The following is a 101,285-nucleotide window of genomic DNA, read 5'->3' as shown; positions in this document are numbered from 1 at the left end:
TTGTATCAGGACTATGACTGCTTCCCTGGGCACTGAAGGAAAAAATTATTTGTTCTAAGTTTCTAACCTATTATGTATTTGAATATTATGGATAGATTTGGGGATTTTAGTACTAAAATGTAGGATTAGCTTGAAGAATAACTTTTAGCTCACCTGTGCCTGGATGCTTATGCTTAACTAAGGACTTTTAACAAGGCTGCAGTTAGAAAGAATGTGACTGTATCTAATTAAGACAGATAACAAGGACTAATGCAATGACAAGAGAAAGAAGAACCAGCTAGGACCAGATGCAGCTTTGAAGAGGTGCCCAAGGAGTCTAAGAGCAGGCGCAAGAGGGAGAGTTGAGAAGTTCAGCTGTGAGGAAGATCTACAGCCCTCTTCCAGAGGCCCCTGAAGACCCCCAGAGAGTAGAGCACATGCGCCAAGGGGAGGAAATATATATAAATAAATCCTGGGAACTCATTATAATAGACACACCTGTTCCAGGAAAAGTGATGAATATGCATGCTTCAACTGTATATGGCCTTTGTGAATTGTACTGGAAGTTGCACGCATATTAGGTAGAGCTATCCCCTGCATGGCTGGTGTTGCATTGAAGTATACCTTACTTAATAATCAAATTGGCACTGATTATTGAGTCTGACTTTACATGGCATCAGCAGTGTTCTAGTTCCTCTTTCAGTGCTCCACCACCCTCTAGATGAACAACCTTTTCCTACTGTACAACCTAAACCTCCCCTGGCACATACCTTCCCCTCTGGACCCTTCATCAACTATGTGGACCTCCTCTAGATACTCTCCAGTAGTTTGATGTCCTTTTTATACTGCAGTGCCCAAAACTGCATGCACTACTCAAGGTGAGGTCTCTCTAGTGCAGAGCAGACCAGGGCAATCACCTCCCTGGACTGGCTATGAATGCGGTGCTTGATGCACCCCAGGACACAGCGCGTCCTCTTGGCTGCCAGGGCATTAAGGCATTTGAGAACTTAAGGGCATCATAGTAGGATGCCATAATAGTATATTAACTTTTATTTCAGTAGCTACGTCAGACCAGATTTTTTTAGGCTGACACATGCCAGAATGAGACTGATACTAAAAAGTGTGATGAATCATGGAGTAAATTACAATACAGTGCATTAGGTAGAAGTGAATCATAGAATCATAAAATCACTGGGTTGGAAAAGACCTTTGAGATCATTGAGTCCAACCATACCTGTCCACTACTAAATCATAGCTCTAAGCACTTCATCTACCTGTCTTTTAAATACCTTCAGGGATGGTGACTCAACCACCTCCCCAGGCAGCCATTCCAGTGCCAGATAACACTTTTAGTGAAGAAATTTTTCCTAATGTATAATCTGAACCTCCCCTGGCACTACTTCATGCTATTCCCTCTCATCCTATCACCTTTCACTTAGGAGAAGAGACCAACATCGAACTCATTACAACCTCCTTTCTGGTAGTTATAGACAGTGATAAGGTCTCCCTTCAGCCTCATCATCATCTACATTATCTCTCAATGGAGCAAGTTCTTTAAGAAGAAATCTTAAAACCTTGAACTAAAATTATTTTGCTGGAAAAACATCCCAGCTCTCAGAAGCACTTCCAGAGAAGTCCCCAGAGGGCAACCTTGCTCTTCATTTAGAGAAATGATTCAGCCCCTGTGTACACCTTTTCTTTGTCATATTCTAGCTGTATGCCTGATTTAGAATAAGAGTAGGGCCTGCTGATTTGTAAACAATGAAGTAACAGCAAGCTTTGTCTTGCAGCAACTACTGTTTCCTTTCCATGGTGCTGACACTGAATTCATGCTTAATGTTTATTTCTTCTTTTACTCAGTTTCAAGAAGAAGGGGTGGTGACAGAAGAGCCATCTTCCTTGAGCCCTAGACTTAATTTCAAAGCATGCTGGTGATGGCTTGAATTTACATATGGGGTGGAGGTTATGGGGGTGGGGCTGGGGTGCTAGGTGTTAGAAAAATGCAGTTTTCTCACAAATAGCCATGTACTGACTGACAGCTGGTCCAAAAAGTACCTGGGATATTATCCTGGGTTCTAATAGTCTTCCCACACACTCCATTTTCTGCAGAGTGGAATATCAAAATAAAAATATTTTCTAAAAAGTAAATAAAAGACTTGTTTAAGTAGAACTAGGTAAAAGAGTGAAAATAATGGAGTTGCATGAGGATAAGTCGAATTCGATTATCTTTAACCTGGGAGTTTATGAATGATACTGCTGTTAGCAAAGAGGACTGCAGGAGACTGGATATACTAGGGATGAGCAACTTATACTCCCCGAGATCCTGGTTTGGTTACTAGGGGTGCTGCTCATGAGCAACACCCCTAGTAACCAAACCAGGATCTCGAGGAGTATAAGTGCAATAGCCAGAAGGATAGGCAGGTTGTAATCCTCCCCTTGGAGAAATTTCCTGGCAGTGTGTTCAGCAGGTTTGGAAAGAGAAGAGAAATTGCGGACTGTAGGAGGACTTTAGTGTTGAGCAGATGTTTTCAGATTTTCTTTCTCAGCTTTTTTTTTGTTTCTTTTCCAGAAAAACATATAACTTCAGAATGTGGGAGCTCTTGCTCCCAAGACAGATTCTAAGAGCAGCTCATATGCTTTCTGTATGCCACCTATATACTCCTAATTAATCATTAATTTGTACTTCTCGCTTACTTGCCTCTTAAGAGCTTCATGTGTAGTTCACCAAGACGAGATTAAAAAAGGTACAAGTACTTCATCATGTCTAGTGCTCCTGCATCCAGGCTTGCAGTAGATTTACTCTTTTCCTCTGCTGGTCCAACGGCTAGCATCTAATTTCTGTATGTGTGGGTCATAATGCATCCTTAGCATATAAAGATAAGGAAAAATGAGTCTGTGAAGGCCTGAGGAATAGAATGGGAAGATTTCCAGTTCATCCCTGCTTACTGGTTATTACTATACCAAAAAGCAATCATCAAATTGGTTTTTCTTAGTCCAATTCTATAACACCTCCACATATGACCCAGGTTCAGCTTTCCTTGTACCACCTGGTACTGCAGTGAAGTCTTGCACTGACATCAGTGAGAGTAAAGGGAGACTTAAGTGGAAAATTAATCTGCTTCTCCACTCTCTGACAACAGGCCAGCCCAAGGAAGGATTGAAACACAGGAAACATATATGTAATATGGAGAAGCAAATACTTGCTTTTGTCTCTAATGTGAGTAATCCCATGGGGACAGAGACTTTTCATTGATGCATCCATAGAATCATAGAATCATAGAATAGTTAAGGTTGGAAGGAACTACAAAGATCATCTACTTCCAACCACCGTGCCATGGGCAGGGACATCCCACTACATCAGGTTACCCAAGGCCCCATCCAACGTGGCCTTGAACGCCTCCAGGGATGGGGCAGCCACAACTTCCCTTGGCAACTTGTGCCACTGTCTCACCACTCTCATGGTGAAGAAATTCTTCCTAATGTCTAGTCTAAATCTGCCCTTCTCCAGTTTATACTCATTCCCCCTCGTCCTATCACCACAAGCCTTTATTAATAGTCCCTCTCCAGCTTTCTTGTAGGCTCCTCTCAGGTAGTGGAAGGTCGCTGTAAGATCTCCTTGGAGCCTTCTCTTCTCCAGACTGAACAAGCCAAACTCTCAGCCTGTCCTCATATGGAAGGTGCTCCAGCCCTCGGATGATCTTTGTAGCCCTCCTATGGACCCGTTCCAATAGCTCCATCTTCTTCTTACGTTGAGGACTACAGAACAGGACACAATACTCCAGGCGAGGTCTCACAAGAGAGCAATAAAGGGGTAGAATCCACTCCCTCGACCTGCTGGCCATACTTCTTTTGATGCAGCCCTGGATACGGTTGGCCTTCTGGGCTGCAAGCGCACGTTGCCAGCTCATGTCAAGCTTCTCATCGACCAGCACCCCCAAGTCCTTCTCTGCATGGCAACTCTCAATCACATCATCCCCCATCGTGTACTGAAACCGGGGATTGCCCCCACCCAGGTGCAGGACCTTGCACTTGGCCCTGTTGAACCACATGAGGTTCTCAGAGGCCCACTTCTCCAGCCTGTCCAGGTCCCTCTGGATGACATGCTGTCCTTACGATGTGGCAACTACACCACTCAGCTTGGTGTCATCTGCAAACTTGCTGAGTGTGCACTCAATCTCACTGTCAATATGAAGATACTAAACAGCACTGGTCACAGTACGGACCCCTGAGGGACACCTCAGATCACAGATCTCCATCTGGACTTTGAACCATTGACCACTTCTCTCTGAATACAACCCTCCAACCAGTTTCTTATCCACCATGCCGTCCGCCCATCAAATCCGTATCTCTCCAATTTAGAGAGAAGGATGTTGTGGCGGACCGTGTCAGAGGCTTTACAGAAGTCTAGACAGATCACATCCGTCATTTTACCCGTGTCCACTGCTGTGGTTACCCCATCATAGAAAGCCACTAAGTTGTTCATACAGGATTTGCCCCTGGTGAAGCTGTGCTGGCTGCCATTAATCACCTCCATGTCCTCCATGTGCTTCAGCATAGTTTCTAGGAGGATCTGTTCCATGATCTTCTCAGTAACACAGAGGGGAGACTGGCTGGTCAGTAGTTCCCAGGGTCATCTTTTCTACCCTTTTTAAAAATTGGGAAAATGTTACCCTTCTTCCAGTCACCAGGGACTATTCCTGGTTGCCATGACTTTTCAAATATCCTGGAGAGTGGCTTGGCAACCACATCTGCCAATTCTCTCAGGCAGATGTTTTTGCCAAGCCACTCTCCATGACACAACGCCTGAAGTCATAGATTTGGGCACAGCTAATGGCATGCAGTAATCAATTTCTCCCGTAACAAGAAAGTGTGTGAAAGGGAAAAAATAATAACTTTTTTTTTCTTCTTTCTTTTTTCTTTTTCTCCTTTTTACCATTTAATTTGCGTCTTATCAGTGGGGAACTAGAAATGTTTGGAAAAGGATGAAAGCACTTCCATAATGTAACTGTGTAAGTGATTTTCATTTCCTTTTGGCCTCAGAGGGCACAGGGGAAAGTGCGGGGGTGGCTGGGTGCTGCTGCAGATGCTGCAATGTTGATGAGGCTAGAAAAGAGGCCCAAAGCCAGGTCCATCCACTGGTAGGTTTTTCCCCTCCCATCACGCCAGCTCAGACACATACTTCTCATTGCATCCACCCTGCCAGTACCCCCGAGTTTAAACAGGGCCCTGTGCAAACACCCTCCTACATCTTTCTTCCCTGCTGCCACAAGCAATCTGTCACTCCTCCCCTCGAACCACCCTCCACCTACGTACCATAACCATAACTGTAAGGAACGCCCGCTTCCCTCCCTACTTCCTTCCCCACAGGTCTGTTCTTCGTGGGTGAAAAATGCTGTCTTCCTAGAGATCTGGTCCCCCTGGAACCTGGCTTCAAGACCCAACCACCACTTGGAAAGCTTGGCTTGCAGATCTGTTGTGTTAGTTTTTCATTTACATATAATTGCACATGTGCAGGTGGGAAGAGGCTGTTTGCTTCCCAATTGCTTTGATATGCCTCCCTTCCTTAGAGGACCATTTCCTTCCCTTCCTGCTCTCGGCCTCCTACGCATCCAGCAATGAGAAATGCTGCAGAAAACTGACCAGCTACCAACCCGCCTACCTGAGGAGGAGGAACACTTGCAGCAGCACATTTCTCCCTCTCTCAGTTTTTTAAACACAGTTAAAAACTGCTGCAGTGTGGGTGGAAATAGCTTCAGGGTGTGTGTGTGGGAATGGGGCCAGAGGAAAGTGAGTTTTCTGTTGGAAGTACAGTTACTTGTAGTGGACAAAAAAAATCCCCCAAAGTTATCTTACTGCTGAGGGTGTCTTTGGGTGTGCAATTAGTTCTTAAGGTTGAGTTGCCCAGGTCTGGAAAGAATGAAACTGAATTTCTTTTTTCATGATAGTGCGAGTACAGTGGCAGCCAGCACTCCTCACTCAGGGAAGCTTGACTACAAGACCTCAGGAGTCTGCTTACCACGTATTTGTACTGCATCCCATTGTGTCATCACATCTCTTGTTCTGCTCACGATGCATGTGTTTGATTTTGTAACGGAGCTGCCTATACGTAGGAAGATAAAAAGGCATGTGGTTTTCATACATTGTGGGTCTATATTTCAAAACACCATCCCTGTTGGACCTCTTGAAATAGCACTATCCCAGACCATCAGTTAATTCAAGATTTACTCTAAATTTGTGCTTCTATAAGGAATTAAATTCAAGGTTATTTGTGTTAACGGGATGTTATTTGAGGTGCTTTGCTTGTATTACATGAAAATAGCGGTGAAACTAGTACAGGAAAACAGAACTTGTAAGACTAGTGGCACAGAGTGCAAAGTGCTACTGCTGTTTCTTAAGAACTATCTCTGATAAACTCCAAGGACCAAGGGTACAGAACAGCTTTCGGGTTCTGACTTGGTTTGACTTAGTTGTCTGGAACACAGGTTTTGCAATATGTAATCCTAATCACATTTCTCCTAACTTGAGTTAATTACATGCATTCTTCTCAATCCAAAACTCCACCCATAAATTTATTTTTACTAAATTTCTCACCAGCTTCAGGATTTCCATGTATACTACTGATGCAGATCTTGTATCAGGATGTGGTCCATAATAATTCAAAGAGATACGATAACAACCAATTAATGAATTTTGACTCTCAAAGTATAGCAGATTTTTTTAAAAATACTGGATAGAGCACATAGTTTTCTCCTACTGAGTAGAAACCTCAAACCTGGTATTTGAATAGTTTTAGCCCTGTGAAGTAATTTTCTTCATGGAAAAGGAGCACAGATGAGAGTGTGAAATCCCGTCACAAGGGCAGCTTGCCTTCCAGTCAAGACATGGCAGTTTGCCAGATCCATTTCACAGCCCAGGACTGCCCAGATACAGTAGGGAACTGGGCTCACAGACTTCAGTGTCCCCCCACTCCCCCCATTGCCAACCTATCTCCTGTACCTCTGGAGGTTTTACCCTAGAGTATATTTGAAAAATGTAGGCATAATTCCTTACACTGATCAGCTCAGAAACAAAGGAAGTTATGAATAAGCCTAATTAACACATTTGCATGTGACACAATAGAAAAATCAGCTGATGGATTTACGTTAGCAAGAGCTACAGCAGTATCAGTGGAGATGTAACCTTAATGGAATTAATTATCCTGATGTCTTAAGAGTCTTATTTCTGAGTGGTGATTAATATTTTAAATATATCCTTATAACCTTTCACTGAATCTTATGTAACTCATAATTATGATCTACTGGAATTACATACTCACCCTAAGGGAGGAACAATATTCCAAATAGTAAGTTCATGTCATTTGACTGATTTACATTAAAACATTGCAGTAATTCCTTTGTCAGTAGCATTTTGAAGCGCAATTGAACCGCTTGTAATTCTATCTCGCATTTATCATTGGTTCAGTTAACTTTATAGGTAGTTCTTTTCGTACCATTTGTATCAATGAATGTACATCAGATTTTAAATGCAGATTATAAGCTTATCTTGCCAACTATTGTTAGCTTGAAATTTTCCTCATATGATCTATTGTAGTGGAATATTACTCAAGAGGCAGTGAAAAAAAACCCAAACATTTAGAGTCATTAAAAATCTATTTGAGGAGCTCAGTCCTGTATGTAACATTCCTGTGGCCTCCCTGTTTTATCTGTTTTTCAAGGTGGAATGTCACATGCTTTGATCTTGGACAATCTGGTACCCAAACTTTCCTTCTCAGGAGCTATAATGAAAACCCAGTTAGTTACCTCATTTTGTTTCAGTCAAACTCATAGTGAATTAAGCACAAAAGTATTTGATGCTAATAAGTAGCTTTCTGATAGTCCAGAATTTGTTGCCATAAATTAAAATGAAGCTCTTCAGAAGGACAGTTTGGCTGACAGTGTGACAGCCAGTATCTTATTAAGTGGATGTGTGTGTATTCAAACCTTTCCATGTTACTCATCTGACACCTCTCAAAGGTATTAATTTTCACTTGAAAAGAACTAAATTTGATTTTTAAGTCAATATTAAGAATATTTTTCAAAATTCCTTTTTATTTTATTTAATCCCAGAGTACAATTAAAACTGTTCATAAAAATAATGCCTTCAAAGAACTTTGCTTAGGGGAAATATCTCAGAAACGCAAAGGACAGAAGAGTATCTTGGAGAACTTAAAAATGAGGACAAAAATAGGTCAGCAGAATAAACAGAGGCCTTTAAGCTGTTAAAAAAAAAAGCAGATATCATTCATTGCTGCAGATACACTCTGTAAGTATAAATTACCAGCCTCCAATATAGAATAACTGTGAGCAAATGCTTCAGTGCAACTCAATTTACCAGTTCTGTGTGTAATTATTAACCTGGTGGATAGGATGTATAGCAAATCAGAAGGGAAAGTGCTGGCTTAGCTTTTCTTTAAAAAGAAATATGGTCACCCTGGATTATAAACAAACTTGCAATAGAAATGACAGGGACAGAATGCTTGGTTCCTCGAGCCCTCATTCAGTGGATATACTTCCATAGGGATAATACTGCTCAGTGAAGAAAGGCAGTGGCAGCCATGGCAGGGCACAATGTAGACCTAAATTGTTCACATGGAAAGTCATGGTCTCTCGTATTGTTAGTTCCTCCCTGTAATCTTAATCTGCCATCTACCCCACAGAATTTTTGATGTGACTCGTTCTCCTATCCAGACCTGGACAGCTTCTCCTTCTCTCTTGCTCTCCGTCTCTACAGTAGCGGGCTGGAATGGAGGTTCATGCTGCTAAGAACAGTATATAGGAATATATAATTAGTTCAGAAATAACACACAACAGAGTGTGATTTAGTCATACTTCGACACACCTCTGTCTGCCAAGAAAAATGCAGGCACTACCTTACAGAACTGTCACTAGGAGCACTTCTTCAAGCTCTAGGAGTGAGAAGATGCTTCATTGTATGGTTAACTGCAGGAGTTAACAGCAGGGTTTCAATCTGGGATCTGCCAAGATACTAAAGCACACAAATCTCTTGCTTGAATTAAAGGTTAGGCTTCCACCTCGGAGACATAGCACCATGTAACATTAACCTGGGACATTATTTCATAAATGGAAGACACTTCACAAAGTGATTTTATTGATATTTGTAGCCTAAAAAAAAGCTCTGACCAGCACCAAGAAGCAGCATCTTTTGTTTGTTTTATGTGAAAGTTAAATAAACTTCTAAGAAAGCAGAGACTTTGTTTAAAAAAAAAAGAAAAAAGAAAAACCCACTTTCAATCTGAAATGTTAATTGAAATCTTTTTTTGCCCCACAACTCAGCGGAAGAATCATGGAACACATTCTGACGGCGCATTCCTTTTCCTGTGCCACTAATAGCACTCCTGTAGTTTTTGTGAGCTTTTTGGAACATTCACCATTGACTAGTTCCTTCCTAGGTAGAGGCAGCTGAATTTTGCAAGTACAGCTGTAAGTCATCTTAAATATTATACAAAAGCAACATACAATTTCCAGCAATCTTTAAATAGTCAGAAGAAGCAGACACTGAGAAATAAGTTTGTAGCTTTTTCACTCTTCTGTTCTATTTTTCACTTGTGTAAAGTAAAGTAACCTTTACTGTCTTATTGGAATAGCAGCGTTAACTTTATAGTTGAAAGAGTAGGGTGCTGTATGGTAATAACAAATGGCATCTTGTCATTGCACAAAAGATAGCTATGATTATTGAGCTAAGGCATAAGTATAGTTTATCTATGTTTGCAGTGCATATACCAGAAAATGCCACATAGCACAATGACCCAGGATTATGGAATCCAGAAGAAAAGGATTCAGAACCCACATGTTTTAAATTTCTGTGTTGTTTCAAAAATCAACATATGGAATATAGTTGCCACTTCTTTAAAAAAGAAAAGAAAATCTGTCCTGTACATTGTAATAAACAGATATCCAACGAGGGTCTTCTATGCTTATAAGGAGGAATGCATGCTTTTTCTTCCTGATCAAATAAGCTGACCACTGCTTCACATACAAGGCAGCAATGCTGCAATCTATTAGCTGTCACCCATCTCTGTAGAACGAAACTGAGTTTTCTTATGCACAGGACAAACAAATCCATGTCATATTAAAATGTGCTCATCAGCGACATTACTTTCTTCAGGAGTATTTCAAATAACTGCTTTTCTGAGGAAATTTCCCACCTGAGAAATTCCCACCTTCACTTTTTAAGTAAAAAAACCCTATTATTTGCAGAAGTAAAAAGTAAAAAATTCTGTCAGGTCCTAGCATATGCAGTATTAGGAGTTATGGAGGGTGTTTCCACAAGCAGTTAGCTCTGTTTCAGGGTGATTTGCTTGCTTTTATTAGTTATTCACAATAAGTAGTCATAATGATTGTAGGTAACATAATTACTTCAAAATGACTGCAAAATGACAGCAGATTGGAACTTTGTCACTACAGACCCCTCAGGAGTATGTGGAGTTATTTTGAGAAGGTGAAGAAAATGTGCTCCCTAGAATTTGTCACTTCCTCTTAAAATACCTGGAAACTTTGTCCAAAGATTTTGATGACTCATATTGTGTAACCTTCACCTTTCTTGTCAGAAAGGGAACTACTTGCATATCCATGTTAGTATTTCACGCCTATCTAACATGTAGAATGTGGGCAGCATTGACCTGTCTCTTAAAAAACTCTAGCTCAGCCATATTATTAAAGTGCTTCAGCTCAGTAAATAGCTAAATGAAAGTTCAGCCCTGTAGAGCTGAAACTGTAGTTTAGTTCACTTTCTCTTTCCATTTCCCAGATAGGCCTGAGTTAATCAATAGCCACCCTTCCAATACCTGTTTCCTCCTTTTGAGCCTTCTGTGTATAAACCACATTTCTTTGTTCAGCCACTGCTGATTCTCACTCAGCTCAGAGTCCAAAGGTCTACTAGTTTTATTTAGCTAATAAATCTGAAGGTGGGTAAGATAAGATGGGTTTTGTAAGCCAGTTACTGCATTCTATTTCAGTGATGCTGCATTTACTTAAAATTTGGTGCTGTTTGGTCAAAATTTAAAATATACTGCAGTTTGAGGTCTTTAAAATTCTTCTCCAGTATTTTGATGTGGAGTGGTAGTTGATGCTTAAATTACTAATTTAGAAAATAAGACAGACAGGTGACAGGTGGAGAGGGAATGGCCTCAAGTTTCTCCAGGGGAGATTCACACTGGACATTAGGAAAAATTTCTTTCAAAATGGTTATCAGGCACTGGAATGGCTGCCCAGGGAGGTGGTTGAGTCACCATCCCTTGAGGTGTTTAAAAGATGGGGAGACGAGGTGCTCAGGGATATGATTTAGTAGTGGACACATATGGTTGGGCTTGATGACCTCAAAGGTCTTTTCCAACGTAGCGATTCCATGATTCTCTGAATCTATACAAGGTAGACTGACAACCTATGTGTTGTGTATGTTTATGTCCATACATATTTTCATTCTTGCGAAAGGAAATTATAAGTAACCCACTTTACCAGAGAACTTTCAAGATTAGAAGTGTTGCTTCTGACAGTGCTGTCTGAAGAGTTTTTAGGCATCAGGAGAGCTGACTTGCAATTGTCCTCCACAGTGTGCAGGGCATTGTTTAACTTTGTTATTCCACTACAACCTGAATAATAAAAATCCCTACACTTCAGGGCTGTTGGCATCTGCTCTTTGTAGTGATACTAGCCAGGATACATGCTATGAAGACAGAAGAAACTGAGACCTTAGGCTTTCCTTAACATTCCCTGTTGTTGCTGCTATCAGTAACCAAGGCTATGGAAGACATAGGGAACATCTGACTACTGCTTTTCTGACTGAGATATGTCTGATGTCAAGAAGGAGCCAGCTTGCTCTGTCTTCCCTTTCGGTCACCTGGATACTGGTGGACCTGCATTAATACAAACTGTTGCCATTTTAAGTATCTTAGAGTAGCTCTGCAGAATAGGAAAAATGTCTTCCTAATTCAGTACATCCATAAGCTATTGTTTAAGGCAGAGCATAAGGGTTGGTAGCACTTAAGAGCAGAGTTAAGAACAAGGCAAACATGGCCCACACTCTGTTTCTGGCTCAAGGGACTCCTGAGTTGGATGTAGTAGCCAAGTGTTTTTCCTATCTAGCAACCTGGACTTCTCTTCCATCTGTTTGTCCAGCCTTCCCTGGAACTTGACAGACTTTTAGGATCCACAGTGTCTTTGCAAGCTTTGGACGTGACACTTCTAGCTTTGTTTGTTTTGCCCTAATCCATGGATGAGAAGAAGGAGTAAATTTTCCTACTTTCTCCAGTTCATGACTTTGTAACTCTGCTATATCCCTGCTAAGTTACTTCTTTTCCTAACTAGTGAATACCAGACTACTCAGCTGTTCCAGGCAGAGAAGTCCTTCTAAACTTTTAAGCATCCTTCTCTGAACCTTTTCCAACTCGAATGTATTCTTTTATAAATGAGGAGACTATACTGCTTTTTTTCTCTAATTCATATGGGATCCATGTCTGAATTTCTCTCAGTGTGAAAAAAAATCCATATATCATGCTAAAATAGAATTCTTTCTTTGCAATTGGTTTTGCACTTACAATGTTTCTGGGTTTTTTTTCTCCTTCTAAGGACTTTGACACTTTTGAACCTTTTGATAATAAACAGTTAACAACACACTGCAGCAATGTAAGAAACCCTCAGGGAGCGAGGTTGTACATCCTAAAGCAGATAAAATTGTCTAAGCCTGCAGGCAACAGAACTTTTCTTGACTGTTAATAGAACAGGGGGAAGAGAAGGGAAAGAAGAAAAGGAATTAGTAAATTACTTTAAAAAGCATAGGTACTGGTTGATGTACTGATTTAGGAAGTCATGAGATATGGCATAGGAAAAAAGTTAAGATGTTAATACTGTTTCGCAAAGAGTTTTTCTGCTTTTGTCACCTTCCTGTGTTTTTTTTTTGTTTTCCCACCCAACCACTTCAAAGGCATACCCTTACAAGTGATGCATCAGGTTTCTGTCTGCTTGAGGTTTAGAAATAGCTGAGCTGTTATAAATAGATTGCAACCTGCAAGAGACAAAGACAATGGAAATATTGTAAAAGGTTTGCTGAAAAATGTAGACATGGATTGAGATTTCAGATGTCTCCAAGAGTGGAAGTACTCGGTCTAAAATACTTTATTAACTACAGCAGAGGAACTCATGCTGCTTGTGCAGCAGTGAGGAACAGCCAGGTAGAATCAGGTGGTACTTTCGGTCACAGTGCCAAGCAGAGATTGAGGTCCAGTCCCATCTCCAAGAGCTCACAGTTGAATGACATAAGGAGGCACCTTGCCATTCCTTACCATGAAGCTGAAACACAAGAGGCGGTTACTCTTTTATGCACTGTAGAGCCACTAAATCAGAATGTGTAACTTCTGCACTGTAATTTTTCTAGCAGAACTTGTGTACTCAGTAGCATTATCAAGTTTGCTGCCTTTTTCCATTTTATGTCTACTTTGTCTGAATTTGAGTGAAGTGCCTTAGCATGTGGTTGAAACCTCGTCCTTGTCCAACAAGGCAGTAAAAAAATAAAAACTGGGGAACAGTCTGATATCACAGAATCACTAGGTTGGAGAAGACCCACTGGATCATCAAGTCCAACCATTCCTATCAATCACTAAACCATGCCCCTCAGCACCTCATCCACCCATCCCTTAAACACCTCCAGGGAAGGTGACACAACCACCTCCCTGGGCAGCCTGTGCCAGTGCCCAATGAGCCTTTCCATGAAATTTTTTTTTCTAATGTCCAGCCTGAACCTCCCCTGGCAGAGCTTGAGGACATTCCCTCCTGTCCTGACCCTGTCAGTTGGGAGAAGAGGCCTGCATCCTCCTCTCCACAAGCTCCTTTCAGGTAGTTGTAGAGAGCAATGAGGTCTCTCCTCAGCCTCCTCTTCTCCAGGCTAAACAACCCCAGCTCTCTCAGCCGCTCCTCATAAAGCCTGTTCTCCAGCCCCTTCACCAGCTTTGTCGCTCTTCTCTGGACTCGCTCCAGAGCCTCAACATCTTTCTTGTGGCGAGGGGCCCAGAACTGAACAGCATTTGTGGAGCGGTCTCAACAGTGGTGAGTACAGAGGGAGAATATCACTTTGCTTCTGTTTGAGTACTCCCTTTATTAGGTCATTTAGATCCTGCTGACACTTTCAAACTGACTCTGGGAGAACAGATAGTTGTCCTGCACTGAAACCTGGGACTGGTATTATTCCTCCAGCCATATCCATATAGCTGAGGACCACTTTCTTATCTTATGACTATCCTGTTAGAGTGACTGAGAGAAAGATGATTTGGTAACTGTGAGTAAAATGAGACGTTGAAATAGAGGAGACAAACTTTCTCTATGATGGGTTTCTCTTTTGGAAGAGAAGCTGTTTCCTGAAACCAGGCTGGGTTTCTCTGTAGCCATACCATTACGCCTAGCCTGGCATGAGCTATGCATTCTTAATCTTTGCCAAATACAATGTCATACCACTAATGCAGGACCTGGTCTTTGCTTAAAGTGTGTCTCCAACTGTCACTGCTTTTAATGGAAGTTTGGGCCAATACACACTGCAGAAGCAAGTCCTTCAAATCTAAATTAACATTCTGTTGAAAATAAAACACATGTTGGTTTTTTTCACTGTCAACAATTTAGTTTCCCATTTTGGAAAACAAACATTGCTGGGGAAGAATCCAATTAATTTATTAATGTGCTCGGTAAGTATGGAACTATTAATATCTTCTGAGATTTTGTTTGTCTTATTTTTATCTTCACCTTGAGGTTCTGAAATAAACAGATGTTCTGACACTTTCCACTGAGAATATTACAGTATGTTAAGTTATATCTTAAATACATGGCGATTAAGGAGATATTGTATGAAACAGCTGTATAGCTGCATACAACATTTCCAGAAACCATTTGTATTATTACATGAAGTCTTTATCTGACATTACACTGATTGCCCTAAAAAGAAAATATCTAAAACATTTCTTATGTTACCCACGATTTTTATTTCTAGCTAGAAATCTGAATAAAAAGATGGAAATATTGCTTTATTCTCTAATATTATCAGTGAACATTAAATCTCTTATTACTATTACATGGCATGACTGACAACATAGTTTACCTGTCCTTAACATGTTTTAAACAGATGAGTGCTTCTATTTGTCTAAAAGGGTTCTATTTACTTCACAATCATTTTTGATCAGATACTGCTTTGAATCCCAGTGTAGCAAAGGTCTATGGCAACGTTTCTGCTGACACTGAAGTACAGAGGTCCTTTGTTCTTTATAGTGAGGAACATCATCACAGGGGTTTGAGAAGGATATCAGTAAACTCCTCATTGATTTCCCATTTTGGGGAGGGAGAAGTGTTTGAAATTCAACTTGAAACTGAATTCAGCTACCAATATTGGTTGGGTTTTGTCATATTAACCAAGAAGTTACAGTAGATTAACCAGACAATTATGCTGGAGGTCCTGTAAGTGAAGTACAATATAAAAAAAGATCAATTTGCTTTCTGGAGAAACAGGCTGGATGGCTTAGCTGACACTGTGACTCCCTTTTGCATAGAAAAGTGATATTTACTGCTTCTGTTTACAGTGATGCAAATTCAGCCCTAGAGAGTTAGCTATGAGGCCTGCATTGCTCTTGCTTTGGGTTGGGTTTACACAGCTAGGTTGTAGAAGACCTGAATTTAGTTGGGGAAATAAGATTATATGAACGTGCTTAAATCTGATTTTAAAAAAACCCCGTTCAGTTAAAAACTTCTTTGAGCTCTTACCATTTTTTTTGTTGTATAAATGGTGAGAGCTAGTCCTTGAATTAAAGGAGAAGAATATATAACACTGTGTAAAACCAGAAGTAATTTTCTTGAATAATCTTTTAATATGTAAAATACTGAACCTCAATTAAAATTTGTTTTGCTGTGTATTGCATTTCCTTTAAAAGCTATTATCAGAAGCCTGATTTAGCTAAAAGCTGAGAATTCAAATTCCAATTGACCTCAAGTCATTGATTAGTAATTAGGAAATCCAGGATATCAGGCCCTATATGCGGAGGTTTTGTGGATATAAATGACAGTCACAGAAAATAATTTCTTCCTTAACTGCCAGTATTTGCTCAACCCCTTGCTCCCAGAAGGGGCAGAAAGGACTTCCTAGGGATTAGAGAAAACTGGTCCATTTGCCATCCCTTGGTCATATACCTGCAGTTGTTAAAAGTATGTTAGGCTCTGTAGTTATCTGGTACACAGATAGCATGGAAGGCATACATTTCTGTTATTGAAGCTAAGTGTGGAAGTGAGAACTCATCCTACCAGGATATGGTGAGCAGAGGAGGTAGGTGTATATGTCATATTTTTAACTATTCTGTCTGTCCTAGTTAGTTGCACTTTTATTTTAACATTTCTAGTTTTTATTTTGAATGTGCATGTGGGTGCTGTTTGTTTCAGTTTTAGAAGTTAGTTTTTTTGTGGGGACTCTGCTATAAGAGAAGGTCTGAGCAGATCCATCTCAAAGTTCTGGCCAGTTAAGCTTCCCTCCCTCCGTGAAGACACACTAATGCAGAATTCACTGCAGGTTCTGTGGCTAATTGCATAAACTGTCTCTAGATCCTGTGTGGACTACAGAGTAAGCAGGGCTGTGCACTGTCTCCCCTCTGTAGCAGCAGAGCTTACGACAGGATCAAAGTCATCATGGTTTTGCACACATTCAATGGCATCAATGTTAGCAGCAGCCCAACAGAAACAATTCGATTGGTGTACAGCAGAACTAATGAAGCTTAATTTTGCATATCACACTTTTACAATCCACTCCCTTTCCTCCACCACTTTAAAAGCCTCAGCTGTCCCTTGTTCCTCTCCTCCAGTTCCCTCCTCTATTCCCTTACCTGACCCAGTTCTTCACAGGGTAACTTAACTGCTGCTTGGGCATCAACAATGATTCGGGGGCCAGAGGGGAATCCGCTGTGGAGTTCACATCATGAGCTTTCCTCCCGTGGAGGGCACTCCCTTGCCTTTCTTTCCTTCACCAGCCACTGATGTTCATCCAGTCTTGTAAGGGTTTTAACATTTGTGAGACTTTCACTGCACAACAAGTTTGATACCTGCCAGTGGTTTCTAAGATTCCTAGAGCGAGGGAAGGTTGACTCCTGTATAAGCAGCTACCATACAAACACAAATCTAATTTTTTTGAGGGGGAAGGCCTATCCAGGAGGGAAAGGTACGTATATACACACACAGTAAAAACAGTTTCTGTATTTGATTTTGCACACTGCTTTGCCATCTCTTTGCTAGTCAATGTAGTACTTCTAAAAGTGCTAGATTAAAAATCAGAGGAAGAGAATCTTCCGCTTCCTGTAAAACCAGACAGACCACTGCAAGGGTAGCTCTTTGTCTCACCAACTGTGTGTATTTTGCCCTCAGTTACCATTAACATTGCTTGCAGCTGTGTAAGATTTGCTGATTCACTGGATGGCTATTTCTCAGTTCCTCTGTTGGGATTTTTCCCTTACTGGTAATATAGTTGCTTCTAGTCTTTGAAAAAGTAGGGAAAAGCCACCTTGTTCCTCATAATGGCTTAGCTTCTTCCCAGATTTATGCTGGGATACTTACAAAGAGGTGCATCATAAAGAACTTCCTAAAGACAAAGAAATGAATGCCATAGTTGCCTTAGTGCTGTGCCTCTCCTAGCAAAGCATTGACTGAAAAAGTAGTTTTGTTCATATTATGCAAAAATATATAAAAGGTCTGATGGAATTTTTGTTGCTTTCACTGTACTCTGGAGCAAGTCCTAGCAGCACAAACTTCACCTTCCACTTACCTTTCTTCTCTGACTGATGTAAATTATTTTTTTCTCTTTATTTTTTTTTTGCTCGTATTTAAAAGCTGATAAAGGACAGAAGAATATTTTGTGTTAACCAGAAACTCTTGATTTCAAAGTATGCTTATGAAAGAAATCAAAAGTTTTTCTACATATTAAGATCTAGGCTCCTATAGACCATTTCCACAAGATGAGGCTCAGATACTTTACCTTTGTTCTTACTGGAAAACACCACAAGCACCAGATGCGGGTATCATACATACAATGTGCCAGATGTTTTCCCATGAATTTTTTTTCTGTTATTTGCTCTATTTTTCCTCTAACCTAAGGAACGAGTCATTGAGTCAGCTGACACCACTATAAAAATACATTAGGATAGTTTTTATGTGGTGCATAATTTTTTCATTTTTGCTAATCTTTGTTTTCATAGCTGAAAACTCTCTGAGCAAGTGTAATAATTCCTAATAGGCTGTAATCCAGATTTTTACATAGGACCTCACTGAAAGGAATAACCATGCAGAGCTCTGTTATGTTCAGTTCTGCTCATGCTGGAATAACTGGTCAGATCGGAATAACACTGTCAGTGCTGAGCCTTTTTGCAGCACTTGCCTTATGTTCCTTACTGAATGGTGGCAGTGACCCCAGTATGAGCAATGTCACCAAACACATTGTTTAAATTAAAGAAGTCATTTATACGTTATATATATATAAATACTTAAGTATATACATATATATATATGAAGAAAACATTGTAAATTAGTCTGTATTGGTCATATTCTATATTCTGGTCATCAGCTGTAACTTCCTGTTCATGTACAAGGTGATGGAACAGTGTGCAAAGAAACATTATAGAATTTGTCCTAATTTTGTAATTCAGAGAGCAATATTTTTTTTTTTAAGAAATATCCCTAGCACTTCAGAAACCAAGTAGAAGGAAGGGGGATGATCAGGTGTAACTCCTCAAAGATGCAGCTTCCATAAAAGCTAACGCAAGCAAATCTGCAGAGGACAGTCACATTCTTCGTGTGTGGTGGGGTGTTCCTGTGTTTCCAATGTTGAGTTATCAGAGTTCAGGAAAGACAGCTCTTGTGCCTCCAGTAAATGTAGTCTGTGACTGCACACATCAGCTTTCCTTTTTCAGTTCACAAAAAATGACTGGAAATGATTTGAAATATATATTCTCCCTAAAAGCAATTGTAGTACCTTGCCAAAAGTCTCCGTCAAGATTAAATAATTACAGCTGGAGCTGATATCTGGTTTATCAGAATAATATTTCATTAGAAAAAACCCCACTCTATGTGCCGATAGTTGTCTCTGCCTGAGTTCATGGAACTCAGATTACTGGCCTCCTCAGATGTGTTTTCTCTCTGTAGTTAATTAGCCATGGAGAAGACTATCAAAGATGAATAGTTTTGAAAACCCTTCCAGAGACAGACAATAAACAAACCTTCTCTTGCCCCAGGCCATCTTCCTACAAAATTCAGCTTTCTCTCCTGCCTTGTTCAGGAGAAGCCTTTACTGCAGGAGTTAGCAAGCTCTTAACTGGATGATGTCCTCAGTGGCCTTCGTATCCATATACAAAGATTGCATCCCACTGGGACACGAGCGTGGCAGGGGAACAAACGACCTTGAGAGACTGTTGCCTTCCATGGGGACCGGGATCCCTTTCACTTTAGTGAGGAGTCAAGTTAAATGGGTCAAACACCCATGCTGCCCCTGTTCTGCTCCATCTGCCTCAGTTATGCAAACTGGTATTTTTCTCTCGACTTCTTCCCGGGGGCAAAATAATGCAATACTTTTGTTTGTTTCCTTGAGGACAGGAGAATCCTCCCTCTGAAAACGGAGGGACAAATAAGAAGATGCTGGCACTAATGTGTTTGCCCTGTGGTATCCCAGCGAGCGACAGCTGCTGCCTGGTCCCTGTGCAGGGCAGAACCTGCCAGGCTGTGCCACTGGGAGCAATGCCCAGCACAGCCCGCACGCTTTCTTGACCCTGCTGGGACTGTAGCCCAGTCCGAGCTCCTGTGCACCATTGCCTGAGCACTGGCCGTCATCCCCACATGCCTTTGCCACCTCAAATCCGTCCAGCACTGAGGAACACTCCGGGTTCTGGGGTGTGACCAGCCTCCAACTGGATTTAACCAGAGGTGTTATGAGGAGTGGCTGAGTGAACTGGGACTGTTTGGCCTGGAGAAGAGGAGGCTGAGGGGAGACCTCATTGCCCTCTGCAGCTCCCTGGAAGGAGGTTGTAGCAAGGTGGGTGTCAGTCTCTTCTCCCAACTGACAGTGACAGGATGAGAGGAAATAGCCTCAAGTTGCACGAGGTGGGGTTCAGAGTGGACATCAGGAGAAATTTCTTTATTGAAAGAGTTCTCAGACACTGGCAGAGCCTGCCCAGTAAGGTGGTTGATTCCTTATCCCTGGAGGTGTTTAAAAGATGGGCAGATTAAGTGCTTAGGGATATTATTTCATTATTTAGTAGTGGACAGGTGCAGGAATGGACGATGAGATGGACTACAGATAGGTGTAAAAATGGAGACCTTTATTAGCTCCAAAGAGCATCTTTTATAATTTACAGAAGCTGGTTTACGCACACCTATTTATTATGCTATTGGTTAGTTATAACTGTCCACGCAAGTAGTTCGCTATTATGATTGGTTAAGTCTGTTGCTGCCTTGATTCAAGTCTTGATTGCATACGTGACCATCCAGATACTGCTTCCTTTGTTTGGTTTCTGTATTCGTGTCTGGCCGTTGTTCAAGGTTGATATTGCAAGCTGTAAGTTTCTCTTTTCAGGCCTGCGTGGGGTATGACAAGGATGAGCTCCCTTTACTCTATTGACATATCCCACAGTCTATCTCCACTACTGAACCCCACATATCCCCTTTCTTTATTTTCAGCTAAACAGATTTTTTTCATAGATGGTTGGATCACTTTTTGGCAACACTGCAATATACATGGTAGGATCAACAAAACAAAAAAGATTATGACAACAATGACAATTAAGAGCTTAATTATTTCTCTTAGCCATGCAGGTAGTCCCAGACCATTTAGCCAACTCTTAATTCCTAAATCACTGTGCTTCAATTTCTTGGTGAATTTCTCTCTTAAATCACTCAATTGTTTAAATATTGATTCAGAATGATCTGATAAATTCATGCAACACATACCTTCAAAATCCTCACAACCATGTCCCTGTGCTAGTAATAGGAAATTTATTGCCACTCGATTTTGCAATGTCGCATGGCGTACCGAATCTAACTCTACTAGCATATTATGTAAGAATTGTGTAGTGATGTTGTTTTGTTTTGCTAACCAGCACCTCAGCTTATTGATTTGTCTTAAGGCTCTACCTGCCGCTACTTCTGGTGCTAACAGAGCTGTAATTACAATTTTATCTACATCCCAAAAATCAAGATCATCTCTACACTCTTTGGTGTATGCACGTATGTCTCATTTTGATTGGTGTCACCTGGTGATGTTTAAAATCGTGGTCTGATTGGGTGTTAGTAGTGTTAATTTTCCTATCATACACGGTTTGCCACAGATGTTGGAGGGTATGCCTGACCATGCTCTGCCTCCGCAAAAGAAAAACACTCCAGGTGGTAGTTTCAAGGGCTTTTTGCTGGGGGTAGCAAAAATTTTTGTTGTTGTATAGACAGGTATCATTGGGCTTGATGATCTCAAAGGTCTTTTCCAACCCAGACAAATTTTCCCCCTTCCAATGCCATGAATACAGCAGCTCGGCAGCCTCGCTTCTGTGGGCTGTGGCCCTGTCGCTGTCTGGCTGAAAACACTGACCGCCCATTGGTCAACATAAAAATTGTCCAAACCCAAGCAGCTTGAGACACTTCCGAAACCTCATCCCTGGATATCTTTAACAGACGGGCACGAGGTGCCTGGGGATGTGGTTTATTAGTGGGCAGGTACGGTGGGGCTCGACGATCTCAAAGGCTTTTTCCATGCAGCACTGTGACTCACCTTCCAGCGTCCCCGCGCCCTCTTCCTCCGCTCGTGCGGCGGGCGGGGGCGGCTCGCGGTGGTGCTTTAACCATCTCCCATTTTCTTTGCGTTTTTTAAGCATTTACGTCACGCTCTCGGCGCGCGGCCTTCAGGCAACACCGCGGCGGGACGACGCCCGCGCGCCGCGCTGGCGGAGGCGGCGCAGCCGGGCTCCCCCCACTCGCAGCGGGGGCGGCTCCGTCCCGCAGCGCCCGTGCGCGCGCCCGGGGGCGGCGAGGGCGCGCGGAGCCGCGGCGCAGGGAGGAGGCGGCGGCGGGAGGGGCGCTGCCATGCGGGCGCGCGGGCGCCCCCCCGCAGCCGCTGCCGGCCGAGGTGAGTCAGCGGCTCCGGGGGGCGAGGCCGAGCGCGCGTGTCCCCGCCGCCGGGACCCCGCGCGGCTCCTCCGCGCTGGGGCCGAGGGGCTGCCCTGGGCCCAGCCTCGCCGCTCCATCTCTCCGCGTCCCTCCCGCCCCGTGCGGTGCCCGTCGTGCCCTCGTGCAGGGTCCCCCAGCGGTGCCCCCAAGCGGAGCCCCCGGTGTCCCTGCTGCGGTGCCGGCCGCGTCGTCGCCCCCCGCGCCCGGGATGTGGGTGCAGCTGTCACTTGGCTTCTGAACTCTCGGATCCTTAAAACACGGTGGTTTTCAGAAAGCGGGTTAGTCGGTGGCGGCTCTGTTTATTGATACAAGCGCAGGAATCGGTGGCTATTTGAGAAGACGGTGATGGAGGAGCCATGGGTGTTGAGATGCGGGTGCGCTCTGAGTCCGGCGGAGGCCAGGCCAGCGGCTGCCCAGCACCTCTGAAGTTTGAACGGCAGGCGCTTTGGAATGTCGTGTTAATGACAAATGCAGGGGAGAATGGTGATGCACTTGGAGTTTAGGGAAGAAAAGAGTGGCCGGCTGAACAACGCTGAAGGACTTCTGTCAAAACTCGACCAAAACACAGTTATTGTTACTGAGATATATACAATCTCATTGTGCACTGTATTTAGTAATGTCTGAGGAAAGAAAAATGCAAAAGGCTAGTTTGGTTTTTTGGTTGTGGTTGGTTTTTTTTTTTTGGTGTGTTTGCCTGCATATAAATAGTGGATTGTTTATATTCTCTGATAGCTGGTGATGTAGCTGTTGGAACGGGTCCAGAGGAGGCTACAAAGATGATCCGAGGGCTGGAGCATCTCTGCTGTGAGAAAAGGCTGAGAGAGTTGGGCTTGTTCCGTCTAGAGAAGAGAAGGCTCCGAGGAGAACTTACAGCGACCTTCCAGTACCTGAAGGGGCTACAAGAAAGCTGAGGAGGGACTGTTTGCAAAGGCTTGTGGTGATAGGACTAGGGGCAATGGCTATGAACTGGACAGGGACAGATTTAGACTAGACATAAGCAGGAATTTCTTCACTATGAGAGTGGTGAGGCACTGGCGCAGGTTGTCCAGGGAAGCTGTGGCTGCCCCATCCCTGGAGGTGTTCAAAGCCAGACTGGATGGGGCCTCAGGCAGCCTGGTCTAGTGGGAGGTGTCCCTTCCCATGGCAGGGGGGTTGGAATTGGATGATCTTTGAGGTCCCTTGCAACCCAAACTATTCTGTGATTCTATGATGAATAGGGGAAAACAATCCTCTTTTTAAGGATGGTGTTTGTGATGGCAGGCATAAACCCAGTAAAAATCCTAAGCAGGTTTATAAAAAAATTAAACAGGTGGAGTGAGAATATAAAAGCAAAAGATGAGGCTGTTAGGAAGCTGCAGTTGATCACCAGTGTAGCTGGTGTGAGGGTGCAACTTAAATGCAACCTAAAATTACTCTTAATCTTCAGCTATGGCAAACAAACTTGAGTTTATAGAGCACTGCGGTAGCGGGTGAGGCACTGACGTGAGCAGCCGCAGGAGCGGCGGCTGGTCCCGGAGGCTAGGCACGGTCTGGTCCCTAGTTGCAGTGACCATTGTTACTTACCATTGTTACTGAAGTGCAAACCTTGACAGTGCAGATATGTAGTTGGTAAATTAAAAATGGGTTAAAAATTGGAGTAACATACTGACTAAACATAAACTGATTAAAAAATAGTCTTTTCAGACATCTTAATTTTGAATTGGTATTAAATGGAAAACATGACTGGAAAGCAGGAGTCCCAAGATGTGAGATTGGTGGTTTTCCTGTAACAGATAAGGATCTTATAGTGTTCTTGTCTTCTTTTTTGTTAATACTAGTGCTGTTGTATCAACTTATCAACTTCAGGCCTATTATAAAATGCATTAAATCTATTATAAACCTGATCTTGACATACTTCAGACACGCTGTAGTATCTCAGTCTGATTGTGTCAAAGTATGTGGGGTTTTATGTGCATACTGAATGAAGCCAAAAAAACCTACAAACCAATATATTAAGCAAGTGCTTGCCGAGCAACGCAAAATAAAGCAGTTTTAAGAGTTAAGTGTTTTAGAACAAGGTGGTTTCTCTTCATGGAAACATTAATTATCATGGTTAATGTTACAATGCTAATGTCTCACTTCGGACTTGAAATAAATACATTTCCCAGCACTGAGTTAATTCACTAAATGTGACTTATTCCTGATTTCATAAGTTCTGAGTAAGGTGTCCACGCTGGGGCCTTGCAGGAGGACAGCTTAACTTTAGAGAGCAGGGGATGGTAATGTGGGGTAAGTTGGTCTGTATGGCTTGGCAGAGGGCAGCCCCTCCCAAGGGCTCTGCCCTGGAGACTTGCCTGCCTGGGAAAGGGTTGGGAGCATGGCGCAAGAGTTAATGAAGTCTGTGCACTCCTTGTCATGATGTAAGTTGTTTGCATAACATTCTCCTCCTTTTCGGCATGGATGCAGGCGATAGCACCAGGCTGTTCCTTAGGGTTGTTACTTGCTTGGAAATGGAAAAAACAGTCTATTATTGATGTTCATTACAGGGATGCCTTGTTCATTACAGGGATGCTGGATGTGGGCTTACTCCTGAGAGGCGCTGCACAGACAGTGTAACTGAAAGTCTTTGATCCAAAGATTTTGTAGTTCAGTTCAGTGACGTGGGAGGGCTGAGAAGGAGACAGCACAGGGGCAATATGATGGGTGCACTCGTTGTGGCAGTTTCACTGTCTGGGGGATGAGTGAGGTGAGCTTGCCACGGAAGATGGATTGCTTATAAGTCTGCTTCTCTAGCACAGACCTGTTCTGAATCAAACAGTAATTAGTGACTTTGAAAAGAAGTTTTTATTTGAGAATCTTGTTTTCTATTAGCAGATTTAAAAATGTTCGTATGAAAATTTCACGTGGAATTCATACGTTTGCTACAAAGACAGTTCACTGGTCAGTGAGAGTCCGAAAGGGGTGAAATAAGGTGTGATGCCACGTGGTCTGGCTTTGATTTTACCCACGCAGTGCGAACAGCACACTACTCTTCTGTTCTTACAGCTGTGTGTTGCTTGATGGATTAACTACTGTTTTGAAATTCTACTCTTAGAGTATGTTTTCTGGGACTGTATAAATATAAATTTTCCACAGTGTTTTTGCCAGGTATTTAATGGGTTAAGCTCCTCTTGATCATTTGCACTGTCTTCTGATGAGCTGTCCTGGGGTTGGTTGGTTTGTTTTTACATTCAGTATGGATCCAAACCCAGATTTTAAGGCTCTGCCTTTTGAGTCTTAATGATACTTTAATTCTCAAAGCCTAGTGAATGGAATATTTGTGCTGAATTATACTTTATTTGAAATCAGCAATACTCCTTCACCCCAAATCTAACTTTCTGCTTGTCTACAAGTGAGGTTTTAATGCCTTGTGCTATAAGTGCCATGGTGTTTTCCTTGAGAGGTTTAGGGATTTGTGGATTGCCTTCCCCTCCCCACCTCCGCTAAGATACAATGCAAAGCAGGTGCTTGAGGTGCATTATTTTTTTCGAAGGTTTTGGAAAGAGGATTCCAACACGAGAGCTGAGTTCTTAGTATACTGTTACTGTTTTCCTTGTTATAATTTTCCTTTGTTTTATGGGGTACTTCTTGCAGTGTTAGGTTGTCTCGAATAGATTAGTTTTTTATCCTTTCTGATCTTGAAATCCTCTTTAATTATTAGGAGAGCCAGAATAAATGAGGATTTATTTAAGAAATAAAAAAAGCAAGAATGCCAAGAAGATACTTTACTAACTGCAGAATACCCGTATTCTTTCCACCTGCCTGCCAAAGAGCCTTGTTACAGACATTAAAATGGCCATTGCATTGTCATTGCTGAATTCCTTGGGACGCAAGGTTTTTCCCGCGTTCCTCAGATAGTTGCTCAAAGGTACAAAACTGCAGGGAAGTTACTGTAGCTGTTTGCAGAAGATGACTGGATGGAAGATGTGTCATAGCGGTAAGAGTTTGAAAGTGGATTTTGACTTGCTGGAGGCATGTATATAACCCAGGAGGCAGCAATCTGTATCAGGAAATGTAGAAAAAAAAATAATAAACTCTCGTACTTACATAAAAATAATCATATCTGTGCAAAGCTTGAAGGAAGATTAGTCTTGTGGTTAAACAATATATTCTTTATCTGAAAAGAAGCGTGTGCAGTTGTGCATAAACAGGCTCAAAGGACTCATGATCTTTCAGAGCAATCCCTGGTCTGAGAAAACTGGGTTGACCACAAGCTTCCTGTAATGAGCAAGCAGCTTATGCTCCTGGGCCAGTATAATAGGACCATGGGTTGGGGCAAGCAGTTCACATTTTTATGAAGTTGTCTTCTGTTGTAGCCATGTCTGATGTGATGGGATGATGAGTGAACAAAGACTCAGTTCCCTGCTGAGTTCTGCAGTGGTTTGGAAACATAAACCCATGGGAAGACAAAAGCTTGTTTCTTTGTTGGAGGACTAAGATGCTTGCTTGTGATGTACATCTTGCCATGACTCTTCCCTTTCCATTTGCTAGGCTTTCTCAGGATCTTTGCAGGAGCTTCCAATTTGCATGTGAAGGCTTTCTGGTCTGTTTGTCTTTGTACCTAAGTTTAGGGAAGACAGCTTCAGAACTGTTAGTCTTGCTTTTCAGAGTGATGTTACCGCTCTGCACCCTCTGTAATCTCATGTGTCCTGTCTGGACTGATGGCATTCAACAGGCTTCTACCAAAACTTCGTGCTGCATTCTGCCTCAGAAATTTATAGTCACACTGAAATCCGTTCTGTTTACACTCTGAACCATTCTTCCTCACTCCTATTCTGTTGTTCATTTTAAACTTAACGGTAATGCTGTCATCTGCCTGCCTACTGTCTTGTGCATCAGAAAAACTTTTCACAATAGGAGATACGGTATTTGAAGGCTGTGGTTAAAATAACCAGTAGATAAGTAGTCTCCTCACTTAAAAGTATCTTGTGTTTCCATCTGTTTGGCTTGTTGCACATTCAACCCCTGTCTGTTGGAGAGCAGAGGGTTGTCAGTAGAAGGAAGGCCCTGTAGATTATTAAAGTTTTTGCATTTTTTTCAGTAACAATACCACTTTGTTGGTTTTCTAATTTTCAGTCATTTATTTTTAGAATTAAAAAGATTGCTAAATAAACTCAGTTTCAAAAACCTGATTCCTAAACAAACTAGTGATCAAAACATTAAAGAATGCCATATGGCTCCTACCAGTCTTGATGCTGTTATATTTCTGTAGAGTATGCTCTGTGTTATTAATAATATTCCATGAAACATTCTCAGGGAGGGAAAATATTTATTGAAGTTTTCATGAAACATACTTTTCATAGCAATCTTACCTAAGATGTTTTGTTCAAAATACTAAGAGTATATCTCCTGGGTTAATACTTGCACACAGCAGTTTATTAGAAGATGGATGCTGGGGCAGATGCATGTTATGAAAAGGGGAAGAAGATGTAACAACTCAAGTGTTTAAAAATTAGCAGCGCAACAATGCCCACTGTACATAAAATGTGCAAAATTGAAGCCCCATTCCAGCTGAAAAGGGAAACTGAATTTTAAAAGATCAATTACTAATTGGTCTAAAAGCCTCCAATATAATTTGTATGATTCAGAAATCATATGTAGGGATAAGGAATATGACTGTGTTGTTTAAATCAGAATAATTTAAATTCAAAGAAGTTGTCCTAATATTCAAGTAGCTAAAATTTGAGTTCTATCTTGTCATGTCATGGGGACACTGGAGGAAATTTGTTCTTCAGAGTTAAATGCTGTAAAGCTCTGATACAGCTAGTAAACAAGTAGCTGTAAATAGATGAGTATATACTGGTTTTGGTAGGACCCAGTAACAAATCTGAAACCTCAGTTGCATCCTCTTGATGTAAGTGGGGCCCGGCAAATATTCTGGAGTCTTTGTTGTCAAAGTAAGGCAAGGCACAAAGAAAATAAAAGCACAGATGATGACTGATCTAATTTACTCATTAAAAGGACTTGGTTTATGGATATAAAATCTAGAAGGGCAAATATATGAGCAAAAACCCCAGTCCTTCTGTCAGGTGGAAGTGGCTGATTGAACCAAAAATTGCAGGAGGTAACTAGACAGCTCCTGGTTTTTGGTTCATGTAGCTTTTGATGGTAGCAGGTAGGAGCAAGAAAAGGTGTTTTCACATTTGACTATTCTAAAAACTTAATGAGGACTTATCTTTTGACACTTGAAATACTTTTTTTTTTTTTAATCAAATTGTCTCCGAAGAACCTGGATAAAAAAAGCGGTCTGTGTCTATGTGCTAGCATCATTTTGATTAACTTCTAACCCTGAATACATGAATATTAAAGGTTCCAAGATTTTTATGCAACCTTTTCTCTCTAAGCAAAACCAGAGATCCTTGTAGATAGTATCCCATAAAAATGACATTTAAAAGGGAAAAACACACAAACTTCATGAGTGTTTGGGATTTTAATGGTGATTTTTAGATTTGTGTATCACTGAACTGTCTAAGGTTTAGATTATTTTAATGACTGTTGTTTATAAAAGTATCCATGGCTTATTCTGTCAGCTGTTATGTGTATGTTGGATCAGTATGAAACAATTAATTTAACACAATTGTGAATTTTAGAGCTTTTATGCTGTTATTAGCTTTGCATTGATTTGCAAATCCATTGTCAGTATTTAAGCAAATTCTAAATTATAATTAAATAATTTAGTGGCTTTAAAGAGTTTTGAAAGACTGCAATTTTATTGGAGCTCTTCTAGTGGCCGTAAAGTGCAGAACTGAAAAAAAAAAAAACTACAGATCAAGTGATTCTGGAGAAATTTCATGTTCTTCTGGAATGAAATGCTCTTTTCAAATATTGGTCCTTGAAAAAGTTCTTTGTGATAGTAATACTAATCCAGACAACAAAGGGATGACAAACCCAAAATATATTAAATGTTCAACTTTTCATAATCAACAGAAGTGAATATTCCTAGGTTAAATTTATAGATATTAATATAGCAAAAAATAGTTGGCTATGTAATGATTTTGATCTGGTAGCCTGCTGGCAAGGCTTTTTTTTTAAATTATTATTTCTCAAAAGGGAAGCTTCTGTTAGGAAGCCTAGCTTCTGGGATGGTTTGTTGGTTTTAAATGTGAAAGCTGGTTGGTCAAGTCAAAGTTCAAGTAGTGAATTTATTTTTAAGCACTGCTTGTCAGTTTTGGAGCCTTTCACATCTGCAAAGGATAAGTAAGGACAGCTGCGGTACAGTTACCTCCCAATCCACCTTTCTTCAATTTCAGAATTTGACTTGAGGACATCACTGCAGGTCCTACACTTATTTTACTGTCCCTGTGTTTCTTTGCTCCTGGGACTTTGATACCTGTGAGGTTGCTATCCAAAGTTTGAGAGTCCCTTATTTTAATCTTAAAGCCCCATCCTAATTCTCACCTCTCTTCCCATTCAGCCAAGAAGCACAAGCCTCCAACCAATTTCTGCTCTGCTTGTGGGGTGCTTAGGAAATCACATTTCAAGAGGAGGTTCAACCTTCTAAAGGCCATCATGATGCTTCGGATAATATTTTCTTTTGATAATTAAAAAAGCCCCTGTTATTTTTGTGGCTTCATTATTTGATTACAAAATCACAGCTGTCCTTTGGTGTAGTAGAGTGTACTGGAAATAAAGCCACTAGCCTTAAGGGAGAAGAAGCAACTTGAAAGAAGAGACTTGCAAATGGTAGCACTTAATTGCTACAGTAACTTTTAATATATAATTCTCTGTCCTAAGCATGAAAGATGTTTTACTGCACAGTTGCTGTGGAGAATTTCACAGAATTGGTCATAAAACACATTTTTACTGATGCTACCATGTACCACTAGTCTAGACAAATGGTCTTCTGCACTCTGATATTGCATTTACTGCTCAAGAATGTAATTTGTAAAAAAGAAACTGTCTTTGTCCTTGATGACTGGCATTGTAGGCCTGTTCCTGTGTGGTACCTTAACCATGTTATGTTTTGTTTGTTTGCAGGGTATCCCTAGTTCCTCAAGAGTGCACCAGATATTGGATGTTTGTGGTAAACCATGGCAGCTGATGATAAGATTGCCATTTTAACTGATGATGAAGAAGAACAGAAGAGAAAGTACGTGCTTGCTGATCCTTTTAATGGCATTTCCAAGGATCAAGACTTGCCACCCCAGAATGAATCCCCTTCAACGGAGACAACCACTGTCCCAGATGAAGAGCTAGACTGGTTAGAAAAGCACTGCATCAAAATAAATAATGATCTTCTGATCTCAAAGGTCTTCTACTTTTTCTTCTATTCTGCATATGGCTCGCTCTACCCCTTGCTGCCTGTATATTACAAGCAGCTGGGTATGTCACCCAGTCAGAGTGGACTTCTGGTGGGCATCAGGTACTTTATTGAGTTTTGCAGTGCTCCTTTCTGGGGGGTGGTGGCGGATCGCTTCAGGAAAGGGAAGATCGTCCTCCTCTTTTCGCTTTTATGCTGGGTTTTATTTAACCTGGGGATTGGATTTGTTAGACCAGCCACCTTAAGATGCATACCAAAGGGCCTTCCGCCAGCACATCCCACCAGTGCAAGCAGCCTTTTAACAACAGTTTTGCCAAATGCCTCGATGTCTTCTCCGCTAACCGCAGTGAGTACTGCATCCCCAAAAGTTCATGGGAAGAGAGACCTATTCACTTCTAGTCCGATCACTTTGGAAGCAACAGAGACAGCTAATCCTGAAGTAACATTCCTGTTACCTATGCAGAGCAATGATATGGATTTTGTCTTGGAAAACAGTACCCATTTTATGCCGAAAACCACCACCACTGGCCCAGTGTCGCTAGGGAATGTGACTCCAAATCCTACCCCAGCTGCCATCACTGCAAAGCCAATGCCTTCTGACCAGGCTGTGCTTGTTTATGATCAACAAGAAGTAGAAGCCATTTTTCTACTCATTCTGCTGGTTGTCATAATAGGAGAATTTTTCAGTGCTTCCTCTGTTACTATTGTGGACACAGTGACTCTGCAGTACCTTGGCAAACACAGGGACCGGTATGGTTTGCAGCGTATGTGGGGGTCTCTGGGCTGGGGGCTGGCTATGCTCTCCGTGGGAATTGGCATTGACTATACCCATACAGAAGCTGTCATTGAAGGTCAAGGATGTAAAGCTCCTGAATACAAGAACTACAGGATAGTTTTCATTGTCTTTGGTGTTCTGATGACAATGGCATTAATTGTGGCCACTCAGTTTCGATTCCGTTATGCGCACTTCAAGCAAGACGAAAATAAGAGAAATGAGGCAGAAATCTCACAGATGGATAGAAGTGTCTCCAACGAATCCTCTGATAACACTCCCACCAGTTTGAGCCAGTCACAGTCTTTCCGTTTGTGGGACCTAATAAAACTGCTGTGTAGTATCCAGTATGGCTCAGTGCTCTTTGTGGCCTGGTTCATGGGATTTGGATATGGCTTTGTGTTCACCTTTCTTTACTGGCACTTGGAAGACCTGAATGGCACCACCACTCTCTTTGGAGTTTGTTCTGTGCTCAGTCATGTGTCTGAGCTGACTGCCTACTTCTTCAGCCACAAATTGATTGAATTGGTTGGCCATATCAGGTAAGCTGTTAGCAATCATTAGAGAGTATACAAAAAATGTTGAATTTCAGGCCTTGCCCTGGGTTACAAAGCTAAATGTAAGCTAATCCTTTTATTTTAGAAGTCTGGGTCCTCAGTTATGTAACTTGCCGAATGGATTTTTTTATTAATATTTTAGGTGTTGAAAAGGCTCTGAAATGCTTCTGTTTTATTTTAGTTGCATGCAAGTATGTGTGTTATGCCTGGCAACATAACCTTTTGCAGGCAATTCCAGAGACATCGTGGTTCACTGATGCCAAGCTTTGTTGGAGTTCTTCACAACTCACCACCCATACAAATACCATTAATTTTACAATTTTTATCCCATGAGCCGCAGCATTATGGAAAGGTTTAGCCTGGTTCTCCTTGCGGGGCAGTTCCTTGCCCCCACAGCAGCCTGGAAAGGTGTCACTTGCTTGCTGTGAGAGGAGGAGGAGACGAAGAAGCAAGGTGAGCACCTCCTGTGCTCATCCCCTCATAATCAGGCTCAGGGTGTTGGCAGAATGAGATTGCAGCCAGGGAGCATTCTGAGCTTCAATCCCCTCTCTTCTGAGGGGATTAAAGCAGGGGCCCTGGGGCTGGTGAGCGGGGGCTGCCGGGGGCTGTAAGGCCGGGGCCTCAAGGACTGGGGCTGCGGGGGCTGTAAGGTGGGGCTGCAAGGCGCCGGGGTTCCTGAGGTTCCGGGGGCTCCAAGGGCCGCAGGGGCTGGGGCTGCCAGGCCAGGGCTGCACTGGCTGCGAGGGTCGGGGCTGTGGGAGCTGCAGGAGCTGCGAGGGCCGGGGCTGCTGGTGGTGTGGAGGGTGCAGGGGCTGCGAGGGCCGGGGCTGCGGGGGCTGCAAAGGCTGCAGGGCTGGGGCTGTAAGGGCTGCGAATGCTGGGGTTGTGGTGGCTGCAAGGACTGTGAGGCTGGGGCTGCAGCGGTTGCGTGTCTGGGGGAGGTGGGGGCCCAGAGGCTTTGGGGGTTGCAGGGGTTGCGGGTTGCAGGGCCTGGGACAGCGGGAGCTTGCGGGGACCTGGGGCTGCTGGGTTGCAGGAGTGGGGCAGGGCAGCGGGGGCTTTGAGGGCTGTGGGGGCTCGGGGGTTGCAGGGGTCCAGGGCGGTGGGGGCTGCAAAGGCAGTAGGGGAGCACTGGGGGCTGCGTGTAGCTGCGGGGGCTGTAGGAGGGGACGGGCTGGGCGGCGGTGGGGCAGCAAGGGGGCAGTGGGTCAGCAGGGGCTGTGGAGGCAGCAGGGGCTGCTGGGGCATCCAAGGGGCTGTGGGGGCTGCTGGGGGGCCAAAAGGACAGCGGGGAGGAGGGGGGGGGATGCGCCACTCCCTGCTCCCCTCAAGTCCGTGCGCCTGGTGAGGGCAGGTGCAGCCCCTGGGGTGGTGAGGGATCCCAGCATTGCCCTGACCCCCAGCCTGGCCAGTCCCCTCTGTCCATGCGTCCAGTTTCCAGGGGCAGGTGGGAGAGAAATGGCTGGAAGGGGACTGGCAGTGTGGAGCTTCTGTTTGCTGGGGGCTGTCAGGGAAGAGTCTTGGGCGTCTGGCTGTGCCCTCTTCCCTGATCGCACCTGGAAAAGGAGAGGACAAGAGGAAATGGCCTCACGTTGTGCCAGGGGAGGTTTAGACTGGATATTAGGAAACATTTCTTTGTGGAAAGTGTGGTGAAGCCCTGGCAGAGGCTGCCCAGGGCAGTGGGGAGTCTCCATCCCTGGAGGGGCTCGAAAAATGTGTAGACGTGGCACTTTTGGACATGGTTTAGTGGGCATGATGGGGTTGGGCTGCTGGTTGGACTGGATGATCTTAGAGGTCTTTTCCAACCTTAATGATTTTATGATTCTATGATTCTATGTTAACTGGTAATAACACACTGTTTTTTTTACGATGATTGTTTTTTGCTACTTGTTCACTATCGGATTGGCTAAGATTAACCGTTCACGCCTGTCTCTGTATTTCTCCTTGTTACTTTGTTTCTCCTTCTCTCAGCCAAGGTCTTCCAAGGACAGCCTCCACTTCCCTGTGTCCATTGGCCTGCAAAAACTTCCACAATTCCCCCTTTTGTTTTTCAACTAAAGCACCTAATAATGTCCACAAGGTCGGCATCCACCCCATCTTTGTCAGTTGCTTTCGCTCTTGTCTTGACATATGGACGTACCCACTTAGCTGGTACCTATTGAGGTCCTTTATCTGTAACGACACAAGCATAACCTCTTCCCCATGTTAATAACTTGAAAGAGCCTTCCCATTTTTGTGTATCGATAGATTTGATTAATACCTGAACATCATCATGTTGACTTAATCTATCTGTCATTGCATGAAAGTGTTTAACAATTGGTGGTACCGTATCTAACCCACTTAACCGTAAAAAATTAATAACATACAATGCATTATGTAACCTATTTTGTGGAGATTCACCAACTTCTCCCCCTTTTTCTAAAATTTATTTCAATATCGAATGAGTGCATTCAATGATAGCCTGACCAGTGGGATTCCAGTAAGATGGGCAATTATTGTTGAAAAAAGCATTGTGTGCTATGAGCAACATAACCTGGACCATTATCAGGTTTTAATTTGTGTGGAAGCAAAAGCTTGTTGAAAGTGAGTTTGAACATGCCACCTTATCTCTCCTGTGAGAGCTGTGGCCCATACGGCTTGTGAAAAAGCATCTATCAAAACATGAACATATTGTTGTTTTCCAAATACCTTAAAGTGAGTCACATCAGTTTGCCATATTTGCAAAGGACCTAGACCTCATGGATTTACAGCTGGTATGGGCCCTATCGCTGAGTGCTGACAGTCAGAACAACATTAAATGATTGCCTTTGCATCTCCTCTGGAGATTCCAAATGGTTTTGCTAATGCTTTAGCAGACTGATGAAAAAAAATTGTACAAGAGTTGTGCCTGCTGCAAATGGTCTGGCAGTGATGCTGCCCACACAGGGTTGGTTAATTTGTTAGCGATAGTTAGCTCACCAGGCAAATTGGTATGACTGTGTATATGGACAACATAATAAACATATGATCTTGTTTGTAATAAACATAACAAACATTTAAACCGATTAAATAACATCTCATTCTCTATATGATGCAAGGCTGACCTTTCTATATGTCGAATAACCCCTACAACATAATGTGAGTCCACTACAAGATTGACAGGTTCATTTTGGAACAATTTAAAGGCCTCTATTACTGCTTGTAACTCAACAACTTGAGGTGATCCTGAACAAATCACAATATGCTTTTTCCATTCCTGATCATCTTTCCATACTACCACTGCTTTAACTGTTCTGCCACTTCCATCTGTAAATATAGTTTTTCCTTCAACTGGATGTTCACAATTTTTTGGCTTGTGTTCTATTTGTATTTGTTTTAAAAAGGTGATCAACCTACGTGCTGGATGTTGTATCTGTACTCTCCTTTCATATCCTTGTAAGACAACTTGTATTGGTAGACTATTTTGGTAACCCTATTGTAAATAATTGTCTGCCATAGACATAATTGTACTTTCTGGCTCCTGACTATGAAGGTCTACAATTCGTTGCCGTCCCTTAATAACTAATTCTGCAAACATTTCAACTTGTGTCAAAATAGTTGAGTTGGTGGGCTAAAAATATCCATTCTAAAATCATTAAAGGATCTTTTGCTGACTCGTCCCGTTGGGCAATTATCCCTAAATGCTGTTCCTTCTGATTACGAATGATGAATTGGATAGCTAAATCATAATTGACCTGATGACACTGTACTAAACTAGCACGCCCACTGATTTCCTGAAATGCTTGTTCGGCTTCTTTTGTCAACGATCGAGGGGCATTTAAATCAACATGTCCTTTCAGTAATTCAAATAAGGGCGTCAACAGCTGATTATCAATCCCCAATAAGTTTTGAATACAATTAATGTTACCTAACAGTATCTGCACAATATTTAATGTATTGATTTTTACCTTTAATTGAACCTTTTGAGGTTCTATTGTGTGTTGTAAAATTTTCCATCCCAAATATTTTCATGGAGCTTCTCTCTGGATTTTTTCAGGAGCAATTTGTAATCCATATTGCTCCAAACAGTTTTGCAACTCCTTCAGCTCCATATTCAGATCTGCCTTTCCTGTTACCAAAATGTCATCCATATAATGATAGACAATCAGTTCTTTATGATGATCTCTAAAACTGCATAGGGCACGATCTACATATATTTGGCACATTGTTGGCGAGTTTTGCACTCCTTGTGGCGAAACAACCCAATGATATCTTTTCATGGGTTCCCTTTTATTAACACTTGGCACGGAAAAGGCAAATCTTCGTGCATCTTGATCATGTAGAGGTATTGTGAAAAAGCAATCCTTCAAATCTATTATTAAAATATTCCAGGTTTTTTTGTATCATTGCCAGTGTGAGGAGACAGGCTTGTAGTGCTCCCATATCCTCTATAACTTCATTAGTTTTTCTTAAATCATGCAAAAGCCTCCGTTTTCCAGTCTTTTTAGGTATGACAAAAACTGGAGTATTCCATGGACTAGTAGTTGGCACAATATGATTTTTTTCTAACTGTTCGTGGACTAATTCTTGTAAAATGGCAACCTTCTCTTCTGTTAGCGGCCACTGATCTACCCAAACTGGCTTTTCTGTTTTCCACTTCAGTTTGAGTATTGGTCACCACTCAGTGGCCGCCACTACAAATTTTTCTGATTAGTAGCCAATGTACATCCTATTTGTCCTAAAACATCCCTTCCCATTAAATTCATAGGAAGGGAGGCAATGTATGGCCTGATTTGTCAGGTAAACCAGTCCTCTGTACTTATTTGAATTAGATATTTACCTTGCATAGTTTTTGATACACCCTAACTCCTATTAGGCCTCCATTGGGGTTAGTCAATTCCCATGTTTTCAGCCAAAACATTGAAGAAATGACTGTAACATCTGCACCTGTGTCCGTTACAATTGCTGCTGTTGTTGCACATGTGTTACTGTTACTAACATTGTTGGGTTTTGAGCAATTATTTGTGCCTCCAAAAAAAACGTTTTTGTCGTTCCCTGTAGAACCAAACCTTCCCTCTCCCCTGTGAACATTTTCTGCTTGATAAATTTGTGCATTAAAAGGTATTAATTGGGCAATTCGGCTCCTCTTTTCAATAGTTACTACAGGGCCAAGTGTCCACACCATGGCTTCATAATCTGCATCAATCACCCCCAGTAACACAAAAATTCCCTGTAATGTGGTACTTGGCTGCCCAATGCACTCAGTCCAAATCCTAATGGCCCGTGGGCGTCAACGCTGTTGTTCCACAAAGTCACTGTCTCTATCGCGGAGACATCCACTCCAGCACTTCCACTTGTCCTTGCTCGGAGGCGGTCAGGCACCTGTGGTCTAGGGCTTTGTTCCGGAGGAATTTGGGTGGGGTGCTCTCTGCTCCCTTTCTTTCTCAGATATGGGAGCAGATGGATGTACAATGATGTTTTCACAAGCAGCTTTTGGAGGTTTAGGAGGGAGTCTCTTGGGTGTCACTACACTTTTCTCCTCTACCTCTGCTACCAATTTCTCCTCTTTGTCTTCTGACAAACTCGAGTAGCTTACTTCAGAAATCTCTTGACTTTCTTGTTCTTTCGAATCATCATTTTGCATTCCTTTGCTGTCTAATGTTTGTTTTACTGCCCCAGCTAAGGACTTCTCTGGTTTCAATGCTTCTGAAGTCTCCAATACTAAGCGCCACGTGGGTGCTACATGCATGGCAATACCATCTCCATGGGAGACATGTTTCCAAATTAAGTCCCCTGCATGTTCCCAGCTTTTGAGATCAAATGCTTGAAAGGCTTCTGTCAAAGTTCCATGATCTTTAAGCCATCTCAATAATAGGTACAGGGTATTTTTATGATAGGTAACTCCTCGTTTTGCTAAAGTATGCATTATCATCTTTACAATGGCTTTATTCTCTGCAGATATCTGGGGCCCCATCTCTACAACTGTATCTTCAGCCGCTCACCTGAATTCACGATTCGGTGATTGACCGGCTGTAGGGTTGTCTGCTCAGTCCAGTGGCCAGACGATCGTTCGGCTGAAGTTCCCCCCCACCCCCAACCCCGCCCTGAGCGCTGGTTCCGCAGATCCAGACGCCTCATCGACTCGTCACACCGTGGTCACCATTTGAGGGGATTGAGGCATGGACTACTGTTTATCTGGGTTTAATGGCTCCTTTATATACGTTACCTAGTAAAAACACGCGCTGCTTTCTTTACAATGATTGGGTTTTGCTACTTGTTCAGGCGCCTAGGCCAGGCATAGGATTGGTTAAGATTAGCCGTTCATGCTTGGTCTTTGTGTTTCTTCGTGTTACTTTGTTTCTCCTTCTCTCAGCCGAGGGCCTTCAAGGGCAGCCTCTACTTGCCTGCGTCCATTGGCCTGCAACAACCTCCACGCTCTTCCTTCAGTCACAGTCGAGTGCGTAGCTGCCGAAGTGAGATGGTTTTTGTCAGAACTCGTCGCCAGTTCTTCTGTCAGACTGGTCCGTTCCCCGCTAGCTCGTGGCAGGGTCTGGCCGTACATGCGGTCAGACTTGAGAGCAGCCGTGAGCCCAGCCTGGTGAGGGGAGCAGTGCTTGCTCCTGCACTTCCCATTGAACCCCAGGCCCTCAGGCAATGCATGTTTAAGACAGACAAAACTGTAAAGTTGGTCTTTACAGCTGTGCAGGACTTCTCCCCTCGTTTTTGCCTTAAGTGAAAGTGACTACTTCCAACTGGTTAGTGAACACTGTTTTCCACTAAACGCGCAATTGACTTAATTTCTGCATATTCTAAATCCCTTCACTACTCTATGTACAAAGCTCAGGGGAGAAAAGGTAGGGGGGATTGTGAGTTGATGAAGTTGTAAAGGTTTTTTTTAATTTACTCAGGTAATTTACTCTGAGCAGAGACCTCTCTGCTGTTGGCATTCTGTCTTTTCCAAATGCCCTGTTTATAATCATGCAGTCATTGAGATGTAAGTATTTTTAGTATTTTTTAAGTTGCCTACACCGTTCTTTTCGTGTGTTTTGTTTTGTGGTTTCACTCTTTTTTTGTTGTTGTTGTTTTGCTTTTATTGAAATGAAACCTCTACTAAAGGTGTTTGAGATGCTTAGCAGGTCAATTTGAGAGATTTAAAAGGTTTTTTTTCTTCCTTTAAACTGAGGAGGATCTCTTTACTTTGAGTCAGTCTTTTAATCTCTGAATTTGGTACTAATTAATATGAGAAAACAACACCTTAAATGCAAAAATGGAGGAAGGATATGATGATGGATGTGAGAAACACTCAATCACTTGTAAAATACTTAAAAGAAAAAGGACAAAGTCTTCGAAGCAAAGGCAGTAATATTTTTATGTTACAATTCAGAGCTGAATTGGATGCCCTTCTAAAAAAGGCATACTGCAAAGGCTGGTTACAGGAGTTTTATACTGGTTAAACATGTATATTCATACAGATTTTGAGAAACGCTGGTTACATATTTGAGGAATATTGGTTAACCATACACAGAACTGATATCACCCACTCTCAAATGTACATCACAGTTCCTTTGTGTCTTCAGAATCCTCTGATGCTTTTTTATCTTATCTCCTTCCTCATTGTCTCCTCTTGGTGAGCTCAGGTCTGCTCTTTGTTCCTGCTGGGGAACTGTCCTTGTTTTGACTAGTAAACAAGCTAAACTCCTGTTACAATTACATCCTTCGTTACTGCAAGCTGGCCGGGATTTGCCTTCAGTTTACATACTAGTTTTAGACAAAGAATGGTTTAAGTTCTCAAAGAATATTTATTTAGGTTATCCAATTATGTCTGAAGATTGTCTGCACACCATCTCCTGACATGAGACAGATCCACATCACAAAAGCATACAAACCAGCTGCAGCAAAACCCATCAACCAATTCTCACATGGAGGAGTGGTAAGAACAGCTAAAGATAGCTTGCCTATGCGCTTTCACTTTATACTGTTGTACAAAATTCAGGCTTAGGCCTCAACTACAGAATTAACACAAACCAAAAGAATGGTAGGTGTGTGACTAAGATGGACTAGAAGGGAATAGGACCCTTGGCCAGAAAAAGGGAAGAAAGAAGGGAAGAAAGAAGAAAAGAAAAAAAAAAAGGAGTTGAAAGTACTTGCACGGGATCAACTCCTTTTTTTTTTTTTTCTTTTCTTCTTTGCACTGTTAAGCCTGTGAAACCAAGATTGGATCAAGATTAAATGGTTAAAACACTAGCGCCTGTTTGCAAGGAAATAGCATTCTTTATACCTATGAAACAACGAAACTTACGCTTAACAGTTTAATTTAACCATTAAGGCAGGTACGCTTTATTCAGCACTGGAGAGGACTTGGGATTTGTCCTCAGAGTGCTTCTGCCAAGCAGTGATTTCACAGAAAATTTATACACAGAATTGTTTTCTGATTCATATTTTTCCCTGAAATGACAAGCATACTTTATTCCTGGAACCTATTGGGTATCCAGGGGGAATGAAATTGGAGCAGCTCAGAGTCGTTAAGGTGTGGCCATATCTGAGTGGTCAATCTCAATATCTCTGGGTGACAAGAAGATAAGGGTCGTTATAGTTATCTTAGTGGTTATCTTGTTTCTAGCACATTATAGTTGATGTTCCATCCCACATTTACAAATCACCATTTCACCTGGGAAGTGCACATTAGTCATATTTGAATGTTACCTAACACTTGTATTTAGTTATCACAATGTATGAAATGGCTTTTTCTGGTTGTCTTCTTGTACTTTTTGAACTTTGTATAATACATGATTTGTTCAAAAGGAGGTAAAATTTTTTTTAAGAGGAATGTATAGGAGTTCGTAACTCATATCTTTGATAGTTTTGTGTATGTCTGATGTCTTCTAGTGCAGATACTCTTTTTCCAATTAATAATTTCTCCAATTAATTTATCCCATTAATAGCAAGTAACCTCCAGCAATATATCCTTCTTGGAATCATCCTAGCCAGAAGCATTTGGGATCAGTATTTTTCATATATATATATGTATATGAAACAACAATATTACAACATTTTGAAACCCATTCGGCATTCACAGATTTTTTTTCTGACTGATACTCAAATTGTCCAAGCATTTTAAGCATGACTCCATTAAACATGTGCTGATTAAAATGCCTAATTTCCAACCTTATTATCTCTCCTGTTCATACTCATTTGCAAAGCATATGTGCGTGTGTTACAGGTTCTGCTGGTGTTTTTAACATTGTACGTTACCAGGTCACTCCACATGTGCAGTAATGGCAGTGATTGGTTCAGCTAGAAAGCTACAAGGGGAGGGAATATTGCAGCTGTTGGAAGGATATGTTTTGCCTTGCCTTCTCCAGCCACCTTCTGATAGATGACAGAGTAAACTGAAGAGTTAAAAAAGGATTAAGTCATCAGAAAATGTGGTGACAGCCACGAGTTCTTTGAAAGGTCACTGTGGTGGAAAGTCATACAAAACTGGCTATCAAATGTTTAGATGCCATTGTTGAATGGTATCCTGTGTGGAAGCATTCATAACTGCCATTGAGTTTAGGAAGATGGTGCTAATCTCTGAAACTAACCTCCTACCTGAGGTTAAGCTTGAATGTGTTTGTCTGACCATAATTCCAGCATGTGCGTTTTTATAGGAAGCAGAGACTGGTAGTCATGGCTGTAAACAGCTTTGTCTCCTTAACTTAAATATGGATTCAGTGCTTTAAGTGTTTAACCTCTAAACTGAGTATGGTGTCTCTGTGGATGCTGCATGTGGAGTTCATAAAGAACATCTGTTTACATTATCCATTTAGGTCTGATAAGTGCTTATTATAAATACATGTTTGAAAATACTGTAAATACACAAAAGTTCTTGTGTGACCATACCCCTCCAAAGCATAATTATAGAAATCTTCATAAACTGTAATTTACCTAAAACTGCGTGCATATTCTAACAAATTTAAAGGTAGAACCTGACTAACTTGCTGCTCTGAAACTCTTGATCCAAGTCTTTCTGCAAGTGTAACATGATGGAAAAGCACGGGTAACTGAGTGGTGGAAGCAGGAGGAGACGTCATCACCTCTCTGCCCTGGCTGTGATAGGGAATGGCTGAGATGGGGGAAAGAGGTTCTTGGTGCAGGTTCTTTTTGCTAGACAAAAGTGAAATTCAGCTGTCAACAAATGGTCCTAAACAGTGAGCTGGGTGGATCTGTAGTGCTGATGAGGAAGAACAAGTATATGGTGAGGTGATGCCTTTGTGTCCCCAAGAGTGTACATGGCCTTGGGCCTTACTAATAAAGGAATGAGGAAAGGACCTGCAAACTGTGGATGTTTGCTTACTTTTTGTGGCACTTGTATCCTAACGCACTTAAGAAATTTGTACATAAGAATGACTTTTAAGTTGTGCCTATGAAAGGAACTTTTTTTTTTTTGAACAGAAGGCATTAATTAAAGGGGGAGATGAAATTTATGATGCATGGCACAAAGAACAATTTTGTTCTCTTTACTGTATAATTTTTTTCATGGCTTCCCATGTTTTCTTAGATGAATGTTGGCTTGCATTACCTAAAGGCAGTTTCAGCCAGTTACTCATGGACCTTGCATGTGTCTGGAAGCAACACAGCTTGGTCTGATTTGTGATTTGGGTGGGGGGAAAACTTCCTGCAAGCTTATTCAGCTTGTTGCAAGTAAAATGTATTGTCTTCCATAAATCCACTTTGTGAAACACACAGACATGTCTTTAATTTTGAATACTTTTTGATATAACTGACATGATGAAAACAATATACTGGTGTTTTAGCTGCCAGTGTGTATATTTGGAGACTTCAAATGTTAACATAATGCTGCATTTCACTCTAGATTTTTCAGTGTCTGTGTACCATTTAAGTAGATCTTGGTGTGTTTTTGTGGAATAACTAACTAAAAAACCAGCACAAAGAATAATGAGCCCTTTCACAGTGTCTATGTTTACACCTTAATTATCAGTTGCATTTATTTCATTTGTGCCAAACACTAAGAAGCTGTGTCTGGACAATAAGGAATCCTTGTCCATAAAAAACAAACAAACAAAAAACAAACCATCTTTAAAGTTGTAGTAGCATCTCTATCAAGCTAAAAACATGTTTTGAATTAAGTCTTTGTTTCCAATGATCCACCTGAAAATAAGAGAAAGATAGCTGGATGAAAAAGTACTCCAGAGGAAACCTAAGCTAAATCTGAGAACTGGAAGGAAAAAAATCAGGTTAAACACGCAATGGGAAATGCACTGAACAAATATTTTTGCGCTTCATTGTTTAAAAGCTCTGATAAGAGCTTTTTTCCTCTCATTTCTGAAAAGCAGCATCTGCTGCTTTTCAACAAGATGGTTAAGTTTTATCCTGAGGCATGTTGTTATAAACCATATTGCTTCTGTGGGTTGTGTTTTTACAGTAGTTCTGAGCAGTTTTCAGATACCGGGAGTATAAACTTGTATTAATTGGGGTAAAATTTATTCATCTAATACAAATCTCCACCAGGCTTACATTAAAATGGAAGAATGCATCTCTGAATGATTAGAACAGAAAGTTGTTTGGAAGGGATGTTGAATATGCTTAAAAATGGTCTCTCTGAAATACAGGCCTGTGTAGAGCGTGGCATGGAAGTACTGAGCTTAATTAAAAGATCAGTAGATCTGCTATTCTTTGAATTGTTTTTTTTTCCAGTAGGATTTTGAAGAGTCTTAACTGTAGCCTCATTTTGAATACGTGTTTGGAGTGGGCAAGAAGAGAGTTTATGTTTGGGTGCAGTACTTAATATATTTTGTGTCTAGCAAAATGCTTTAGACTGGCAACTGTTGATACACATGCAAATGATTTCTGAAGCAGTAAGCTATATTCTAACACATCAAACAAAGAAAGTGCAAACTATTCTGACTTCTCTTTTTCCTTACTTCCTCTAGAGTGCTTTATATTGGTCTTGCCTGTAATACAGCTCGATATATTTACATCTCGTATCTGGAAAATGCCTGGACTGTTCTTCCGATGGAAGTGCTTCAAGGTAAGATGCTGCAGTAATGCCCTTCCAGGATAAGGTCAGGTGCTTACATTAGTCTTGTTTTCAGGTTAAGTAAAAATCTGGTATTTCTCTGATTTTTTGACCACTTATATCCCAGAAGGCAAAGATTAATAAAACATGACTGTTTATCTTGGGAAATAGTTGACGTCAAAAGGGTGGGGTTGCATTTGATTGTGCACAGTTCTGTGTTTATTCAAACAGAACTGTGCAAGACCAATACACCCTTTAAACAAACAAAGAGACAGAAGCAGGAGTTGGGTACACATCTGCGACAAATCCTGTTTGGTGGTAAATGTGAACTTCTAAATGCAATAGACTGTGGTTCTTGGATGGATGCCTGGAACATAGCCTGCTTCATTCTGTCTCTGCTGTTAAAATCATTTGTAGTTTTTCAGTGGTACTGTTGGATCAGTATCTTTAGACCTTAGATTTTTCTTTTTTAATACCTAGAGAGGAATTTCTTTCCATAGTTTTGTGCTAACAGAGCTTCTTGAAGATACTTGCCTTTTAACTAATTTAGTTAGAAGGGCAGAGGTGTGGTCTATGAAAAGTAATTTGAGCCTATTTTTAAGTCAGGTTATCAAAGAACTCTTCCAGACCTTGATTGCAATGTTAACGTATATATTGTTCTAACTTATATTTTATGATTTTTTTTGTGTCTTTGTAGTGAGTACGTCTCAAAACCAGGAAAAATCTAAACCATTTACTTTCTCTTATTGTAGTATTCTTCAAATACTGAAGAATTAGGGTTGCAAGCTTGCGAGAGAATGTTTACTTTAAAAGCAGAAGATGTTTTCCCTGCCTTTAAAAATAACTGTACCATCTTTGTCAAAGCCAGTATTTTGACGTTATACAGTAGTACTTAGAAAATTTTCCACAGATTATACTTAGAAGTTTCATTTTTCTATCTCCAGCATATACACTGAATTTACATTAGCTTTTTTTACTGTATTTACAGAAATCTTTGTAAGGTACATTTTAACTTGACTTATAAAATGCCATTAGAGAGCACTGTGTAGATCTCTACATACATGTAAGAAAAAACGTTTGTGTCGACTCCCTCCCTCATAGAATCACAGAATCACTAGGCTGGAAAAGACTTCCAGGATTATTGAGTCCCATGTCCCTGCTAACAAAAACATTTGATTGTATTAAAACTGCCACAATAGCAAGTTTTTCAATTTTGTTATAAAAAAACCCTAAATCACAGCTATTTAACTGATATTTCATTATTCATACTAAGTGTTAAAATATGAACGTGTTGCAAAGAACCTGAAGAATGCATGTGTTTTACTCTTGTCACCTTAAAAATCTAGGGGTTTGCAAATCAAGAATACAAAGGTTTGGATACTCTCTTCTAGGTAGTCCTGTTTAAAGACACCTCAACTCACATTCTAGGAAAAAAACCCTTGTCTCTCATCAGTATAGCCATAAGTTTTTGCCCAGGAGCATCCTATAGTCATGGCTGAGAAAGAAGTTCCTTTTTACTCTGAATCATGTTTATATTCTGCTGAAATTTTAATCTGAATTGCTTAATATGTAGGTTTGCTTTTACAGGGAGCTCTTTTCATAGAATCATAGGCAATCAGGTTTCTTTGGCAAGACCTGCCTTTTGTGAACCCGTGTTGACTTGGCCTGATCACCCGGTTCTCTTGCATGTGCTGTATGATAGCACTCAAGACGGCCTGTTCCATGACTTTCCCTGGCACTGAGGTCAGACTGACAGGCCTGTAGTTCCCTGCGACCCTTCTTGTAGATGGACACAACATCAGCCAGCCTCCAGTCCAGTGGGACTTCCCCAGTCTTCCAGGACTGTTGGAAGATGATGGAAAGGGGTTTGGCCAGCACATCTGCCAGCTCCTTCAATACCCTTGGATGAATCCCATCCAGCCCCATAGACTTGTGGGTGTCTAGTCGTGCTAGCAAGGCTCTGACCACCTCCTCTTGGATCATGGGAGCCTCATTTTGCTCCTCTAGCTCCTGGGTTTGTATACAGATGGAACAACTTTCTTTACAATTAAAGACTGAGGCAAAGAAGGCATTAAGTACCTCAGCCTTTTCCTCATCCCCTGTCACTGTTGTTCCTTCTGCGTGCAATAGGGACTGTATGGTCTCCCTAGTCCTCCTTTTATTATTTATATATTTATAGAAGGTTTTTTTGTTATCTTTCACAGACTTTGCCAATCTGATTTCTAGTTGAGCCTTAGCCCTTCTGATTTTTTCTCTGCACAATCTCACTTTCCTCCTGTAGTCCATCCAAGAGGCCTGTCCCCTCTTCCAGAGCCCATAAACATTTATCTTCTTCTTGATATCACTCAAGATCTCTCTGTTCAACCAAGCTGGTTTTCTCCCCTGCCGGCTTTCTTTCCGGAACATGGGGATGGCTTTCTCCTGCGCTGCTAGGATTTCCTTTTTGAAGAGCTCCCAGCCCTCATGGGCTCCCTTGCCCTTGAGTACTGTCTCCCATGAGACTTTGCCAACCAGCCTTCTGAAGAGTTCAAAGTCGTCCCTCTGGAAATTTAATGCTACCGTCCTACTAACCATCCTCTTCACTTCACCTAGAACAGAAAACCCTATCATCTCATGATCACTTTGTCCTAGGCGTCCACCTACTGCCACATCCCCCACAAGGCCTTCTCTGTTCACAAACAGCACGTCCAGGAGGGCACCCTCCCTTGTTGGTTCATTCATCAGCTGTGCAAGGAAGTTGTCTTCCACGCACTCCAGGAACCTCCTAGACTGCTTCCTTTCTGCTGTATTGTACTTCCAGCAGATATCAGGCAGATTGAAGTCTCCCACAAGAACAAGAGGCATTGATCTAGAGATTAACCCCAGCTGGTTATAGAAGAGCTCATCAGCTGCTTCTCCTTGGCTGGGTGGTCTGTAACAGACTCCCATCACAAAATCTACCTTCTGGTGGGCTCCTCTGATTTTAACCCACAGGCACTCAATCTCCTCATCACCACAATCCATCTCAATGGTGTCCAAGTCCTCCCTTACAAAGAGGGCTACCCTGCCTCCTCTCCTACCCTTCCTATCCCACCTGAAGAGTTTGTGCCCCACCATAGCTGTACTCCAGTTATATGAGTCGTCCCACCACGTTTCCATGATGGCAACGACATTATAGCCTCCTTGCCCTATGACAGCTTCCAGCTCTTCCTTCTTATTCCCCATGCTGCATGCATTGGTGTAAATGCACTTCAGCTGAGCTGCCGAGCCTTCAGCCCTCTTAGAGGGAACAGAGTTCATTCCCAATTGCTTGGTAACTGGAGTAGCGAGCTCCAGAGTGCCCGTATCTCCCTTAGCACCCTCAGATGTGTTCTCCCCCACTTTCTGTGTGGTGAGGTCCTGGTGGTCCTCACCAGCACACCTTCTCCGAATCACCATTGCCCCACGTCCAGGCTCGTTCCTGTCTAGCCTGGGCTCAACCCCCTCCCCCTAGACTAGATGTCCTCCCCACATCTAGTTTAAAGCTTTGGGTTTGGGTTTTTTTGTGTGTCAAGTAATCTTGAGTAGTTGAGATTTAAAGAAAATACTAAGGATATTCAAAATAATACTTTCCTCATCTGCCAGACTTCCTCTGTATCTAGCCACCACTGAATCATGTACCCTTGGGTTAATCTCGCTGTTTAGTCAGCAAATGAGAAAGTCAAAACCAAAACAAACACACACCCCACCCCTGCCCCCCCACCCCCCCGCTTAAAAGTCTCTTCTTCTTCTACATGCACTTTTCAGCCTGTAGCTTACGTGGTTTATTGGTGTCCCTGAAGTCCATAGGTACACCGAATGTATGTCTTAATTACTGCCACTACATTTGTTATGTTCCAGTAATCCCATTCAGTGTTGCTGAATGGGAGATCACCTTTATCTTTTTAGAAGTACTGTTGAATTTTACTTTTCCCCCTTTATTCTTTTCCCCTCCTCGCTCTTAATGGTTTTGATCTCTTCTTGATTCATAATAACTTATGCTGCAGTTGCCAAATCCTATTTCTTCGGGCTGTAATGAAATTTGGGGAGGTGGAAGCTCTTATTCTTGTTAAGTGAGTTTGTTGACAGAGAGAAGTAAGAGTTGTAGCTGCTTTGCATATGTAAGGATTAGGGGTATTTGAAAAAAAAAATAAAAAAAATTGTGCAGAACGTGTGGTATCCATGTGGCCACGTGACTGTATCAAGTTCATAGGTCTTCTAAATCCCTTGGTGAAGTCCTTGTTATAATTGTACCTAACTGTTTCCAGGAAGCTGTCAGGTTCTATCAGTTCCATCAGCTGAAAGGGTTTTAAGGTCAACAACAGTTTCAGCTGACGTGCAAAGAATTTATTTTTCTTTTTAATATGTTTCTGCAATACAAGATGGATTATCTCCATGTGCTGTGCTGAAGGGCATGGTGAGATTTCTGGAAGATGACTCTGCAAACTGCATCTATTGGTTGGAAAGAGAACCATACTGTGTTTCAGTTACTGTTGGTAACTGGGGTGGGGAGGACTCTGTGCATTCTCAAAGGAGTAAATGAGGAGACTTAAACTCACTTCTTAATTTAAAGTTTTGAATCTGTATGTTACCCATGCAGTATATGAAAATAAGAGCTTAGACTGAACTTTAATAATGGAAAATTTCAAGACATCCTCATAGGCAAATGCCATAGCTTACGTATATGTCATCACTCTGCGAATATGCAAGCAGTCTTGTTCATTTGCACCTAACTGATTAAGTTTAGATATGCTAGTTAGCTGCAAGTTATTGTTCTAAGCAATGGTCCAATTTTCTGGTAACAGTTGTGCTAGCTCACCAATTTGCATAACAGGAATTCCCATCAAACTCCAAAACAAGTGCCATTCTAAGAAGTGACTCCTACTGGTGCTCCAGAAACACATACACCTAGAGAGCAAAAAACCTGGGTATTCAAGAGGCAGTAATTAAGATTTCTCTTGAAATAAATTTGGCTCCCCGAATCTTCACCTCTTGGTTTACATGTAAATTATCCTATGTTTGCTAAACATTATTATTTTGAGTATATTATTAGGGTTGTTAAACTTGTTTGAACTATAGTCCAGATGGTGAAATGGTAGTTAGTGGTTTTAGCAAATAATGCCACAATATATATTTTGAACAGCTTCTTTTTAGAAGAATTGTGGTTAGCAGTAATCTAGACCAGACTTCTTATAAAAGTTGTTGTAAAAACTGTTCCAAATAGTTGCTGTTGTATAAATAATTATAATAAATATAGCAATATACACATACTGGGGAGGGGAGCCTATACCTTTAAAGGCAAGTGAAATAAGCTGTTTAAATGTATGGATTTGTTTTCAGAGGAACTGGGAGCACTGTGTTCCCTCTGGATTGTCTAGTAAAAGTGAAAACATCCAAGAATCTGGTAGTTAAGTTATGGCCTTTTGTTTTCAAACAAATATAGCGGTATTGTGCTTCACAGATCAAATAAGCTCTGATGTGGTTTTGATTTGCCTGGCTTTAAAACGTGACACACTCTTTAGCATCTGATAAACCTGGAAGTTCTACACTAATTGATACCGTTTCTGAAACAAACCCCTCCACATTATCATGTTAGATTAACTGTTATTGGGACAGTTCTTGGTTGCTGTTCTCAATGCATATGTGAGTCTGCATTAAAAAATAATAAAAAAAACGTATATATTCAGTAAGTTTTAAAGCTGAGGGTTTTTGGATGGGAAACCTGTGAGTTGTAAAGCCTTAAACTTTAAACAGTAAGGTAAAATACCTTAAAAATACCACTTCTTAATATAAGCCTTTTATGTTTCCAACAAAATTATATACTATGACCAAAAACAGCTCTGTAGTTTGTAAAGGTGGCCTTTACAAACCCAGAGTTTAAGGAATCTTTATTTAGATTTAGAATTAAAATGAGCTGTAGAGCCTGATGGAATCTAACATGTCTGTACCTGTACTCTATCTTTTCCATACAGTGCTATTTATCGTTTTATGACTAAGCAAAATTCAAGTTATTCTGTATGTAACAAAGTCATATGTTTTCTTGCTCTTATGAGTCTTCAATCTAAATGCATAAGTAATTATTGACTGTCCAACTGGTCATTAGCAAGTCAGGCATAAGAGGACAGAAACATGTTGACTGAGTCATCAGTTGTGGCAATGTTTTTTTTAAAATCGAGGCAGTAGAGCTTAGGTACTTGTAAGCTGTAATGACTATTTTTAATACCACTCACGTAAGAAAGAAATATTCCCACTCAGTTTGAGGGTAGCAAAATAGTTGAGGCTTATTTAATGTGTGGTGAGCTACAAAACTGTTTTGGTTTTCCAACTTCTCCACAGCCCTGCATTTTCCTGTCCTGTTGTTCCCTGCTCTCAGAAAACCCACCAAGCAGATGCTCAAAGACAGCCCGTTTGTTCATGCTGATGGCCAGTCGCTGCCTGCTGCCTTAGCTGTCCTCCTTCAGTGACAGAAAGAGTGTTCATAACACTGAATCTACAAAGCACATACCAGAAGGAGACTTCCAAAGGCTCTTCTGGAGGGCTGGGGCTGTTTTGGATATGTAGCCATTGTTTATAGGAGTGAGGACCTCTGCTGCACTTGGTCCCTGGAGTGGGTGTGACATGAGGCAGCAGCAGCAGCGTGTCGCAGTGCCTATGCAAGATGCAGTCATAGTGGGAGGAAGGGCATGCTGACTCTGCCTCTGAACAGCAGCTGTGAAAAATTGGCATCTTTGACCTATCCTAAGGAGCTCGTGTGCTTTTTCCATTCATCCCATCCAGACCATGCAGCGGTAAATGCAGAGCGCATTGATGTTGAGTTCAGAAAGAGTTTGCTTGGAGGCAGTTGTTTTGGGGGGAAAGTGAGAAGGACGGGAGGGGATTAATTCTTGCCTCTGAAATGACATGGATCTTTCCGATATTGTTTGGATTTTATGAGCTTTGCACTGCTTTCGTTGTGGTAATAAGGAGACTGCTGAGAGGCATCAATGCTTTAACTGCCTGCAGCTTATGGCAGCAGGACTGTAATTCAGAGGCCCCAGGTCACTCTTGAAGGGCAGAGAAACTTTTAAGGCTCTTCATTTAGTCTTCCTAGAGATTGTGTCTTGAGAATATGTGAGGTCATCTTAGAGGGAGAAAGAGCTATTGACAGACTCTGCAGAAGGAGTCATCGTGTCTCCCTGTGGCTTGGTTGCCAGTATCACATTGCCAAAGACTGATTTGTGCTTCACAGGCATTTTTCAGTGAAGGGATTTTGTATTTTTTCTCCGAGGCATGCTCCAACTGATGAGTGCAGTTGCTGTAATATTGCATTGGTACACTCTGGACCCTGTGCTCTTCACTACGTTTCATCTCTCTAGGTGTCACACATGCAGCTATATGGGCAGCTTGCATTTCGTACCTTAGCGCAGCAGTGCCTCCGGAACTGAGAACGTCAGCCCAGGGAATCCTGCAAGGTCTCCACTTGGGTCTCGGCAGAGGATGTGGGGCTATGGTTGGAGGGGTTTTGGTCAATTACTTTGGTAAGCAAAAACTGTACTGAAGATTTTTATTATATTTTTGGAAGTTCTGGTTTTACTGAACTACCAGCTTTAAGCTTACTTATGCTTAAGATACTGTTATGTTTTCAAGAGTATTACACTTTGTATAAATCATGGAATCCTAGAACTGCTCAGGCTGGGAGGGACCTGAGGAGATGTTGAGTCCAGGTCCCTGGTCAAAGCAAGGTCAACACTGAATTCAGACCAGGTTGCTTATGACTTTGTCCTGTTAACATTACAGATCGATAAATATGTTTTGCCTGGATATTTTTAGTATATAGTGATCAAATCAGTAGTCAGGATGAATGAATCCTTTGTGAGAGAATAAGTTGATACTATGCAGCCTTTTGGATGAACAAATGAGAATCTTATTACTTGGGTTATAAATCCTTTGCAAAGCCTGTTGAAGTGTTGGGGGAGGAGAATGTAATGAAACAAGCTAGTAAGAGGATACATGGGACAATACATTCCCAAGGATTGCATGATGTTGACTCGTCTTATTTTAAAAAATAAATAGATTTCCAATTTAGAAAAAAAAAATCTCATTACAGGTCCTGCTTCCACATTCAGAGGAATAGGGATGGCTTGTTTAGTGATCCTTCTTCTGTTTGCACTGATCCAGTGGCTGTTGGTTCCTGATGAAGAAGAAGGTAAATGTTCATGTCACTGAGATACTACAAAATTAGAGTTAGTGAAAAAGGTATCTCTGAGGCTGCTCCCTGCAGCTTTCATTTTGTATGTCTGGGTCTTTACTCAGATTTTGACAAATTGTTTGTTTTCAAGTGAGAAGGGTTTTCCTGAGCAATTATATAAATCAAAGTGGTGTGCTGCTGCTCTGGAGGAAGGGCAGCATTGAGTTCTTGGCTGTCAATAGGAGGAAAGCATAACATATTTTGCTACTTTTATATCCTCTCAGTTCTGGGAATCCCTTAGGTTAGTCTTATCAGCTATAGTGAGTCATTTCAGTGCATCCGTTCTGTAAGGTCACCTTGACCACTGCATGCTCTTGTATTCTACCAGCCTAAGCCACCTCTGCCAGAAATTGCAGAGAAGGCTTAAGACGATGCCAACCTTTATAGCTACCTCAGTTCTGTTCTGGTACCTGAGAAATCTCCCACCAGGTGAACAAACCTTTTCATGTCCACATTTATTAATATAAAGGCTAAGCAGAAATAAAATAGTTGGTAGAAAGTTAATGATTTAGTATAAACCTAATTCTTACAAAGACAACGAAACTGTGGCAAATTCTGAAGAGTCGTGAATCTTCGAGCTGCTTTTTACCCAAATGTTACTTTCCAATATGTGCTCTCAGTATGAAATGAAAGTTAGTTTTCTTTAGTTGAAATATTAAATCATTTGTCCTTGATGAGTTATCGAGTTGCCTGCACTGACGTGTTCAAATATTTATTTTGCTAGAATGTTCTTCACCTCTGTTCAAGTGATAATGGCAAAAAATGGAAAGGTGAAAAGGATATTTACTGCTTAAGTTTCCCATCAGCTTTTGGTTAATTACACGTGAACCTATGAAAGAACAGTTTGTTCTTGTTGGCCTTATTCTATTTAGTTTATTTCAGTCTTTTGTTTTCATTTAAGTCACACTACCCATCTGAACAGTGTGTATATTAATTTTAAGCGTGGCAGTAATTAGGTTACTTTCAGCCAGACCAGTTGGATGAGTAGAATTAAACATGTAATCAAGTGTGTGCAGGATTATTCTTTTCATTTCTTCAGTACTAGAGAACATCCAGCCACTGCTTAAAATATCCAGTACTAAGAGCCTGTAAACAAAATGCAGTTTTATAATTTTGAAAGAAAGATCTTTTTAATCAGTAAAATATTTCTACTCAGAAAAAATATTTTCTCAAAACTTATGAAATGTGTTAGTCATGGAGATCATACAGCTATTATTTGAAGTATCCAACGGTTTCTAACAATCTGTTTAATTACCTTTTGTATATAAATACCCTGGCTCTTCAAGATTGTGTGTTGTGTTGAGTCATGACAGTCATTTTACGGGTGACGTTTCAAGATAGTTGTGAGAACTATTTCAGATTATCAGTAGACCTTAGGTGTGAAGGTCTGTTGGGAGGATTTCTTCCTTCACCTGAAACTGTGAAGAGATATTTTTTTCTCCTCCAGTGTGTCACTAACCTTGTTCTCACTAACTGCAAAGCCACATAGTAACTATGGAGGGATAGTTCGTTTCTTAATTAAAAAAAAAAAAAATTGGTGAAGAACAACTACTTTATGTCAAATCAATAGGTTGAGAAATTTTAATGTCAGAAATGACTGCTCTGATGATGTAGGCCATGTGACTTCACCGAATGGTTCCTGTTGGAAGGCAGGGTTATGAGTACAAGTGATGATGCAGGCCTTATGCAGAGAAAGAAGTTTGCTGCAAGTATAAAGACTTATTTTCAGTTTGCGTATAAAATGAAAATGGCTTCTTCCATATAACTTGAAAACATGAATTTCTACTAGCTTGCAGGGAACGGACCACTTCATACCTGCTAGCCCTTCCTGTTTATGCACACTTCTAAAATACTTCACTGCAGTTGTGAACAGCCTTGCTTGTAAGGCAACTTCCATGTTGTGTTTCTGTAAGTAGATTGTGGTGTGTCTCACTCCTGGCTGTTTGTGCCAGTGTTCAGCTTTCAGTGATAACTGTATTGTGAAAGCAAGAAACACTTATGTTCATTGTCTGCTTTGCATTTGTTTTTAAGCTGTTTGTTTTAAACTTCAGAAAAGACAATGCTGGCAGAAAGGATCCCAGTGCCTTCCAGTCCTGTTCCCATAGCAACTATTGACCTTGTACAACAGCAGTCAGAGGATATGCCTCGGACTGAGCCCAGACTCCCTCTAAAGAAAACTAAACACCAAGAAGAGCAAGAGGATGTGAACAAGCCTGCCTGGGGCATCAGCTCTTCTCCTTGGGTCACCTTAGCTTATGCTGTCTACCAGATAAAAGAGGTGGTTAAACTATCCAAAACCAATCCAGCTCCGGAGAATCAGCCTTTGCAGGTAATCTTCTAATGTGCAGGAAGTTCTTGCTCTTACGTCCTTTTTAGGTGCTTGAAAACCTTTATAGCTGTGTAAATCTGTTAGTACCTGGCAGGTATTCTCTGTCAGCTTGTAATAAATTTGGAACTGTGACACAGTAGTTGAAATATTGCATGAAATGGTGTTGTTTTCTATGTGCAGCTCAGCAGGAATAACTATTTTTGCAAGTGTTATCTTCCAGGAGATGGGAGGAGTGGGAGAGACATAGAAAGAGTCTTCGTTTTACAGGCCTGGATATACTTGAATTCCCTTTAAGTTTACATTTGTTTTCATGTTAGTTGGAATGTGCTGGTTATGCATTTTGCAAAATTTTTAAGTTGATAAATGAACATGAAGAGGCACAGCTGCTTAGCAGAGTTTAAAATTATTTCTCTTTGCGTTTGCTTCCTTGGGTGATGCTGTCAGACATCTGTGTGGTCTTAGAAATAGGTGTTCCAGAAAACTACTGGTGGGATACAGAGCCCTCTGTTCAAAAAAATTTAATCTCTTTTTTAAATCCAGAGTTAGGCCAGATAAGAGCCATTCCATGACTGAAAATGTTTGATTACTGGTGCTTACTGTGCACCATTTCCCTTCTGCCCAGTCTCCCCCCCAAATACCTTTAATAGTTTCATCGATGATTGGATGGGGTTGGATCCTGAACTGTCTTCTAGTGCTTTGGACATGCCTTTCAGCAGGAGCTAAAGCACACTGCTTAACAAAGTTGGGAAATGTTATCAGTGCAAGCTCTAGAACAGCATGGTTAAAACCACTGTGTTTACCTGTCTGGAAGGAGTAGGTGAGGTTCCTTCTTATGCACCCGGTAGGTGTAAACACAGAAATGCCTTTTCAACAACTGCTGTCTTTAGTAATGGGTAATTTGGGGTAGGAGTGTGAATCAGCAGAGCAGCATGTGTAGGAATTTCACCTGGTCAGCAGTCTCCTGCCTTTCTTATTTGTCTTTATTCGTGAAACTATATTGCAGGCATGTGTGATGTAGGTGGGTTGGGGTTTTTCTTTGTTTATGAGCTTCCCTAAGTCAAAGGATGTGGTTTATATAGTGCCACTGAAGATATCACAGGGTCTCTGGCATCAAAGTAATTTGTCCAGACAAACTGCTCTATTTCCCACTGGTAAATGTCCTCAGGGTCTTGGTTAGTATAAGGTGTCCCATTTTAGAACAGAGAAAAGCAGTTGCACAGAACTTCTGCAATGAAAATGGCAAGAAAAGAAGGTTTTGCAGTTGAGTGGTGGCAGAGTGGACTTGTCTGACAACGTTGGACACAACCCAGCTGCTGCATTTAGAATTGTGAAGAGGCCAGAAAAGCTTTTGTGCCTGTTCTCTATGGCACATGATCTCTTAATTATTCTTTCCTTCCTGTCAAAATACAGTGCTGATATAAAAGTAGTTCTTGCTGAGGTGCCAAAATTCAGTGCCACTCCGTTGTGTTATTTTCTTCATTGAGTGTATTCTGCAAAACCTCTTATTCCTCTTGCAGTGCCCCAAAAGTGCAAAGCTGCTCCAAAATGTTTCAGTATTTGTGCTCAGTCATTTATTTTAGGCTGGTAATATTAAAATACTGAAATTAGAAAAAGCCTTCTTAAAATGAAAATAGAGAATTTGGAAGGAGGGTCAGTGCAGCAAAAATTGAATTAGTGACAAAAATTATTCTTTCTTATTTAAGATTTTGGCTTGATTTTGCTACTGCTTGCTTATAGCCCTTCAAGCAAAGGGACCAAGTTGCAATATTCTGTTCTTCAAGGCAAAGCAAATAATCATTTACAGTTAATCGCAGACAGTGTGTTGTCTTCTGATGTGAAATGTATTGCTGAGGAGGCTTGCTGTTTCAGCCCAGGGGAATGTAACTGGTGTTTAAATGTGCTCTTATGTTCCATAGTAAGGCTTGTTTGAGCAGACTGGATGGAATCATTCATCAGTACTGAGAAAATTCTGCCGGTCAGAATGTCTGAGCAGTGTCCTGGAGAGGGAGGGTACTATTGAGGAAAACTATTAAAGGAGCATGAAAGAATTTTACAGAATTGTTTGGTCAAAAGAATGATCTTGTTTGAACACTCTGAACTCCAGTTAATTGTGCTTTTTTTTCCACTTGAAACACAACAAGTTTGTTTTTTGCATGCTTCTTGGGAAAGTGCAGTTAGGAAAAGAAATGGAAGGTAAGCTACTGTCTGCTTGCTGTTAGTGTCATCTGGATTTAAATGTACTACTTTTGCTTTGCTTCTTTAAGTTGATTTGTTATGTTGCGGGCATTCCAAGTAAGTGCTTTGTGAATTTCCAGAAGTGCCTGAATGCATCTGGGGGTATCCCTCTGGGGATAGTATTGCAAATGTCTTTACTTACTTCTGCATGCAATCCTTTTCTCCCTCTCTTCAGAAAATCAATGAGAATTGCAGTGCTTCATCAGCCAGCTCAGCAAGACAACCCCAAAATCCGACAGATTCTGGGCAATCCAGAAATTGTTCTGCACCAACACCTACAGCAACATCAGATTCCCAAGTAGATGACAGCCATGTTGTGTTGGATCATGATGCTCAGCCTGCTGCTGCAGGGCCCTGAGATGTGCTCATCTTACCAAATCCAGTGCATGGAATTCTGCTTCTCACCTGGGAACGCTGGAGTAGGAGCTCAAAAGTAGGACTTCGTCTTAATGATCATGATGTGATGCAGTGCAAGCTTTGAACTATATAAAGAATATTCATATGACTACACAGAGCAACATGAGCAGGAAGCCAAAAGTTCAGAATTCTTGAGGGAAGTGATGTGGCCAGATCTAACGGTAGGAAGAATTCTTGGCTGTTTTGTTAAAGCTGAGTGAAGTGCTATGCGATTTCTTTGCAATCTGTAGAAAAAAGGAGTTCACTCCTCACTTGTTGAGGCACAGTGTCTGACTTAATTGGATGATGTTCTTTGAATTTACCCCAAGACAAAATGAAAATACTTTTTAGGGGAGAAACTGAGCTTCCCTGCATAGTCTATTAGAAAATACCAGATCCAATAAATACAGGAACAGCATGAAACTGTCTCTGTGAAGATTTCTCAGAAGCAGAGTAACTTTAGGAAGCGTATCTTCATTTTATGGTGATGGATTAAGTAAAATACACACATATTCAAAGAATATGGTTTTGAAGCTAATGTTACCTTGTTTAAGATAAAGGTTTAGTTCTGCAAAGAAAATATTTTGAACTGGAGTTTTAGTGAAACAAAAAAGCTGGAGGAAGGCTTCTGAAGAAGGAAATCTCTGTGCTTGCAGCCCTTCAGTTCGGCATAGTTTGTACATGTTTGGGTAATTTTAGGTTTGATGTTGTATCAAGACAAGAATCTTTTATCAGGATTGCACAACCCAAGGTTGATCAAGGGTTTCAGTGGACATACTGTCTTTTTGGGTTTTTATTTCATCATCTACACAATGGTTTAGTTAATGCAGTGTAGTTACTGTGGTTATTTATTAAGAAAACAGTAAGCTTTAAGTGCCTAGGGAAGGTGGGGGATAGGGAGGGATCACCTGAAAATCTTGATTAGGATTATAGGACAAAGTTGTTGCTGCAGTAGTCAAGTAGAGTGAGATTCTCAGGAGGAAGCAAATGTAACTAAATTGCAGTATGTTTAGGAAACTAGTTTGCCCAATGTCAAGACACTGGAAGACTTTGGATTATGTTTCATTATGCTTTTCGTGCTGGTGCACAGTGAAAACTGCTGCTGGAGGGAAGGCCTTGGGCCCAGGGAAGAGTCAGGGGGTTTAGTCAGGAGAGTATCCTGGCCCATTTGCCCATTTGCAGCTTGTTCTGGTGAGATTCTGAGCATTTGGCTTCTGCAGGACTGAGGAAATATTGCTCAGCCCTCCTTAAAGTCAGATATGTGTGATGTGACGGGCCTTGTGTGGGAAAGGTGTGTGCTGTGGGTTGGTACAGTCAGAGGCAAGACAAACAGGAGCACAGGGTCAAGGGAGAGGAGAAGGCAGCAGGGAAGCAGGAAGGGGAGTGCGTAGTTCTGCCCACCATGACACCCAGTTAGCTTGGCTGGAGGGGTGCCCTGTAGCTGTGCTTTAGAACAACCCATTTTCTGGTGGTGCCTGGGACCAACACCATAGACAATAACAAGAAGCATCAATGACTGGCCACTAGTTACTGTTTTTGCACTTGAACTTAAATGTACTGTACTCACGTAGATCCTCATGACTTGTCTAAGTGTCCTTTAAAATCAGAGATGTATTTATTGTATGCTTGTATAACTTGGGGAAAACTAAAGACTGAAGAGGTGACGAGACAGAAGGATGCTAAAATCCATCTTTAGGCAAACCAACCATTTGCTGAGTTAATGCTGCACAGCGTTAACTTAGCTGCTACTGCATAGCACCTGAATTGTGAGGTGAAGAGCTTATGCACTGTGTGTTTACACTTCAGAATTGTGTATTTGAAATGCCTGCTCTTTTTGGAATTCTATAGTCATTCTGTGTTGCAAAATGGACATGTACACCTGCGTTTTGATATTTGTGAAACTGTAAAAACTGTAGTAAGAAATATAAAATATCCATAATGTATTTAATAGTATCAGTCTGAACTTGTATTATATTTGCTGATGTTATGGTGCCAGCAGTGAATGTCATCACTTGCACTAAAATAACTTAACAGTCATAACCTTTTTCCGGGTTCGCTACCTGGAGGATAGTGACCCCAGAGACTGGGAATCACTCCTGCACAGTGTTAAAACCTGTTTCACAATAAAATCTGACTGTAGGCACGAATTCCCTTGTAGGGGGGCAAGGAGGATGTAAGGGATGCACACCATTGTGCATCATGAACAGGCTGATAGGGACATCTGCAGGACATCATGAGTGAAAGTCAAAATTGGATGATGTTTGTCACCTTGCAGCTTTGAGGTGGAGCCTGCTAAGTGCAGGTTATGTCAGCTTGTATGGAAATACTCCATTTCTGTTGCTTATTATATCTGCACTATTGCACCTGCCCTTTACAGAGCCATGTTTCTCTGGAATTTATTTTTATCTCAGGTGTAGGACAGTGAAAATTTTTACTATTTCAAGTGATTGGCTTGTATGCATACAAAAGTGATGACAGGGAGAGATCTTAGTTTTGTTTTGTTGTTTGCATGCAGCTGCCAGACCTCACTTGTCACCTTACGAATCTGCCTTTGTGGTGGCTTGGATCCATCAGGAGCGGGAAAGGAGAGTGGCAGGTTCCTTCAGGGATGCATTTGAGGTAGAGAGGACACTCCATTTTGGAGAAGCCATAGCTAATGTGCAATTAGCATTCCTTAAATCTGCATTGAGGGAGAAAAACCATGGCACATGAACACACCCAGTTTGCTTGGCTCCTCCTTGTCTTGCTGTTGTGGGGAGAACCACATAGTTGAAAAATACTTTATTTAAAAAAAAAAAAATTGTGGAAGTACAAGACAGTCTATCGTGTGTGCTGTACCACAGATACAAAATAAATACAATATTCTACCTGGTTCCTAACACCATGAAATAGAAAATGTATGTAACTCATTGTTTGCTAAGGAAGAAAGCCATTTACAACAGTTAAGGCAATGAATTAACATCCAGATTCTGTTCCTGGCAGAACACTGGACAGCACTTAACGACTGTGTTTCAGTAAAGCATATGTAACCTCCTTAGCACAGGAGCACTATGCAAGTCGAGCTGGCAAAAGGCTGAAATGACAGCAGTCAGCTGGGGGGTGGGGGAGAGTTTCTTTATCAAATGCTGCCAACGTTGGAACAGGCTTAGGCGGGATCTTTGCACTCTCAGCCATCCACTGAAGCAGCTGCCATCTTTCTTGTGCGTTGCTGCCTTTCTGTCTTGGATCTACCTAGTGGTTTCCTGCTCTAGCATTTACCCATACCGGGCAAATGATCAGACTTCATCGTAAAACATAGGTTGGTGGTGGATTTTTTCCCATGTGGGAGGAGGTGGACCTGGTACTGTTCTAAATAATTTAGGAAAAAAAGTACAATGCCTGAAAAATGTAATTGACTGGTTTGGGGGGTCTTTTCCATTTAACCTACTGCATGGGTGAAATATCTTAATGTAGTGCCCGGGCTATTGTCAATAAATACATATCATGTACTTACAGAAGGATAATCATCACCATCTCACTGAAGAGAGGAAATACAGAAAAACTGTGGAATAAATCTGATTTTCCATCTTGGCCTTAAATCACACAGATGGGAGTTCTTAGCTAGCTACAAAGTACACTGAAAAAAACTTGTGTGCTTTAAAACATGCAAAAAACATCTATGGCAGCTCTTCAAGTATCCTTTTTTGACTGAATAATTTTGACTACTTCATTTTCATCATGATGACACAGGCAAAGAAAAATTGTTGAGTCCACAAGGTAACTCTTCAGAGGGGTTTCCATCCTTTTCCCAAACCATCAAAGATGAGGCTTTCCCCCATTTTCACAACAGCTAATGCTTCCAGCTAGTGACAGAATCCACCAAGCCTGGCTTCCAAAGAGTAGCAGTTGAACTGTGAACTGGTCGTAGCAGCATTCTTGGAGGTGACTCTTAATGCTAGGCCTTCCTGAACAGAGCTCTCTGTTTTTGGATGTTGTAGTTTACCAGTGAGTGTTTGGATCCCCTGCCTGACAGGGCTTTTCTCTGCTACACATGCTGTAGATTCTGCATATGTTTTCATATATATATGGCACAATAGGGTGTTATGCACCTCTCTTGTAAATTAAGGAAAGTTGAAATAATATAAAGAGGAAGGACCATGTTAAGTATGGCTTTCAAGTACTAACTCCGAGTTTTATTTTGCAGAGAGCAGCTCTTGGAATGTGGTATGGCAGCACTTAGCATTGTTAGAGGTAACAGATTTTTCTTCCTTGTCCAGAGATTGACAATGAGAAATCACAATAGTGCATGCACTGCTGAAGTTATGCCGCATCACTGGGAATGCTACAAAGAACAGCCATCCCTTTTAAAACAAATATGTGCTTCCCACCACCCCCACTGGTGTGTTTGTAAGATCAGACAGTGACAGAATTAATGGTCTTTTGTTTTCTGCAGTTTGGAGACAGTGAAGGAAAACAGGAAGGTGAAGATAGAAGAACATAGGGATAGTCTAAAGGATGAAAGAAGGAAATGACCTCTGCACGTGCATGAACTGAAGGGCATGATCTACTCTGTAGCCCAGGACTGTAAAGCTGAAAGACATCTGTCTGTCTAGATTTCTCTCCCTGTTCTTTTATTTTCCTCCCATGCACCTCCTGTAGTGAGTCCCAAAGAGGGCTGAAAAAGGGGAGGTAGGGGCCAGGTATCCCTCCCTTCCTGTTTTGTCAGGTATTACTTTCCACTTTATAGTGAATGAGCAAACTACTGAGTACTCTGAGGACAGCAGAGCTCTGGGGGGATTATCTGTGTTCCCCATTACATGGTTACAGCTTCATCCAGCTCTGCTGACCACAGTTCTTCCAAACAGCTGAAACAGCCTCAGAACCTATTGCCTGTTTCTGGGCTGTTGGGAGGCCTGGAGTGGAGGACAGCACCCCTTGGGGTAAAGACAGTGGCATTGAAAGCATTAGTAAAAACATATCTCAGGATGGAAATCCTCTCCCAAATCATCTGCAGTTGTCAGAAGTCGAGAAGCAGAAGTCTGAGGAAAGGTTCAGCAGAGAGGGACCTGTAGAGGAGGGAAGGAGCATGTATGAAGAAACAAAGACACAGAAAGAACAAAGTAACTACAGCAGAGACCAGGAACAGAACAACACAAATAGAGGGTGAGAAGTCAGGTAGCGTTCTGAAGAGGAGCTTAAAACAAAAGTGGAGAGGCAAAATGAAGCTAGCAACCAGCCAAGCCAGAAGAGCAAACAAGCCTTGTTTGGCTATGTTAACTCTCTAATGATCTTTAGCACTGAAAAGTCTCACAAACAATAAAAGTAGTTCATCACCACACTAACAGCATTATTAAAATTGTTGACACACTGGGTACTTAGTAAAAGCAAAGCATTAATTACGGCTTCTCCTCCCTCCAGTGGTCAGCACAGAGGACTTGACAGTGAAAAAGGCCAAAACAATTTCTGCTCTCTAGAGGTAATATCCTTGGAAAAACAAAGCATCCTGGTGGGACAGGCTGCTGTCAGTACTTGCTATGGAAATCAGCAACATCTGCTTCCCCAGGTTAAGTACCAATAGCCCGAGAATCCTCTTCACTTGAACAGCCCCAGTGGTCTCCTTCTGTTGCTGTAGTTGGGCAGCATTAGTAATAGAGAGAACAGTTTGTTCAGAAATGTGAGTTCTTGGTCTTTATCTTTCCTTTCTAGGATTACTGTGGTGTGTTCCTTTTATTTATTTTTTTTTTTTGTCATTTCCCAAAGCTCAGAGCAACTCAGTATCATATGGAAATGAAATTTGTTTATGTATTTCATCTTCATCCTCTTTGTCTCTTTCATGGATGGAATTGGCTGGATCATCCTGCTCAGGTTTTGCCCTTGTCTCAAAGAGCTGTGCTTCCAAGAAGATACTCCCAATGCCATATTCCTCATCATGCACCTTTGTTTCTGCAGGTGAGACGTGGGCAGACCCCAGAACAAAATCTGCAAACCTGCCAGATTTTTAAAGGGACAAGCAATCAGCAGAGAAATGAAACAAATACTGTAAATGCAGGGGGTCCTGTGGAAGAATAGGGATGTTGCAAGGAGGTGCCCACAGGCAGTGCAGATGGGGGAAAGCTGCAGCATGAGCTAGTGAGACCTCAACACCAGAGTAAATCGCAACAGATTATTTGTTTTCCTGCCTCATCTTCAGTCTTTCTATGTAAGTGACATTTGCTCTTCTGGAGGCCATGTGCAAGGTTGTGTGACTAAGCAGGAAGACTTAACTTGGTTTTCACATCTTTAATCAGTACTCGCGGGTAACCCAGGGTAAGCCTTTGTACAGTTGGAGAGATGGTACTTTAGCTTCTAAAAATGAAGCTGTATTTGAGACAAAGGCTGTAGAAGTCGGTAAGTTGACATTGCTAACAAAAGAAGAACTGGTGAGAAGTCTGCACTCCTATATTGCTGTGCTATTGCCTTGCTTCTGGTGCTGCATGCACAGTCTGGGCAAGCTGAGCTAATGTCTTGCCAAAGAATTCCTGCCTTTGGTGAACTTGGGCTGCAGACTGGAAATTCTCCAGCTGCTCCAAGTAAATGCCAAACAGGAGGTCTGGCAGAATCAAACATGAGCTTAGCACTGTCCCTGCATTTCAGTTTGCTGCAAATCTTACAGCAGCTACACTGAAGAGAGAGAGTAGAGCTGGAGGCTTCTGGCAAGTGTGTGGAAACAGACGGCAGTTCTGACACCTGGGTAAGTGTCGACAGCATCAGAGAAATGTAAGAAAAAGGAACGGCAGCTACATTCTGGAGTTCTGGTAAACTGATCAATAATTTACGTTTTAGACTTAACATTTCTGTGAGATGAATGTTGTCACCTCGCTCTTCTTGGAAGCACTGTTATTCTAAATGGGGAACAGCACTGGACTAGCTGTGTTTTACAGGTTTGCCTTGTGTTGAACGATCTTCTGGTGCTTCATGGAAGCCCGAAGGGGCACTCTGCTTTAAATCAGACTTCTGTTGGTTCTCCTTTTCATTTTTGTACTTTCACAGTGAACACTTGTTAAGCACTACATTAACTAAATGATGGCTGGGAAATATGTGTGTCTTAATTGTCTGTTTTGTGCATTTGGTGATATCTTGTTTTGCAATCTTGCATTAAGTTTTTGGTTTTTTAATCTTTCAATCATGCAACAAAATGCAAGTATCTTAAACAATAAAGAGGGTTTAGCAGTAAATCTGTAAAACCTGGCAGAGGGCCTCTCTGCATGCCCATCCAAGGAAGATGACATTTCTGAAACTACTTCTAAGTTTTTATTGATTAAATTACAACCTGACTGGGACTGCTCTGAAATTGTGGGAGTGGCTGAGTAATATATGAAACTCTGCTTCTGAAATCTTGAAGTCTTGTTTTTGAAAGAAATTCACCACCACGATTAATTTATATTCTGCGGTATCTTCCGTCTGCGTTTATCTGACCTTTCCCTTCCTAACCCCTGTTTGTCTCTTAAGCTATGTTTGGAGTAGTTCTTCTACCTGCTGTGTTTCTTAGGTGCAGGCACTAATTATTTATTTTACATATATTCTTAGTCTTAGGATTTCTTGGCTGTGCAGGGTTGCAGTTGGAGTTGCAGGTAATACTTGTGCATGTTATCTTCAGCCTGGCCCAATTTTACACAATGTGAAAGTGTTTCTGAAAACTGGAGAGAGGGACATTTTGCTAGTTACACGGCTACCGAGTCACTGTGTAGGAGCTTGCATAGTCACTGTGGGAAGCCTCTATGTTTTAGGGGAAGCTCCCATTAGCATGAATTAGCTATGAACATCTGCAAACCTGGAGTAATTCATGGCAGGAGAGAATCAAACAGGGGGTTTAATACCACCAGCAAGTAATGCCCTTGAGAGGTGTAGCTGTGATCTTTAGTGGGATTACCCAAGTAGACAAAATCATCTGCATGTCTGACTGCGCACAAGATAAATTCACCGGGAACAGATTTTCTTACCTATCTGGGGACTGGAGTCTGGAAACAGCTAACCATGATGGGAAGTCAGGGTTCCTGCAGAATAAGCGTAGCTCCTCCAGAGCTCGGATAGTTTCTGTTTCACCTTGCTCTCGATACTCCTCTTCAGTAAGGTATTTAAACAGTAGCTGTTTTGATTTAAAGTGGTTCTTCATTTTTCTAGAATGAAGTTAAATCAGTTAGTATTTCTAAAGTATTCTGGCATGTAATTATTATCCATCCTTTTTATCTACTACCTGTATTAACATGCATTAATCACTTTTAAGGTGATGAGCTACATTTTTTACATTAAAATTTTGAGACAAGGTATCTAATGTTAGCCAGCCTGCTTACCCTAGGTCTTCAACTGAAGCTGTAGAATTCCACAGATGATATCCAATGAGCTTGTGATCAGGTCCTTATTGTTCATCCATGGACTAAAATCTCACAGAGTTAAATATACGGCTGCTTGCTTAACCATTTTTAGGTGCAATATGCAAAAGGTATCTGTGCAGAGACATAGGCTGACTCAAAACCCAGTCTGTATGTATAACTCCAAAGATAAGCAACCTTCCAAGTCTGTTATGAGTTGTTCATGTTGTTTACTAGCTCGCTTCTCCTAAATCTTGCTTTAAATTACAAAACTGAGTAGTCTGAGGCCAAAATGTTTACAATCTGATGTTTTTTTAGCTGCTGCTGAGCAATGTATAATATAATTAAATATCAATTAGAAAGTGTGCCATGTTCTGTTCCCTTCTGTCGACTGCTTTCAACTTAAATGTTGTGTGAGACGAGATAAGCAGGGGCTGGATGCCCATAAAACTTCCAGCTCTGTATAGTAACACCTGCTCCAACCAGCAGCATTCACTTTCCTCCTTATTTCCCTGTAAAGCAAGAATGAACTGTAGCCCTTACTCTGGTCAAACATTAAATGTCTTGCTGGCTCAGTGGGATCAGTACTGACCTTCACAACAAATAATGAAACACTCATAGTTATTTTTATGTATCTGCTGCTCTGAACTGCATATCTGGCATCACGGCCTCACAGTTTGGTGCTACTGCTTAGTGTTTTGAAACAGAAAAGAAAAACTCTCATCATCATTCTCCTAAGAAAATGTTGGAGATCTATACCTGAGTGCTTTCTGGCTTTATGTTAATGAAAAACAAAAAAAAGGTCCATGTGGAAAACAGGCATGGTCTGACTTGTGTGAATGCATAGCCAAATCTTACTGATTTCAGAGTGAGCTGAACCTGCTTATATCAGGTAAGTATTGATCCTTTATGTAGTTTTTGAAGTAGCTGGTGCTTCTCAGATGCAGGCAAAAAAATCAGCCTTCAACAAATGATATATTCTATGTAAAATAAAAAAACTTCAACCCAGTCCACACTTTAATACCCAAAAAGAACACAAGAGCAAAGCAATACATTCTTCAAAACTAAATAATGTGTAAAATACTTTTTAAAAAAGAAATTATTTGAGTTTTATTCTTTTAGTTATGGCAGTTCTAGCCTTTGCCTCTTGCAGGTGCTCTGCAGTTCAGCAGAAGTCCAGAGCCACAGAGCAGTCTGCACTAAAGTCTCTTAATTTGGATACTATTACTGAAGGTAAAAACCAGATGTAAATTGGCAGGACTTTTTAGAAGCTTCATTTGAGTTTTTGTGATAAAACATGCTTCAAATTCAAGGATTAGCAAACACGTAATTCTAGTATCGCTAATGAAAACAAGCAAACTAAGGTCTACATATTGCAAGCAGTTCCCATTCCAAGTGCCACCATATAAATTGGGCTCTCTGGGAATGTCTCTGAAGGGCAATGTCTCTGAAGTGGCAACAGTTTCCATGAGTTAAAGGTAGACATGTACAACTAGGATAATAACCTTGGAAAACTAAAATCCATAGAAACTGTTATTTTTGTGGACACAGGCTCTGAACTCTACACGGATTGTCACTTTTTAAGCTCTGCTTCCTAGGTGACAGGACATTGTTTTATTCTGTAAAATTCAGAACAAGTTACCTGCAGATTTTCTCACTATGTGTGAAACCAAGGCAGCACTGCTGCAGTCTAATCGATCAACCGAACAGAAATACTTGGGTGCCATATGTTGCAGACTAGAAGGTGCTACATTTGTACTTAAGAGCACAGTCACATTTCTCCATCCTCTACAGAATAAAACTCACAATTAAAACTGCCAAGTGGATAAAAACTAAATTCTTGTGTCTCAGGGATCTTAACCTTTTTTCTTGCAGCTTTACGTTTGGTAAAATATGAACTAGTGCTAGAAATTAATAAATCATTATTGAAGTCTAAGAGTGCTTTTCATTATTAGCCTCCCGTATTTCCTGGTGACACAGGGACTAGGACATTCACAACTACATACAAACCTGCCCAGGTGACAGGCAGCACCAAGGGGGTAGCACAGGCCTTTTGAGCAGAGGCTGACTGCTATTACTGCATACGCAACTTGAGGCATGGTCACACCACAATATATCAAGACAAAGGCTGCTAATTGTAACGTCCACATGAACAAGGTTATGCTCAGTTCAGTGGTAAGCGGTCCATGCTGATAGCAAGCGGCAAAGCTGGTAATTCCAACAGCCAGAAAATACCCTGTAGAAACAGAAAAGGAGGACATGGAGAAAAAGATGCAAACTACCCACATAAACTGTGTTAGTTTGGTTCACAAAGCTTGCAGATGCTACAAAGTATAGCCTGATGATTCTTGTGTTGTCTGAGACCTGCATTGTGTTGTATGTGCATTGTATTTCAAAAGGATGCAGAGTTCACAAGGTCACCTATAAACAGCTGTTGGCTGGTGCTATAAGCTGCATGTGAATTCTCTCTCTCTATGCAAGAATGTCGAGGCAGGTGCCAGATCACTGTATTTGTCAGCCTCTGCAGCCTCATCCAGTTTGCAACTTGTGGATCCAGTTCCCAGATCCCGCATAATACAAACCAGTAATGCTGCCTTTTTGCTGTTACAGGAAAGGATGTAATGGCAAATCAATAAACAAGTAATACAGGCAAAATCTGCTCTTAAAGATGCTACTGGCCCACTACGTCAAACTTCTTATTTAATGATAAAATGTGAGTTTAAAAAAGTGGATTAGGAACCTCCGGACTATTCTAGTGTCTATGGGTTAGAAGTACTCCCTAAATGAGTCATCTGATTTTGGTTTTTATGGACAGGTATTCATGTAACCACTAAATGAAACCACAATGTGCAGCACAGTTTTTAAAAATTTTCTTACCCAACAAGTAGTTTCTGTGTTCAGACCACAACCAGTGCATATTCTCTTTGAAGCAGTAAATAAAATAGAGAGAGGACATCCAGCAGCCACTCATTAAGATCCAGAAGATACTGTGCTGGAAATTAAACAAGGATTTTCACAATAAAAAAATGTCAAGTCAGAATTGGGACCACTATGTGTGAGGGAACTCAGGCAAAACCAAATATCTGTAGATCCACCAAATAGCATATTTGGTTTTGCCTGAGTTCCCTGTAGGGCTTATGATCTCTGTTAGACTTCCACTGTACAGTGCTCTGCACACTACAACTAAATAATATCAATTCTGAGTGGAGCAACTGCATTTCTGCATTTGTGTACTCTGTCCCAATGGGACAGTACAAGCCTACTGCAGTGTATTCCCAGTTAATGTATCTCAGCAATATTGTGGGAATGCACAGACTTTATAAAAGAAGAGGAAAAATTCACATCTGCCTTGCAATAAATTGTCACTGGTGAATGGAATAGAATCTGTCCCACTTGCCACTAAAACTGCATTTGATTTAGACCAGTTCATAGATTCAAAAACTAAGCCTAGCTCCACTCCAATAAAAATAATTCATATTTCAGACTAAATTATTCTTGTACATCAACAACCTCCTGTTTACTTTAAACTTGGGAGCAAGCTAACTAGAACTTGATTCTGACATAATTACTTGATGCAAACAATCCTGCAGTCATTTCAGTGGAGTTATCTGGCCACAAAACCAGAGCAAGGTAAGAATCTGGCTCTGCACTCTACTCTGTACTCTTCCTGTATTCTGGTGCTTTTTTAAATTATTGCTAGTAGTAGTAGTAGTTGTAGTAGTAGTAGTTTGTTTTATAAATGTAGATTTACCTTTGGAATAAACCTTCTAAGTGTCAATAGGACAAAGATTGGCAGAGCAAGAACACCCAGTATTATTCCAGAAAGGTAAAAGAACTCGGTACTCCTGTAAGAGAAGAAGAGAGAATATGGTGAGAAGTATGATTTATAATCGGTTAACATGCCAACATGTGTAAAAATGGCAGTGATCTTCAGTAAAAATTTAACACAGCTGTAGGTTAGAGTTGTAGTTACACGGTTAACCAGCACAGTTTAATGTTAAATCCATGTAAGAAAAAATTCCTAACAGATATTTTAAGGTCACTAGAGTTATTACAGGCTAGGAGATTGCGTTGGCTTTTTTAAAGCTCACACTATTTCTGATTTCATTGCCCTTCTAGTTTCTGGTCATTTCTTTTTCTTCTATGTGCCAATATGTTTCTGTACTGCAAAAAAGGGTTGGTTTTTTTTAACATAAAACATAAAAAAAACCTCACAAACCCACCAGTTTTTTTCATAAGCTTATGCACGTATAAAATCTGACTTTTAAATTCAGTTAACTCTATAATACCTATTGCTGCTCTGCTTGTTTTAGAGGTGCCTCCTGACAATCAATTTGTGACTCATTTTGCTTTGATGTCATGGGCCACAGGTTTTGGTCTAACAATTAAGTATCCTCCCTGACATGCTACGCAAAACATACATCAAAAGTAGAATGGGGAAAGGTTGGCCTGAAGGTGGAGACAGATGAGTCTGCAGATTCCCTTACCACCCTAAGCATTTCTGCCTGCAAGAGAGCATTGTTTATAATAAATGTAGCGTTATTTAGCATTCAGCTAACACCACTAGTCTACAAAAGGGAGAGAGGAGTTTTCTGAATCAACACACTTGTTCATTGAGGATTGTCTTGGTGTTGCCCAGTGCACAGTGCTTGGGTACAAGAACCCTAACACAGCTGAGTGATTAATGGACTGCAGCACTCCCAGACATGTCACAATCTGTCCAAACACAAATGGCACGAAGAAGTTTTAAATATTTGTTTAGTTTCCTTATTTCAGTTTCCCAAAGAACCGCCTCTTTAGCTTTGAAAACAGACTGAAGATGCACTGGGAAAGAAGGTCAAAACCCAGCAGCTAGTACTCACCTGCTCAGGCTGTTTGCAAAATGATACAGAAAAATTCCAGCTACAAACAAAAACAGGAGCTTTCCATCTAGCACTAAAAAAAGAAGGAGGGGGAGAATAGAAATGGACTTTAGACTAATTCAATCTGCAATATTTTTTACATAAAATATCAACAGAAAAGTCTCAGTCCTCTTACAGTAGAGATGGTACATTCAGTAACACCAGCAATATATATTTTTATATATATATTTGAAATTTTTTACTTACTTTCTCATTTCACACTCACAGTGTATGGTTCATTTTTGAAGGGCTGTATTTTGAAACAAATATCCTCTCCATATTGTTTTATGCTTATGAAAGTTTCTGTAGATATTTCTGGTTTCCAGAAGATTTGAACAGCACACACAACAAACTCCAAAACAGTTTCTGAATTGTGACAATTGCTTTTTTGTGCAACAGGCTCAAACGTGAACATTTCTCTGCTGTTAATTTTTACCTAAAACCAAACAAAATAGAGAAATAGCTCAGAATCACTGGGGTATTTGTTTTTTCTGGAACTATATAGCATGTAATCCACACATGTAGTAATGAAAATTAGTACAGAGAGCTGGCAAATAAAACACTAGTGCAGTTCTTGGTTGTTTACTCCTGGTTATTAATACTATGCAAAGATTAATTGTTTCAGCCTTCCAAGGTGATTCAGAGAACTCAACATCAACAAAGCTCTATGGAGGGGCCTCAATCCATCCAAAAAGTCAGTGGGTTTGGTTTTACTATAACATTTAGCCACACACCAATTTCTAACAAAACCAGTAATATTTGTTTGACCACAGTTTCTTTTGTGGATAGGCTTCCCAATTCACCTCCTGAACTGTAAGAAACTGGTCTGCCTTTTCTTGTAGTTAATAATGCAATCTGCACATTAGGGACAGAAGAGGGATAAAGGAAAATGAAAGATACCATAATCACGAATTCAAATATAATCATGTTCCTGTTAGGTATTAGGAAGTTTCTTGCTTAGTTCCTAGCACCCTCCCTCCACCAAAAGTTTGCATCCACCTTCTGAGATGGGATAATCTTGAAGACTGTAATTTGTTGTGAGCTCTTGATCAGGGCCTGTTAGGCAACAAAGACCCATCTACAAAAAAAGTGATGCAATAGGTAATGAAACAGGCTTCTACTGGGAGAAAAGAACATGTTAGCAAGCAATTTGTTGGGGGAAAAATCAAGAGAACTTCTTGCTTTTAAACACTGACTCAGCTTGTGCAGCTGCTGGAGGGTTTCACCACCTGAAGGCTACTGCCATTCACAGAAACATCTGCAGCGTGTTCCTGAGGAAAACAGTCCTGGGAACAGAGAGAGATGTTCCACTTCCTGATATCTGACAGCAAGTTCCTCCAACAGAGATGAAGTGAAACTTTACTTCCCTTGTCCACAGACATAACTTCCCATGAAAAAAAAAACCCACAGACAGTCAGTTTGTTCCTTTAGCTATTATTGCTTCCACTCTTAAAAGACTTTTATACTGTTTTGAGCTAAACTCTAAACATGTTTCTTGTAAGATGACTCCCTTAGTCAGGAAAACGGAAATGCACTGCAACTTACATTTTTTCATGGGTCACAATTTAAAAACCTTGGGTTCTCATGCTGTGGCCTGGTATGCCACAGCAAATGAGTCACACAACTGCATTTTACCCCCAAATTTTAAAGTTTTATAAAGGTGTTTGGTGATAAGCCAAAACATTTGTTGTAGAGGTTAACAGCGGTGCATCAGTAGAAAAGGTGTACAACAAAATAATACGCGACTAATTTAATGTTTGTGAGGCATTTTACTATAAGCTGGGTTGACGTCCTTTAATAGAGATCAAACCTCACTGCATCCGAAGTGGAGGATCACACACCTGTGTTTTTATCATATTTTATACACCATTCAAGCTACAAATTACTCAGAGATACTGCCTTGATCTTCCTAACTGATCATACACTTTGCTGGCAAAAGTACACACTAAATGCATTGCATATATCGATGATTCCCTAAACAGCCTCTTACCCAAAGAGTCGACCAAATGTACTGTAAGCAAGTAGTTCTGTTTTGCACATAGCAATAACAGTTTTCATCCTTATTGTGGATGACATCCATTTCCCGCAAAATGCTACAGTTTCTGCCTGGGGAAAAAAGGGGACAGAAAAATTAATTTTAAATACGTATCAAATACAAAGGTAGAATTGTCCTCCATTTCGTTGTAGTATATGCTGAGGGAATCACAAGCAATTTGCAGATAATCAACATAAAAACTATGCTGCAGGCTAGCATGGTCAATATGATATGAAATTCAAATTAGACTTCTAATCAAGTCATTTAGGCTCCTGAGTAAACTGCTACAACTTTGGGGGGAAAAAAAATAATTTCAGGTGGTATTTTTAAAAGATGTAATCCATAAAAGTTTGGCCTCAGTATCAGTGTTTTGATAGCACTGGAACAGGGCCTCTGGGCCGAATGCACTGCTGGCACAAGTGGGCGTAACTCCACCAGAGCTGATACCAATGGCGAATGCAACTGTGGGAGTCTGAGCAGGTAAACAGGCCCACATATTAAAGCAGTCATTTAGCACATGCCATGGCTGCTGAGCACAACAATTATCCCCCTCTCCCTCGGAAATGTTTCTAGTGTTAAATAACACAACTCACTAAAATAAATTTTCCTGACATAGTCTGGCCATGACACATAATAAGGCAACCGCACTGATCGCTTGCCATGTCATTTAATCAGGGATGCTGACTGGCCTTACTCTCCTGAAATGTTAGTAACCCCCTATTATCCTCTGAATTAGACTGCACTTTTGAGCAGAAATGCACCTAAAAGATTCACTGAACAAAGTTGCAAGAATAGCATACATTCCGATCTATATACATGTGTAAAACATACCCTACAGTGCATTACTGCAGTGTTCCAGGAACATAATTAAAGAGGAGAATAAAGGAAATAATTACAGATCTGAACAGAGGGAATCATCTGGCTCACTGAATAGAACATGCAGGTCTAGGCCAAGCTCAGTAATAACTGCTAAAACACTGTCAAATGCTCAGAACAGCAAAATGAATATGTGCAATCTGGACAACGAGATACTATTTGCAGGTAAAAACCTGCCCTGTCTCTATAACAAAGCTGAACTCAGGCTAAATTATTTTTTAACCAATTTAATTAAGCCAATAAAAGTACCTGTGTGAATGTTCTTACGTAAGTTTATTAACTCGTTTCAGAATTATACAGTGTCTACAATAGATGATCCTGCTAAAATAAATTGGCTTAAATGTAGAATTTGGGCATTTGTATTGTGAAAAGCTAAACATCTGATTACTTTTCATCCCTGGCAAATTCAGCAGAAAAGACCACAACCCTTCTGACAAGGGCAGGCTGTACCTCTTGACAGGCACTTCCATCAAAGTCACCAGATGAAGCTGCAAAGGAACTAATTTCTCTCTGGAAAGCGCTGCCGACTTTACACAGCAGATAGGTGAGGCCAGGCACCACCCAGGGCTAAGACCAAGATAACACTGTGACAGGACATGTCAGCGTTCTAGTGGTCCAAAACGCGACCTGGAGTGCCCATGCCTTCCCTGTGGGACCTATTAGGGCTTTCTGCCACGACAGACGAACTACCCACCTGCATAAGAAACCATGTCCTCCATACACACTGCTACCAAGTATTTTCTTACTGCTCTTAATTTTAAGGCATTTGAGAAAAATAATTTGCTTCAAACATGACAGGAGCTCCATAGAGTGAAACAACCACATTCCAAAAGAATGCAAGATGCCTCCGAACAGGTAGGTGTGAGGCGGAGCTACATAAGGGCACACAGACACAGCAATTCCCCAAGTTCTGAGGTAACAAACCAGCATTTGCTGCACAGACTGCCCGAGACTCAGAAATAATAGAATGGTTTGAGTTTGAAGGGTCCTTAAAGACCATCCAGTTCCACCTCCGCTACCATAGGCAGGGACACCTCCCACCAGACCAGGCTGCCCAAGGTCCATCCAGCCTGGCCTCGAAGACCTCCAGGGAAACCACAGCTTCCCTGGGCAACCTGGGCCAGTGCCTCACCACTCTCACGGTGAATTAATTCTCGGCACTGGTGAGACCGCTCCTCGAATACTGTGTTCAGTTCTGGGCCCCTCACCATAAGAAGGATGTTGAGGCTCTGGAGAGAGTCCAGAGAAGAGCAACAAAGCTGGTGAAAGGGCTGGAGAACAGGCCTTATGAGGAGCGGCTGAGAGAGCTGGGGTTGTTTAGCCTGGAGAAGAGGAGGCTGAGGGGAGACCTCATTGCTCTCTACAACTACCTGAAAGGACGTTGTAGAGAGGAGGGTGCTGGCCTCTTCTCCCAAGTGACAGGGGACAGGACAAGAGGGAATGGCCTCAAGCTCTGCCAGGGGAGGTTTAGGCTAGACGTTAGGAAAAAATTCTTTACAGAAAGGGTCATTGGGCACTGGAACAGGCTGCCCAGGGAGGTGGTTGAGTTACCTTCCCTGGAGGTGTTTAAGGCACGGGTGGACGAGGTGCTGAGGGATATGGTTTAGTGTTTGATAGGAACGGTTGGACTCGATAATCCGGTGGGTCTCTTCCAACCTGGTTATTCTGTGATTCTGTGATTCTGTAATTCCTCCTTATGTCTAGCATAAATCTTCACCTCTCCAGTTTATACCCATTGCTCCTCATCCTATCACCACAAGCCTTTGCCAACAGTCCCTCCCCAGCTTTCACGTAGCCCCTTCAGGTACTGGAAGGTCGCTATAAGTTCTCCTCAGAGCCTTCTCTTCTACAGGCTGAACAAGACCAACTCTCTCAGCCTGCCTTCATATGAGAGGTGCTCCAGCCCTCGGATCATCTTTGTAGCCTCCTCTGGACCCGTTCCCTCAGCTCCATAGCCGTGGAGCACCGTGGCACGGGGAGAGCCTCCGCCGCCAACCAGGCCCCGCTCCGCTCCGCACCGCGGGAGGGGCTGCGCGCGGGGTCTCCTGGGGTTTCGCTCCGAGGTTGCGCGGGAAGGCCCGTACCTGCCGGCGGGGCCCAGCCGCCCGTCCCCGTCAGCGCCAGCAGCGTGAGCGCCGGCCCCGCGCCCGGCCGCGCCATGGGCAGTGCGGGAGGGGCGGCCCGGGCCGCGCTCCCCCTCGGCCCGCGGGCGGGGCATTGGGCGGCGGGAGTGCGCGCCGAAGGGGGAGAGGAAAAGAGTCACTGCGTGATTTCGGCTGAAGGGACCTGAGAGTTCACCCAGCTCCACCCCTTGGTACTGGCTGGGACACCGCCCACCAGGCCGGGCTGCCCGAGGACCCGTCCAGCCTGGCCTCGGGCACCCCCCAGGAGGGGGCGGCCACAGCTTCGCTGGGCCAGCGCGTCCCCACCCTCTGCGTGAAGAATTTCTCTAAGGTCTAATCTGAATTGCATATGTCTTAACAGCTTCTGTGAGGCTGAGGAAGTGGGGGCTGTTTAGCCTGGAGAAGAGTAGGCTGAGGGGAGACCTCATTGCCCTCTGCAGCTCCCTGGAAGGAATCACAGAATCACAGAATAACCAGGTTGGAAGAGACCCACCGGATCATCGAGTCCAACCGTTCCTATCAAAAGTTGTAGCAAGGTGGGTGTCGGTCTCTTCTCCCAAGTGACAGTGACAGGATGAGAGGGAATAGCCTCAAGCTGCACGAGGGGAGGTTCAGAGTGGACATCAGGAAAAATTTCTCCACTGAAAGGGTTCTCAGACACTGGCAGGGGCTGCCCAGGGAGGTGGTTGAGTCCTCATCCTTGGAGGTATTTAAGGGGAGATGAAGTGCTTAGGGACATGATTTAGTAGTGGACAGGCATGGTTGGACTCAATGATCTCAAACTTATTTTCAAACCCAGTGATTCTACGGTTCTGTGACAAATCTTCCCCCTTCCAATGCCATGAATACAGCAGCTTGGCAGATGCACTCCTGTTTGCTGTAGCCCTGTCGCTGCCTGGCTGGCTGAAAATATTGACCACCCATTGGCCAACATAAAAATTGTCCCAACCCAAGCAGCTTGCAACACTTCCCAAACCACAGCCAAGGCAGCCTGCCCAACCGCACAGAGGAGAGTTTAAATTTGGCCCCTTTGTACCCCATTCCTGAGTGCCCCTTCCCCATCCCACCCAGTCCAAGGGAAAGGCTAGGCTGCTGGCATGCTCGCAGCTGTTGTGGCTGGGCCAGCTGGACCCTCTGCCCACCCGAGGAACTCCCTGAACCAGGTGTTGGAGCCTTTGATGGAGGTGAACATGCACAGCTTTTCTGTATTTCCCAGGCAGCCACGTTAAGAGCATGGAGCAAGACATCCCCCAGCAGCACTGGAAAGACACGAGCTAGGTCCAGCTCAGCTCAGTCTGTGCCTCCCGACTGTGGTTGTTTCAGATCGCTTGTGAGTCACAGTCAGCAGTCAGGGGAGGAAAGGGCTTGAGCTTTTTTCTTATTCTATGAAAATCAAGAAACACAATTTTACCAAGGCATTCTGGCATCACCATCTATCTTTATACCAAGCCCTACATTTGGCCTTTCCCAGCCTACTTGCTTTGCTACTTTGCTTTGCCCTTCCTTGTTCTTAAACCATGCAGTATCTCTGCATGGAGATTGCTTTTGGGTTTATTTTTGATTGTTTAGGGCTGGATCCAATTTCCAGGGGAGCCAGGATGGGCTTTTTTAACACCTGAAGGGGGCTGCCCACTGCCTTGCATCTTGTCTCGGTGCTTATGTCTGCAGGGAGAGGGTGGTGCGGGGCTGCGCCTCACCTTGCCTCCTACACCTCGCTCAGCGCTGGCTGGGCTCATGTGTAACTGGATTATTCCTTGCAAGTACTGAGGAAGTGGAGAAAGGGGCAAAAATAATTGGGATTTGATGGTGCGTGCAACATCTGACAAACTTCAGTCTTCAAAGGAGCAGCCATTGATTTATATCTTTACTTGTCTTTATGTAATTTTGGTGTTGTCTTATATTTCAGGCACTTTCCCTTGCAAATGTGGTGAAGAAACAAATGCTGGATTTTGTGCTTACCTGCTTCCATAATAACACTTGGAAATAAGTTACCTCCCAGCTGCATGTCTAAACAGCACGGGGCAATCCTAGCCAAGATATTAAAAGAATCTCTTTGACATTTGTAATTTGCAATATTTTTTTGGTTACGTTAACCTTCTTGACAATATTTTTTTCTGGAAAAAGAGGAACTCCACATTCAATTCTTGCTAGTATTTTCATTCCTAGAGCTCTTTGCACTTCACTGCTAATTAACTTTCAATAACTGTCGCAGGGTTACAGTCACTCTGCATGAATCAGAGAGAAAATGTAGCTTTAAGGGACCGCACTCTGTCAAAAATGATTAGAAACCTTTGCTTGATTTCTGAGAAGAATGTACTTGCTCAAGCAGGCTACAGTAGCTATTAAGCAGTATTCTACCACAGTAAGAAATCTTTAATAAAAGAGGCCCAGTGCTTTTGCCACAGCCCTCCTTCCAGGGTAGCTCTGAGTAATTATGCAGCGTTTTTCTTGCTTCCCATTTGTTTGAATTCCTGAATAGAGGTCTTGCTTAGGCCAAAGCCTGGGTTCTGAGCAGTATTTTTAAATGTTCACAAATGTAATTTGAAATGGAAGAGAAGCAGGGGGTTGCTTACAGGTGCAGCTCACACCTTGTGGAAGCTCTGCCCTTCCTGGGTCTCATAAGATGGAGAAGAGACCAACTTTTGGCTGGGAATGCTCGGGGGAGCACTTGGCTGTGGCACACAATGCTAGTGGCACTGGCACTTGGTTGCAATCCCAGGATGCAGGTTGCAGGGCTCTCAAGCTCCATGCTTTTGACAAATTACCACTTTAGTAATTGGGAAGACAGGAGGTGAGCTGTGCAAGGTCATGTCCCTAGTGTGTGCTTTCCTCTCAGGCTTTTGGAACTCTGAGTTATGCTACCGAAGACACTCGGGCCCCTGAAATGCTCCTTAATATCATCCACAATGCCCTTGTCTAGCTACTTAAAAGCTGACTGCAATGTTAGATGTAATTCCAACTCCTCTTTGTGCTGCTGAATCCTTTCTCTTCCACAAAGACCCCAGCTGCTCACTGCTGCTGCTATATTTCGTCTGTGCAGCCATAGAAATAGGGAACAGGTGTGTCAGGCCCTGATGGGGAGGTCCTTGGGGCTCCTCAAAGCCTTGCCTACGTTGGACCCTAGTGCTTCTGGGAATGACCCTTCTGCCCCCAGCAAGTCCAAGATAGGTGCAGAGCACTCAGTGTCCCAGTTCCCACACTGCATGGTGATGCACATCACCCAGTTCTAGACTATTGTTTACTTTCTATCTAGAGTTGACAGAGGCTTTTAATTTCCAGGTGTGCTGTTAAGAATCTCAACACATGCTCCAGATGACTAAGGATGCTTCCTCTGGTTTATTTACATTTTCTTTTTCCCCTTTGCTCTCCCTTCCTCCTCCTTGCGTCAGCAATGGGTGTAATTTGTTTGCAGAGTTACAGGGTGTTTTATCTTTCTTTGGCCAGCCCCACATGGCTGGGGGTTTGTTGAAACCTTGGCATTCTTGCTTTCTTCGAGCTGGTGTGTGGGTGTTGGATTGTGTCATTCGTAGGAGGTGAGCGTCAGAGGAATTGGGACCAACTGCTGGAGGAGATTTGTGAGCTAGGTAGTTCATCTTTGGATTCCCAGAAAAGCAAGAAAAACAGTAGCAAAACCGGCAGCCTTTATCTTTAGTTTTCCCGTGTAATCAGAATAACACACAATATAAAACCTATACATGCTTAAAGACTTCTTTTTTTTTTTTTTTGCCTTGGTTTATTCAGGATGAAGAGCTACTGTATTTTGCTTTAATAGATTCACATGTTTTGGTGTATTCTGTAGAATGTTTATCCCAGTAATACAAATAATCCTGTTCTGTAAGTGCCCTCACAAACAATGCGATTTATTATCAGATACATTATGTTGTCTTTTTATTTGATGTAAAATGGTCTCTTAGAGTTAAAATTGGACAGAAAAGTCATTTGAGACTATTTTGTTCATCTCCAGGTGTTTTTTTTTTCAGGAGTGCATTAATCTGAAGTATTTCATGGGCAAAATACAGAGTTATTTGGGGGAAGAAAAATTATCTGCAAAAGAAAAGTATAGCTACTTATTTTTGCAGTAGTTTTATGGTAATCACTATTTCATTTGACATGTACAGATACTGCTCTACTAGGAAAACTTCTTTCTCCTAAACTGCTCTAGGTAGTAGGTATATTTTGCAATCCTTTTTCAGGCTAGGCCTCAAAGGGAACATGGGAAATGATTTTTTAAAGGTTACCTGCATCCTACCGTATAGATTAGGCAAAAGGACACCATTTTTTCATTATGCTGGGTTTTTTTCTTAAGCTTTTGCCTTTTTAATCGACGTGCAAGACACTACTGTGGCTATCCACGCTTTTGAAAATCAATGTGCCATGACCCGTGTTTTCCCATTGTATCGCTGGTGGGGGTCAGGCATGCCCGACACGGGCAAAATCTATGTTCTTACATAAACCCCTCTGAGTAACAGCTTTTTTTTTCCTTGTGTGGCTTCCAATTTACGCAGCTTTCTTGGCATTTAACCATAGGCTTGCTTTCCTTTTGACCTGTAGATCAGGAGGAAGGAAAGTTCAGTCAGCCAACGGTGAAGTGTTCACAGGAGGACATGCCTGCAGTTGCTGGAAACACACTCCCTCCCTCTGACTGCAGCCAAGTAGGTTGGTGTAAATCTGTTGAGCTCGTTGATGGTATTCCTGGTTTGCACAACAGTAAGCAGTAAGTAAGCAAGCACAAGTAAGTTAAATAGCAATGGACCTTAAATATTTATCTGGTTCAGTTTTGGCATGCCTATGCAGCTATGTATATAGCGAGGAAGCAATGATACAAATCTGACTGGATTCCTCCTTCACTTTGAATCTACGATAGAGAGGCACTATTTTTTTTTACCATGAGCCCTTATTTATTATGTTAAACTGACTCTGGTTGATATGTTATAGACTTCATTTTTTAAAAGCCTCAACTCCCACCTTTAAACATAAGGATCTCATTACTTATCTAAAGGAGCATTGATGCAGCCTAAGAGGAGCTGTGAGATTGCCTTGCAGTGCTGTGCAGGAACCTTACATGGATTTATCTATGGCAAAAGGTCACAAAATTGTGAGGATGCTCCTTGGCAGAGCAAAGAATTTGAATCAGCTGGTACTCTTTAGTAACATCTAGTACTGCAGGGGAAAAAAAAAAGCAGATTTACTGTTGGTTATTTGCTCACTAATAAGATCCAAGAACAAGATGTGTTCTCCTGTGAGAGGCTTTTGCTAGACGGAGGACAGGCAGGCAGTGGCAGTGCTGTGAGAGAGCCCTTGTTTATGCCCATGTTGAGGGAGGGGAGGACAATCTCTCTGAAAAAGACACATGAAGGATAAACTGGGCCGGTGGATGGAGATGCTGGAAAATAGCATGTGGTTGTACATGCTGGCTCAGAAATTAGCACTTTTGGCTCTTAGGCCACTAGTTTATATGTGGCTCCACGCAGTAGTTACCAAAATCTCCTGCTTTCTTTTGATTACAGATGTTCTGTGGTAAATAGATTGGTGATGCTAGCTGGTCTTTTGTTGGTAAATAACCACATCACAAAAGCCAAGCCCTACTGCTAATGTTGGCGTCTCAGCTGACAGTCTCGGACACATATCCAGGACTTCACTGGGGATTGAACAGCCCTCACCACTTATGGACAGGCAAGCCATCACTCTGCAGGACCAGTTGTCTTGCTCCACTTGTTCTGTGGAGAAACAGAGTGCTTACCCACTGTCGTGAACTTTAAAACATTGTTCCGAATCACTGTATTTGATTTAAAAACAAATGTTGAGATCCTGGGAAGGAAAGGGAACTAATACATAAAGTCAACCCCTGTGTCCGCTAAGAGAAGCCACAGGAGATGGTATGGTTTTGAAGATGCCATGGGAACAATGTCTTGTTAATGACTAAGTATGTGTCTGTCTGCCGCGCACCTTCAGATTTGCTTTCGCATTAACTGCTGCTAAGTGTTAATACATTTATACAATAGCCTCCAGTAATTGCTCTGGAATTTGACACAGCACTATTGGAAAAACTAATTGCTAGCAGTGTTAAACAAATGTGAAAAGGATTTCCAATGGTTCCTGAAATAAAATTTTAGCCCTGATGTGCTCAACTACCTTCATGATTAATCTCTATGTTGTCAGAGGAGCCTGTTGAGCTCTCTTAGGTCAAGAGATGCTGTTTTGTATCTTCCAGTTACTTTGTAATCAGACTTTTGCATGAACATCATTGCAGTTGCTGGTGCGCCACTGCAGCAGCTGGGGAAAAGTGGGGACTTTTGATCAGCCAAGTGCATGTTTGGTAGATGTCTCTTCCAAAGTGGGCTTGTCCAGCAGCCAGGGCTAGAGTTAAACTGGCTCAAGTCCTAGTCCTTCATGTGGATGCTCTGAGCTTGAGTAATTTGTTCATAGCCAGATGTTTTGTGGAAATCTTCTTGCAGAGGCTTCACTTGGAAAAAATGCCCCCTCTGAAATTTTAAGAAGAGGTGGTAGGCTGCTTTAACAAAGATGAGGAGGACAGGATACACATTGCCCAAGGAAAGCCCTGGTACCACTGCAGGGCCAGCCCTTCTTATGTTCAAAATGGTTGTCGCTGGCTTCAATCAAGTTCACAACAAGAAAGACAGGGCAGCCAAAGCCACCCTAATGGCGTGAAGGCCTGGAAAGGCCAGTGCCTTTTACAGCTCTCAAGTCCAACAGAGGTAGCCTGTGGCTCTCTGCTGCCCTTCGACCTGTTAAGTTTTCAGGTGTCTTGCTGCTTCATGTTTTCTTCTACGTGCATTCTCTGACTGGCCCATCTCAGGCCAGCTGTTGTTAGCACACCTGTAACCAAGCACTTCCAAACTCCTGAGAAACTCTTTGCTCTTCCAGAGCCTGTCAGGTCTGGGTTGTTGACTTTCTCAACCTGCCATTGCTTACCCATGCGCTACTGTACCCCTTCACCCCACACCCACGTGAAATCCACTGGTGTGCAATTACCATTACTGGCAAAGTATGCCCGCTTGGCATATGTGCTCTCCCTTCCCACTGCTTCTGGCATTTTTTAATTAAATTCCTGGTTTTCCTGCTTTCAACACAGTCTCCCTTCATTGTAGATTTTATATGTATTGCCATACAGGCTGCTTAATGACTTCTTTTATCAACTCAGAATTTTTTGACTGCTGCATTTTTCCTATCTAAATATAAACATGGGAGAGACTAAGAAATAAGTGCTATCGTATGATTAGGTAAAGATATGCGAGTGACTGCTTGATTAATGGATTTACATTGTACCTTACCCATAGGCAGCTTTCCAGCATCTTTCCATAAACCAATGTAATTTGCTTAAATGGCTCTCTTTTGTACAATACTGATAAGCAAGAGATATTTGGTGCATGTGTGAATGCCTAGGTAGGGAGAGCCAGGATGTACAGTCGTTTTGTCCTAGTCACAGCCACTCCTGCAGGCGCTTTAGGAATTCAGGATGTGCCCCAAATAGGTCTTCACAAATATTCCCTGCTGCAGTCATTTTGGTCTTTCCTGGCATTCATATTGGCTCTCACTAACAGCAACAGCATTTTGTGACGGTGGCTGCAGCAGACTACAGATACTTTTCTTCCCATTTCATGCCAGCCAGAAAGTGAAGGTAAAGACTTGTTATACTGACTCAGATGAAAGGCTGAACAAGCCCAGGCTCCTATCTCTGGCAGTGGCCAGAGAAGATTCAAGAGAGTTGAAGAACAAAAAAAGCAGAAAGTAATACTTTTCCCCAATCTGTCCTCTACACAAAGTGAGTGTCTCCAGCTCTGGCATCTATTCTGACATGACAAGAAAGAATAGCTTAAAGAACTGTGGTTGTGAGGTGAGGAGAGATGTTCTCTTCAAAGTACTAGCAGGGTTTAGTTTTCTAATCCACTGCCAAATGCAGCAAAAGTACTTGCCAAATGCCTTTGTGATGGGACTTGTCCTAGGACTTTACAGCATTGTAGTTCCCTGTCTGCGTCCTGCTGCTCCACTTCTGCTGGAGTCAGTAGGGTTCCTCTGTTGCCAAGCCTGTGGGGAAAATCCTGCTGCTCTTGACTGCAGGACACATCTCTGGAGTGTGAAAGAGCACGAGAGTGAGCCCTGTCCACACTGTTAACAGGGCTGGTGCCACTAGTGAGAGCTGTAATTTCTCCTTGGCTCTTTGAAACTGGGTAAGGATACATACCTGTGCAGGGAGATAGACTGTTTCTCAGTACTGTGTCATTTTTGACAGCAATCTTCTGAAAGTTAGGGTAGATTCTGGGCTGATCCCTGTGGTTCCTACTGTCTCCTTGTGACCAACCTTGTATCACATTTCTTCAGCATGCAGTGCCACATTCAGTCTGGTTATAAATCTGTAAAGGTTGTGAGATTGGTACCAGGCTACTCTGAGGCACTGGTGCCTGGGCAGTCCCACCACAGGATTAGGCCTGTTGGACTTTGTGTATGTTTACTGCATAAAATGCACAAGAGAGAGAAGCACAAGAGCAATTTTTGGTTGAAAGCTGAAACTTTCTGTGAAATGCCAGCTTTTTAACTGCACAGTGTTCTTCTGGCCTTTCCAGCTGTATAATATAGGTATTAAAGCAAAGGGATATTTTATAAGTCTGTCCATTTTGATGTCAAAGGCTTAACTGGAGAGTGAGTTTCTGACTTGGACTTTTTTTCATTCCTCAAAAAAAACCTTCTTAAGCTTTTAATCTCAAAAGCAGCATAGTCTGGCAACATCAGCTTTTTTTCTGTGTCATTAAGCCTCAAGTCTGAATTCCTAGAGCTGTATTTCTTAAGGAAAGCATCCATAGGCAGGTGTTATTTGCCAGTTGACTTGGACTTTTGGCAGTTCCTAGCTCTAAGCAAGCTTCCCCAGCGTGGAGATGCTCCGCAGAACTGGTAAGCTGTCAAACACAGTTCCCTGCTTCAAAGAAGTTACAAGTACCAAGCACACCAGGGGATCCTGCCAACTTCTTAAGCCAGACTGCAGTCTGAGGTCAGAAACACCTTAGACACACCTGGAAATACTCTAAAGCACTTGAGCCTCCTCGCTCTTGCTCAAGGTGTCCAGCAGCTCTGCAAGCATTCAAACAATGTCAGAGCCAGACAGGTCTGGCTTCAGCAGCTTACACACCCAAAGAAACTCAGCAGGCTAAAATCACACAGCCGACACATCACTTTCTTAATTTGCTTGTATATATGTCTCTTGTATAGGGAGGGAAGATCCTGGCTTTTCCAGGTTCTATGTGGATGCAGAAAGAACAGGAATAAAAACATCCATCGTTGTGTTCAAAGAGGCAGGGACAAAAGTAGTGTTGCTGGTGTCAGCTCAGGAGAGGCTAAGAAACATCCTACCCCACAACTGCTGCTGCTGGTGGTATGGCTCTGCTCCTGCCCTGCCCATCCACCCTGCCTGCTGCCAGCAACAGCATCCTCCAGTCCCAAATGCCTATGTTCTCTCGACTGATCTTGGGTGGCTGTGGGATGCCTTTAGAAGAATGTTAATTTGGGGGGAAGATGTGATACAGCTGCCTTTGAGAAACAGATGCTTTTAAAGCATCTCTGACTAAAACTTGCAATGCTCAAACTCATCAGCCAGTGTTCTGTAGGCTTGTATTTATCTGTAAATGTTTCCCCTTGCTGGTTTTACTTCCTAGCTCTGCATTCAAACCGGGTGTTATATTGGTTTCTTTTGCTGTGAGTCATAGAACTATAGCCTTGAGAGAGACGATTGCTAAGTCCGCTGGAAATGGAGGCTTGAATCTTGGAAGAAAAATAGCAGAGATCAGAATGTGGTGAAGGGGTTACTGATCATACACGTAGAAACTAGCACTTGGGGGAAAGTGGCAATGGGGAAAGTGCACAGGAGCAATGGCTGGAGCATTCCTTAGCCTCTTCAGCTGGGGAGTAGAACCTTTGTGGGCTCACTGCACTCCCTTTACTTGAAGGATACTTTAGCTTCAAAGTCTTACCTGAGTGGATAATACGTGGTTAGGATGTTCAGAAACGGAGCTGAGTGCTGAGGCGCACCCCACCACTCGGGGTTTCCACCGTTTTCTGCAGCTGAGACTAGCTTTCATTGTGCACCTGTACCAGCTGCTGCCACTTCTGTTCTGAGAGCGCACAAATAGAATTCCTCCCTCATGACAAAGACTGATGCGATGTAAATTGTTTTGGTGATTTTGATGCAGAGCAATGGTATTGTAGATACTGTGCTGGTTTAGTTTTAGGTAGTATTCATTTTCAGGATCACTAACGGGTAGGCAATGCAAACCTCCTCGTGCACAATGCTCCTCAGAAGCAGATGTTCTTTAGACAGTTTCTTGCTCCCTGATTCTGCAATACACCATGCTCTCTCCAGTGCAAAGGCAACATTCCTCTTTTGTTCTCTACTGGCATCTGCAGGAAAGAAAGATCTTCAGTTCTGGAATCCCCAGCATAAGAAGGATATAGAATCTCTATGTCTAGGCGGGATTCTGACTTAGAGGCGTTCAGTCATAAGCCCGCAGATGGTAGCCTCGCGCCAGTGGCTCCTCAGCCAAGCGCACGCACCAGGGGTCTGAACCTGCGGTTCCTCTCGTACTGAGCAGGATTACTATTGCAACAACACATCATCAGCAGGGTAAAACTAACCTGTCTCATGACGGTCTAAACCCAGCTCACGTTCCCTATTAGTGGAATTATATGGAACTGTTGGAATGGGTCCAGAGGAGGCCACGAAGACGATCAGTGGTCTGGATCACCTCTGCTATGAGGACAGGCTGAGAGAGGGGCTTGTTCAACCTGGAGAAGAGAAGGCTCCAGGGACACCTTACAGCACAGTACTTTCTTCTGGTACTTTCTGTTATTGCAGGTGTCAGCATCATACCTGCAACGAAATGATGCTTGTAACAAAGTCAGGCAAACCTCCCTCTGATGTCCACGGTCCTATTACCAGCGCTGCTGGAAGAGGCATTAAAGCACCTCGAAGGAGCTAGCTGAAGGGGAGGAAAGATGATACCAGGAGTAGGCGGAGTGAGAGTGAGGTGATGCAGCACCACCATGGAAGGGATATAAGTGAGCTGGACCTAAGGAATCTTGGTTTGCTGACAGTCCTCTCAAGTGAGGCTTGACTACAAACTTGTGAACCTCAGGCAGCTAGGAACTGTGATTTCTTACTTAAAGCTGGTATATTCCCTGCTACAAACACTGCATTAACTCCTTTAGTGACAGTTTGTAGCACAAATCCTGGCTGTTGAATTGGATTTTTCATGGCTATTGGGAGCATAAATGTGTTTACAGATTTGTTGTGAAAGCTTTTTTGTGTGTTTTTCTCATAGCAAGTCAAATTCCATGTGGTGCAATTATGTTCAAGATGTTCCCTGTAGCACTGGATTACTGTCAGATAATACTGTATGTGCGTGTTGTTTTTCAAAAGTATTTTCTCTGAGGCAGGAGACACCATGTTGGAAGGAGAAAGGGAGCTTAGTCTTTTATTAAGAAAGGCATGCAGAGCTTAAAACACAAGAAACTGTCAAATCATGTTGTCTTATTATAGAGAAATGCTTGTCTGTCTACCGAAGGACAATACCTTTTTGTCAGTAACTTCCTTCCTGCTCCATCCAGCACCAGAACTAAGTCCATCCGTCTGCATTTTGCTACTTTTGTGCTGTAGCCTTTTCAGCACTGAAAGGTTGAAGCAAACACAGTGAGACATTTCAGAGACAAAAGTCTAGGGAGAAACAAGAGGTGACTTTCATTTGGTTTGGAAAGTTTGGCCTAGAAACTTGCAGTCATACGGGAACCCTGCAATGAAGCTTGCTCACATTGCCTGCTGTGGGGCTGCTGCCGAAAGGATCGTGGTACAGGAACTGCTGTTGGGTGTCAGGGGCTCTGGGAAACAGGGCTGCATTAGGGATGAAGCTGGCCCCTGGTGCTGTCAGACTTGTGAGGGTTTATATTAACTGGGGTAACAATACAATTTAACAGTGCGATTTCCTGTCTGATGGCAGTTCAGATATTAAATGTCACATCTGCCTAATACTTTCATTCTTTAACTATGACAAATTTTCCCAGCACTTCTAAAAGAGACAGTTGTGATATGTTTCATTCCCTGCTGAATGATAGTCAGAAACCAAAATTTGTTCTGTAACCCTTTATTATTATAACTAATTGTTGTTACTAGTAAGCCTGTAGAGGAGTTACTCAGAACAGCAGCACAACAATTCTCACTACCATGGGAAAGGTCAGGATTTTCAGATGCCGCCATTTGGAACCTGGAGCATATTACTCTGTGTGTCGGTTGCAGGTTTTCTTTTCAAAGTCTCAGTTAAGGGCAATCTCTGGTGACATTCCTCTGCTCTTTCCTGCCATCTCTTTAGTTTGTCCCCTCCTTACAATGTCTTCCTGTCCAAGGGAGAGCTGCTGAGCCCTTGGCTGAGGTTGTCAGTGCAGTGAACAATGCCAGCATTTGAAAACTAGAAAAGAAGCTCGAAGTCATGTTCCCATGACCAGAGAGATGGATGGAAAGTTCAAAGAAGAGGATGCACAACTTGAGAGGGTGTAGTGGGCTCTGACACCTTAGGAAGGGAACAGAAGACTGGCTTGGTGCCTGTGATGCACAGAGCATCACTGTTGCAACAAATAAATATCTGTGCTGCAAAAATGCATAGAGAAAGGCAGAGGAGCTTACAGCTGTGCTTAGCCTGCCTCTCATCAAGGAGGCCCTGGCATTTACCTGCCTTTCTGTTGCAAATGCTAATGAGGTGAGGAGCTGGAGAAAGGACACAAGTAGATTGAAGCTAAGTAGAAGGGAAATTCGATATGGCAATTGCTTACTGAAAATAAAGATGAGGGATCTCTGGCAATCAGGGTTCTGGTGGCCCTACGCAGATTCATGCCAGCTAAGCAGAGTAACTGTGTATGCAAGCTTCACATCATCATATCTACTTTGCTGACTGAAAATTTAGCCTTGGTTTATTTATTTATTTATTTATTTTAAAAGAAGAAGCCTGAAGTTCTGTGCAGGTATATAAGAAGGTACCCAAGAATGTGGAAACACAACTTGTTGTGCTTCATCAGGGAGATATTTTCCAAATTCTCCAGAATACTTTGTGCACTCAGAAGAAAATTACCATTAAAAAGCAAGAATTATACTTTACAGAAGCTCACTGTCCAGGCCATTTTACGGCATTTAGGTTTTGACTCTGCTTCAATCTGGTTAAAGAAGCCTGAAAGATGAGCCATTTTTAAGCATTTCACAAGACTCATGAGTCATGCAAAATCCTATCACATTTTTCCCTGTGGCTGAAGTTGTGAATGATAAAAAAGCTATTAAATCACAAAGAATGCAGTGTGATGGGTTGGTAATAAATAAGTAACCCCCCTCTAGTTTTCCTTCTGGCTGATAATTCTCTGGGCATGAATTCAACAGGTAAGAGTGAGGTATTCCAGCTCACCCTCAAGAAGGAGTGGTGTGCAGCTGTATTCTTTGGAGAGTCACTATTCCTTCTCTTGTTTTCCATACCACTCCAGGCAAATGTAGATTTTAATACCACTCCTTTATCTAGCACAGTTAATTTCCCCACCCTGTACCAGCCCAGCTTCTCTGGCAGCTATGCTGAGGGATGGTAGACCCACACTTTCATCTGCTTCCAAGTCTTCTGCTAACAAAATTGTGCATTTGTGATCCCACAGAACCTGCTCTGTGCCTGGAGCAATCTGGACAGGGGAAGAGGAGATGACACTGTGTCTGTGTGATTTGGCTCTACCAGTGCTGCTGCTTCTGTGGTGTTAGGATAACTACCCTGTAGATACTTTTACTACTAGAATAAATCCTGCCTGGAACTACTGGTGGGATCTGTGGGCAAGTGCTCGGCTGGCCTTTCAACTTTTTTCCCCATATTTATTTATTATGCCACTGTAATAGTTCAAACTCTTCTTTTAGTTTCTTTTCCCTGAAATGCTGTGGTCAGACTTCCCAGACATTGTGTATCTTGTTGCCCAGGAATTTCTAAACACTGAGAAGGAGTTGAAGGAATACATGAGGTAGGGGGGCATCTGTGACCATAAACCATAGAAGCATTTAATCAGAGGGAAAGTCTTACTTTCAGTCACCAGTTTTGGCGCTTATATTGCAGGTCAGAAATTACTTTTGGCACAAATAAAAGTAAATTCAATTAATAGAAAAAATGTGCCATTTTTGCAGTGTTTTTGTGAAAAAAAATGAGGGGAAACAATTATTTTTCATTGCTTATGTGGTTGAAATCCATATGATTAAACTGTTTTTTAGCTGAGGGAAAGTAGCATAGTTCAGTGACTTTACTTGTGGCACAGAAAGGAACAATTCTGCTTCTCAACAAGCTTGAAACATTCTCCACCGCAAATTTCTGATGATTTCTCCTTCCTACTTTCTTCAGATTCCCATTTTCACACATTTTTTTCTCTCCTGCAATCACTTCATCCTTTCTTTAACTAGGCCCTGCTGGAGAAAAAAGAATGGAAAAAAGAAAGGAAAGCCAAATCGCCATTCAGACATGAAGTTAGAATAGAGCACAGTGTTTTCAGTGATATTCCCCAGAGTTAGATCATTCCTGCCAGTGACACGACGGACAGCAGAGAACCCCAAACCCTGGCCCTATATTAACATGGTTGGGAGAAAACAGTGCTCACCAAACTGACGGGGTCCTCTTCTAGCATCTTGTAGCCTTTGAGCTAAAGGCTAATCCACTTCTCTGTGTAATGTATGGGGAGATGTTTAGCAGGAGCCTTTGGGCATTCCACTTCTTCCTTATTCCCCTCCGCTGTGTATGATCTGCCGTCTGATTTTCCCTTTGGCAGCACATGTGAAAGGTTAATAGCACCCCTTCCATGTAAAATTAAACATGTCCTGCTTTCAGATGGTTCTAGAATTCCACGCATTGTAATGAACTGATATTAATTTATTGTACAATAGCTTTTGTGTATGTTAAGTTAATGAGATAGGTCATGCAAAAGCTAAAAATAAGTCTCAAGGTAGAAAAGGCATATGGAATCAGCAAAATTGCTCATTTCTCATAAAAAAAGATTACATCTGTTGTCAAAAACATTTGATCATGTAACATTTCTAGCTCTCTTGTTTCTTGTGGAGTAACACCTAACCTACTTACCCCACTCCTACAGGTATTGGGTCTAGTGATAATGTCTTATACAGTGAGAATGCTAATGTAAACTTCTGAAAACAGGTACAAAGTTTATTGATATTGAAAAATCAACCCCAGTTAAATAATTGGCATGGAAAATTTTAATCCAACTGATTAAAGTATAGCAAGATCAGAGCATCTTGAAACAGGGTTTCATTACAGGAAATGTTAGGGGACAGATGAAGCTCTCAGCCCTGCTAGTAATTATCACCGTAAGATGGATGAGCATTTTAAGAAGATCATATATTGTTCTGTCTTTGAAAAGCTGGCAGCTAATTTTTAAAACAAAGATGCCTGTACAGCAATTCTTGGAGTGAACCTTGCGGTTATCTGTGTATTACTCACAGGTGACTGTCTTTTCTGCTTTGTTTCTTAGCAAGCTCCGTTGAGTATGTTCTGCATGTATTTCAGTTGTGTGCAATACCTGTATGGGACCTTTCTCACTGATATCGAACTTGCACAGAGGAAAGAAAGCTGTAGGCTTTGCTTTTGTTTGGTTGTTGCTAAATCCCAGGTCTCACGTGTCTGTGTTGGCCACCTGTTGCTTTCTGACAGATCACAATTCACTAGTCTTTGTTCCACTTCATCCAGCTGTCACTAGTGCTTTCTGAGGCACCACCACTTGGGTCATACAGCAGGAGAAGGCCAATTTTGCTGCTGTACCTCAAGGTAGCAAGTAGAAGAAGAAAATAGTAAACTCCTTACTCAAGATACCGTGGAGGCAGCTATGACACTGGTCACAGCTTTTGGCAACAGTGATGCTGTGGTGCATGCTTCCAGATTTCTCAGTGGGGTTTGCCTTGACAGAAGGATGTGAGATGACTTGCTGTCTTTGTGAATTAGAGGAAGAAAAGTTGTGGTTTATTTGTGTGTCTGTAGCACCGGGATATCCCCAGCATGGGTCCAAACCCCATTGTGCTGGGTCAATTGACAAGACAACCCTAATTTTGGGAGATGGGAGTATGCTGTGTGGATTCAGCATATACAGATGATGGGGATCCATTTGATGAATAACAGAGTCTAGCAGAAAACATGAATTCTCCCTTTGTGACTTGTAGGCATTGTGGCAGGACTGCAAGATGCCTGTGTTATGCCTTTGGACATGTTTTGCCACATGAAGAGCACTCTCTCTGAAATGCAAAGTGCAAGTGTCTTGGTTGTATGGTAGATCTTCCCTGTACTGGCTTGTCACCATGGTGCTGGACTGGGGAAGCTGCAGATCAAAAGTTTTACAGAGCTGTATGGCTGAATTGGTTCTGCTTTCATCATCCATTAAAAAAAAAAAATCTAAATGGAAGATGACAACCTGCCCACTTTAAGTTCAGATGCAAATAATTACAGGACCAGACAACAGTGAAGTACTTGGGCCTCTTCAGCAAATCTGCAGCAAATGGGTCATTGAGGCTATGGGAAGTGAGTGAAATCACTAATGCAAAGGAGAAAACACTGATGAAAGAGAGTGCTTTATCTGATATCAGAAACTGTTGGCTTTCATTCTGATCTTGTTGTTTTTACTGCACATATCTTTTAGAGTGCCCTTAGATTGTCTTAAAAGGTTATTAAATTTCCAGTAGCATTAGAAAGGTTGAAATGATATTTACAATGCAGGTAAGTGACTCTCTTGAGGTTTTGGCACCCACAATTCCAGATTAACTGGAAATGGAGACATTTAGTAAATTTGAAAATCAGTCCCTCTTGGTCTTGTATTCTTCAAAGAAGCCAGCCTAGTTTTTGTGAGGGGCACCAGAGTATATGCTGCACAAGGGACATATGTCTGGAAAAAATAAGCCACCCAGAATGAACACCAGCTCCTAAGGTGGTGGCCTCTGTTTTTTTGTCCAGACTGTCCTATCCATGGAAGTCAGGGAAGCCCTGCTGTTGGTTGCATCAATGGGAACAGCAAGATTTCTCTTTCTGGTATTAGTTTTGGCTTAGCAGAGAGGTAATTCTTAACAATTTTGGTAATTTAAAATCACCTCAGGTTTCTAGTTTTCAAAGTAAAAGAGCTCCATTCAAGGTCTGGAGCAGAATAAAGCAGTGGCTACTAATCGAGAACTGTTTCTTGAGAGGTTCCACAAGTAGTGAGGTGGCTTCAACTGCATCAGGGTGAAAGGCCAGGGAAGACCTGGCAATCAAGAAACGGCACACAGGAGACAAAAGGATAATACCAGGGAGGTATGTGTCTATACATACACCCATATATGCAGCTATATCTCAACTATACAGAAATGTTCCCTGCCTCACCAGCAGTTAATAACACGTTGCTTTCCTTCCAAGAAGAAAATCCTTGACAGACTTGAAGTGATGAGTAATGACTCCAACTTCTATTACAGCTGCCACACAGACAAGTATGTTGGTCTCCTATTGGCCCAGCAAATTTGAACATCTTAACCTTTTCTCATCCTATGCCTGCCTATCACTAACTGTTTGCTCACTGTTGTGATGTGTGCACCCTTCAGCCACATATGGCACGGTCTTCTTCCCTCAGCAGACGCTTGCTGCTTACAAGAAGAAAGAATATACTCTTCTGATAAACAGCGGTGTAAATCTAGGGAAAATGTCAGCACTTAAACCCAAGTCTTGCTTTTCCCTCTGAGTTGTCATTGCTGGATCCTCTGCCCTTCCTTACAAGTGGGTTTGAGGAGGTGGTTGTTTTGGCTGGAATTGGAGAGGCACAGGTGGTACCACCAGCTGTAAATTGAAGGAGGCACTTCCTGATTATGACCACTGCCTACACACAGATCATTGCCAAGACTGGAGCTGGAAGGCGCTGGAAGCCTTCTCCTTACTTGGAAAAGAGCCTGGAAGATAGTCATTGCCTCCCTCTCCTGCAGGCTTTCACCTGTAGGCACCAGGCCTCTTTGCTTGGCTTTCCAAAATGATGTGATGTGAATAACCCTCAACCATCACTGAGATATAGATAAACTGAAGCACTGATTATTTGAATTCATGCACTTAACATTTAAGATTTTGCCCTCTGGCTTTAAATGTTGTGGCAAGAGGCTTGTGCCAAGCTGCAGAGCGAGCACGTGCTGGGGTCTCCTGTGAGCTGTTTGGGATGTTGCTCTTGGGGGGCTGTTTTTGGAGGGCGCTGCCCAGCCACCTGCATAGGCAGGACCACTCTGGTGTGAACTGCGAGTGCACACCCCTATTTGCAGTTATGTATTTTTGTTGCCAGGTTACTTTTTTTTTTTATTATTGTCTGGTGCTCATGTCTCCACCTTCACATAATGAAGGCCTCTGCTGCTAGCCCTGAATTGCCTTTTCTTCAGGAAATTTGGGGTGCTATGTCTCCTTGTTTGCTGAAAGCCCTTTCCCTGGTCCCTTTGGCCCATTGCTGTCTGTGGTCTTGGTTTTCATCTTGTGTCCTAAATGTGGGTCTACTGCACAGTGAGCAGCGAGCAAGGCAGAGGCATTGGAGGATTAACCCACCACCGCGTGCTCCTCGCCCACACACACAAGGAGAGAGCCAGATTAAAAGATTAAAGTTACATACTGAAAACCCCCTCAGGCTACTGATGGGATCTGAGTGGCTGGCTATGAAGCCAAACTCCCACTCCAGAGGTGCAGTGCTGCGCACACTGTCACTCATGCCAATGCTGCCAGCTCCCTCCATCCCTTCCTGCTGACTGCTCCTGCTGTTTTTACAGACCAAAATTATGAACTAGTTTTTCCCTGAACAAGAGTCCTGAGCAATGCCTCAGCAATACCTATTGGCTTGGGAGGGAAGGTTTTATGATCCCCCTCATTGCATTCCTGAGACTATGGGGTTTTCAGCCTCCTGATTTGCACCTGATTTGCTGGTGTCATAGACACTGGATTACCTTGGTTGAGATGAGGGCCAGACTACCATGGGAGTGGTGGCAATTGGCAGCCACTGATAGTAGTAACAACATGGGGACACTCACAAGTCCTTTGATGCTTTCCATCCCTCCAGAGAGGTTTCACACAGGCCTCACCCTATAAAACCTACAGCTAGATATCCCTATGGTTTTCTATCCCTTTCTGCTTTTTGTTAGTGTGTATTTCATCACTACTTTCTCCCCTGTATCTTCAGTAGGACTGGGCAGAGAATGCCCTTTTTGGTTTTATGGCTGAGAGGCACAGAAGTAAAACTGTGTCCCAAACCACAATACTATTTCTGTGCCCACGACTATAGGTATGATATGAAATGAGATTATTTTTATGTGACCGAAGCAGTGAGTCTGAGCCAAGATGATGATTCCATTTAATGTGTAGTGCCCTGAGCTAGCAAAGGTAATTCTTTCCCAATTTTTAAAATTTCTGTTGGTTTTGAGTTTTGGGGTGCTTTTTATCAGAAACAGGCTGTTTCAAAGCAAGAAGTTCAGCTCTGCTATTTTGAAACTGTTGAAATGATGTATTTTGACATCTCAGAAATTCTTCCTCCTCTATTTCAGATGGAGGTTTTTGTCCGACACAGACTGAACCTGTGAAGATGTTCAGTTCCTACAAGGCTCCTTGTTCCATCACATTTCCCAGCCATCAGCTCTTCCCGAGTTTTGCCCAGCTCTTCCCGAGTGCTTTGGTGACACCAGGGTAATGTGAGCAATGCCCTTTCATGAAATGGTGTGGTAGTGCGTGCGATGGCCAGACAAGCAGTTAATAGTTTGACCCTCAACTACCAGTCATGCAGCCTTTCCCCGCCATTGGTTGTAGAAGCATGCATCACTTCTGTCTGCCTCAAGGGAGGACAGCAGCAGGCCTGTGTATCCTGAGGGACTTAAACAGGCATGGCTGAAATATCATACAGGCATAGCTCTAAAACAGAGTAATTTCCAGGTTTGCACCTGTTTTGATGATGACTAAAGGAGAAGTTTTAGCTAAGTGTTGTTCCATGAGCAGTATACTTGCACAGGTCTTTTGTCAGTAGTGAATCTGCATCCTCCACCTAAGTATAATTAGCACATTGTTTTATTTACATAGGATTGATCCAATTCAAATTACTAGATAAAATTCTTTGATCTTCAATGTACAAGAGGTGAGACTGTGATGATTTTAAACAGTTGCTCCCGGCCATAGAATCCATTCATTTGAAAATCAATAGAAAGATATCACTTGCTGCAATAGAAAGATATCACTTACTGCATTGATGAGATAATTTTCTCTGATAATTTCCTGTGCTACTCAGCCCTGACCCTGTTCTCCTGGTTTTTACCCTCCAGTCAAGTTTAAAGGTCTTTTTTATTGGATGCTGCGCTCTATCCCATCCTGCCTAGCTGTTGGGGGGTGGGGGAGGATACTGTCCTTTTCACTTGAAGCCACTTTCTGATTTAGGTGAACAGAACACACGAATCCTCCTTCAAAATTCTTGTCCCAGTCATGCATTCATTCAGGTTTTGTAGCAGTCAAAACCACATCCTGCTCTGTAATTGTTCTGTGTTGGATGGACTTATATGTATAGTGTTTTGGAGACTGGAGCATGGTCTCAAACAAGTGCTGTTGTCTGCTCAGCAAGTCCTACCTGCTGCACAAGGGTCTCAATATTTATGATGCTAAATAATAATCCTTTCCTCTGACCCAGTGCTCTTCAGCAGCAGATCTAGAACTGCCTCACTGAGGAAGCAGATAAATAATTATCCTAATTTCCAGATGGGGTAACTGGGGTGCTGAAAGGTGAAAACACTCATCCAGCATTGGCAGAGGAGAGCTAGAAGGTGGAGTCCAGCCACTAAACCTGACAACCTCCTCAATGACACCTAACAGAACTTGTGTTCAAACAATGTGTTTTTGTCTTCTCCATTAACATGGAACGATGTGAGTGCTTTCTTCACAGGCATTAATAGCCTCCCCGAGAAATAAATTTCAACATACATTTTAAGCAATGCTTCTACATGTGTTATGATGCAGCTAGCAGCTGTGACCTGCTGGAAGGAGGTAGACTGAAGTGAGAAAGAGAGGTGGCACCTCCACCCCTGTGTTTCATTTCTCCTCAGTTGCAGCACCTCCAATGGCAGTCAGAGAAGCTGGGGACCAACCACAGAGGCATTCTGCGTGGAGCTCCTTGGGGAGCTGTACCAGCTGCTATTTTGGCAGCCTTTGAGTTGCCTCTGGGTGTGACTTGCCATCTTGTCTCCTTCAATATAATTGCTCATTGCCTGTTTATTTTTTCTTTCTCTTTGATTCTGTGGCACTTATATCCTACTCAGATTCCTTGTCAACTTTGCAGTCTGGGCAGTCTGAGGAAACAGAGAATTGATATCTGCAGATTTCTTCTCTATATGATGGAGGTGTCCCTACGCCATGTGTGTTTCCAGTGTTTTTTCTTGTTTAATCAGACAGAACATAAGAGAGTCAAACCGTATGGGTGAGGTCTCTGTGCTGAGTGGAGAAGGAAAGAGCTGCTTCTGCAGAGAAACTCCTTGCTCCTGGCTTCATAGAGGCAACAGCCCATACATAGCTTCCTCCTTTCTGACCCTGTGCTTTACCTCGCTACGCCTCACACTGCTCAGCCTTGCAAATTTTCTGTGTTCTCTCTTGCAGAGCCCACTGGGGCACAATTACTTAAACAGCAATGGATACAGGGAGTCCTTGAGGAGTAGCAGAGCACATCAGCCTGGAAATCTGTGCATGTAATGGATGAGCCTATTCCTTATCCTCTGGAGGTCTTTAGGATCTAAAACACTTCATGGAAGTGACCAGAATTTTGAGCAGAGGCTTTTTCTCTCTCCTGCTTGTAAATGACATCCACCCATAGCATGGTGCTAGAAATAGCATTGTAGAAGGTTGGGTGGGTTTATTTGGGTGCAAGGTTGTGTGTGTTCTTGGAGCATGTTCTTTATGCACTACACTGAATGTTCATCACAAGCCTTTCAGCACTCCGTAGGGCCTGTATCATGAGGGTATTATGCATTTATTACCTAGCTTGCAAACATTTTAGGAAAGGAAGGTCTGAAATAGAGATTGTCTTCTGAGCTGAGCTTCAGCTACCTCCATCACTGGATCCAGCTGACTTATTTACTTTCTTAGCATTACAGTTTCTTGCTTCCACTTACCTACCCTCAGTACAGTACAACCACTTCGACATCAAAATATAAAAACATGAACAGAGCTAAAAAAATACCAGAACTCTCTCTGTCCCACCCTTCCCATTTGTGCAGGGCAGAAGTCTTCTGAAGACAACTTTTACCTCCGGATGTCAGTATATCTGGGAGAGGACTCGGACTCGGCGCTGGTTTGTCCTCTGAGAGATGTAAGCACAAACAGGACCTGGGCAGGAAAGTATTTGAATTTTAATGATAGGACAGTGCTAAAAAACACTGTAAAAACACTTCCCTGCTTTTTGCTGGGGAAGTCTCAATTTGTCTCATTGGCTACCTCTGGCTTTTTGCCCAGTGTTCTCAGATTTGCTAGTGAAGGGAGATGGCAGAGCACATTTGTCCTATTCCTTTTCCCCAGCATGAGATGCCAGACTGGAGCAGATATGCCACTATTCTTCGTCTTAAGCATGCACCATGGAGAGGGCTACAGTTTACCCAGTCCTCTCTGACATCTGCCCTGACACATTCAGTAGCCCAGGACAGGTCTGAGTTTGCACCTCACCCTCCAGCAGCCGTCAGATGCTCAGCTTAGTGCTGTAAGCATCTTTTCAAACCTATTTAAATACTCATGAAGCAGTGATGCTTGCTTCTCTAAGACAGGCATGCACAGTTCCAGGTGTGCAGAATCTCTGCCCAAGTCTTAACATAGGATTCCCCTAGGTGGACTTCAGAGGTGTCCTGGGAGCTCCCTGCAGGAGAAGAGATTTGAGCATCCCTGCTGAAAATTTGGTTTCCTGTCCTGATGCACACAGTTCCTGATCCTGTTCTCCACAGCAGTAGCCGCATTTCTGATGTACACAATGCATAGTATATAGAGCATTTAGGATGAAAAGTTGATGGAAGTGTGATACTAATAATATTTTACAGCTTTAATTACCATGATTGTGGTGCCTAGAGGTGTATGCAAAACCAGTTTGAGTGGGAGAGAAGGCAGCGCTGTGAACATTTTTGTGGTTTTGCTGGGCAATGTGCAATGGAGTTTTCTCATGGGAACCACAGCATGCCAGGGAGAAAAGCTGCCTCTCAGCTGCTCAGTTGGGATGCTGGATTACACCCCAGAGTTAAGGAGACAGCCACAGTCACTCCAGTTTCAGGCAAAAGCTGGGCTAACTGTGCCTCTGCTATGCAGAGGAGCTCCCAGTGCAGGTGCTGCCAATTTCTGCAGGCAACAGGTATTTTCCCTTGCGCAACATCCCTTCTGCATGATCAGCAGCAGTTTTGCTCGCGGTGTGATTTGAGGATCGAGCAATTGCTGATTTATAACATTTATTTGCCGGCAGCCTCAAAAGTAGCGTGCCTGTTTCTCACTCAGGGTATGCAACGCAGACAGAGCCCTTGCTCCCACCAGCCGCCCACCTGTCCATACCATGCATACGTGGGCAGGGGACGGACAGAGGGGCCTTGTGTGGCTAGGCTAGCCCTCTGGCACCTGCCTTGCCACCTTCCAGCACTCTTGCCCACGGGAGGCTGCATGGCATTGGCAGGAGGCCTAATGTAAAGTGACTAGCTCAATGGTCACAGCTCATTTGAAACAGGAAAATATCGCAGGCAGGAAGGGAAGTTCTTAGAGTTTAGGTGTTACAAAATAAAAACATTATGAAAGAAAACCACTTGCACTTCCCTACCTACAGTACGCAGTCCTGCATCTTTAGAAAACATTTTTAAACATTCCTAGATCATATGTTAATTTTCTGATGTATTTATGTAGTTTTGGTGATGATGATTTGCCATAGGTTCACTATTAAGATAATACAAAGCTGGAAGCCTTCTATTTGAAAAACTGAAAAAGGAACTCAGTTTTATCTGGATGCAGTTACTGAAGAGTCAGTTGGTGACTTGGCTGCCCAGCTGGCCACTCCCTGCTCAGATGAATAGCCACGAGTTATGACGCTTTCACCTCAGGTATTGATTGGAAGGAACCTGAAACTCCCCGTGATAGGTATTCCCAGCTAGGGGAAGACTAGGACACTGCCTACAAGTCAAGTATATTTTATTGAGGCCTTTATTCTCCACTCTCTCCCCGCCTCCCATTTAATAATTTTTTTGTTATTTGCACCAAATGTGATTTATGCTATTAAAATCTCAGATTTTTATCAACTCTCCATCAGTTAAATAAATACAGGGTATCATTTGTCCTCACTTGATTTGACACTTGGTATTTTGTACAGATTTTTCTACATCTGTATTTTGCACAGACTTGAAAACCTAAAATAAGAAATTCTAATGAAATCCCAGTATCTTAAAAAAGGGACCAAGTTTTGACCCCAGCCTCACCAAGACACCTGTGAGGAGCAGGAATGCAATCTCCAGTTGTTGCATGATGTGTTGCACATCAGTTTTTTACAAACAAGAAAGAAAAATCTACTGCTATGTAATTGAACAGCTAATGGCAATCCTCTCATTAAGCTGTAGATAGAGAACCTCAACGTTGCCACCTGAAGAACCTTGAACTGTCGCCATTAGCTGGTATCACTGCTGCACCCCAGAAGAACGGAAGGCAGGCAAACACGAAGATCGGTGTTGTTTTGGCTTGGTATTCTGAGTTCTGCCATGGGCTGTGCTACCCGAATGTATCTCACAGGCTGCTGGGGTACCATCAACTCATGCTCCTCTACCAGGTGCACAGGACACTTCCCAGATAGCGGATGTGGGGCAGCGGGAGCAGGGGTGTGCAGTTCAGGACCATTAGTCCTGCAGTTCAGGTGGTAATACCAGACTACAGCTGCAGAGCCTTCCTGTCCCACACTTGATCAACCATGGGACTGGTTCCCAGTGCTGGTGCATTTGGGGCAGACACAGGAGGAGGAGGAAAGCACTGTTCATTCCAGACAGGTGATGGACTGTGTCCCACCACCTGGGTGACTGGCAAGTCCTCCTCCAGATGGTCCCGGGCATCCAGCCCAGGTGGCAGCAGCTGGAAGGTGCTTCCTTCCCTGCAGACCTGGCAGAGGGCAGCAGGATCCCATGTGGCCAAGAAGGCCGATGCACAGAATCATAGAATAGTTTGGGTTGGAAGGGACCTCAAAGATCATTTGTTCCAACCTCCATGTGATGGGCAGGGACACATCCCACCAGATCAGGTTGCCCAGGCCCCATCCAACCTGGGCTTGAACACCTCCAGGGATGGTGCATCCACAGCTTCCCTGAGCAACCTGTGCCAGTGCCTAACCACTCTCACAGTGACGAAATTATTCTATATGTTTAGTCTTAGCATCTTGGCTTGTATCCGAAACAATGTGGCCAGCAGGACCAAGGAATTGATTCTGCCTCTGTACTCAGCATTGGTGAGGCCAAACCTCGAATGCTGTGCTCAGTTTTGGGTCCCTCACTACAAGAAAGACATTGAGGTCCTGGAGTGTGCTCAGCTAAGAGTGGCAAAGCCGGTGAAGGGGCTGGAGAACATGTCTTATGAAAAGTGGCTGAGGGAACTGGGGTTCTTTAACCTGGAGAAGAGGAGGCTGAGGAGGAGACCTCATTAACCCTCTACAGCTCCCCAGAAGGAAATTGTAGCAAGATGGCTGCTAGTCTCTCCTCTTAAGTGATCCAAGGTTCTGGAGCACCTCCCATTCGAGAACAGGCTGAGAGAGTTGGGCTTGTTCAGCCTGGAGAAGAGGAGGCTCTGAGGAGACCTTATAGTGACCTCCCAGTACCTGAAGGGGCTACAAAAAAGCTGGGGAGAGACTGTTGGCAAAGGCTTGTGGTGATAGGATGAGGAGCAATGGGTATAAACTGGAGAGGTGAAGATTTATGCTAGACATAAGGAGGAATTAATTCACCGTGAGAGTGGTGAGGCACTGGCCCAGGTTGCCCAGGGAAGCAGTGGTTTCCCTGGAGGTCTTCGAGGCC

The 101,285-nt window shown here is 42.3% G+C and overlaps 2 protein-coding genes and 2 long non-coding RNA genes across 7 annotated transcripts; 2 read left to right on the top strand and 2 right to left on the bottom strand.

Annotated features, from left to right (window-relative positions):
* Positions 1–20,329: 20,329 nt before the first annotated feature.
* Positions 20,330–21,991, bottom strand: LOC138722512 (uncharacterized). The gene is made up of 2 exons (XR_011337721.1): positions 21,790–21,991; positions 20,330–20,606 (listed from the first exon to the last, which is right to left on the bottom strand). It is a non-coding gene; the product is annotated as an uncharacterized lncRNA (long non-coding RNA).
* A 30-nt stretch (positions 21,992–22,021) lies between these two features.
* On the top strand, positions 22,022–58,895 carry MFSD6 (major facilitator superfamily domain containing 6). Of its 4 annotated transcripts, none has more exons than XM_069860747.1 (8): positions 22,022–22,143; positions 30,180–31,776; positions 43,683–43,780; positions 51,121–51,282; positions 51,852–51,950; positions 54,044–54,321; positions 56,463–56,514; positions 56,732–56,864. In XM_069860747.1, exons 2-8 carry the CDS (start codon positions 30,233–30,235, stop codon positions 56,740–56,742), a joined length of 2,244 nt encoding a protein of 747 aa, XP_069716848.1. In that variant the 5' UTR covers positions 22,022–22,143; positions 30,180–30,232; the 3' UTR covers positions 56,743–56,864. The 4 variants fall into 4 exon arrangements, with proteins under 4 accessions (XP_069716848.1, XP_069716849.1, XP_069716846.1 ...); XM_069860748.1 differs by having other exon boundaries at positions 22,023–22,143; positions 56,496–56,514; positions 56,732–56,860; XM_069860745.1 differs by lacking the exon at positions 56,463–56,514 and having other exon boundaries at positions 22,024–22,143; positions 56,732–58,895.
* A 3,316-nt stretch (positions 58,896–62,211) lies between these two features.
* On the bottom strand, positions 62,212–72,413 carry NEMP2 (nuclear envelope integral membrane protein 2). Its single transcript, XM_069860760.1, is given in 8 exon segments — positions 62,212–62,918; positions 64,911–65,087; positions 67,290–67,515; positions 68,157–68,271; positions 69,031–69,124; positions 70,142–70,214; positions 70,388–70,616; positions 72,171–72,413. Coding segments are annotated over 8 exon segments (1,230 nt in total). The 5' UTR covers positions 72,261–72,413; the 3' UTR covers positions 62,212–62,692.
* A 4,039-nt stretch (positions 72,414–76,452) lies between these two features.
* On the top strand, positions 76,453–81,320 carry LOC138722936 (uncharacterized). The gene is made up of 3 exons (XR_011337777.1): positions 76,453–76,544; positions 78,711–78,798; positions 80,722–81,320. It is a non-coding gene; the product is annotated as an uncharacterized lncRNA (long non-coding RNA).
* Positions 81,321–101,285: the final 19,965 nt, after the last annotated feature.

Source organism: Phaenicophaeus curvirostris, chromosome 7 (genome assembly GCF_032191515.1).
Source record: "Phaenicophaeus curvirostris isolate KB17595 chromosome 7, BPBGC_Pcur_1.0, whole genome shotgun sequence".
Taxonomy (NCBI): domain Eukaryota; kingdom Metazoa; phylum Chordata; class Aves; order Cuculiformes; family Cuculidae; genus Phaenicophaeus; species Phaenicophaeus curvirostris.
Note: the sequence above shows the minus strand (reverse complement) of the source record. Positions and strands in the feature narration are given on the sequence as shown.

Bases quoted from the DNA above. Each gene is read 5' to 3' on its own strand.
- MFSD6 (XM_069860745.1), top strand. From the start codon at position 30,233: ATGGCAGCTGATGATAAGATTGCCATTTTAACTGATGATGAAGAAGAA. The intron at 31,777-43,682 runs GTAAGCTGTTAG...TACTTCCTCTAG, and splicing joins GAATTGGTTGGCCATATCAG to AGTGCTTTATATTGGTCTTG. The intron at 51,951-54,043 runs GTAAATGTTCAT...TTTAAACTTCAG, and splicing joins GGTTCCTGATGAAGAAGAAG to AAAAGACAATGCTGGCAGAA.